Raw genomic sequence first — 144,179 nt, forward strand, 5'->3', positions numbered from 1 at the left:
ATATGCAATGGGCTGACCAGGTAACCTCGTTCCTCTTTGGCTACGATCTTCTTAAATATTTAGACGGTTCTTATCCTTGCCCACCCGAAACAATTCCTACACCCACTGATGATGACAAAAACAAAACCAAAACCAACCCCGCTTATCTTACCTGGAAAAGACAAGACCATCTCCTCAAAGGTGCTATTGTAGGAACCCTCTCGTCTAATATTCATGCCCTAGTCATGCGTGAACCAACCTCTTTTGCCCTTTGGACCTCTCTAGCACAAACCTATGCTAAACCGTCTCGTGCTCATATTTTACAAGTTAAAGACCGTCTAAACTCTATCTCAAAAACCGCAAACCAAACTGTCACTGACTATATGCATTCCATTAAGGCGTGCACTGACAAACTCGCTTCTCTAGGCAAACCCGTAGACCCGGAAGATATCACTACTCATGTCATCCGTGGCCTAGACTACTCACTCTATAAACCCTTAATTGATGTCGTCAATGCGAGAGATGATCCCATCTCTTTTGACAACCTCCATGAAAAGCTCATGAATTTCGACCTCACCATCAAACATCAAACTGTCCCTGCCCCGTTTCCCGCCACTGCCAATGCAGCCTACCGCTCCAATAGTCGTCCCTACACGCAGCCGTATACCAAGCCCACCCCAAACACCAACCAAGCATCGTCCTCTAACAATCCCAACCCCGTGCCCTTCAAAGGAAAGTGCCAGTACTGTCGGGCAGTCGGTCATGTGATCTCGAGCTGTTTTAAGTTTAAGAAAGCATACCCTAATGTTGTCTTTCCATCGTCCTCGGCCTTTTTCAATCGCAGTGACTACCCCACCCCTCAAGCCAACACCGCCACTACTCACCCCAATCCCAATCCCGCTGACCCATCTCGCCCTTGGCTCCTCGACAGTGGTGCTACGCATCACATTACTAGCGACCTTGACAACCTCGCTCTCCACTCTCCTTATGATGGTGGTGACGATCTTCTAATCGGTGATGGCTCCGCCTTACCTATCACTCACACTGGTTCGTTCACAATTCCTCACTCTTCTAATTTATCTCTTCAATTTAACAATGTTTTATGCGTTCCAACAATTTCTCGCAACATACTTTCTGTTTCGAAATTTTGCAATGACAATCAAGCTTATTTTGAATTTTCTTCTACTGCTTTTTCAATTAAGGACCTCAAAACGCATCGGACTCTACTTAGCGGCTTGGGCAATGGTGGTGTCTATGAATGGCTTCCTCCAACACCGGCTGCTTACACGACTCACCTATCTCCGGATATTGCTTGGCATCACCGTCTTGGTCACCCATCCTCCAAGATTTTACAATATTTATGTTCTCGTTTTTTAAACAATTCTAGTTTTAATACCAATAAGCCTTGTAATTCTTGTGCTATTCACAAGAGTCATAAGTTAGAATTTAATGTTTCAACTATATCGTCTAAAGCACCGCTTGATTTATTGTTTAGTGATGTTTGATCCTCTCCGGTACCGTCTTATGATAATTTTAAATACTATCTCATTTTCGTTGATCACTTCACTAAATATATATGGTTTTTTCCTCTCAAGCTCAAATCCGATGCTACAACCGTATTCATTCGCTTTCAAAAACTCGTTGAAAATTTTTTCAATCGACCCATCTTACAAATTTTTTCTGACAATGGTGGTGAGTACATCAAAATGGCTCATACACTCAATGACCGTGGTATTAGCCACTTAACCACTCCACCCCACACGCCTGAGTTGAATGGCTATGCTGAACGTCGACATCGTCACATTGTCGAAACTGGTTTAGCTCTTCTTACTCATGCTCACTTACCCACGGCTTATTGGACTCATGCATTTGCCACTGCCACATATCTCATAAACCGTATGCCTACTATTACTCTTGCCAATTCGTCACCATACCTTAAATTATTTGGACAACCACCCAACTATTCCAAACTTCGGTGCTTTGGGTGCCTCTGCTACCCGTGGCTCCGACCATACACTAATCATAAATTAGAACCTCGCTCCAAACCATGCATTTTCGTGGGTTATTCCCTAACTCAAAGTGCGTTTTATTGCCTTGACCCGACTACCAACAAAATTTTTGTTTCTCGCCATGTTAAATTCGTTGAAAACGTATTCCCTTACCCTACCCTTGTGGCCCCATCGACGGCTTCTGCCACCACCATTCCCACCGCCACCTGGTTTCATGAACACATCCCTCCACCCTTGCCACACACACCCACTGCCCAACAGCCCCTACCCCCACCTTCTCCTCCCAATTCCCCTACAAACCCTGCCTCCCCAACATCCCCAGCCTCCCCCCCCCTGTCGAATGCGCAAAGACCTCCCCCTCGATCCCCTCATCGACCACTGTTCCCTCTGCCATCTCCACTCCCACTATTGTCGTGACTCCACAACCCACACCACCTCCTCCTCCACCCCCTCCTCCACCACCCCGTGTCACCACCAGACTCACCAACAACATTCGCAAACCCAACCCCAAATATGCCAAAATGGCCACCTTGCTTCCGCCTACTCGTCTTCCCAACACCACAAAACAGGCTCTCATTGATCCCCAATGGCGTGATGCCATGACCGCTGAATTTACAGCTCTTCAAATTAATAAAACATGGACTCTTGTCCCACCTGACCCGTCCTACAATGTTATTGGATGTAAATGGATATATCGTATCAAATACAAACCAGACAACTCCATCGAAAAGTATAAAGCTCGACTTGTTGCGAAGGGATTTCTTCAACGTCCCGGTGTTGATTACTCGGACACGTTTAGTCCCGTGGTTAAACCTACAACGGTACGTACCCTACTTTCTCATGCTCTAATTAATTCGTGGGAACTTCGTCAGCTAGACATCAATAATGCATTTTTACAAGGTAACTTAACTGACGTTGTTTACATGGAACAACCTGCTGGATTCATTGATTCTCAGCATCCTCGTCATATTTGCAAGCTCACTAAAGCTATTTACGGTCTAAAACAAGCACCTCGTGCTTGGTACACGACACTAAAACAATATTTGCTATCCACTGGATTTCGTGCATCACTAGCCGTTCCCTCACTTTTTCTACTCACGACACCGTCTTGCACTATTTATCTACTGGTCTATGTTGACGATATCATTGTCACTGGTCCCAACAAAAGTCATGTTGCGTCGTTTATCACCACTCTCGCGTCTCGCTTTGCCCTAAAAGACTTAGGTTTACTGTCCTACTTTCTAGGAGTCGAAGTTACACCAAATAAAACCGGCTTAGTCCTCACTCAAACAAAATACATTCACGATTTGTTAAGTAAACACCATTTCCTCGAGTCAAAACCGGCTAGCACTCCTCAGGCCGTTCACCCTCACCTTCACAAAGATGGGAGTTCGCCTCTCGTCGACATCACTGCTTATCGTATGATACTTGGTAGTCTACAATATCTATCATTTACCCGGCCAGATATTGCTTACACCGTCAACCGCTTAGCTCAATTTTTACAACAACCGACTGAACTACATTGGGCTGCCTTAAAACGCCTTTTGCGCTATCTTAATGGCACCTCTCATGTGGGTCTTCAACTTTATCGCGACTCTCCTCCCCGTCTTCACGCTTACAGTGATGCTGATTTGGGTGGCGATCATGATGTGTTACATTCTACAACCGGTTATATTACCTATTTTGGTCGCAATGCTTTGTCTTGGTCCTCTAAGAAACAACGAGCAGTTGCATGCTCATCTACCGAGGCTGAGTTCCGAGCTGTGGCTGCAACTACCACTGAGCTCATGTGGCTTCAATCCCTTCTTACTGAACTTCGTGCTCCCACCTTTCCTACCCCTGTCATTTATTGTGACAACCTGAGTGCTACTCATTACTCTCAAAATCCCGTGTTTCACTCTCGAATGAAGCATCTGGCTATGTCCTTTCATTTTGTTCGTGAACGTGTCCAACAAGGTCTTCTTCGTGTTACTCATATCTCTGGTGATGATCAGCTTGCGAACTTGCTTACTAAGGCTCTTCCGTCTCCTCGTTTCACGTTTTTGGTTTCCAAGATTGGTCTCGCCTTTGGGTCGTCCATCTTGCGGGACCGTGTTAGGAATATCGTGTAATTAGGTAATTAATCTTAGAATTATTTAGTTCTTCTAATTAGGTAAATTGTTAATATTTAGTTTTCCATATTACGTCTTATGTATTAGGAAATATTGTATTAGGTTTCCTCTTCCCCAAGCTTTGTAACTAGTATATAAACAACCTTTGTATCATTGTATTATTCACGAAATAAGATTCAATCTTTCACATATATCCCACATGTGTGTGGAATAATCGGTGTCCTCCGGTTTAAGGGTGAATTGGTGGTTTATATAGTAGGTTAATTCTATTTGTATTCGGGTCAATTTAAGTTACGATACGATACTAACTTTAAGTTATATAACATAACTCCCCAGTACTTCACCTTAAAGTAATGTTTATATATACAAGTTAGTATGCGTTTTTAAGCACAGTTATCGCAAGTCCTTTATTCTCTTTCCCTTTTTGTTTCAAGTCATTAACGATTTTTCTTTTCTTTTTCTGTTCGATTTCCAAATCGACATACGCTTTTCTTTATTATTCAAATTTGAATTTCCATTACCCATCTTCTCCTCTTTCCTACTAAAATCTCATTTTATTAAAACATTTTTTTTTCACAATTTTTTTTTTTAGATGACTCAAATTTTCGGGGTGTTACATTAATGATGTATACTCTTTGGTATATTTGCAAGAGTAATTAATAATTACTCCCTTTTAGATACCACTTTTTAAAAAAAAAAACCATTTTATACTCTTTTTATTAAATTACTTACCTCAAAATGTTCTGAGGTAAAAAATTGCACACTTTTTTATATTCTGGTAACATATTCCGTCAAAATTCAAATTATTAGTTTAAAAGCCTAATTTTATGACGATACTACCCTTATTACTCTATTATATACTTAGTCTTCTCTCTCCCTTATACATCTATTCAATTCATTTATTCATTTCAACTTTCCTCTCTTCTTATATTTTTCCCCACTTAAGGTAAGATTGTTCATCTTATTTTCAGTAATTAGTGTTTACAACCGAAAAATTAGAGTTTCCTAATCCAGAAATAAAGGAAATAATGCCAAAAATTAGGGTTGTGTTTAAAACCCAGAAATTAGGGTTAAAACCCCAAGGTTTAAAAATTTAGAAATAAGGGTTTAAAAACCAAAAATCAGGGCTAAGAACTAAGAAATTAGGGTTACACAAAATTAAAATGATTGGAATACTACATTTAAGTCAATTGATTCGCAACTAGTTTAGATCACGCGCAATAAATGCGCGGTATTTATAGAGTTTTTATTTTTATATTACTTAATCATGCTAGCTTAAAAACTTATTAATTTTTCATATTTCACGTCATTATAATTTGATATGAGAAAAAAAAACTTAACAGTAAAATTATTCAAGAAAACTAAGTAAAACTAAACTGTAATTTAATAGTGGTATCTCATTAACGTAATTGTCATGAAAGTAATCAAAAACTATTTTTTTATACCACAAAACTAATGATTCCAGTTTCTCTCAATTTTTTTTGTCATGAAAGTAATCAAAACGAATTATAATTTTGCGTAGTATGACTGTATGAGTCATGTCATTCTCAAATAATAGTATCAATAAAGATTTAATATTATTTATATTTTAATTAAAATATTATAGTTTAGTGTTTAGTGAAAATTATATAATTAGATGAAAAGATTAATTTTAATGAAAAGAATTATATAATGAAAAACATTATAACTATTAATTTTTTTTTATTTAGTGAATACAATTAAATTATAAATAACTTCCTTATTTAAAAAGATGCTTTTTAAAGGGAAAATTAGTGAGTTCACCTATTCTTTTAATAGATAAGGGATTTATATTAAATTTCAACATATTTATAAACACCTGGCTAATAAAACACAGAGAGGCCAAAGTCGATACTTTGAAGGGGAGAATCCTCGCCAATTCAATGCTCTTAAACAAAAAAATTTCAAGCTTGAGATCTCTATGAATAACTCCCAACGAATGACAAGCTTCAACAACCCAACAAAAGTGCTCATCGTCAACTTTGCTGCCTCGCGCTCATTATACTGCCCTTTAGCCACAATCCGATCAAACAACTCCCCACCTTGACACAACTCCATAATTTAAGTATATTAGGGAAATTTTTTGGGATTAAATGTGAAAAATTGATAGAATAACAAGTGAAATGGAGGATGTCTAAATATTGACCCAATGGTAATTTCGTCAGATTTTAAGAATTTTCGCCTGTAAATGAAAATGGGTGCAATTTTTGACCTGACAACATTTGGGGGGAGTAATTTAATAAAAAGTTTATAAAATGAAGCTTTTTTAGAAACTTGATACCTAATATAAAAGGGAGTAATTATTAATTTACTATATTGGCAATCACTATAAAATATACTACTCCCTCTGTCCTGGTCATTTGTTGTCCTTTGGTTTTGGCACAAAGACCAAGGAAAGGGGGAAGGGCCAATTACTAAATGACATGTGGAATAAATTGAATGTGAATGACCAAATTACTCATCAAATTCATTCTTAAAATAGAAAGAACAACAAATGACTGAGACACCCCAAAATGGAAAATGACAACAAATGACCGGGACAGAGGAAGTACAAGATTATTGTATGGTAGGACCATTCAAACAATGACGCATTTCAAGGTAAAAAAATGACAATTTAATGTGACAAAATGACTAGTTAAAACCACTTTTTAACGTAAAATGATCATTGTTCACCATAAAACTCCTCTACACTATATGATTGACAAATGATTGTTGGTTATGACTTCAACACTTTGTATACAACATAGCAAGTGTTCAAATTAAATAGGGTTGGGTGGTGACTGTGATAAAGCATGGCTGCATGGGTCATCTGTTATACTATTTACTCCATTAAATCAAAAGTTGCAATTTGTGATCAAATAATGAATCGTCAAGTAACGAGAGCTATCCAAAAACCTTATCGACCTAACTTCCGTTTACTCGAAATACGTGACATTTTTCTATCGATTTCACCATGCATGCATTTTATTCGCCTATAAAAACCCTCCTTACGTTCCTAATTCTTCATTCATTTCCTTCATCATATTTCTTCTTCTTCTTCATTGTTCCATTCACGGAGTTTGAAGATGAAGAGTTCTAGGATCACCAATCTTCTTTGCTTCTTTACCATCTTATTCTCTCTTCTCTTTGCCTTCGTCACGCCTACATTGTTATTTCAGGTAATACACTCTTCAACTTCTGTTAGTATTTGCAATGGTGAGCCGAGGTTCAAAGATAGAGGAATGAACTAGCTACAACTCCCCCTGTCCCAATTATTTATTTACCTTTTTATTTGTTGTGTAGTATATTTTAATCAAAGCTAAACAAGATGGGACAGTTTACTAGAAAAAAATCAAAAAAATCTCTTTATTATTCATAAATTATTCTCATTTGAAATTCAATATGTTGGGTTAACTAGATTAATTTATTTTTGTTGGTTGAGGAAATAGTTACATTAATTCTGCATTGTAATGTGTAGGGATTCAATTGGGAGTCATACCATACGCAAGGAGGACTTTACAATTCTTTGGTAAACTCGGTTGATGATTTGGCCAGAGCTGGAGTCACCCATGTCTGGCTTCCTCCCCCTTCTCATTCTGTTTCTCCTCAAGGTATATATTTTTAGTCTTTCAAATTACCGACTCAATCATTTGTTTACCTTCTCGGACAACTTTGATTTTATGTTACAGAATTGCACTCGAGAGTCGAGACGTTTGTTTAAACTAAACTAACTCATATTTGTCTTGAATTTCAGGATATTTGCCTGGTAGATTATATGATCTTGACGCCTCAAGTTATGGACGTGAGACCGAGTTGATAGCTTGATCAACTCCTTACATCAAAAAGGGATCAAATCGGTAGCTGATATCGTAATAAACCATAGATGTGCTGACAAACAAGATGGAAGGGGAATCTATTGCATCTTTGAAGGAGGCACGCCCGATGATCGTCTAGATTGGGGTCCATGGGCTATATGTAGGGACGACACTCAATACTCAGATGGTAGCGGGAATTTAGACACTGGAGCCGGGTATGGAGCGGCTCCAGATATCGATCACCTTAACCCAAGAGTTCAAAAAGAGCTAGTCGATTGGATGAATTGGTTGAAGACCGAAATTGGATTTGATGGAGGGTGGAGATTTGATTTTGTCAAGGGATATGCACCAAGCATTACCAAACTTTATATGCAACAAACTTCACCTAATTTTGCCGTTGGGGAACTATGGGACTCGGCTATACACTATGACCCGGATGGTAAGCCTGATTACAACCAAGACGGTCCAAGGAACGAGTTAGCAGGTTGGGTTCAGGCTGCGGGTGGGGGTGTTATTAATGCCTTTGATTTCACTACTAAGGGCATTCTTCAAGCAGTCGTTGAAGGAGAATTGTGGAGATTAAAAGACTCAAATGGTAGGCCTAGTGGACTTATTGGAATAATGCCTAGAAATGCGTGAACTTTTATTGATAACCATGATACCGGATCCACTCAAAGGCTATGGGCATTTCCGTCCGACAAAGTTATGCAAGGCTACGCATATATTCTCACGCACCACGAACCCCATCTATCGTAAGTCACTTAACATATTTGTTATATACGCACTTCCTATTTTGCATCATCACATACAATTACCAATAAATTTAAGATATCTAATTAGAAGAAATTGTTTCCTTCTCAAGCGATTCTATGATCATTTCTTCGAGTGGGGTTTGAAGGAAGAAATTATACGATTGAGTTCGATGGGGACGAGAAATGGTATAACGGAAGCAAGTAATGTCAATATAATGGCGTGACGCCGATCTCTACGTTGCAATGATCGATGGAAAGATTATAGTCAAGCTCGGAACCAGAAATGACCTCGGCAATCTCATTCCATCAAACTTCAAAGTTGCTACCTATGGAGCTAATTATTGCGTGTGGGAGAAGCAAGGTTAAAATCACGGGAATGAGAAAGGCGTAGGAAGTCCTATTGTTAGAACAATTGCTCCTTAAAATTATTAGTTACGAGTATAATATAATACTCAATAATAAAACTAAAATGGCGATTTAAAAACTCGCTATTGTATTGTATTCCTTATACCACTAAGAAGAGGTATCATTATTGTCCTCATAATGAGAGGATTAGGGCCATGAGTTGTACTTTTAGGCTACTAAATATGTTGATTGCAACCTTATTTATAATAATGCAGAAGAATTATGATATTAGCATCTTCTAGGAGGCTAATTTTCTTTTGTTTCAGTAATCGATATGTGACAAATGAAAATTAAGGGGCTGAAGGCCGAAAACACAATTAACAAATAAACAAAATTGCACTTGAATTGCTTTGAAGCGCCGATGAAGGAGCTTCCTCTAAAAATTAACGTATGCCACTTATAAACAACGAGCACACGGTATTCTTTAGTAAAAGGCGAAAGAATAGTTCGCTTTGTGCTCAATGCATGGCTGCGTGGATTTTCTTACAGTTGAAGAATACTAGTTTATACTTAGCTCTTACCATGATCTACGTTTCTTCGTCAATGTGGGATTAATATCCTATATTTATCTTACTCCCCTTGATCTATGTTTCTTTATGAATGAGGTATACACATTTTTGTCCTCTTTAATATCCCTTATTCGTTGTAAAAAACTATTTCAAGCATAGTCAAGATATTGATCAATTAACACTACAAGGAAAAGGCTAGTTAGCGACCAACTCAGTTAGTCGCTAATGTTCATAAATTAGTCGCTAAAGCCAATTAGCGACCAAATTTCAGAGCTTCCATCTAACAAATGAAACACGTCTTCTTACGGCTTTCTTCTTCGCATTGATCATAGCCTTGTTGCAACTTCCTCTTCACCATCTCTGCCCTTTCAGCATAGGACAATTTGTATACCTCATTCAATCTCCTCTTTTCATTCAGTTCATCCCGTTTCTTCGACAACACAAAAGTTCCATTATTGTTAGATTTGTTACTCTTGATGCCGCCATACCCTTGATAATTTCTTCTTACGCCTCCATCTTTGACACAACTTGAGGTACGCTTTACGTTAGACATCAGTGGCTTTCTAACACCATTAGGTAATACCTTCTTGACCATAGTCTCACCACGACCACGTGGGTTAGGCGCATCACTTAACCCGATCACGCATATCTTTTGCCGGCTATCTTTAGCTTGATTGTACCTTTCTTGCATCTTTCGGGTTGAATTCTCCAATCGTTGAGCGTACGATAATTGCACCTTAGTATCTTCATTATCTTTGAGCTTCATTAATCTCTTATTAGTAGTATTATTATTCATGTTTAGGTTGTCTTTTTCTTTCACTTTATCCATGACGATTTTGATGAAATTCTCGGATTTTTGTGTTGTTTATGTATAATTTGCAATTGTTTTTAAGTGAAAGATTATTTTTATATATATATGTGCTTTGTTACTTGGGCGAGGAGTTCTCGTTACCGACAACAATAAGGAAGTCCTAAAGCAACTAGGTAAGTAATTCAGTAGAATTTTTTTTGGAAATTATTAGGGTTGTGTAATTTGTTGGCGTGAATAAAACAATTATTTCACATTAATAAGTTTACACTTGGGACAAAGTCAATCACGCGTACACTACTAGTGCTTGAATTTTGTTAGTTTTTACTTTTTAATAATCTAAATAAAAATATAATTTATTAAAAAAATTAATGATGTTAACTCAATTAATTAACACCCAACTCAATAAAGTTATGACATGAAACTCACATGATGTGGTATTTACGTAATTTGATCTGTAATCAGCCTGAATTAAGCCAAGTCAATTTATTAATATAAAATTATATTACATAAGAGTAACTCTTTACCAAAGTTAGTTAAAATTATACTCTGTATTTATCAAGCTAAGTCAATGGCCTGGTCAAGAATGAAAACGCCGTTGAGAATCACATAATTATACATCAAAAAACAAAACTAAAATAGCTTGTTAATGTAAAAGCCCCGTTTATAATACAACAATAACATCGAGCCTTAGTCCTTAAATGATTGGGGTGGTGACGACATGAATTATCCTTTAGAACTGTCTATGGATGGTGGCACACTAAAAAAGTGAAATTATAGAAAAGGAAAAGTGGAAAAACATAAATGGGAAGTGAAAGGGATACACAAGTCAAGTTAAATTTATGGGTTTTATAATTGAAGCCCGAATTTCTTTTACAAAAACTTAGAATTTAAATCGAGAATAAAGATTAAAACGGTTTTTGAAAATCCAAGTAAAGCTTAATCGTCGGACCGGGAAACTTTAAAAATACACTAAAAAGTATTATTATATAAGATTTTTTTTTTGTTAAAAACGTGTAATAAATCCAATAATTCTGAGAAATTATTATCGTATTAAAACAATTTCGAGTTTAGCATCTATCACAAGGTTAATTTTCTTTTGCCTTGTCAACGGATTATTTAACACATTTACATTATTACATAAAAAGTTGTACACCTTCTATTCCGGTTATTTATTTATTTATTTATTTATTCAGTCCATTTATCATCAAATAATTGATTTTCTCTTCTTTCCACGATCTTTGTGCCAAAATTAAAGGTAAACAAATGACCAATACAGAAGGAGTACAAGAATTTGATAAATAATAATGTAAATTTATAAAAAGGTTAATCAATGTTTTCCTCTAGTTCAATGAAGTTGTAAAAACAACTACTAATACAAGCATAATTAAGGTGAATGCCTGATATATAACAACTTAAGCACGCCTTTTTGCGACTATCTTCACTTTGTTCGTAGTCGAGAACTAGGGTTTTGATGTAGTAATTAACCACGAAAGAACAAGATTTTTCTTGTAGAGTTGTATAATTATTGCCAACTTGTGTATAAATTAAACTTGGACAAGGGTTAATCACATGTATTAGTGCTTCAATTTTATTACCACCGCGGATATAGAATTTGAGTACCATCGACGATAATTTTGTAAATTCATTGATATTTTAATCTATTTTTTTTGTCAAACAATTTAGCCAAAGGCAAAAATGGCAAAGAATATGCGATATCGCCCCTAAACATTGTCATTTTGCAAAAGCATAAAATATTATGTACCATGTGCAAATGACAAACATCACCGCTACCACGTGAATTTTCAGTTTAATACTGTATTTATTATTATTGGATTATTTTAGTTTTGGTGGCACCAAGAGTCAAGATAGTGTGTTACCAGGTGACGCCCTAGCATTGTCCATATAAAAAGTACCCCCTCTGTCCCGCTCATTTGGTATCCGATTCTATTTTTTGGTGTCTCGGTCAATTATTATCCTTTCTATTTTAGAAAAGCATTTGACGAACAATTTGATCATTTACACTCAATTTGGTTCACATGTCATTTAGTAATTGACCCCTAGGTTGCACGGACACTCCTCCTAATCGGTGTTCCCGTGTCGGACACCCGTGTCGGACACCGTGTCGACACGACACTCGTCGGTCACACGTCAAAACGTGTCGGACACCTGTAAAGTCGTGTCTAACTTTCATCTTTTATTTGGGCACGTGTCCGACGCGTGTCCATGGTATTTTAAGCCGTGTCCATGGTATTTGGACACACCTTCAAACGGAAACTTGAATTTAAGGTAAATGACGTGAATTGTTATATGCTTGAATTTGGTGAGCAAATGATGCTCTTTAGACAAGTAATGAGATGTCGAAATAGATTGATTATAAGTTGGTTTTTGGTTTTAAAAATGAGAATAAGTTATATTTAACATCAAATTATACCTTCATTTATTTAAATTTAATATCAAATACTTTTTCAAAAGTAAAATCACACATATATAACTACAAAATATATATTTTATTAAATTTAAATAACGTGTCCCGTGTCCTAAATTTCATGGGATGCCGTGTCACGTGTCCGTGTCGTGTCTGTGTCCGTGTCCATGTCGGTGCTACCTAGATTGACCCTCTCCACTTTTCTTGGTCTTTGTGTCAAAACCAAAGAATAACAAGTGACCGAGATGGAGGGAGTATTCACTAACAAATTCCCGCTTTTTCATCCAAAAAATAATATCGACAGGGCAAGAAACTGAAAGAGGAGAGGGTCAATTACTAAATGAAAAGTGGGTCAAATTGAGTGTAAATAATCAAATTGTTCATCAAGTTTAATTCTTAAAATAGAAAGGACGACGATTGACTGAGACACTCCAAAATAAAATAGGACAATAAATGACCGGGACAGAGGAAGTACCTCATAATGATTAATGATGTATACTCTTTGGTATATTTGCAAGAGTAAATTAATAATTACTCCCTTTTAGATACCACTTTTCTAAAAAAAAAAAAAACATTTTATACTCTTTTTATTAAATTACTTACCTCAAATGTTCTGAGGTAAAAAATTGCACACTTTTTTATATTCTGGTGACATATTCCGTCAAAATTCAAATTATTAGTTTAAAAGCCTAATTTTATGACGATACTACCCTTATTACTCTATTATATACTTAGTCTTCTCTCTCCCTTATACATCTATTCAATTCATTTATTCATTTCAACTTTCCTCTCTTCTTATATTTTTCCCCACTTAAGGTAAGATTGTTCATCTAATTTTCAGTAATTAGGGTTTACAACCGAAAAATTAGAGTTTCCTAATCCAGAAATAAAGGTTATAATGCCAAAAATTAAGGTTGTGTTTAAAACCCAGAAATTAGGGTTAAAACCCCAAGGTTTAAAAATCTGGAAATAAGGGTTTAAAACCCAAAAATCAGGGCTAAGAACTAAGAAATTAGGGTTACACAAAATTAAAATGATTGGAATACTACATTTAAGTCAATTGATTTGCAACTAGTTTAGATCACGCGCAATGAATGCGCGATATTTATAGAGTTTTTATTTTTATATTACTTAATCATGCTAACTTAAAAACTTATTAATTTTTCATATTTCACGTCATTATAATTTGATATGAGAACAAAAAACTCAACTGTAAAATTATTCAAGAAAACTAAGTAAAACTGAACTGTAAAATAATAGTGGTATCTCATTAAAGTAATTGTTTATTTTTCTCGTTGTATTTTTTTTTCGAGAAAAAGAAAATTAAAACTGAAAATTAATTAAAGAGAATTGAGTAATATGCTGAAATGTATTTTTTAAGAAAAGTTTTTTTATACCACAAAACTAATGATTCCAGTTTTTCTTAATTTGTTTTTGTCATGAAAGTAATCAAAACGATTTATATTTTGTTTATACGTACTATGATTGTATGAGTCAAGTCATTCTCAAATAATAGTATCAATAAAAGATTTAATATTTTATAGTTTTATATTATTTATATTTTAGTTAAAATATTATAGTTTAGTGTTTAGTGAAAATTATATAATTTGATGAAAAGAATAATTTTGATGAAAAGAATTATATAATGAAATACATTATAATTATTAAATTTCCTTATTTAGTGAATACAATTAAATTATAAATAACTTCCTTATTTAATAAGATGTTTTTAGAGGGAAAATTAGTGAGTTCACCTATTATTTTAATAGATAGGGGATTTATATTAAATTTCAACATATTTATAAACACCTGGCTAATAAAACACAAAGAGGCCAAAGTCAATACTTTGAAGGGGAGACTCCTCATCAATGCTCTTAAACAAGAATTTTTCAGGCGTGAGATCTCTATGAATAACCCCCAACGAATGACAAGCTTCAACAACTCCAACAATAGTGCTCATCAACTTTGTTGCCTCGCGCTCATTATACTGCCCTTTAGCCACAATTCGATCAAACAACTCCCCACCTTGACACAACTCCATAATTTAAGTACATTAGGGTAAAATTTGGGGAAAAATTTTGGGATTAAATGTTAAATGTCGATAGAATAAGATAGAATGACAAGTGAAATGGAGGGATGTCTAAATATTGACCCAAGGGAAACTTCGTCAGATTTAAAGAATTTTCGCATGAAAATGAAAATGGGTGCAATTTTTGACCTGACAACATTTGAGGGAAGTAATTTAATAAAAAGTTTATAAAAGAGAGTTTTTTTTAGAAAAGTGATATCTGATCTAGAAGGGAGCTAGTAATTATTAATTTACTATATTGGTAATCACTACAAAATATATTACAAGATATTGTATATTTTTATGGTAGTAATGGTACGACCACTCAAAATGTGACGCATTTCAAGCTTAAAAAATGACTATTTAATGTGAAAAATTGACTAGTTTTAAACTTTTTTATTTTAAAAACCACTTTTTAACATAATATGATTATTGTTCATCATAAAACGGTCATTTTTTATAACGTTATACAACGGTAGTATACAATAACTACAAGTTGGCAATTTGATTGGTTGGTCACTGATAGCAAATACACCAATTGGATGTTACTCCTTTCTTGCTTATGTAATAGCTTAGCTCATATAGTTTAGCTCATGAGCTAGCCGATCATCTAATAGCTTATTGTATAGAAACTCCAATTGTCACATTCTTATCCAAAAATCACAAATTGAATAGGGAATTCTATCATACACATGTTGGTCTCATAAAAACATCAGTTGACAACAAAGAAATGTAGTCTTTCTAGAAAAAAACAGTGCAATGTGAGTACTAGATATGATGATGAAATAATGACATTGAGAATTCCTAAAAAAATTAATGACCATGTGCAGAGAAAATAATCAAAAATATGAATATAAAAAACATTACATTCTTATAAGTTAAAATGGGTCGATTTTAATGATTAAAGTCTACAATGAATAATGTCGATTTTTAATAAGTCTCTTAATGTGAATGATTTCTTTTTTGTTGATGAAATAACCAAATTTGCGAAGGGTATATCCAGTATATATCGTAAAAGAAAATGTTATATAACTATCGGTGGGACATATTCCTGATCAAGACAAAAACATATACCTAAATAGATTAAGTCTAAGATTACAAGAACTATCAGTTCTCAACTCTCAATATATATATGTTTTTTTACGACAACGGATGTGACAGAAAAATGGAATTGAAATAACGAAATGTTGAAGTTGAATAAAGCAAATGAAATTTATTTTAAATCAAAAGAGATTTTATTTTAACTTAAATAAGTTAGAGGGCCATCTGTTGTTTACTTTAAATCGTAAGTTGCAATTTGAAAGCAAATAATTGTCAAGTAACGTCAAGTCACAAATAATCTAATGCTTCCTCCATTATTTTATATATGACGTTGTCATTTTACGAGGTAAGTCTTTGACTTTCAATTATATAAAAATATACTTTAAAAAAAATTATGAAAATTATATCATTAGACAATATTGTCAGGATTGGGATTCTACTTTGAATCGATGGAGAAGGTAGGATCGAATCGGTAGAATTGGATCGTAGAATCGCAAGATTCTACAAACTCACTAAATATAATTTTTTTACTGGTAAAAACATATAATTGAAAATCTCAACACTTATTTATTAATATTTATTCATAAAATATTGGTAATTAATTATTCTAGTATCATTGTATGAACAACTTTCACGAAATTTGGATTTTACGATGTCATTATATAAAAATATATACTAATTTTTTTATTATGGAATCGGATCGTAGGATTATCGTAAAATCGTAGGATCGTATTATGATCCCATCTCTAGAAATTTTCAAATTAATAGGATCGTAAGATTCTACAACTATGATAGAATCGTAGGATCCAGGATCGGTCAAGCATTTTTGGATCGTAAAATCGTTGGATCGAATCGCGATTCTGACGGCAATGTCATCATTAGATTCGTCATAAAATTTGCTTTCAAAAGAGTATACATTTCATATTATTAACTTATATATTTTGAGAGATATTGAAGAGAGAAGTGAGTGTCTCGAAATGTGAGAATGACATATAGTGTATAAAATAATGGAGGGAGTACTATAAAATTCTACACTATATGATTGACAAATGATTGTTGGTTATGACTTCAACACTTTGTATATATAGGAAGATATTATATGATATGATACGATATGCTATCATATCGTATCTTAGTCGTTATGGAAGTATGAATAATCTTGTTGCTTTATATGTGTAGATTGTAATTAGCGTAAGATTGTGGAAATATTTCCTTGTAGCTATATATGCCCTATGTAACGATGTACAAACTCATTCAATCATACACAATTCTTCATTCCTCTGGTTCTTCTTGTTCTCTTCATGGCATCAAGAGCAAGTTAGATCCTGAGCACATAACTTCCGCAAAATTGTTCCTATTTTCAAAAAAAAAAAAAAAAAAAAAAAAAAAAAACAAATAAAGCAAAACAATGACGACTGGAGAAACAGGAAAGGGAGGCGAAGGAAAGAAAGGAAACGGTAGCAAGACAATTGAACAGATTGCTCCGTCCTCGCCACTTTATTTACACCCATCCGACAGTCCGAATTTGACATTGACAAACATAGTTTTTAATGGTGAAAATTATGATCTTTGGGCCGATGCAGTCCGAAACGGCCTCGACGCCAAGAACAAATTGGGGTTCGTCGAAGGAATTGTGAAGAAACCGGAAGCCATCGACGGAGAAGAAAATCTTCAATCAGTCGCGTGGCGCCAATGTAACGCCATGGTAAAGGCGTGGTTGAGGAATGTGATTGAAACTAGGCTTCATCCTAGCATCACTTTCTCGGGAACCGTAATGGAGATTTGGAAAGAACTTAAGGAGCGTTATTCGACTGGTAATGCACCCCGTGTACACCAGTTGAAGGGCGAATTGAACGAATGCAAACAGACAAAGAATCAATCGGTTGTCGAATACTACACTCGGTTGAAAGCAATTTGGGATGAACTGGGGAACTACAGTCACGCCCCTCAGTGTACTGTGCGCAAGCAAGCATTGACCAAAGAGAGAGAGGAGGAAAAAGTTCACCAATTTCTTATGGGGCTTGACACGAGTCTCTATGGCAACATTCGCACGAACCTACTTATGGAGGACGAAATCACGTCTCTTAGCAGAGCCTATGCTCTAGTGTTAAGGGAAGAAAGACATAGGAGTGTGACAAAGCCAAAGGAGGAGGTCAATGATGCAGCTATGGCGATGAGAACCAATTCGAGGGAAAGTCGAGGCCGCGGCAAAGAGACAGAGGACTTAGAACCTCCACGATGTACGGCCTGCAACAAGTGGTACCACACGGAGGAAAATTGTTGGGAAAAATATCCTGAGAAAGCGCCAACAAGAGGTCGAGGTCGAGGTCGACAAGGAGGACGCGGCTATGGTCGTGGAGGCAGAGGACAAGGAGGTGCATACCAGGCCTAATGCCGCAACAACAAGCGAGAATGAGACGAACAAACAAGGATTTACTTGAGCGGAGATGACCCGATTGCGAAATTTGTTGGTGAGCAAACCCGACAATAGTCAAAAACTATCAGGTAACGAAAATAAATTCATTGGTAATTGGCTATTAGATAGTGGTGCATCGCATCACATGACGGGACGACGAAAATTGCTCAGTAACGTGAGAAAGGGCATGTCTTCCACGGTGTCCCTGCCTAATGGAACAACAATTATAGCCGAGGAACATGGAGAAGTTGTTCTAAATAATGGTTTCGTCTTAAAGGATGTCTTGTTTGTGCCAAGTCTAAATTGCGATCTTATTTCGATACAACAACTGATTGAAGAAAATAATTGTATTGTAACTTTTCATCCTACTTATTGTGTTATACAGGACCAATCTACGAAGACGACGATTGGACGGGGTGAGCACAAGGATGGGGTTTATTATTTAAAGCATGGTCAGGAAGCCGTTGCGAAGACACACGTGAGCAATGATGGACGACTGTGGCATAGGAGACTTGGACATCCATCCCATAGTATACTACCTTTCTTTTCTAATTTGGTTGGCAAAAATTTATCTTGGAATTTTGATGATGTTTGTGACTCATGCTGTCGTGCTAAACAAACGCGGTCAATTTTTAAATTGAATAATAAAAGGAGCCTTGAACTGTTTGCTTTAATTCATTGCGACATTTGGGGTAAATATAGCACGAGTAGCTTGTCAGGAGCCCATTATTTTTTGACCATAGTGGATGACTATAGTAGGAATGTATGGGTTTACCTTATGCGAGATAAAGGGGAAGTAAGCCAACTTCTGAGAAATTTTTGTCAAATGACGATGACTCAATTTGGTAAACAAGTTAAAGTCGTACAAAGTGATAATGGGACAGAATTCCTTTCAGGGACTATGAAAGAATATTATAATGAACATGGGATTGTCTTTCAGACCAGTAACATAGACACACCCCAACAAAATGGGAGGGTAGAGCGCAAGCATAGGCACATCTTGGAAAAAGCTCGAGCCTTACGATTTCAAGCTGATTTACCATTAAAATTTTGGGGAGAATGTGTCCTAACTGCAGCATACCTTATAAACCGTACACCCACTCGCATACTCAATGGTCAGACACCCTATGAATTGTTACATGGTGACAAACCACTCCTGGACAATATACGAGTTTTTGGTTGTCTTTGTTACGCTCATAGCAAAGAAAAACCAAAGGACAAATTTCACGAAAGAGGTAAACGATGCATATTTCTTGGTTATCCTCACGGTAAGAAGGGTTGGAAAGTTTATGACCTATCTCGACATACTATTTATGAATCGCGAGACGTAATTTTCTATGAACATGTTTTTCCATTGGGGATTACTAATAAAGAAATAGGCACGGAATTATCCACAAATCAAGAACATGCTATTGGTAATGACCATGTGACACTTACTTATGAACCAATAGAAAATGGGAATGAGGAGTCTGACGTAGAAAAAGAAAGTGAGGAAGTGGGGAGTACAAATATGCAGGTCATTGACGAGCAACCCACGAGTGAAAACGAGCAAGTTCCTGAACAACCTGAGATTGAGCAAGCCGAGACAAGTATGCCAATGGGTCGTGGTGCTCGCGAAAAATTCGAGCCCGCTTGGAGAAAAGATTACGTGTGTAAATCCACAAGAATAATAAACCCCACACAACAAGCTCACTCGGACCAATCGCTAATTCGTAAGAAAGGTACTCGCTATCCAATAAGTAATTATGTTGCAAACAATTGTTTTTCTAATGCTCACAAGTGCTTTCTAGCTGCAATCGATGAAGTTCAGGAGCCTCGAAGTTATTTCGAAGCAGCTACAAAGGCAGAATGGCGAGAAGCAATGTCCAAAGAAATTACTGCCTTAGAGACGAATGGGACATGGAAGGTTGTCGACTTGCCAATTGGGAAGCGAGCAATTGGATGCAAATGGGTTTACAAGGTGAAGTACAAGGCAGATGGTACAATTGAGCGCTATAAAGCGCGATTGGTGGCCCAAGGCTTCACACAAATCGAAGGCGTCGATTATCATGAGACATTCGCACCGGTGGCAAAAATGACTAGTGTACGTTGTCTCTTAACAGTTGCTTTGCACAAAGGATGGTCAATCACACAGCTCGATGTAAACAATGCTTTTCTTCACGGGGATTTAGATGAAGAAGTTTACATGCGACTACCACAAGGTTTCGAATCACATGGGCCGAACAAGGTATGTCGATTATTGAAATCATTGTACGGTTTAAAACAAGCCTCGAGAAATTGGTTTGCAAAATTGACCGATTCATTGCTAAAATATGGGTTCGTTCAATCTCTAGCTGATTATTCTCTATTTACATACAATCACGATAATGCATTTCTTGGGGTACTTGTCTATGTTGACGATATGATCATCGTAAGTGATAATGAAGAAGCATGTGCACGCCTCAAGCGTTTTCTCGACACAAGCTTTGGCATTAAAGACCTTGGTCGCTTACGGTATTTCTTGGGAATTGAAGTAGCATCTGGGCAACGAGGATTATTTCTCAGTCAGCGAAAATATGCATTAGAAATTGTTAAGGACGGAGGAATGGAAGGAGCAAAACCAATTGGAACTCCTATCCAGCCAAACCATAATTTGGCACTTGCTGATGGATATATACTCAAGGACCCAATGAAATTTCGAAGGTTGGTAGGACGCCTCCTCTACTTGACCATAACAAGACCCGATTTAGTTTATGCAGTACATACGTTGTCCCAATTTGTTCACGCCCCAAGAAAGGAACACATGGATGCCGTTATGCGAGTATTGCGTTATGTTAAAGGGACTATCAGCAAAGGCATCATTCTTCATAGACATTCGAATTTGCAGCTTCATGGTTATTCGGATTCTGATTATGCGCGATGCCCGTTGACACGTCGCTCATTAACTGGTTATTTTGTCTCGTTAGGAACCAGTCCTATCTCGTGGAAGGCAAGAAAACAAGCAACTGTTGCCAAATCTACGGCGGAAGCGGAGTATCGTGCGATGGCCGCAGTGACAAGTGAACTACTTTGGTTAAAGTCTTTTCTACACTCTCTCGGCATTAACCACGAGCAGCCTATGCATGTCTATTGTGATAATAAAGCAGCAATACACATTGCGAAGAACCCCGTCTTTCATGACCGTACAAAGCATATCGAAATCGATTGTCATTTTATTCGTCATCATTTGCTAGCTAAGACGATTTCAACAACTCATGTGCGAAGCAAGGAGCAATTGGCAGACATTTTTACGAAGCCACTGGGTGTTGAACCTTTCGAGTATCTACAAGGCAAGTTGGGCATTGGTTTGCCCCATGCTCCAACTTGAGGGGGAGTATAGGAAGATATTATATGATATGATACGATATGCTATCATATCGTATCTTAGTCGTTATGGGAGTATGAATAATCTTGTTGCTTTATATGTGTAGATTGTAATTAGCGTAAGATTGTGGAAATATTTCCTTGTAGCTATATATGCCCTATGTAACGATGTACAAACTCATTCAATCATACACAATTCTTCATTCCTCTGGTTCTTCTTGTTCTCTTCAGTATACAACATAGCAAGTGTTCAAATTAAATAGGGTTGGGTGGTGACTGTGATAAAGCATGGCTGCATGGGTCATCTGTTATACTATTTACTCCATTAAATCAAAAGTTGCAATTTGTGATCAAATAATGAATCGTCAAGTAACGAGAGCTATCCAAAAACCTTATCAATCTAACTTCCGTTTACTCGAAATACGTGACATTTTTCGATCCATTTTGGCATGCATGCATTTTTCTTCACCTATAAAAACCCTCCTTACGTTCCTAATTCTTCATTCATTTCCTTCATCATATTTCTTCTTCTTCATTGTTCCATTCACGGAGTTTGAAGATGAAGAGTTCTAGGATCACCAATCTTCTTTGCTTCTTTACCATCTTATTCTCTCTTCTCTTTGCCTTCGTCACGCCTACATTGTTATTTCAGGTAATACACTCTTCAACTTCTGTTAGTATTTGCAATGGTGAGCTGAGGTTCGAAGCTAGAGGAATGAACTAGCTACAACTTCCTCTGTCCCAATCATTTATTTTCCTTTTTATTTGTTGTGAGTAGTATATTTTAATCAAAACTAAACAAGATGGGACAGTTTACTAGAAAAAAATCAAAAAAATCTCTTTATTATTCATAAATTATTCTCATTTGAAATTCAATATGTTGGGTTAACTAGATTAATTTATTTTTGTTGGTTGAGGAAATAGTTACATTAATTCTGCATTGTAATGTGTAGGGATTCAATTGGGAGTCATACCATACGCAAGGAGGACTTTACAATTCTTTGGTAAACTCCGTTGATGATTTGGCCAGAGCTGGAGTCACCCATGTCTGGCTTCCTCCCCCTTCTCATTCTGTTTCTCCTCAAGGTATATATTTTTAGTCTTCCAAATTACCGACTCAATCATTTGTTTATTTTCTCGGACAACTTTGATTTTATGTTAGAGAATTGCACTCGAGAGTCGAGACGTCTGTTTAAACTAAACTAACTCATATTTGTCTTGAATTTCAGGATATTTGCCTGGTAGATTATATGATCTTGACGCCTCAAGGTATGGACGTGAGACCGAGTTGAAGAACTTGATCAACTCCTTACATCAAAAAGGGATCAAATCGGTAGCTGATATCGTAATAAATCATAGATGTGCTGACAAACAAGATGGAAGGGGAATCTATTGCATCTTTGAAGGAGGCACGCCCGATGATCGTCTAGATTGGGGTCCATGGGCCATATGTAGGGACGACACTCAATACTCAGATGGTAGCGGGAATTTAGACACTGGAGCCGGGTATGGAGCGGCTCCAGATATCGATCACCTTAACCCAAGAGTCCAAAAAGAGCTAGTCGATTGGATGAATTGGTTGAAGACCGAAATTGGATTTGATGGAGGGTGGAGATTTGATTTTGTCAAGGGATATGCACCAAGCATTACCAAACTTTACATGCAACAAACTTCACCTAATTTTGCCGTTGGGGAACTATGGGACTCGGCTATACACTATGACCCGGATGGTAAGCCTGATTACAACCAAGACGGGCCAAGGAACGAGTTAGCGAGGTTGGGTTCGGGTGCGGGTGGGGGTGTTATTAATGCCTTTGATTTCACTACTAAGGGCATTCTTCAAGCAGCCGTTGAAGGAGAATTGTGGAGATTAAAAGACTCAAATGGTAGGCCTAGTGGACTTATTGGAATAATGCCTAGAAATGCAGTAACTTTTATTGATAACCATGATACCGGATCCACTCAAAGACTATGGGCATTTCCGTCCGACAAAGTTATGCAAGGCTACGCATATATTCTCACGCACCCTGGAACCCCATCTATCGTAAGTCACTTAACATATTTGTTATACACGCACTTCCTATTTTGCATCATCACATACAATTACCAATAAATTTAAGATATCTAATTAGAAGAAATTGTTTCCTTCCTCGCGTTCTATGATCATTTCTTCGAGTGGGGTTTGAAGGAAGAAATTATACGATTGAGTTCGATGAAGGACGAGAAATGGTATAACGGAAGCAAGTAATGTCAATATAATGGCAAAATAACGCCGATCTCTACGTTGCAATGATCGATGGAAAGATTATAGTCAAGCTCGGAACCAGAAATGACCTCGGCAATCTCATTCCATCAAACTTCAAAGTTGCTACCTATGGAGCTAATTATTGCGTGTGGGAGAAGCAAGGTTAAAATCACGGGAATGAGAAAGGCGTAGGAAGTCCTATTGTTAGAACAATTGCTCCTTAAAATTATTAGTTACGAGTATAATATAATACTCAATAATAAAACTAAAATGGCGATTTAAAAACTCGCTATTGTATTGTATTCCTTATACCACTAAGAAGAGGTATCATTATTGTCCTCATAATGAGAGGATTAGGGCCATGAGTTGTACTTTTAGGCTACTAAATATGTTGATTGCAACCTTATTTATAATAATGCAGAAGAATTACTGTTTAAGAATTACGATATTAGCATCTTCTAGGAGGCTAATTTTCTTTTGTTTCAGTAATCGATATGTGAGAAATGAAAATTAAGGGGCTGAAGGCCGAAAACACAAATTAACAATAAACAAAATTGCACTTGAATTGCTGGAAGCGCCGATGAAGGAGCTTCCTCTAAAAATTAACGTATGCCACTTATAAACAACGAGCACACGGTATTCTTTAGTAAAAGGCGAAAGAATAGTTCGCTTTGTGCTCAATGCATGGCTGCGTGGATTTTCTTACAGTTGAAGAATACTAGTTTATACTTAGCTCTTACCATGATCTACGTTTCTTCGTCAATGTGGGATTAATATCCTATATTTATCTTACTCCCCTTGATCTATGTTTCTTTATCAATGAGGTATACACATTTTTGTCCTCTTTAATATCCCTTATTCGTTGTAAAAAGCTATTTCAAGCATAGTTAAGATATTGATCAATTAACACTACAAGGAAAAGGCTAGTTAGCGACCAACTCAGTTAGTCGCTAATGTTCATAAATTAGTCGCTAAAGCCAATTAGCGACCAAATTTCAGAGCTTCCATCTAACAAATGAAACACGTCTTCTTACGGCTTTCTTCTTCGCATTGATCATAGCCTTGTTGCAACTTCCTCTTCACCATCTCTGCCCTTTCAGCATAGGACAATTTGTATACCTCATTCAATCTCCTCTTTTCATTCAGTTCATCCCGTTTCTTCGACAACACAAAAGTTCCATTATTGTTAGATTTGTTACTCTTGATGCCGCCATACCCTTGATAATTTCTTCTTACGCCTCCATCTTTGACACAACTTGAGGTACGCTTTACGTTAGACATCAGTGGCTTTCTAACACCATTAGGTAATACCTTCTTGACCATAGTCTCACCACGACCACGTGGGTTAGGCGCATCACTTAACCCGATCACGCATATCTTTTGCCGGCTATCTTTAGCTTGATTGTACCTTTCTTGCATCTTTCGGGTTGAATTCTCCAATCGTTGAGCGTACGATAATTGCACCTTAGTATCTTCATTATCTTTGAGCTTCATTAATCTCTTATTAGTAGTATTATTATTCATGTTTAGGTTGTCTTTTTCTTTCACTTTATCCATGACGATTTTGATGAAATTCTCGGATTTTTGTGTTGTTTATGTATAATTTGCAATTGTTTTTAAGTGAAAGATTATTTTTATATATATATGTGCTTTGTTACTTGGGCGAGGAGTTCTCGTTACCGACAACAATAAGGAAGTCCTAAAGCAACTAGGTAAGTAATTCAGTAGAATTTTTTTTGGAAATTATTAGGGTTGTGTAATTTGTTGGCGTGAATAAAACAATTATTTCACATTAATAAGTTTACACTTGGGACAAAGTCAATCACGCGTACACTACTAGTGCTTGAATTTTGTTAGTTTTTACTTTTTTAATAATCTAAATAAAAATATAATTTATTAAAAAAATTAATGATGTTAACTCAATTAATTAACACCCAACTCAATAAAGTTATGACATGAAACTCACATGATGTGGTATTTACGTAATTTGATCTGTAATCAGCCTGAATTAAGCCAAGTCAATTTATTAATATAAAATTATATTACATAAGAGTAACTCTTTACCAAAGTTAGTTAAAATTATACTCTGTATTTATCAAGCTAAGTCAATGGCATGGGCCAGTGAATGAAAACGCCGTTGAGAATCACATAATTATACATCAAAAAACAAAACTAAAATAGCTTGTTAATGTAAAAGCCCTGTTTATAATACAACAATAACATCAGAGCCTTAGTCCTTAAATGATTGGGGTCGGCTGACATGAATTATCCTTTAGAACTGTCTATGGATGGTGGCACACTAAAAAAGTGAAATTATAGAAAAGGAAAAGTGGAAAAACAGAAATGGGAAGTGAAAGGGATACACAAGTCAAGTTAAATTTATGGGTTTTATAATTGAAGCCCGAATTTCTTTTACAAAAACTTAGAATTTAAATCGAGAATAAAGATTAAAACGGTTTTTGAAAATCCAAGTAATGCTTAATCGTCGGACCGGGAAACTTTAAAAATACACTAAAATGTATTATTATATAAGATTTTTTTTTTTGTTAAAAACGTGTAATAAATCCAATAATTCTGAGAAATTATTATCGTATTAAAACAATTTCGAGTTTAGCATCTATCACAAGGTTAATTTTCTTTTGCCTTGTCAACGGATTATTTAACACATTTACATTATTACATAAAAAGTTGTACACCTTCTATTCAGGTTATTTATTTATTTATTTATTTATTTATTCAGTCCATTTATCATCAAATAATTGATTTTCTCCTCTTTCCACGATCTTTGTGCCAAAATTAAAGGTAAACAAATGACCAATACAGAAGGAGTACAAGAATTTGATAAATAATAATGTAAATTTATAAAAAGGTTAATCAATGTTTTCCTCTAGTTCAATGAAGTTGTAAAAACAACTACTAATACAAGCATAATTAAGGTGAATGCCTGATATATAACAACTTAAGCACGCCTTTTTGCGACTATCTTCACTTTGTTCGTAGTCGAGAACTAGGGTTTTGATGTAGTAATTAACCACAAAAGAACAAGATTTTTCTTGTAGAGTTGTATAATTATTGCCAACTTGTGTATAAATTAAACTTGGACAAGGGTTAATCACATGTATTAGTGCTTCAATTTTATTACCACCGCGGATATAGAATTTGAGTACCATCGACGATAATTTTGTAAATTCATTGATATTTTAATCTATTTTTTTTGTCAAACAATTTAGCCAAAGGCAAAAATGGCAAAGAATATGCGATATCGCCCCTAAACATTGTCATTTTGCAAAAGCATAAAATATTATGTACCATGTGCAAATGACAAACATCACCGCTACCACGTGAATTTTCAGTTTAATACTGTATTTATTATTATTGGATTATTTTAGTTTTGGTGGCACCAAGAGTCAAGATAGTGTGTTACCAGGTGACGCCCTAACATTGTCCATATAAAAAGTACCCCCTCTGTCCCGCTCATTTGGTATCCGATTCTATTTTTTGGTGTCTCGGTCAATTATTATCCTTTCTATTTTAGAAAAGCATTTGACGAACAATTTGATCATTTACACTCAATTTGGTTCACATGTCATTTAGTAATTGACCCCTAGGTTGCACGGACACTCCTCCTAATCGGTGTTCCCGTGTCGGACACCCGTGTCGGACACCCGTGTCAGACACGACACTCGTCGGTCACACGTCAAAACGTGTCGGACACCTGTAAAGTCGTGTCTAACTTTCATCTTTTATTTGGGCACGTGTCCGACGCGTGTCCATGGTATTTTAAGCCGTGTCCATGGTATTTGGACACACCTTCAAACGGAAACTTGAATTTAAGGTAAATGACGTGAATTGTTATATGCTTGAATTTGGTGAGCAAATGATGCTCTTTAGACAAGTAATGAGATGTCGAAATAGATTGATTATAAGTTGGTTTTTGGTTTTAAAAATGAGAATAAGTTATATTTAACATCAAATTATACCTTCATTTATTTAAATTTAATATCAAATACTTTTTCAAAAGTAAAATCACACATATATAACTACAAAATATATATTTTATTAAATTTAAATAACGTGTCCCGTGTCCTAAATTTCATGGGATGCCGTGTCACGTGTCCGTGTCGTGTCTGTGTCCGTGTCCATGTCGGTGCTACCTAGATTGACCCTCTCCACTTTTCTTGGTCTTTGTGTCAAAACCAAAGAATAACAAGTGACCGAGATGGAGGGAGTATTCACTAACAAATTCCCGCTTTTTCATCCAAAAAATAATATCGACAGGGCAAGAAACTGAAAGAGGAGAGGGTCAATTACTAAATGAAAAGTGGGTCAAATTGAGTGTAAATAATCAAATTGTTCATCAAGTTTAATTCTTAAAATAGAAAGGACGACGATTGACTGAGACACTCCAAAATAAAATAGGACAATAAATGACCGGGACAGAGGAAGTACCTCATAATGATTAATGATGTATACTCTTTGGTATATTTGCAAGAGTAAATTAATAATTACTCCTCTAAAAAAAACCATTTTATACTCTTTTTATTAAATTACTTACCTCAAATGTTCTGAGGTAAAAAATTGCACACTTTTTTATATTCTGGTGACATATTCCGTCAAAATTCAAATTATTAGCTTAAAAGCCTAATTTTATGACGATACTACCCTTATTACTCTATTATATACTTAGTCTTCTCTCTCCCTTATACATCTATTCAATTCATTTATTCATTTCAACTTTCCTCTCTTCTTATATTTTTCCCCACTTAAGGTAAGATTGTTCATCTTATTTTCAGTAACTAGGGTTTACAACCGAAAAATTAGAGTTTCCTAATCCAAAAATAAAGGTTATAATGCCAAAAAAGTAGGGTTGTGTTTAAAACCCAGATATTAGGGTTAAAACTCCAAGGTTTAAAAATCTGGAAGTAAGGGTTTAAAACCCAAAAAATCAGGGCTAAGAACTAAGAAATAAGGGTTACACAAAATTAAAATGATTGGAATACTACATTTAAGTCAATTGATTCACAACTAGTTTAGATCACGCGCAATGAATACGCGGGTATTTATAGAGTTTTTATTTTTATATTACTTAATCATGCTAACTTAAAAACTTATTAATTTTTCATATTTCACGTCATTATAATTTGATATGAGAAAAAAAAACTTAACAGTAAATATATTCAAGAATACTAAGTAAAACTAAACTGTAATTTAATAGTGGTATCTCATTAACGTAATTGTCATGAAAGTAATCAAAAACTATTTTTTTATACCACAAAACTAATGATTCCAGTTTCTCTCAATTTTTTTTGCCATGAAAGTAATCAAAACGATTTATAATTTTGCGTAGTATGACTGTACGAGTCATGTCATTCTCAAATAATAGTATCAATAAAGATTTAATATTATTTATATTTTAATTAAAATATTATAGTTTAGTGTTTAGTGAAAATTATATAATTTGATGAAAAGATTAATTTTAATGAAAAGAATTATATAATGAAAAACATTATAACTATTAATTTTTTTTTTATTTAGTGAATACAATTAAATTATAACTAACTTCCTTATTTAAAAAGATGATTTTTAAAGGAAAAATTAGTGAGTTCACCTATTCTTTTAATAGATAGGGGATTTATATTAAATTTCAACATATTTATAAACACCTGGCTAATAAAACACAGAGAGGCCAAAGCCGATACTTTGAAGGGGAAAATCCTCGCCAATTCAATGCTCTTAAACAAAAAAATTTCAAGCTTGAGATCTCTATGAATAACCCCAACGAATGACAAGCTTCAACAACCCAACAAAAGTGCTCATCGTCAACTTTGTTGCCTCGCGCTCATTATACTGCCTTTTAGCCACAATGTAATACTACGGATTTTTAGGCCGGTACTCGACCGAGTATGGCCTACTCGGTCGAGTAAAGTGTGTTGGTATTCTGTTTGGCTTCTGCCTAGGAATACTCGGCCGAGTATGAGTAATACTCGACCGAGTAGAGGGTACCCGGCCCTAGTATACTCGACACTCGACCGAGTATCCGGTCTGACGGGTAATATTTCAGCGGTTTGATTTGGAGATGATTAGGATTATATTAAAACGTAAATCAGTTTCTAATTACACTGTTCCACAACATATCACTCAACGACGCTCTAATCTTCTCCAAATCTCCCCCTATGGTGTGGATCGTTCATGAGTCTAGTTCATCTTTCCTTGTGTCGATTGTGTCGGTAAGCCTCTATTTTTGTAAGTTTCATTAATTGGTCTTTTAGGGTTTTGCCCTAATTAGTGATTTGTGGGAAAGGGATTTTGTGCGATGTGGTAATTGGAATTATATGTGATTATTGTATGTAGGTGACGGTGTCATGAGGAACTGCTATTGATTACTTATGTGTGCTTGGATCGCGAAAAGGTAGGGTTTCCCTACTCAGTTACTGGTAATTGATTTAAGACTGTGCTTGTGTTGTAATTGTTGTTATCTGTTGATCATCGGAGTATGGGTGTTGTGATGACGGTGGTGATGTGGTTGTGTTGTGATGGTTGTGGTGTTGTGACAAACCGTGATCTTTGTGGTGTTGTGTGATTGTGGTGGAGTCACTTGCGGAGTGGCTTCACACCCTAGTTCGCCCTCCGTGGAACCCGTCACGGGAGGGGATGTGCACATTAAGGGACGGGGATTGTTAGTCGCTCGTTGATGAGCTGGACTTGGTGGGGATGGGCCGCGGTCACCCATCGGAGTGGATTACCTGTTGCGATGGGTAATCTGGCAGGGCTACACACTTCGGTGTGTAGTCGGTTACTATGGAGGATGATCAGTCGGTTACATTGTTTGTTTGTCTTACATTGATTGAATGGTACTGACCCCGTTGTTGTTGTTTTGTAAATCCTGCGGTGATCCATTCGGGGATGGTGAGCAGACTTGACAGGTATTGCATTTGGTGAGCTTGGGCGGTCATGGGGAAGTCGTCATCACCAGTTGTAGTATCACAGTCACGAGTCTTAGCTATGATTTTGTAGTTGTCCTCAGTTGTATTCACTTTATTGATTTTGGTTTGGATTTTGATTGTTGTAAACATTAATACTTTACAGTACTTCTAATAGATGTGTTTAGGACGGACGCTTTTGATATATACTAACCTCGGGCAACCGAGATGGTAACAGCCTTTCATGCTTGGGTAGTCCTGGTAAGGTACCTTGGTATGAGGGGGTGTTACAAAGTGGTATCAGAGCCGAAGATTCTGGCACCTAAAACTAATGAACCCAATGAACTTAGGGAGTCTAAATAAAATGAACCCGGGGAGAGTTGTTTGGAGCTACCGCAAAGACTTGGGAGACGTCCCGAAGTCGCACTATGGCCCTCACAATCTCAAGCCGGTCATCAGGGGGAATTTGTTGTGAGTCTTTTCGATGCGTGTGTGTGGTATGTGGAACTTGAATGGTGGAATCATGTGAAAGGAAGTGAGATGTGTGGAAACATGTGTAAGACATGGTGAAACTTGTTGAAACGGATTTGGTATAAAATATGTTAGCATGTTAAGTGTTGGAGCATGGTAAAATATGAAAGGTGAATTGTGAATTCGTATCTGATTAATATTGAGCATGAAGAATGTGATCATGTTACCTGTTTAATACAATCTTGAGCATGAAGTATGGTAGTGGTACATGTGCATATGAACATGATAATGATAATGCTTGATTGTTGGTAGTAGCATATGGTTACGGGCATGTGTCTATATACATGAATGTCGTGTCTAATTTTCATGTGGGTATGATAAAAGTTCACCCATGTACTGGTTTTAGAAGTGTTGAGTTGATAATGGTTGCTTTATTTATGTTCAAGTTGTTTTGGCTTAGAAAACTTGATTTGTATAAAGACCGATTACGGAAGGGTTATCTTAAAACTGTCATAAGTCGAGTTATGGAAATGATATTGCTGTGATTCAAAGTTGAGGTGATAACTTGTCCTCTTACGATTCTAACGAAAGGTCACACGCCCAAAATGACCAAGTAACGAGTGAGATATGACCGTTTTACGAAAACTGGACGGTGCTGAGAACTGCGCCGATACTCGACCGAGTAGTCCCTACTCGGCCGAGTATCTTTTATACTCGACCGAGTATTCCATATTCGGCCGAGTAATATCTCTGTGATAATACTGTTTAGCGTCTGGAGTCGTGAACTCGGCCGAGTAGTCTCATACTCGACCGAGTAAGGTCTACTCGGCCGAGTATTTCCAATACTCGACCGAGTAATCCTTTTGCGACAATTGAGTTTGCTTCTGGAGTTGAAAACTCGACCGAGTAATATAGTTACTCGACCGAGTACCTTGTACTCGACCTAGTATGTTATGTACTCGACCGAGTACCTCAGTGGGCGGCCACTTTGAGTCGGTGGCTATGTTTTTACATTGTTTTGAGTCGTACGGTATATACACATGTATGTTTTGAGTCTTAAGCGTTCTTTTATATATGTGACGGTCTTGATACGTAAGTTACCAAATGCTATGATAGGGAGAATGCCGGCTTATGAGGGACATGTGTTGGATAAGGAAGACATGTGAGAGATAGTTGAAAAAGAAAAAGGAAGAATGTGGGCTAATTGAGGCAAAGAGCATGTTTTGTGAGATATGGTGAGTGATATAGTCGTGTGTTGAGTAATATAAAAGTAAGTATATATGAGCAAGGGTGATGTGGGTGTAAAGAAACGTGAGAAAGAAAAGATTGAGATGAGGGATATGAATAGTGATATAGTGGTATGTGTAAGGATTTATGGAGGGAGACGGTTAGGATTGTGTTGGTTAAGGATATATGTGGGAAAAGGCCGTTATAGAGGGATGAAAACAAATGGTGTGTAGTGAGAGCGAGTTATGCCGCGATGGGTAGATAGTGGTCGAATTTGGGATTGGTGTTATCAAGAGGTGAAACTAACGTGTGATTTCCTTGGGCAATTAACGGTATAAAATGAATTTTGATTTCTAGAGATGTAAAAAGGGAGATGCAATTGTTTGAACAAATAAACGTTGATTCTATGGATGGATTGGTGACAAGGGTGAGTGATAGCATAATAAGAGAATATTTATGGTAAGAAGGAGTTAGATGATATCGAAGGAGTTAGATGATATCGATATGAAATAATGAGATGTGAGTTTTGGAGCAATGAGAAGGTAACCGGAGCATTAAAGAGTTAGGTAAGAGGTAATAAGGAGTTGAGTGGTTAATTGCTTTTGTCGAGTGTAAAAAGAAAAGAATGAGGGGAGTAAAACTAAGAAAATGTTCACCGGAGTTATGTGATATAAAGTAAGGAATCGTCGAGATGTATGATACTATCATGAGGATTTGAGTTAATGGTTATATAGGAGTTTCAGAACAACATGATTATTCAGGAGTTTCGAGGAATTAAGTAAAGTAAAAGTTGGGTAGAGAATTTGCACGATATGAAATCTTGGTGATGAGTCGGATAATAATACAATTAAGAATAGTATTGGGAAGAACGTTGAGGTAATTTTGTTGATGGATTTGATGTTCGTTATTAGGGATGTTAACCAAAGTTAGGAAAGAAATCGTAATGTTTAGAGATGAGTGTAAGAGGTTGATGTCCGGACAATGGTAGTGTTATCGTTTGTGACTAGTGGTTAAGGGTGATGGTATATTAGAAAGGTAGCAATTCTAAAAAGGTTGATTTTGTAGAGACCAGGTTGATATGTATGGTTGTGAGAGAGCATACGATGTGGTTATATGAGGCGGTTGTTAGTAGTTGAGTATTAATGGTATGGTTACTTTTGGCAGGGGGTGATGGATATGCGAATGGGAGAATGTCTTATGAGGGGCATACGAGTTAAACTCAAGCGAGAGGTAACCTTTATCGGGGGGTAACTTACGTGATCAGGATTGACTAATTGGATGTGATTACGGGTCTATGATATGTGTAAATGTTTGTGTGAGGTTATGACCTCACAAGAAGTGGTAGGGTGTGATAATTATAAAGTTGTTATATGAATGTTTTGTAATTTATGTTGGGTACGATATACTAATGGAATGAGGTTCAAAAGGTAATAATTTGATTGATCTGGCATGGATAGTTAAAATTGTACGTGTATTGATGATACATGTTTATTCCGTGAAATGGTAAGGATGATGTTCATGAGATTCTTGTCAGTTTATTCAGTATAATATGTTGTGTTATAATCTAGTAAAATGGTTTTGAATGAGTTTTCTTGTTCGAAATATCATACGGAGTCAGTGTTTATGGGAATTATATGTGATTGTGATGTTTATCGATGTGGTTGTTGTGCCTCGAGTGGTGATCCGGGCAGGGTACTTCATGTTGTGATGCGGGCATTTTCGCACTGCGGTGCGGCGGTTGGTGGCGGTGTTGCGATGCCGTCACCGGTTGTGGTGGAGTAGGCGGGATGATTATGATTCGAGTTTCGACAGTACATACCAGTTGTACATAGATTGTTGTTTTGTTTGATTTTGCTCCCTGCGAGTTTCAGTTTGTGCAGATAGACAGTTGTCTTGTTTATTGATGTTTTCTTTACCAGGTTAAGTTTGGGAATGAGGGTAGAGTATGATATGAATTAGAGTTGTATATGTTTTCGTTGTTGTCATGGTATAGTGATATTCTGTTGATGGGACACGGTTGTGAGAGGTTGTTACAGTAATTTTGATCTTGTTCTTGATAAGGCTTTAGTAGACATAGTAATGGCAAGTGATTCATAAAACATGTGTGGTAATGACCTGAAAGATGCAGGTGGTTCATTATCCTTTGTTGAGACAGTGAGTGTAGGGTGTTGGGGAATTAGTGTCATGTTAAGTTATGTATGGGTTTTGCGTTAATAAAGGAAAGAACTTGAGGATCTAGTGTGAGTGTACGTAACGAGTGTGGATTGTGAGTTATGCTTTTCGGAGATAGGTGCTTTACATAGAGAGGTATGTTGTTTTGCAGTAATAATGGAGAGTTAGTATGGTGATTTTGCTACGAGTTTTATGGTATGGGTTAGGTGGTGTGCCGAATGAGTTGAGGTATGAGAAATGTTTAAGTAAGAGAGCCTTGGATATATACATGACGAGTGTTTAGATTATAGGTGGTTATCTTTGACATGCGGTGGTGATGAGGATAATGAGACGATATAGCTAGGATTTAGTATTAGTGAGTTACGAGGACGTAACATTTATCTTAAGAGGAGTAGGATGCGATAAAACAGATTTTGATGGTTGTGCATATGGTAGTATAATTGGAAGTAGAGTGTTGGTGTAGCATAAATGACGGATATTTGTTTTGATTGATTTTATTAAAGGTCATGACCGTGCTTGTAGTAGTTCGATGTTTAGGAATGGGAGAATATTTCAATAGTGTTGACAGTTGGATGATGATGTTATGAGTGTGAGTAAACTTCGAGGACGAAGTTCCTTTTAAGGGTGGTGGAATGTAACATTCCGTTTCGATAGTTGATCTTGTTTTTGTGGATTGTCTTGGTATTGTGTTGCTAGTGAGTGTTATGGAAGTGAGACAAGGTTGGCAACGTTATATTGTGGTTATTCGATAATATTATGGAGTCAATATCGAGAGGATATGTTAACTAGTAAGCGTGGTTGGTGGAGTTAATGTTAGGTGTCCATGTTTTATAGGCTGGGTTGGAACTTCGGGGACGAAGTTCTTTTTAAGGGGGGAAGACTGTAATACTACGGATTTTTAGGTCGGTACTCGACCGAGTATGGCCTACTCGGTCGAGTAAAGTGTGTTGGTATTCTGTTTGGCTTCTGCCTAGGAATACTCGGCCGAGTATGAGTAATACTCGACCGAGTAGAGGGTACTCGGCCGAGTATACTCGACACTCGACCGAGTATCCGGTCTGACGGGTAATATTCCAGCGGTTTGATTTGGAGATGATTAGGGTTATATTAAAACGTAAATCAGTTTCTAATTACACTGTTACACAACATATCACTCAACGACACTCTAATCTTCTCCAAATCTCCCCCTATGGTGTGGATCGTTCGTGAGTCTAGTTCATCTTTCCTTGTGTCGATTGTGTCGGTAAGCCTCTATTTTCGTAAGTTTCATTAATTGGTCTTTTAGGGTTTTGCCCTAATTAGTGATTTGGGGGAAAGGGATTTTGTGCGATGTGGTAATTGGAATTATATGTGATTATTGTATTTAGGTGACGGTGTCATGAGGAACTGCTATTGATTGCTTATGTGTGCTTGGATCGCGAAAAGGTAGGGTTTCCCTACTCAGTTACTGGTAATTGATTTAAGACTGTGCTTGTGTTGTAATTGTTGTTATCTGCTGATCATCGGAGTATGGGTGTTGTGATGACGGTGGTGATGTGGTTGTGTTGTGACGGTTGTGGTGTTGTGACAGCTGTGATGCTGTGGTGTTGTGTGATTGTGGTGGAGTCACTTGCGGGAGTGGCTTCACACCCTAGTTCGCCCTCCGTGGAACCCGTCACGGGAGGAGATGTGCACATTAAGGGACAGGGATTGTTAGTCGCTCGTTGATGAGCTGGACTTGGTGGGGATGGGCTGCGGTCACCCACTGGCGGAGTGGATTACCTGTTGCGATGGGTAATCTGGCAGGGCTACACACTTCGGTGTGTAGTCGGTTACTATGGAGGATGATCAGTTGGTTACATTGTTTGTTTGTCTTACATTGATTGAATGGTACTGACCCCGTTGTTGTTGTTTTGTAAATCCTGCGGTGATCCATTCGGGGATGGTGAGCAGACTTGACAGGTATTGCATTTAGTGAGCTTGGGCGGTCATGGGGAAGTCGTCATCACCAGTTGTTGAAGGAAATGTAGATTCATATACATAAAAACATACTCATATATGTCTAAACTAATTTGTCATAAAATTAAAACGGATCTTATGCATGCAAACAATAATATAAATAGAGGAGAAATCATGTCCTTACATTGTAGATTTCGGCTATTAGGGCACAAGAGAGATCACCTTTCTCTTCTTGTTCTTGAGCTTTTCCTTTATGGATGAACAAGATCTAAGTACAAGATCTCTCCCCAAGCTTTATACCCAAGGCTTAACACTTAATCTAATTAATATTATAAGTACTAGTATAATATTAATGTAGTGAAAATTGAACCAAAATTATTTTGGTTTTAAGCTCCTAAAACCGTGTAGAGGAGAAGGAATTTTGGGAGTATTTTTATCTCTCTAAAACTCTCTTATTTTTAGATAAGATAGATGAATGAATGAATGATCTTACATTATAGTCTAAGAGGCAAATTAAGGGGAAAAACAATTAGTTTTTTCCCTCTTAAAAACCGGACCAAGGGTGAGTGGGAGGGGAGCCAATGCATGCATACATTTGTCTTCACAATGTTTAGTAGGCTTGCATGGCTACTAAAGCATGTAATGATTGTGTTTACCACTTAATAAAACAACCACAATATTAGCTTAAACCTCCTCTTATTTTCGGCACATATGTTAATATGGTATCCATATTATTTTTGTCAATTGTCAATATGTCACATGTCATATGTGATATAAATTTGTTATGTATTTTTAACATATTAAAAATCAACGTATTAATAAAAATACGCCACATACAAAAATCGACTTAGTAATATCATAATTACTGATTGACCGGATTTATCCACTCTGGATACCTTCCGAGCGTGGCCACGCATTTCCAGTTCATTACTCCTCGAGTGGCCCTGAGATATTGTTATAACCCTGACTAGGGATGGACAATTCCTATCGCACTCATTCCCTTCGACTAGCCACAGCCATCATAACCCAAAATATGACTATTTGACCCCATTTACGAAGGTCGTAGTAACACAAATCAAAGTTAATCTGAAACCGTGCCATCTTAGGCGAATAGTCTTTAGTCAAAAGAATCGACTCATTCGAATACTATAGTAGCTCTCGCCACGACCAGGCTATATAAATTTGCCAGAACTCTATAAGCGGTCATAAGGCCCGACAAAATGTTCCTAACAGTCTGCCTATGTGATCGACTAGTCATCTCACATGACTCTATGGCACTTGAACTTGCCATCAATCGCCTCACACTCTAGTCACTTCGAGACGTCACCTCATACAAGTGACTATGGGCAAATACTATGTTAATCCGTGTTCACTTTAACGGGGTTCAATTGTCTCTACAACCCGTATGGATGTAACAAAGTATAAATTAAAGATAAAAGACAAATGTGATTATGAACATGAACAAAAACAACACTTTTATTTCATTTCAAAATCTAACAGAAATTTGGTACACGTTTAAGTCCCATGGACGTAACATGCCCATCATGCTTAGCCTGCGATAAAGGCTTGGTGAGCGGATCGGCTATGTTGTCATCCGTCCCAACCTTACAAATCGCAATTTCCTTTCTTTCAATGAAATCTCTTATTACATGATACTTTCTAAGTACATGTCTAGATCTATTACTAGACTTTGGCTCCTTAGCTTGGAAGATCGTCCCACTATTATCACAATAGAGAGTGATGGGATCATCGGCGGTAGGTACTACTTTTAGACCTTCCGTGAATTGCTTGATCCACATAGCTTCCTTGGCGACTTCGATGCTTGCTATGTACTCACCTCCGTTGTCGAATCCGCGATTCTGACTTCCTTGAAGCTTCTCCACTTACGGCACCACTATTGAGCATGAAAACAAAACCAACTTGTGATTTCATGTCATCTCTATCTGTTTGAAAACTTGAGTCCGTGTATCCATTAACACGCAACTCTGTGTCTCCTCCAAACACAAGGATAGAGTCCTTAGTTCTTCTCAAGTACTTAAGGATGTTCTTGACAAAGAATCCAGTGACTCTCACCTGGATTTCCTTGATATCTACTCGTCATGCTCAAGGCATACGAGACATCGAGACGTGTGCATATCATGGCATACATGATTGATCCAACAGCGGAAGCGTAGGGGATCAACTTCATGCGTTCAACATCATGGGGTTCGGAGGGACATTGAGTCTTGCTCAATATCGTTCCGGTTACCATAGGTACCAAACCCCTTTTGGATTTGTCCATGCTGAATCGTCGAAGAATCTTATCAACATAAGATTCTCGACTTAGTGCCAATATCCTCTTGGATCTATCTCTATAGATCCGGATACCTAATATGCGTTGTGCCTCTCCTAAATCCTTCATTTGGAAGTGGTTACCTAACCACTTCTTAACAGAAGACAACATTGGAATATCATTTCCAATGAGTAGTATGTCATCGACATACAAGATTAGGAACACAACATTGCTCCCACTGAATTTCATGTATAAACATGGTTCCTTAACATTTCGAGTGAAACCATTTTCCTTTATTACATCATTGAATCGATGGTTCCAACTTCTTGATGCTTGCTTAAGACCATAAATGGATCTCTTAAGCTTGCACACTTTGTTAGGATTTTTAGAATCAACAAAACCCTCGGGTTGTATCATGTACACCTCCTCTTCTAAATGCCCATTTAGAAAAGCGGTTTTGACATCCATTTGCCATATTTCATAATCATGAAATGCGGCGATCGCTAACAAAATCCGTATGGATCTTAGCATGGCTACGGGGCGAAGGTCTCATCATAATGGAGACCTTGGACTTGGGTAAATCCTTTTGCCACTAGCCTAGCTTTGTAGACATCGTCATGTCCTTCTATGCCATTTTTGACCTTGAATATCCATTTGCATTGGAGGGGTCTTGCCCCTTTAGGCAAATCTACCAAGTCCCAAACTTGGTTTTCAAGCATAGAATCCATTTCGGACTTCATGGCTTCAAGCCATAAGGTGGAATTAGGACTAGAGATTGCGGCCTTGTAGGTGGCGGGCTCGTCACTTTCCATAAGCAACACATCGAGTGTTCCATCTTCCTCGATAAGTCCCACATATCGATCGGGATGGCGAATAACTCGGCCCGTCCTTCTTAGTGGAGGAGGTACAACCGCGTTAGACGACGAAGGAACATCTTCTTGCGTCTCTATTTCGGTTTGTGGCTCTTGAACTTCATCAAGTTCAAAATTTCTCCCACTATGTCTCTTAGAAATAAATTCCTTTTCTAAGAAGACAGCCTCGCAAGACACAAACACTTTATGATCTTGAGGTTTGTAGAAGTAATATCCTCGAGAGGTCGAAGGGTAACCTACAAAGGTGCATTTTTCGGATCTTGGGGCAAGCTTGTTGTCGTTCTTAGTTTTGACGTAAGCATCACATCCCCAAATCTTCATATAGGATATATTTGGGATCTTACCCGTCCACATCTCACATGGAGTCTTTTCGGTGGACTTTGTGGGACTATTATTCAAAGATCGAATTGCGGTTTGTATCGCAAATCCCCAAAACGAGTTCGGTAACTCGGTTTGACTCATCATGGATCGAACCATATCAAGTAAGGTTCGATTTCTCCTTTCGGCAACACCATTAAGTTGAGGTGTTCCGGGTGGAGAAAGTTGTGATGTAATACCACGACTTTTCAAGTGTGAATCAAATTCAAGGCTAAGGTATTCACCACCACGATCGGATCGTAGTGCCTTAATCCTTTTATTCAATTGGTTCTCTACTTCGTTTTGAAATTCCTTGAATTTCTCAAACGCTTCACTCTTATGTTTAATTAAATAGATATACCCATATCTACTTAAATCATCGGTGAAGGTTATGAAGTAGTCATAATTACCACGAGCGGTGATACTCATTGGTCCGCATACATCGGTGTGTATGAGTCCTAATAGTTCACTAGCTCGTGTCCCTTTACCACTAAAAGGATTACGAGTCATTTTGCCAAGTAGGCAATATTCGCATGTACCATATGATTGATAATCAAATGGTGTAATCACATTAGTCGAAATTAATCTTTTGATGCGATTCTCGTTTATGTGACCTAATCGACAATGCCAAATGAACGCTTCACTTGGGTCACTTGTTTTGAGTTTCTTTGATTGAATGTTATAAATATCTCTTGTCGGTTTTGAGGTCTCTAAAATGTAAATGCCATTGATGGAAGTAGCTTGGCCAATAACCAAATCATTCCTAGAAATAGTACAACAATTGTTCTTAATGGCAAAACAAAAACCGTCCACGTCTAGCATGGCGATTGAAATAATGTTTTTAGAGAGTGTAGGTACATAAAAACAATTATGCAAATACAACTCAAATCCATTTGGCAAAGCTAAAACATAAGTTCCCTTGGATTCGGCCGCTACCCGAGCTCCATTTCCAAGGCGTAGATCCACATCTCCCTTGCTAAGCCTCTCCACATCTCTTAAACCCTATAAATGATTACAAAGGTGAGAACCACAACCGGTATCTAGTACCCATGCCGTAGTGGAAGTATAATTTATATCAATAACATAAATTTCTTTAGGAATTGTACCTTTTGGAGTAATGAGTCCTTCCCTTATATTTCGCAAATACATAGGGCAATTCCTAAGCCAATGTCCCATGCCATAGCAATAATGGCACTCATCATTAACTTGCTTGAAGTTTTTGATTTTCTTTCCTTTCTTCTTGAACCTCTTGCCCTTTGTAGCAAGAACTTGATTGCTAGAGCTCCCACTAGCTTTGGCATCTTTATCTTCCAGAGACAAAGACCCTATAGCTTGCATGAGGTAGTCTTCCTGAGACGGACTCACACGAGGTCTAGTAGTAGTGGGTGGTTTAGAAGAGGTGATGAAATTAAGGTTTCCATCCGAACCTATCCCGAAATGAAGTTCTCTAGTTGTATCGAAATTATTGTTGGAGCATACGTCGTCAAGAACATGGTGATATGACTCAATAGTAATTGGTGCGGTAGCATTTGATGGATTCATTGTAATGCACTACAAATATGGAGGAAAGGAAATATTAACATTTGTCTTTTTAAATCATACTTGCAAAATTAACAAGATATGAACATTTATATAGTGACCTCTACCCAACTATAATAAATGATTCCAAGACCCAAATTCATATCGACTTAGGCACGGTGGGGCCGATACATCCTTTATCAATATAACTCGGTGGATTAACGTTTAATCGATTCTACTTTTAGAACTCTTGGTCGATAATATTACATTAACAATTATCTATAGCCCAAAACACATCGACAAGGGCACGGTGGGGATGATCATCCTTATCAAATACTTTTGTTGAGTTCAATCCAAATTTCGAATAAATGTGTCCATGATCCAAACCCACATTAACTTGGGCACGGTGTGGCCGATACATCCCTCATCAACATGAATTCGGTGGATTTAACATTCATCACCCACTTCCCCTACGTAACAAGGTTTGTACCCCGGTGGGGCCGAGCGCACTCCCTCGCGAAATAGGTTTTCATGGTTTCTACTCTTTGGCAAGGCTATGTCTCAATTAATTGTTTTAGCGAGAGGTCATGTCAAATTATTATCTATCACGTTTTAAGTGAACTAAAGCGGTGAACTACGATAATTATATTTGACACGGTCGATAAACTCGATAAAATAACAATGCATGTTTAGTTATGGCGATTTAGCGATGCATGTGACATAAAATAAAATGCAAGCATAAAGATAAATAAATCCTAGTATGGCCTTTCCTAAAATAGAAAAACTATTAATCTATTACATATTCGGAAACCAACTCCATTGGTCCCTTGAACTTCGGTTGTGGCACGCATCTCGAGGTAACACCATCTTAATGTATCGCCATTCTTGAAGTAATCCGTCTTTTGGAACTCCGGAATGAATAAAATTACATAACAAATTACATAATTTCCTATTATACATTTGTAACTAAAATAAAATAAATCTATTAAATTACAAAACGGTGATACGAGATCACAATAAAATTACAACCGAATCGATATTCCCATACATTTCGGGAAATACCAATTAAAATCTAAGGCCATACTAAGTAAAATTACATAATACAAAATTACATATATTAAAATTATGACAATCATAAAGGAAAAATGCAGCATTATAATATGTATGAACATGCTCAATTTTTATGCTAAATCGCCTTTTAATTAGCCAATATCGTATATTACTCGGTTTTTACGGATTTGCGTGATTTCAACATTTTATAATCACAAAAAATTACATAAACTCATATTTATGCATAAGTTAATTACCCTAACCTCTTAGGACTCAAAATATAGTCTTCACTAATAATTTGACCATAATTAACTTTTATTTACAAAATTGTTCATAAATGGACCAAAAATACAAAATAAGCTATTAAACTTCAAATAAATCTAAAAAATTTCAAATAAATTCAAAATTTGAAATTTAAATTCATGAACATTCTGGAAAAATCCATGACACTCATAATGTTCAAAATCTTAGGTTAAAAATTTCGAAATTTTTCCGGAAAAACAATGTCGCGGTTTATCGATTTTTAATAAAATAATCATAAAAAAAACATGGAAAAATTATTTTCATTAACTTTTCAATTTTAGATCTGAAAAATATAATAAAATGCAACATTGTACGTTTTTCCTAAGTCATAGATTATGATTTATTAATATTACACTAATAATGTCACTATTTATGCTATTTTTCTTCAAAAATTCATAAATCATGCAAAAAGACTTCTTTATAGCCAATTATTTTACACACATCTTGTAAAATTGCATGTGACAACATATTAATTTTCTATGACCAGATTCGAAATTTAACTCATATTAACCTATGTGACAACATATCCAAAACCAAGTGAAAATTCGAAGTATAGCTATTTTTAGACCAAAAATGACATTTTTACTCATAAAATCACATTTAAATGCCATTATTGTAAATTATGAACAATAAAAATCCGAAAAATTAACCAAAATATCCTAAAACACTTTAGGACCAGAAATATTAACATGCATGTAATAATTTCGTGGTATATCATAATAACACAAATTTTACAAGTTTTATTTGTTATTCATATAACTTGGAAAAACTTTTAACCAATTTGCATGCAAACAACCGTGGCTCTTGATACCGATTGAAGGAAATGTAGATTCATATACATAAAAACATACTCATATATGTCTAAACTAATTTGTCATAAAATTAAAACGGATCTTATGCATGCAAACAATAATATAAATAGAGGAGAAATCATGTCCTTACATTGTAGATTTCGGCTATTAGGGCACAAGAGAGATCACCTTTCTCTTTTTGTTCTTGAGCTTTTCCTTTATGGATGAACAAGATCTAAGTACAAGATCTCTCCCCAAGCTTTATACCCAAGGCTTAACACTTAATCTAATTAATATTATAAGTACTAGTATAATATTAATGTAGTGAAAATTGAACCAAAATTATTTTGGTTTTAAGCTCCTAAAACCGTGTAGAGGAGAAGGAATTTTGGGAGTATTTTTATCTCTCTAAAACTCTCTTATTTTTAGATAAGATAGATGAATGAATGAATGATCTTACATTATAGTCTAAGAGGAAAATTAAGGGGAAAAACAATTAGTTTTTTCCCTCTTAAAAACCGGACCAAGGGTGAGTGGGAGGGGAGCCAATGCATGCATACATTTGTCTTCACAATGTTCAGTAGGCTTGCATGGCTACTAAAGCATGTAATGATTGTGTTTACCACTTAATAAAACAACCACAATATTAGCTTAAACCTCCTCTTATTTTCGGCACATATGTTAATATGGTATCCATATTATTTTTGTCAATTGTCAATATGTCACATGTCATATGTGATATAAATTTGTTATGTATTTTTAACATATTAAAAATCAACGTATTAATAAAAATACGCCACATACAAAAATTGACTTAGTAATATCATAATTACTTGTGCCAAAATATTTTACCAATTTATAAATCACAACAGATTGTATTTATAATAAATCATTCAATTCCGATTGTTTCTTTAAACAATAATTTCATCCGAGTAATGATACAATTCAATTACTCAGACCGTATCTCATTTAATCACATTTCAATTTGATACGTAAATTTTACTTCCAAAATCGTCCGTCAATTTTCAAGTAATTTAATTAACTCACAACATTATACGATTAATTAAATAATCAATTAAGAGTATTGCCCTTTAGGTATGACCTAGGGGGTCAACTGATCACCACCGTCACACGACAGTAATGTCAAACTCTAGTCAGCCAATCATTACCGATATATGTTGACCAGTTGACAGTAACAATATTACTTCCCAATTATATTCTTAAAATGAGATTTAATAATGATATTTAAATCATGTGATCGCACTATTGTTGAGGACACATTTAAAAACTCGCTATTGTATTGTATTCCTTATACCACTAAGAAGAGGTATCATTATTGTCCTCATAATGAGAGGATTAGGGCCATGAGTTGTACTTTTAGGCTACTAAATATGTTGATTGCAACCTTATTTATAATAATGCAGAAGAATTACGATATTAGCATCTTCTAGGAGGCTAATTTTCTTTTGTTTCAGTAATCGATATGTGACAAATGAAAATTAAGGGGCTGAAGGCCGAAAACACAATTAACAATAAACAAAATTGCACTTGAATTGCTGGAAGCGCCGATGAAGGAGCTTCCTCTAAAAATTAACGTATGCCACTTATAAACAACGAGCACACGGTATTCTTTAGTAAAAGGCGAAAGAATAGTTCGCTTTGTGCTCAATGCATGGCTGCGTGGATTTTCTTACAGTTGAAGAATACTAGTTTATACTTAGCTCTTACCATGATCTACGTTTCTTCGTCAATGTGGGATTAATATCCTATATTTATCTTACTCCCCTTGATCTATGTTTCTTTATCAATGAGGTATACACATTTTTGTCCTCTTTAATATCCCTTATTCGTTGTAAAAAGCTATTTCAAGCATAGTTAAGATATTGATCAATTAACACTACAAGGAAAAGGCTAGTTAGCGACCAACTCAGTTAGTCGCTAATATTCATAAATTAGTCGCTAAAGCCAATTAGCTTAGCGACCAAATTTCAGAGCTTCCATCTAACAAATGAAACACGTCTTCTTACGGCTTTCTTCTTCGCATTGATCATAGCGTTGTTGCAACTTCCTCTTCACCATCTCTGCCCTTTCAGCATAGGACAATTTGTATACCTCATTCAATCTCCTCTTTTCATTCAGTTCATCCCGTTTCTTCGACAACACAAAAGTTCCATTATTGTTAGATTTGTTACTCTTGATGCCGCCATACCCTTGATAATTTCTTCTTACGCCTCCATCTTTGACACAACTTGAGGTACGCTTTACGTTAGACATCAGTGGCTTTCTAACACCATTAGGTAATACCTTCTTGACCATAGTCTCACCACGACCACGTGGGTTAGGCGCATCACTTAACCCGATCACGCATATCTTTTGCCGGCTATCTTTAGCTTGATTGTACCTTTCTTGCATCTTTCGGGTTGAATTCTCCAATCGTTGAGCGTACGATAATTGCACCTTAGTATCTTCATTATCTTTGAGCTTCATTAATCTCTTAGTATTATTATTATTCATGTTTAGGTTGTCTTTTTCTTTCACTTTATCCATGACGATTTTGATGAAATTCTCGGATTTTAGTGTTGTTTATGTATAATTTGCAATTGTTTTTAAGTGAAAGATTATGTTTATATATATGTGCTTTGTTACTTGGGTGAGGAGTTCTCGTTACCGACAACAATAAGGAAGTCCTAAAGCAACTAGGTAAGTAAATCAGTAGAATTTTTTTTTGGAAATTATTAGGGTTGTGTAATTTGTTGGCGTGAATAAAACAATTATTTCACATTAATAAGTTTACACTTGGGACAAAGTCAATCACGCGTACACTACTAGTGCTTGAATTTTGTTAGTTTTTATTACTTTTTAATAATCTAAATAAAAATATAATTTATTAAAAAAATTAATGATGTTAACTCAATTAATTAACACCCAACTCAATAAAGTTATGACATGAAACTCACATGATGTGGTATTTACGTAATTTGATCTGTAATCAGCGTGAATTAAGCCAAGTCAATTTATTAATATAAAATTATATTACGTAAGAGTAACTCGTTACCAAAGTTAGTTAAAATTATACTCTGTATTTATCAAGCTAAGTCAATGGTCTGGGCCAGTGAATGAAAACGCCGTTGAGAATCACATAATTATACATCAAAAAACAAAACTAATTAAATAGCTTGTTAATGTAAAAGCCCTGTTTATAATACAACAACAACATCAGAGCCTTAGTCCTTAAATGATTGGGGTCGGCTGACATGAAATATCCTTTAGAACTGTCTATGGATGATCGCACACTAAAAAAGCGAAATTATAGAAAAGGAAAAGTAAACAAATGACCAATACAGAAGGAGTACAAGAATTTGATAAATAATAATGTAAATTTATAAGAAGGTTAATCAATGTTTTCCTCTAGTTCAATGAAGTTGTAAAAACAACTACTATTACAAGCATAATTAAGGTGAATGCCTGATATCTAACAACTTAAGCACGCCTTCTTGCGACTATCTTCACTTTGTTCGTAGTCGAGAACTAGGATTTTGATGTAGTAATTAGTTTTGTGACCCGTGAAAATCACGGATTTGACATTTGTTGTTGTTTTGTTTTCGGTGTATTGTTTGTGAAAGTGTTTTTCAGCTTTTTTCTGTACTTTCTTTTTTGACTTGGAGATATATTATAGTTAGGGTATTTTAAAATTTTGTGATATTAGTCAAAACTATAAAATGAGGAATGACACCAAAAGCCCTGAATCTATATGATGGTTTGATTTGTCTTAATAACAACCACTAAGTCAGTATTCCATTTTAATATTCGAGGATTGTAACCATTAAATCAAACTTATTACTTAAGGGAATCAAAAATACTTGGTATATGTGAAATAAAAGTAGAAAGAATGAAAATTTAATTGTTTATACCTCGATATTTCACATTTAGATCCTTGATAAGTATACCTTGAAAATAAACAAAAAATAAATTAGAATCCAATTGAATAGAGTGTATGTAAAAGATTAAACAAAAGTATGCAAATAAAAAATTATAGGTGGATGGAAGTCCTGTCGCCTTTTTGTGATCTTATTTATAATCTTGCATTATATGGCTTTTAATTGATATATCTCTTGAGTTCTCGGTTATAATTGATCTCAATAAATCCTCCTAGTGCTAATGATAAATGAGAGTTATTGAAATTAGACTTTAATAAATTATAAGGAGTTACAAGATGTAAAAATTATTTTAATGAGTAAATTTAACCATTTTTTTTTTTTTTGTCTTTTTAGTTGCCAAGATCATTAACTACATATTTTCTTAGAGAGTTTGTGAAGGTCGTTCTTACATGATCACGTAGTCATTTATTTAACCAATTTTTATTCTTTGTCTTTTTAGTTACTTACATAATCACTTAGTCATTTATTTAACCAATTTTTATTCTTTATCTTTATAGTTACCAAGATCATTACTAATGTAGTTATAAAATATTTAGTGCATATTTATCTTTCTTTGTCTTTTTAGTTACCAAGATTATTATTCATGGGGTTATGAAAAATTTAGTGCATATTTATGTTAGAAAATTTATAAAGGTTCTTAAATTATCACTTAGCTAGAGTAAGATGATGTCACTTGACACTTAAGGAATTGCTCAAAATATCATTTTTTATGTTACTGTATAGATAATAATGATAATACAACAACAACAACAACAACAACAACAACAATAATAATAATAATAATAATTTATGAATGAATGGATTATAAAAATGTCATGTAAAATAAAATTAAATGACTTAGGTAATCTTTTGGATAACAACAACAACAACAACAGCAACAACAACAACAACAACAACAACAACAACAACAACAACAACAACAACAAAGAAGAAGAAAGAACAACAACAACAAAGAACAACAAAGAACAACAACAACAACAACAACAACAACAACAACAACAACAACAACAACAACAACAACAACAAGAAGAAGAAGAAGAAGAAGAAGAAGAAGAAGAAGAAGAAGAAGAAGAAGAAGAAGAAGAAGAAGAAGAAGAAGAAGAAGTAATGGATTATAAAATGTCATTGGAAATAAAATTAAATGGTTTAGGTAGCCTTTGCTAACTTTACCCTTTTAATTATAATTAATAATAATATAATATTTTATGGATTAATCGATTAAAAAATGTCATGTGGATTAAAATTAAATGTTAGAAATGCCATGTGAAATTAAATTAAATTGTTTATGCAGTTTTTTAAGTAAATTGAATAGATAGATAGATCATAGATAGATAATAGTAAGGGAGTGTAGTTGGTATTTTAGTGTTGGTGGAATTGGAAGTGAATTGGATGAGATTGAGTGAAATGTGAATAATAAACTACTCTTTTTTTGTCATTTTTTTGCTTTTCCATTTTTTAGCTACTCCTTTTTTTGCTCTTCTTTTTGGCTTGGTAATTAATAAATAAATTAAGTATATAATTAAAATGTATTGAAAGTAAATTAATTGTTAATCCTATGTGGAATTAAATTAATTGCTAGTAATATGTAGAATAAAATTAATTGCTTTTGCCTAACCTTTTAATTATATAGTATAGATTAACCACGAAAGAACAAGATTTTTCTTGTAGAGTTGTATAATTATTGCAAACTTGTGTATAAATTAAACTTGGACAAGGGTTAATCACATGTATTAGTGCTTCAATTTTATTACCACCGCGGATATAGAATTTGAGTACCATCGGCGATAATTTTGTAAATTCATTGATATTTTAATCTATTTTTTGTCAAAAAATTTAGCCAAAGACAAAAATGGCAAAGAATATGCGATATCGCCCCTAAACATTGTCATTTTGCAAAAACATAAAATATTATGTACCATGTGCAAATGACAAACATCACCGATACCACGTGAATTTTCAGTTTAATACTATACTCCCTCCTATTCTAGATAACTCTCCCCTTTGGAGGGGGCACTAGATTTAAGGAAGGGAGTATTATATTGTAAAGTATGTGTGTGGGGGTAGGAGATTGGAGAGAGGGTGTTATGAATTAGATTGTTAATTGAGAAATTAAGAAACTAATTACTCCCTCCCTTTTTTACCCAGATTTCACTTTCCCTCCCTTTTCATACACTCAGCTGTTGATGCATTGTTTCCATCACAGTTTCGAAACGCAGACGGTGAAGCGTAAAATTAAAATTACATGATGTTCAAATTATTACAAATTCTGAACAATTAATTAAATTACATACGGACTAATAAAATTACATGAACTAATAAAATTACATGAACTAATAAAATTACATTAAGCGTAAAATTAAAATTAAAGAACAATATGGACTTTAATTTTTTTACAGAATTAGTAACAGATGGACTTCAGATAAACCATAGATTTCCTTCATCATTTCTTGAATGGCCCATTTGAGTAGTCCCTTAAGCTAAGTTAACCCAAAAACTCTGTCAAATGTTACATATCCTTGCACCAAGTCTGAAATTTGGCACCAAAATTCAAATATGGAGCCAAAATACAAACAAGTTTCATTTTTGCGCCTAAACCAAAATTTTAAAATAGTGCAAAGTTCTTTGTGCTATAAATAGAATGGATATTTAGGGGGGGTCATCTATCAACAAGAGTCCAAAGAATACCTTTCACATAAACACCTTTCAAACAAAAAAATCAGGAGCATTCAATGAAAAATCTCACTAACTTTGAAAAATCTAAAATTCTTGAAACACTTTTAGAAAACAGCACTGATGGAAAACCACACTATGGGGTAATGAAGAAACTGGCAGCAAAATACTCAGTTTGCAGGAAGACAATAACTGAGGTGTGGAATCTAGCAAGGTCACAGAGGAGGTCAAATATACCAGTCAATGTCAACAGCCTAAAGAAAGGAAGCAGAAAAATTGGCAGGGTGGTGTTAGACAATGAGAAGCTCATGTCAATTGAGCTTCTTAAGAGAACCACACAACACTCACTTTCTGAACAATTAGGGGTAAGCCAGTCAACCATATCAAGATGGGTCATGTCAAAGCAAATAAGGGGGCACACAAATGCATTGAAACCAGGTTTGACTGATAAAAACAAACTTGCTAGATTAATTTTCAGTCTTCAACATTTACAATATCATGAAGTAACTAAAAGAGTGGTTTTCAAAGATCAAAGCAATATCATTCATATGGATGAAAAATGGTTTTCTAAAACTAAACCATCAACAAGGTTTTACTTGGCTAAGGGGGAAACTGAACCCCATAGATGTGTGCAATCTAAAACATTCATTGAAAAGGTAATGTTCATGTGTGCTGTTGCTAGACCAAAATATGCTGCAAATGGTGATCTCATTTTTTATGGGAAGTTAGGAATTTGGCCATTTGTTAGCCAAGTTCCAAAGAGTTAGAAATTCAAAAATAGAAGCGGAGAACACTTGAAACCAAGTGCATAGAGTCTATAAACAAGCAAGGTACTAGAGATATGGTTATTAACTCAGTGTTGCCAGCAATAAAGGCTAAATGGCATTCATGTCTAGGTAAACATGTTATCATTCAACAAGATAATGAACGACCACATATTAACAATGATGATCCTGATTTTAAGAAGGCAGCAACAGCAGATGGTTGGCGTATTGAATTGGTTTATCAGACACCCAATTCACCAGACTTAAATGTCTTGGATTTGGGATTTTTTAGATCTACAATCACTCCAACAAAAAAAAGGCAATCAAGTTGGATGAATTTATTCAAAACACAGTGACTGCATATATAGAACAAGATCCACTCAAACTCAAATATGTTTGGATTACATTGCAGGCATGTATGCTTGAAATTATGAGAAATAAAGGTGGCATAGATTATCATGTGCCACATATGCATAAGACTAAACTAGCAGCAGCTGGTTTACTTCCTGAATATCTTAATGCTAACATGGATTTAGTGAAAGAATGCATACAATATGTTCAGAATGTTGGTGTTGCAACCACCATAAGTGAATTGGTGAATTCATTAAGCAGATTATCAGAGAATGCAGGGGATATAGCAAGCAGCAGTGGAACCAGTAATGAACCAACAGGAGACAATGCACCTGTTGGTAACATTACTGAACATAGGTAGGGTAGTAATGAACCAACAGGGAACAATGCCCCTGTTGGTAACATTACTGAGTAAACAATCCAACAACCACAACATTTTTACAAATTTTGGACAGTTTTTGTATGTCAAAGACTAGATGTGTACTCACTGTCAGCATATTCGCAGATGAAGAAATGAGAAAACACAGTAAACATTCCAGCAGTACCAGCAAACAAACCAGCAGAAAAAGCAAAGAAGAATGTGGAAACAGCAAAGAATCATGCGAGAACCAAAGAAACAAACCAAAGAAAAGCAAGCATGAATCAAGGAAAAACACATTTTGTAAAGTCTGTTGAAGCATTTCATTTTGAACTTTACACTACTTTTCTATTATTCGGTTTATGGCACTATGGATATTAACATGAAACATGAGCAATTCAGTCAATCAGCTTTAGTAAACAATACTCTCAATATTGTTGTACATGCACAGCCTCTTCACAACAAATGGTGGTGGCGTAGTGCGTGTACATCAACGTTGAAGGCTAAACACTACCCTCAACAAGTGATCATTGGGCAGTTTCATTTAGATGAAAGTCAATTTTTTTTCGAAAACAGTTATCATCACTAGTCCATTCAAACAAAAAAAAAACAGTAATTAATTAGAGATAAAGATCAAGAAATCGACCTCCCTTGCCCTTCATCTTCCTGTAAATCAAGCAAAGCCAGGCCAATATTTTGAAAGAACCCCAATAAACCATTTTGTAATCACCGGGCTTTCTCGTATCGCAACTGGATCTAATTCATCATCTGAATTAGAAACATCTGAACAACATGCAATCTCAGAAACCTTATCATTTGGCATCTCAGAAACTTCATACTCCATTAAAACTTCAAACTGAGGCCAATATTTACATAGATCCTCCATAAACCGTCTTCTACTCTCATCCTTTTTACGCCTTGCTAACCACCTGTTAGCCTTTCTCTCATTTTCTATCCTCTCTTGCTTCCTCTCCCTCTCCTCATCCCCAACCGTGAAATGAACAACATCAGAAGCAGAAGCAACAACCTCGTCAATCAATCCAACATCAACTTCGTCATCTTTCATCTCCATTTCCTCATCACCCATATATAAATCTTCATATAACTTCTCCATATAACGCAGATCAATTTCAGACGAAAAAGCCCAAATTTTTTTCATGTTTTTTTTGAATTTAATCGATGGTAATGATGTAGATGATGGCATAGATTGATTATATGGTGACAAAGATGAAGATAAGATGAAGAAATTAGTGATTGATCAAGATAAGAAGGTAAGATAACGGCGGAAGAGAGGTTATGAGAGGGAGGATAATGGCGGAAGAGAGAGAATGTTAGGGTTTTCTGTGAGGGGACGGAAATTATAAGGCGGGAGTAATTAGGGTTAAGTGTGGGTGGGCTGGGTTAGATTAGTGGATTGTATAATTAGTGGGCTGGGTTAGTGTTATAATAGGATGGGTTAAGGGTGGGTTTGGTGGTAATTATTGAAAAGTAGTAAGGGTAAGATGGTCATTTCATAACAAAAAATTTTACCAAATAAGGAAATAGGGAGAGTATTGTGAATAGACGAAAAAGGAAATAGAGAGAGTTATTTAGAATAGGAGGGAGTATTTATTATTATTGGATTATTTTAGTTACGGTGGCACCAAGAGTCAAGATAGTGTGTTACCGGGTGACGCCCTAGCATTGTCCATATAAAAAGTACCCCCTCTGTCCCGCTCATTTGGTATCCGATTCTATTTTTTGGTGTCTCAGTCAATTATTATCCTTTATATTTTAGAAAAGCATTTGACGAACAATTTGATCATTTACACTCAATTTGGTTCACATGTCATTTAGTAATTGACCCCTAGATTGCACGGACACTCCTCCTAATCGGTGTTCTCGTGTCGGACACGACACTCGTCGGACACACGTCAAAACGTGTCAGACACCTGTAAAGCCGTGTCTAACTTTCATCTTTTATTTGGGCACGTGTCCGACGCGTGTCCATGGTATTTTGAGCCGTGTCCATGGTATTTGGACACACCTTCAAACGGAAAGTTGAATTTAAGGTAAATGACGTGAATTGTTATATGGTTGAATTTGGTGGGCAAATGATGTTCTTTAGACAAGTAATGGGATGTCGAAATAGATTGATTATAAGTTGGTTTTGGTTTTAAAAATGAGAATAAGTTATATTTAACGTCAAATTTTACATTCATTTATTTAAATTTAATATCAAATACTTTTTCAAAAGTAAAATCACACATATATAACTACAAAATATATATTTTATTAAATTTAAATAACGTGTCCCGTGTCCTAAATTTCATGGGATGCCGTGTCACGTGTCCGTGTCGTGTCTGTGTCCGTGTCCATGTCGGTGCTACCTAGATTGACCCTCTCCACTTTTCTTGGTCTTTGTGTCAAAACTAAAGAATAACAAGTGACCGAGATGGAGGGAGTATTCACTAACAAATTCCCGTTTTTTCATCCAAAAACTAATACCGACAGGGCAAGAAACTGAAAGAGGAGAGGGTCAATTACTAAATGAAAAGTGGGTCAAATTGAGTGTAAATAATCAAACTGTTCATCAAGTTTAATTTTTAAAATAGAAAGGACGACGATTGACTGAGACACTTCAAAATAAAATAGGACAATAAATGACCGGGACAGAGGAAGTACCTCATAATGATTAATGATGTATACTCTTTGGTATATTGGCAAGAGTAAATTAATAATTACTCCCTTTTAGATACCACTTTTCTAAAAAAAAAATCATTTTATACTCTTTTTATTAAATTACTTACCTCAAATGTTCTGAGATAAAAAATTGCACGCTTTGTTATATTCCGGTAATATATTCCATCAAAATTCAAATTATTAATTTAAAAGCCTAATTTTATGACGATACTACCCTTATTACTCTATTATATACTTAGTGTTCTCTCTCCCTTATACATCTATTCAATTCATTTATTCATTTCAACTTTCCTATCTTCTTATATTTTTCCTCACTTAAGGTAAGATTGTTCATCTTATTTTCAGTAATTAGGGTTTACAACCGAAAAATTAGAGTTTCCTAATCCAGAAATAAAGGTTATAATGCCAGAAATTAGGGTTGGGTTTAAAACCCAGAAATTAGGGTTAAAACCCCAGGGTTTAAAAATCTGGAAAAAGGGGTTTAAAACCCAAAAATTAGGGCTAAGAACTAAGAAATTAGGGTTACACAAAATTAAAATGATTGGAATACTACATTTAAGTCAATTGATTCGCAACTAGTTTAGATCACGCGCAATGAATGCGCGGTATTTATAGAGTTTTTATTTTTGTATTACTTAATCATGCTAACTTAAAAACTTATTAATTTTTCATATTTCACGTCCTTATAATTTGATATGAGAAAAAAAAAAACTTAACAGTAAAATTATTCAAGAAAGCTTAGTAAAAATAAACTGTAATTTAATAGTGGTATCTCATTAACGTAATTGTTCATTTTTCTCGGTGTTGTATTTTTTTCGAGAAAAAAAAACTGAAAATTAATTAAAGTGAATTGAGTAATGTGCTAAAATGTATTTTTTTTAAAAACTATTTTTTTATACCACAAAACTAATGATTCCAGTTTCTCTCAATTTTTTTGTCATGAAAGTAATCAAAACGATTTATAATTTTGCATAGTATGACTGTATGAGTCATGTTATTCTCAAATAATAGTATCAATAAATATTTAATATTATTTATATTTTAATTAAAATATTATAGTTTAGTGTTTAATGGAAATTATATAATTTGATGAAAAGATTAATTTTAATGAAAAGAATTATATAATGAAAAACATTATAACTATTAATTTTTTTTATTTATTGAATACAATTAAATTATAAATAACTTCCTTATTTAAAAATATGCTTTTTAAAGGGAAAATTAGTGAGTTCACCTATTCTTTTAATAGATAGGGGATTTATATTAAATTTTAACATATTTATAAACACCTGGCTAATAAAACATAGAGAGGCCAAAGTCGATACTTTGAAGGGGAGAATCCTCGTCAATGCTCTTAAACAAAAAAATTTCAAGCTTGCGATCTCTATGAATAACCCCCAACGAATGATAAGCTTCAACAACCCAACAATAGTGCTCATCGTCAACTTTGCTGCCTCGCGCTCATTATACTGCCCTTTTGCCACAATCCGATCAAACAACTCCCCACCTTGACACAACTCCATAATTTAAGTATATTAGGGAATTTTTTTGGGATTAAATGTTAAAAATCGATAGAATGACAAGTGAAATGGAGGGATGTCTAAATATTGACCCAATGGCAATTTCGTCAGATTTTAAGAATTTTCGCCTGTAAATGAAAATGGGTGCAATTTTTGACCTGATATCATTTGAGGGGAGTAATTTAATAAAAAGTTTATAAAATGAAGCTTTTTTAGAAACTTGATACTAAATATAAAAGGGCGTAATTGTTAATTTACTATATTGGCAATCACTACAAAATATACTACAAGATTATTGTATGGTACGACCACTCAAACAATGACGCATTTCACGGTAAAAAAAATGACTATTTAATGTGACAAAATGACTAGTTTTACTTTTTTTTTTTTAAAACCACTTTTTAACGTAAAATGATCATTGTTCAGCATAAAACGGTCATTTTTTAAAACGTTATACAACGGTAGCATACAATAACTACAAGTAAAATGGAGGGATGTCTAAATACTGACCCAAGGGAAACTTCCTCAGATTTAAATTTTCGCATGAAAATGAAAATGGGTACAATTTTTGACCTGACAACATTTGAGGGGAGTAATTTAATAAAAAGTTTATAAAAGGGAGTTTTTTTTTAGAAAAGTGATATCTGATCTAGAAAGGAGTAAATTATTTACTATATTGGTAATCACTACAAAATATATTACAAGATATTGTATAATTGTATACAATATGATTATTTAATATGAAAAAATGACCACTCAAAAAGTGACGCATTTCAAGCTTAAAAAATGACTATTTAATATGAAAAAATGACTAGTTTTAAACTTTTTTTTTAAAACCACTTTTTAACATAATATGATTATTGTTCATCATAAAACGGTCATTATATTTTTTATAACGTTATACAACGGTAGTATACAATAACTACAAGTTGGCAATTTGATTGGTTGGTCACTGATAGCAAATACACCAATTGGATGTTACTCCTTTCTTGCTTATGTAATAGCTTGGCTCATATAGTTTAGCTCATGAGCTAGATAGCCGATCATCTAATAACTTATTGTATAGAAACTCCAATTGTCAGATTTCTTATCCAAAAATCACAAATTGAATAGGGAATTCTATCATACACATGTTGGTCTCATACAAACATCAGTACACTTGACAACAAAGAAATGTAGTATTTCAAGAAAAAACAATGCAATGTGAGTAGTAGATGTGATGATGAAATAATGACATTGAGAATTCTTAAAATAATTAATGACAATGTGCAAAGAAAATAATCAATATGAAAAAAAAAATTATTTCGCATTACATTCCTATAGATTAAAATGGGTCGATTTTAATGATTAAAGTATACAATGAATAATAAAAGTGAGTTGTCTATTTGAATGACGATTTTTAATAAGTCTCTTAAAGTGAATGATTTCTTATTTTGTGGATGAAATAACCGAATTTCCGAAGGATATATCCAGTATCCTGTGTTTTATATCCTAATAGAAAATGTTATATAACTATCGGTGGGACATATTCCTGATCAAGACAAACACATATACCTAAATAGGTTAAGTACTCTAAGATTACAAGAACTATATACTTATTAGGTCTCGCCTCTCAATATATGTATTTTTTTTACTACCAAGGATTTGACAGAAAAATGGAATTGAAATAACGAAATGTTGAAGTTGAATTAAGCAAATGAAATTTATTTTAAATCAAGAGATTTTATTTTAATTGAAATAAGTTAGAGGGCTTCAAGCTAAGCATGGGTCATCTGTTATTTACTTTAAATTGTAAGTTGCAATTTGAGAGCAAATAATTGTCAAGTAACGTAGCCTACTTGTTAAAAACCTTATCAACATACCTTCTGTTTACTCGTAAACCGTGATATAATTGGATTGGTTTTTGTCATGCATGTATGTATTTATTACAGTGCATTTTTCCATCTATAAAAACCCTCGTTACCATTCATAACTCTTCACTCATTTCCTTTTTTGGAGTTTGAAGATGAAGAATTCCAAAATAACTAGTCTTTTTTGTCTCTTTTCTATCTCGTTTTCGCTTCTCTTCGCTTTCGTGACGCCTACATTGTTGTTTCAGGTATTAAATCATTGTCTTCGCTAGATACGCAGTTTATCGTTTTAATAATGTACGATATATAGCGGAGTTATGGAGATTATGGAGATTAAAAGACCCAAATGGTAGGCCTAGTGGGCTTATTGGAATTATGCCTAGAAATGCAGTAACTTTTATCGATTAAAGGCTATGGGCATTTCCCTCCGACAAAGTTATGCAAGGCTACGCATATATATGCACTTACTATTTCACATGAACATTCAGTTACCTATAAACTTCAATTGACTTACTGTTTCCGTTTTGCAGTTCTATGATCATTTCTTCGAGTGGGGTTTGAAGGAAGAAATTATACGATTGAGCTCAGTAAGGACGAGAAATGCTATAACAGAAGGAAGTAGTGTCAATATAATGGCAGCGAACGCTGATCTCTACGTTGCAATGATCGACGGAAAGATTATAGTCAAGCTCGGAACCAGAAATGACCTCCGCAATCTGATTCCATCAAACTTCAAAGTTGCTACCTATGGAGCTAATTATTGCGTGTGGGAGAAGCAAGGTTAATATCACATGAATGAGAAAAACGTAAGAAGTCTTATTGTTCCCAAAATTATTGTCAAAGAATTACGATTTTAGAATCTTGTACGAGGCTAATGAAAATTACTCCAAATTTATATCAGCAAAATTGCACTTAATTGCTGGAAGCTCCGTTGAAGGAGCTCCCTCGAAAAATTAACGTATGCCACTATAAGGCAACAAGCACACGGTATTCTTTAGTAAAAGGCGAATGAATAGTTCGCTTTGTGCTCAGTGCATGGCTGCGTGATTTTTTCAGTGTTGAAGAATGCTACTTTATACTTAGTTCTTACATTGATCTATGTTTCTTCATAAATGTGGGATTAATATCCTACTTTATATGATCAATGAATAATGTACGAGAAGCCTCCATCTAACAAATTAAACACGCCTTCTTACGGCTATCGTCTTCGCATTGATCATATCCTTGTTGCAATTTCCTCTTCACCATCTCCGCCCTTTCAGCGTACGACAATTTGTATACTTCATTCAATCTCCTCTTTTCATTCAATTCATCCCGTTTCTTCGACAACTCAAAAGTTCCAATGTTACCCTTGATGTCTTTGATACTAGCTGAATTATGCTTTACTGTCGACAATAATGGCTTCCTAACACCGTTAGGTATAACTTACTTGATCATAGTCTCGCTACGACGAGATGGATTAGGGTCATCATTCAACCCTATTTCGCATATCTTTTGCCGGTTATCTTTAGCTTGATTGTATCTTTCTTGCATCTTTCGGGTTCAATTCTCCAATCGTTGAGCGTACAAAAGTTGCGCTTTATTATCTTCATTATCTTTGAACTTCATTATTAATCTCTTATTAGAATTATCATGTGATGACTTCTTCATGCCTAGCTCCATGACGATAGTATTATATGGAGTACTTCTTTACTCTCAAAAACTTGATGAAATTCTATGATTTTAGTTGTTTTTTGGTAATGGGGTGATATGATTTTTAAGTGAGAAATTATGAAAATATTAAATATGTATGTATGGTACAATACATGCATGTCTATATATACACTTGGTTACTTGGGCGACGAGTTTTTATGACCGACAACAAAGAAGTCCTAATTTCTAAAGGATTGCTCAAAGCACCCGAGAACTAATAGGGTTTTGATGTAGTAATTAACCACGAAAGAACAAGATTTTTCTTGTAGGGTTGTATAATTGTTGCCAACTTGTGTATAAATTAAACTTGGACAAGGGTTAATCACATGTACTAGTGCTTCAATTTTATTGCCACCGCGGATATAGAATTTGAGTACCATCGAGGATAATTTTGTAAATTTAATGATATCTTAATCTATTTTTTTGTCAAACAATTTAGCCAAAGGCAACAATGGCAAAGAATATGCGATATCGTCCCTGAACATTGTCATTTTGCAAAAACATAAAATATTAGGTACCATGTGCAAAGTGGCAAACTTCACCGGTACCACGTGAATATTCTGTTTAATATTGTATTTATTATTATTGGATTATTTTAGTTACGGTGGCACCAAGAGTCAAGATGGTATATTACCGGGTGACGCCCTAGCATTGTCCATATAAAAAGTACTCCCTCTGTCCCGGTCATTTGTTGTCTGATTCTATTTCTTAGTGTCTCGGTCAATTGTTGTCCTTTTTATTTTAGAAATGCATTTGACGAACAATTTGATCATTCACACTCAACTTGGTCCACATGTCATTTAGTAATTGGTCCTCTCCTCTTTCCTTGGGCTTTGTGTCAAAACCAAAGGATAACAATTACCGAGACGGAGGGAGTATTCACTAACAAATTCCCGCTTTTTCATTCGAAAAAATAATACCTACAAGGCAAGAAACTGAGAATGAGTAGATGTTTTTAAATGTGAAGGAGCTAAATTTGATTATAGTGTTTTTAGGAATAAGGGATAATTTTAAAAAATTCACTAGATATAGTGTTTTTAGGAGTAAAAGAGCTACGAATTGCAAAATGCTACGAATATCTCAGGGATAAGATGAATCAGGTTAATTGGCATCATTTGGTATGGAACTCTTGGTCTTTACCAAAACATACTATACTAGCTTTGATATATCATCAAAATGGCTTGTATATGGAAGAAAAGCTTCACAATTTAGGGATAACTGAAGATGCTACCTGTTGTATATGTAGGGATGTGGATGAGAACAGTGAACATCTCTTTTTCTCTTCTGATTACAGTAATAGGGTGATAGATCAGATTGGAGACTGGCTTCGCATCATGTTATCAGCCCAGAATATTTTGCATTGGAGGTTGAACATGAATGTTTCAAAGATTAGAAAAGCCATTGTGGGCGCCACCATTAACTCTTGCATGTATAAAATATGAACTCAATACTACTCACCCGAATAACCTTGCGCAAATTATTATTGAAGATCTCAGAACCCTTTCTTAGCTCTTTTGAACAAGAAGATTGGAGATGAGGATAGAGAGTGGATTGACACTCTCATCACCAGAAAAAGTGGGAGGAGGTCCATCTGAGAAAACGAAGGAGCGAAGATGGAGAGTTTGAGTGAGATCTGAAATTTGAGGAGGTGGGATAGTGTTAGATAAAGATAAGATCGTCTCTCTACTTTGTTTTTGTTGGTGCGAATATAGTGACATGTTTTGTGGTTATTTAGAAATAATGGGCCGGTTTTGTTCGGTTCATATCTTGTAATGGTTACGGGTTTTATCCCTTTTTTAGTAGTATAGCTTACATTTTACAAAAAAAAAAGGAGTAGGAGAGCTAAATTTACTAAAATATATTCGTTAAATTTAGTGCTTTTAGGAGCAAGAGAGTTGATTTTAAATATGAAGGTGCTAATTTTTGGGGTTCACAGTAGATGTATGTTTAGAAGATCTTAAATCGGTTGGGAAAGAGAGGATGGGTAGGAAAGTGCAAGGGAAGTGGTAGGAGGGTCAACGACGGCTGGCAAGAAGGGATCCAACGATGTGGTGATGAGCGTGGTTGTAAGTTAAGGTGTGGTGGTTGCTGATTTTGGATGTTTTAAAGTCATTCCTCATAGGATAACCAAACAAACTTGAGTATCAAAGGGTTCCACTCCTTCCTCTTTTTTCTTTATTCCATTCTCTTTTTCCATTTACCAACCAAACGTCCCGGAAATAAAAATCCCGCGCTCCTCACATTTATAATTCACACAAATTTTCATTTGTGACGGCACTACTATTCCGCCACAAGTTTGTGACCTCTCACAATAAATAAGTGTGACTGTGGGAGAGGAAGTGGGAGGGCAAGTAGGAGGAGGATTATGAGACTTCACAAGCTTGTGACGATCACAAGCAAGACTCTGTGTATAATTTGTTGTTGTCTAATGTACTCCCTCTGTCCCGATCAATTGTTGTCCTTTGATTTTGGCACAAATGCCAAGGAAATAGGAGAGGGTCAATTACTAAATGAAAAGTGGGTCAAATTGAGTACAAATAATCAAATTGTTAATCAAGTTTAATTCTTAAAATAGAAAGGACTACGATTGACCGAGACACTCCAAAATAAAATAGGAAAACAAATGACCGGGACAAAGGAAGTACCTCATAATGATTAATGAGGTATACTCTTTGGTATATTGGCAAGAGTGAATTAATAATTACCCCCTTTTAGATACCACTTTTCTAAAAAAAATAAACCCATTTTATAAACTTTTTATTAAATTACTTACCTCAAATGTTCTGAGGTAAAATTGCACCATTTCAATATTCTGGTGACATATTCCCGTCAAAATTTAAATTTTCATTTTAAAAGCCTAATTTTATGACGCTACTACCTTTTTTTTTTTTTTTTTTTTGGGGGGGGGTTAAGTATATTAATCATCATCAAAGGAGCTACAAAAATTCGTATATATGGCTATTACAAAACTTTGTATCTATCAGCTATATTCAAATCTCCATTAAACTACTCTAACTATTGCATCAAATGTTGCAGCCAAGCTTCATCTCCCCTGGAAACAACAGATGTATTCCTATACCTGAATCGAATGCACACAGCTTGAATTTCTTGCTTTACAATAATCAAAGGATGAGTGACTTTGGAGTACGATACTACCTTTATTACTCTATTATATTCTTAGTCTTCTCTCTCCCTTATACATCTATTCAATTCATTTATTCATTTCAACTTTCCTATTTTCTTAAATTTCCCTACTTAAAGTTAGATTGTTCATCTTATTTCAATTAATTAGGGTTTACAAGCGAAAAATTAGAGTTTCCTAACCCAAAAATAAAGGTTATAATGCCATAAATTAGGATTGGGTTTAAAACCCATAAATTAAGGTTAAAAACAGAGAAATTAGGGTTCAAAATCTTAAAAATAAGAGTTTAAAACCCAAAAATTAGGGCTAAGAACTAAGAAATTAGGGTTAAGAACTAAGAAATTAGGGTTACACAAAATTAAAATGATTGGAATACTACATTTAAGTCAAATGATTCACAACTAGTTTAGATCCCGCGCAATGAATGTGCGTTATTTATAGAATTTTTAGTTTTGTATTACTTAATCATGCTAACTTAACAACTTATTAGTTTTTAATATTTCACGTCATTATAATTTGATTTGAGAAAAAAAGCCTTAACTGTAATATTATTCAAGAAAATTGAGTAAAACTGAACTATAAAATATTAGTGGTATCTCATTAAGGTAATTGTTCATTTTTCTCGTTGTTGTATTTTTTTTCGAGAAATAAAAAATTAAAACTGAAAATTAATTAATGAGAATTGAGTAATGTGCTGAAATGTATTTTTTAAAAAAGTAATTTTTATACCACAAAATTAATGATTCCAGTTTCTCTCTAGTTTTTTTTTTTTTTTGTCATGAAAGTAATCAAAACGATTTATAACTTTGTTTATACGTAGTATGATTGTATGAGTCAAGTCATTTTCAAATAGTAGTATCAATAAAAGATTTAATATTTTAATATTTTATATTATTTATATTTTAGTTAAAATATTATAGTTTAGTGTTTAGTGAAAATTATATAATTTGATGAAAATATTAATTTTAATGAAAAGAATTATATAATAAAATACATTATAATTATTAAATTTCCTTATTTAGTGAATACAATTAAATTATAAATAACTTCCTTATTTAATAAGATGCGTTTTAGCGGGAAAATTAGTGTGTTCACCTATTCTTTTAATAGATAGAAGATTTATATTAAATTTCAACATATTTATAAACACCTGGCTAATAAAACACAGAGAGGCCAAAGTCGATACTTTGAAGGGGAGCATCCTCGTCAATGCTCTTAAACAAGAATTTTTCAGGCTTGAGCTCTCTATAAATAACCCCCAACGAATGACAAGCTTCAACAACCCAAACAATATTCACTACTACAAATCCAGGCAACTACAACGCCCCTTTAACAACGTTTATGCACGAAAATCACAATAGACGTTGTAGAATGTATGGCGCGATTTTTACTAAACTTAATTACAACGGGTATGGTTATTTAACCGTTGTTATACGTTTTAACAATGGGTTAAATTTGCACAACCGTTATTAATAATTTGACGCAAAATTGGCGCAAAGTTAGTGAAAAGTAATCACAACGGGTATTTTTAAACCCGTTGTTAAAACTTATTTAACAACGGTTGTTATTTTACAACCGTTGTTAAAACTTATTTAACAACGGTTGTTATTGAACAACCGTTGTCAATACTTTCGATACTATAAACCACACAAACACAGATCTGCTACAGCCACAAAACACATACATAACCTAACACAAACACAGACAAACACAAACACAAACACAAACACAGCAAACACACTTTTTCATCGTCTCTTTCTCTCTTTCTCATCGTCGCTTTATCATCTCGCCGTCACTGTTGGTTTCATCGTCTCTTACTTTCTCTAATTATCGGGTAAATCTCGCCACATTGTTGGTTATTTCATCGTCTTTCATCGTCATTGTTTTCTTTTTTTAATTATTTCATTTAATTTGCATGTATATATGATGGGTTTTTATCGATCATTATTATGTTATTATTCGCTTAATTAGCTCGTAAAACAAATTAAATAAAATAAAACAAAGAAGAAGCAAGATGATAGAGAGGAATGCATGATAAACTTAATTAATAATTCATTAATATATATATATATATATATATATATATATATATATATATAAATATATATATAGAGAGAGAGAGAGAGGAAGGATCAACTAAGGTCCATTATATATTTGAGTCCATAAGTCCTTCTAAGGGCCATTGGATCAAGGCAATGGAAGGCTAAGATTTGATGTCAATATGTGGCTACAAATTAATCCCTCCACCTTTTCTCTAATTAACTCATCAATTCAATAAAACAACCTCACTAATCATTCATCATCTCATTATCACAATTCCTCCTCCTCTCTCTACATCTCACTTTTCTCTCTTCTCTAAAAAAAACCCAAAATCCCAAAAAACCAAAACCCAAATAAATCACCCACTCCTCTCATCTTCATTCACCACCACCCACCACCACCCCACCCGACACCAACTAACCACCCACCACCGCCGCTGCCGCCGTCCCACCGCCGCTGCCGCCGTCCCACCGCCGCTGACACCTTTTTTTTTTTTTTTTTTTTTTTTTTTCGCCTCGGTTTTTTTTTTTTTTTTTTTTCGTTTTGTGTTAATTTGTATGTTTTGAGTTGTTTTTTCCATTCATTATTTTTTTTGTCTTTTATTTTATTTTAGTTGTCTTTTATTTTGTTAGTTCTCATTTTTTATTCATTTTCTTAAATCTCCCCTTGTTATACGTTTTATTTAAGATTTCGGGTTTTAAATGTCGTTTTTTTTTTTGTGAGATACATTATTTTCATCTAAGACAAAAATGGACTAAAGTTATACAAAAATGAACCAAAGTTATACAAAAATAGACCAAAGTTATACAAAAAAAGACTAAAGTTAGACAAAAATGAACCAAAGTTATACAAAAATGGACTAAAGTTATACAAAAATGAACCAAAGTTATACAAAAATAGACCAAAGTTATACAAAAAAAGACCAAAGTTATACAAAAAAAGACGAAAGTTATACAAAAATTGGACTAAAGTTATACAAAAATGAACCAAAGTTATACAAAAATGAACCAAAGTTATACAAAAATGGACCAAAGTTATTCAAAAAAAGACTAAAGTTATACAAAAATTGGACTAAAGTTATTCAAAAAATTGGACAAAAGTTATACAAAAATGAACCAAAGTTATACAAAAATGGACCAAAGTTATACAAATATGGATTAAAGTTATACAAATATGGACTAACTTTAGTCCATTTTTGTATAACTTTGGTTCATTTTTGTATAACTTTGGTTCATTTTTGTATAACTTTAGTCCAATTTTTTGTATAACTTTAGTCCATTTTTTGTATAACTTTAGTCTATTTTTGTATAACTTTGGTCTATTTTTGTATAACTTTGGTTCATTTTTGTATAACTTTGGTTCATTTTTGACTAACTTTAGTCCATTTTTTTTATAACTTTGGTCAATTTTTGTATAACTTTGGTTCATTTTTGTATAACTTTGGTTCATTTTTGTATAACTTTAGTCCAATTTTTGTATAACTTTAGTCCATTTTTTGTATAACTTTGGTCTTTTTTTGTATAACTTTGGTCTATTTTTGTATAACTTTGGTTCATGTTTGTATAACTTTAGTTCATTTTTGTACAACTTTAGTCCATAGTTGTATAACTTTAGTCCATAATTGTATAACTTTAGTCCATTTTTGTATAACTCTAGTCCTTCATATGTATAACTTTAGTCCATATTTGTAAAACTTTAGTCCAAAATTGTATAACTTTAGTCATATAATGTATAACTCTATGCATATGATGTATAACTCTAGGCATATAATGTGTAACTCTAGGCATTTAATGTATAACTCTAGTCACAGTATTTATAATTCTAGTCAAAAGATGTAAAACTCTAGTCACAATCTGTATAACTCTAGACATACAATGTATAACTCTAGGCATTTGATGTATAACTCTAGTCAAAAAAAAAAAATAACAACAAAAAAACAAAAAAAATAATATGAAAAATCTAAAACAAATCTAAAAATCTAAGGTCCATTATATATTTGAGTCCATATTTTTGTATAACTTTAGTCCATAGTTGTATAACTTTAGTCCATTTTTGTATAACTCTAGTCCTTCATATGTATAACTTTAGTCCATATTTGTAAAACTTTAGTCCAAAATTGTATAACTTTAGTCATATAATGTATAACTCTATGCATATGATGTATAACTCTAGGCATATAATGTATAACTCTAGGCATTTAATGTATAACTCTAGTCACGGTATTTATAATTCTAGTCAAAAGATGTAAAACTCTAGTCACAATCTGTATAACTCTAGACATACAATGTATAACTCTAGGCATTTGATGTATAACTCTAGTCAAAAAAAAAATAACAACAAAAAAACAAAAAAAATAATATGAAAAATCTAAAACAAATCTAAAAACTAGAGCAAAAAAAAGGACGAGCAAAAGCAAAAGGAAAAAGGAAAAAAGGACGAGCAAAAGAAAAAAAAAGGACGAGCAAAAGAAAAAAGGACGAGCAAAAAATTGACACAGCCAGATCTGGGAATAAAAAAGAAAAAAAATTGAAAGGAGGAGAAGGAGGTGTCGGCGGCGAAGGGAGACGGCGGCAAGGTTGGTGTTGTTGTTGTTGCGGTTGCAGTGGTGTTGTGGTGGGGCGAGAAAGAGAGGAGAGAGGGTGACGGCGTGAGGAGGCGGTGCAGGAGGAAGGGAGGAGGCGGTGCGTGAGTCGGGATGGGTGGTGGCAGCGGTGATGTGCGGTTGTGGCAGAGAAGAGGAGAGACGTTTGTGGTGATGACGGCAACGGTCTTGGCGGCAGTGGGGAGGTCGGTGATGGTGAGTTATTGGGCAGGCCGACGTCGGAGGTGGCGCTAGGTGGTGGTTCAGAAAGAGGAGAGGAGGAGGGTGAGAAAGGTGAGAAAGGTGGTGGGATTTTTGGGTTTTTATTTTGTTGGGAATTTGAGATAAAAGAGAGATATAGAGAGAGAGGAGGGTGGTGGGATAATGAGAGGAGATTAGGAGAGGCTGAATGTTTAAGAAGTTAGAAGGATTAAGGGAGGTAATTAGATGGGATTAATTTGTGGCCACTCATTGAGAGACAATCCCATCCCTCCATCCCTTCCATCCAAGGGCTCTTATAAGGACTTAGGGCCTTATATGGTATCAAGACCTTATAAGAACCCTTCTCTCTCTCTCTCTCTCTCTCTCTCTCTCTCTCTCTCTCTCTATATATATATATATATATATATATATATATATATATATATATATATATATATATATATATATATATATATATATATATATATACATAAATTAAAAAAAGAATTACATTTCTAAAAATGCAATTCTTATATTTTCATAGATAGTCTTATTCTCTTCTATGATATCCCTCCTCTCCTCCTTAGCTATTTGGAGGTTTCGTTCAGCATTGCTATATCATCATATAGCCGCAACAACCGCTATTTGCTCTGTCAAGCCATTTCTTTTGGCGTCCTTGAGTGCGGCTTGAGCATCCACAAGATAGCTCCTAAAACCGTCCTCGATGTGGAGCAACCGGCGGATGAAGCTGTTGTTGTTCTCGGTCATAGTAAGAGTTTTAAGGATGTAATCGTTCATTTTGTTGATGAACTTTGTAGTTGTTAGTTTGAAAGATTAATTAGGGGTTGGAGATTGTTTTAGCAGTTAGGGTTTGAAGATAGTGAGATAATGGAATGGTGGTTGAGATAATGTATGTATTTATACTAAGGAATGTGTCCTTTGAGTTGTTTTTTAATTAATATAATATATGCATGTTTAGGAAGTTGTGCCATAATCATCATATCTCCCTGCTTCAAATCTAATGTAAACCCTTCTCATTCCATATATTGTCCATTCATATGCACAGTACAGGAGAGATGGCAGTAATAATGCATGCATCGGAATTATAACGGGCCCCGTAATTATGCATGCATCTAGTAATATTTAATTTAATTTTTTTTTATTTTGTAAAAACAAACAACAACGGTTATGTAGAAACAACCCGTTGTCTTTAGTTATAACGACGGTTCTTTGTAAATTAACCGTTGTTATAACTTTCCCACCAAAATTGAGTCACACTTTCCACAACGGGTTTTTATACTTAAAACCGTTGTTAATAGTTTTAACAACGGGTTCCTTAAGAAAACCAACCGTTGTTAAAACCTTTTACAACGGACGCTTTAACAACGTCCGCTTTTTTATATAACAACGGTTTTTAACCGTTGTTATAGCCTGTATCTGTAGTAGTGAGTGCTCATCAACTTTGCTGCTTCGCGCTCATTATACTGCCCTTTAGCCACAATCCGATCAAACAACTCCCCACCTTTACACAACTCCATAACTTAAGTACATTAGGGTAAAATTTGGGGAAAATTTTTGGAATTAAATGTTAAATGTCGATAGAATAAGATAGAATGACAAGTGAAATGGAGGGATGTCTAAATATTGACCCAATGGCAATTTCGTCACTTTTAAGAATTTTCGCCTGAAAATGAAAATGGGTGCAATTTTTGACCTGACAAAATTTGAGGGGAGTAATTTAATAAAAAGTTTATAAAATGGTTTTTTTTTTAGAAAAGTGGTATCTAATCTAAAAGGGAGTAATTATTAATTTACTATATTGGAAATCGCTGCAAAATATACTACAAGATTATTGTATGCTACGACCACTCAAAAAATGACGCATTCCAAGGTAAAAAAATGACGCATTTATTGTGAAAATGGACTACTTTTTTTTTTTTTTAAAAAAAAAAACCACTTTTTAACGTAAAATGATCATTATTCAGCATAAAACGATCATTTTTTATAAAGTTATATAACGGTAGCATACAATAACTACAAGTTAGCAATTTGATTGGTTAGTCACTGATAGCAAATACACCAATTGGATGTTACTCCTTTCTTGCTTATGTAATAGCTTAGCTCATATAGTTTAGCTCATGAGCTAGATAGCCGATCATCTAATAGCTTATTGTATAGAAACTCCAATTGTCAGATTCTTATCCAAAAATCACAAATTGAATAGGGAATTCTATCATACACATGTTGGTCTCATAAAAACATCAGTACACTTGACAACAAAGAAATGTAGTCTTTCTAGAAAAAAACAATGCAATGTGAGTAGTAGATATGATGATGAAATAATGACATTGAGAATTCCTAAAAAAATTAATGACCATGTGCAGAGAAAATAATCAATATGATCATAAAAAAAAAAATTATTTCGCATTACATTCCTATAGGTTAAAATGGATCGATTTTAATGATTAAAATATACAATGAATAATAAAAATGATCTATCTATTTGAATGACGATTTTTAATAAGTCACTTAAAGTGAATGATTTCTTCTTTTGTGTATGAAATAACCGAATTTCCGAAGGGTATATCCAGTATCTTGTGTTTTATATCCTAAAAGAAAATGTTATATAACTATCGGTGGGACATATTCCTGATCAAGACAAAAACATATACCTAAAAAGGTTAAGTACTCTAAGATTACAAGAACTATATATTAGGTCTCGCCTCTCAATATATGTATTTTTTTTACGACAAAGGATTTGACATAAAAATGGAATTGAAATAACAAAATGTTGAAGTTGAATTAAGCAAATGAAATTTATTTTAAATCAAAAGAGATTTTATTTTAATTGAAATAAGTTAGAGGGCATCAAGCTAAGCATGGGTCATCTGTTATTCACTTTAAATCGTAAGTTGCAATTTGAGATCAAATAATTGTGATTTGTGAAGTAACGTAGCCTACTTGTTAAAAACCTTATCAACCTACCTTCTGTTTACTCGTAAATAATGATATAATTGGATTGGTTTTTGTCATGCATGTATTTATTACAGTGCATTTTTCCATCTATAAAAACCCTCGTTAGCATTCATAATTCTTCACTCATTTCACTTCTTACAACTCTTCTTCATCTTCTACTTTCCTTTTTTGGAGTTTGAAGATGAAGAATTCCAAAATAACTAGTCTTTTTTGTTTCTTTTCTATCTCGTTTTCGCTTCTCTTCGCTTTTGTGACGCCTACATTGTTGTTTCAGGTATTAAATCATTGTCTTCTCTAACTACATAGTTTATCGTTTTAATAATGTACAATATATAGCGGAGTTAGAAATGAAATTGTTTGAATTTATCCGTCTGAGTGTATTATGACAAACAAATTAATGATTTTAGGAGAATCTAGTTGTCGCTACAATAGTGTATTTTATGACAATCGTCACATATAACCATTTAAATATTTTCATTAAAAAATTCGAGATAGCAGATAACGTGCTTATCTTAATAATTTAGACTAACATAAAAATCATTTATTTACCTTCGTTTACTCGGATTTAGTTATAATAAATATGCATTGTAATGAGTAGGGATTCAATTGGGAGTCATACCATACGCAAGGAGGACTATACAATTCTTTGGTAAGCTCGATTGATGATTTGGCTAGAGCCGGAGTTACCCATGTTTGGCTTCCTCCTCCATCTCATTCCGTTTCTCCTCAAGGTTTTTTCTTATATATCTTCCACATTTCCGCATTGGTTTTTTGTAGCCTTTATTTCGGGTTATATAGTAAATGATTACCATTTCCAAATTATGTGACATTTTCACGTGCATAAAACATTAAAACTATATTAGGCTAATTTGCTAATGTTGCATAATTTATAAATAATGAAAATATGTCTTGAATTTCAGGATATTTGCCTGGTAGATTATATGATCTTGACGCCTCAAGGTATGGACGCGAGACCGAGTTGAAGAACTTGATCAACTCCTTACATCAAAAAGGGATCAAATCGGTAGCTGATATCGTAATAAATCATAGATGTGCTGACAAGCAAGATGGAAGGGGAATCTATTGCATCTTTGAAGGAGGCACGCCCGATGATCGTCTAGATTGGGGTCCCTGGGCCATATGTAGGGACGACACTCAATACTCCGATGGTAGTGGAAATTTAGACACTGGAGCTGGGTATGGTGCGGCTCCAAACATCGATCACCTAAACCCAAGAGTCCAGAAAGAGCTAATTGATTGGATGAATTGGTTGAAGACTGAAATTGGATTCGATGGTGGGTGGAGATTTGATTTTGTCAAAGGATATGCACCTAGCATTACCAAACTTTACATGCAACAAACTTCACCTAATTTTGCCGTTGGAGAACTATGGGACTCCGCTATACACTATGACCCGGATGGTAAGCCCGACTATAACCAAGACGGGCCTAGGAACGAGTTAGCCGGATGGGTCCAAGCCGCGGGTGGGGGTGTTATTAATGCCTTTGATTTCACTACTAAAGGTATTCTTCAAGCAGCTGTTGAAGGAGAATTGTGGAGATTAAAAGACGCAAATGGTAGACCTAGCGGGCTTATTGGAATTATGCCTAGAAATGCAGTAACTTTTATCGATAACCATGATACCGGATCCACCCAAAGGCTATGGGCGTTCCCCTCCGACAAAGTTATGCAAGGCTACGCATATATTCTCACGCATCCAGGAACCCCATCTATCGTAAGTCACTTGATAGTTGATACCCTAATATATATATATGCACTTAATTACTATTTCACGTAAACATTTAATTACCAATAAATGTCACTTACTGTTTCCGTTATGCAGTTCTATGATCATTTCTTCGAGTGGGGTTTGAAGGAAGAAATTATACGATTGAGCTCAGTAAGGACGAGAAATGCTATAACAGAAGCAAGTAGTGTCAATATAATGGCAGCGAACGCTGATCTCTACGTTGCAATGATCGATGGAAAGATTATAGTCAAGCTCGGAACCAGAAATGACCTCGGCAATCTGATTCCATCAAACTTCAAAGTTGCTACCTATGGAGCTAATTATTGCGTGTGGGAGAAGCAAGGTTAAAATCACATCAACGAGAAAGACGTAAGAAGTCTTATTGTTCCCAAAATTAGTAGTTACGAGTATAATATTCAATAATAAAACTAAAATGGCGATTTAATAACTCGTTATTGTATTATATTCCTTATACCGCTAAGAAGAGGTATCATTCTTGCCATCATAATGAGACAATTAGAGCCATTTGTTGTACTCTTAGGCTTCTAAATATGTTGATTGCAACCTTATTTATAATAAGAGTAAATTATAAATTACTCCCTTTTAAGTTGCACTTTTCTAAAATTACTCCCTTATAAGTTTCTTTTTTAAAATTACTCCCTTAAGTTGACCTCAGGCCAAAAGTTGCTACCATTTTTGAACTCCGATGAGTATTTACGTCTCCTTTTGAATTTTCCCTCCATTTCTCTAAATTTATGACGAAAATGCCCCCGAAATTCCTTCACTATGTTAAAATCACCCATCTTCCTCCTTATCTCACTCAACTGCCCCACCAGCCATCGCCCCCTCCTTCCTCTCCAACACCCAGCCCCCGCTTTTCTCCTTCCTCATGAAAACTCCACCACCCGCGCTTATCTCCCCGTTCTCGCTCGACCCATTTGCGTTTTTTTGTCCATAACAGCCACATCCGGTGAGCGACGTCGCCGACGACTCAGCCACGGAGTCAATGCAACCAGTTTTGGGCTTTAATTTTGCCGATGTAGTCGGAGATATTAGCTTTTTGAAATTGTGCATCGTTTTTTTGTAGATCTAACTTTTTGAATTTATGCCGACGTATGATGGGGCTGGTGGTTGGGTTAGTCGTCGGTTTAAGGTGGGGAAGGGAGCGAGGTGCTGCTTATTGTCGGCAAATTGAAATGAGGATGGTGGCGCGTGCGGTGGGGGCATTATCGTACATCAGGTAGTGGGAGGGAGGTTGTTGGGGTTACGGTGGTGGAGCTTGTGCGGTGATGTGGTGGTCGGTGGTAGCAGGGTGGATATAGGAATGAGGAAGAAGATGAAGAGTAATTTTTTTGAAGGGCAATTTTGTCTATTTACTTATTTTTTTCACCTGAGAACTAGTTTGTTAGCAATTTTTGGTCGGAGGTCAACTTAAGGGAGTAATTTTAAAAAAAAAAACTTATAAGGGAGTAAGTTTAGAAAAGTGGAACTTAAAAGGGAGTAATTTATAATTTACTCTTATAATAATGCAGAAGAATTATTGTCAAAGAATTACGATTTTAGAATCTTGTACGAGGCTAATATTCTTTAATTTGTTTCGTTAACCCACTATTAACAAATGAAAATTACTCCAAATTTATATCAGCAAAATTGCGCTTAATTGCTGGAAGCTCCGTTGAAGGAGCTCCCTCTAAAAATTAACGTATGCCACTATAAGGCAACGAGCACACGGTATTCTTTAGTAAAAGGCGAAAGAATAGTTTGCTTTGTGCTCAGTGCATGGCTGCGTGATTTTTTCAGTGTTGAAGAATGCTACCTTATACTTAGCTCTTACATTGATCTATGTTTCTTCATCAATGTGGGACTGATATCCTATAAATGTTCTTCTTATTTCAAGCATTAGTTAAATTATTGATGAACGAATAATGTACGAGAAGCCTCCATCTAACAAATTAAACACGCCTTCTTACGGCTATCGTCTTCGCATTGATCATATCCTTGTTGCAATTTCCTCTTCACCATCTCCGCCCTTTCAGCGTACGACAATTTGTATACTTCATTCAATCTCCTCTTTTCATTCAATTCATCCCGTTTCTTCGACAACTCAAAAGTTCCATTGTTACCCTTGATGTCTTTGACACTAGCTGAATTATGCTTTACTGTCGACAATAATGGCTTCCTAACACCATTAGGTATAACTTTCTTGATCATAGTCTCGCTACGACGAGATGGATTAGGGGCATCATTCAACCCAATTACGCATATCTTTTGCCGGTTATCTTTACCTTGATTGTATCTTTCTTGCATCTTTCGAGTTGAATTCTCCAATCGTTGAGCGTACGAAAGTTGCACTTTATTATCTTCATTATCTTTGAACTTCGTTATTAATCTCTTATTAGAATTATCATGTGATGACTTTTTCATGTCTAGCTCCATGACGATAGTATTATATGGAGTACTTCTTTACTCTCAAAAACTTGATGAAATTCTATGATTTTAGTTGTTTTTCTTTTTGTAATGGGGTAATTTGATTTTTAATTGAGAAATTATGAAAATATGAAATATGTATGATATACACTTGGTTACTTGGGCGACGGGTTTTTATGACCGACAACAAAGAAGTCCTTATTCCTAAAGGATTGCTAAAAGCACCCGAGGACTAATAGGGTTTTGATGTAGTAATTAACCACGTAAGAACAAGATTTTTCTTGTAGGGTTGTATAATTGTTGCCAACTTGTGTATAAATTAAACTTGGACAAGGGTTAATCACATGTACTAGTGCTTCAATTTTATTGACACCGTGGATATAGAATTTGAGTACCATTGAGGATAATTTTGTAAATTCAATGATATTTTAATCTATTTTTTTGTCAAATAATTTAGCCAAAGACAAAAATGGCGAAGAATATGCGATATTGCTCTTTAACATTGTCAATTTGCAAAAACATAAAATATTAGGTACCATGTGCAAAGTGGCATACTTCACCAGTACGACGTGAATTTCCTATTTAATAATGTATTTATTATTATTAGATTATTTTAGTTACGGTGACACCAAGGGTCAAAATGGTGTATTACCGGATAAAGCTCTAGCATTGTCAATATAAAAAGTACTCTCTCTGTCCCGGTCATTTGTTGTCCGATTCTATTTTTTGGTGTCTAGATCAATTGTTGTCCTTTCTATTTTAGAAATGCATTTGACGAACAATTTGATCATTCACACTCAGTTTGGTCCACATGTCATTTAGTAATTGACCCTCTCCTTTTTCCTTGGTCTTTGTGTCAAAATCAAAAGATAACAATTGACCGAGACGGAGAGAGTATTCACTAACAAATTCCCGCTTTTTCATCCAAAAAATAATACCGACATGGAAAGAAATTGAGAATGGGTAGATGATTTTAAATGTGAAGGAGCTAAATTTGGTTATAGTGTTTTTAGGAGTAAGGGGTAATTTTAAAAAATTCACTAGATATAGCGTTTTTAGGAGTAAGAGAGCTATGAATTGCAAAAAGGTACGAATATCTCAGGGATAAGAGGAATCAGGTTAATTGGCAACATTTGGTATGGAACTCTTGGTCTTTACCAAAACATAGTATACTAGCTTGGATATATCTTCAAAATGGCTTGAATATGAAAGAAAAGCTTCACAATTTAGGGATAACTGAGGATGCTACCTGCTGTATATGTGGGGATGCGGATGAGTACAGTGAATATCTCTTCTTCTCTTGTGATTACAGTAATAGGGTGATAGATCAGATTGGAGACTGGCTTCGCATCGTGTTACCAACCGATATACCATGTGCTCCCATGCTATGAATTCCCTCTTTATTCTCTTGCTTTTTGCCCCCTTTGACACGATTTTAGCTCCGATTCACTTGCATTTAACCTCTTTATTTCATGTGCTTCCATGCTATGAATTCCCGTCTCATCTTATAGGGAATAGGCCAATGAAGAGGCAAAGCGGAATAAGGAGCAAGCACGTATGTTAGCTTGTGTTAGCATGAGAGGAAAAAGCGGAGGAAGAATTGAAGAAAAGTTCTCTGTCGGCAGGCCGGCAGCCGATAGGGAACCCCTCCCAATTACTCAACCCTTTTGAAGAGAGGAAATGAAGTCATTTTGAAGATAGCTCCCTGCCGGGTAGCGAACCGGCAGCCGATCAGCCGGCATGCACACCCTGTGCTGGTGAGGAATTGAAGAAAAGCCAAAGAAGAAGGGTACTCTGCTGATAGGCCGACAACCGGTAGAGAACAACCCCAGGTCAATTATTTACATTTTGGCAAAAGAACTTGCTGCCGGCAGAGAAGCCTTAGACGCGAAATGAGCTTCTTTCTTTTCTCTTGAGACTTAATCCAAGGGGATAGTATAAATACCTCATTACTAATTCCCCTTGGACATACAACCCTAGATCTAGTTTCCCATTTTCATTCCCAAGTTTCAAACTTTATTAATCTTCCCTTAATCATACTTTAATCTTTCAATAATTAATTAGCATAATCTTAGTATTAGAAATTGGGTTGTAATATAATTGAAGATTCCTCCATTCTTGTTTCAAGCCAAGTTTCCTTCTTTTGCAATTGAGTTGATACAATTCTCTCCTTTAAGTTCATTTGTTTACATTTACTTCCCCTCAAGTTTTATTTTGATTGCTTTGTGCTTGAATTTCTCTATTTGTTGTTAGATTATAATTTTCTCTCTCTTGTTCATGTTTCTAGTTGATATTTCTCACCCAAATGTTGAATCTTTGATTTGTTGTGTCAAAGTTTATTCCTTTTTACATTATAACCCATCTTAATCTTATCTTAATTAGTCTCTTCTCATAGTTTTGTTGGTTATTACATGTTTAATTGTAGAAATCAATTTTAGGGTATGACCATGGTTAAAGTATTCATCTTTATCAATGATTTTGTCCTAATTAATATGATTGGTGAGTAGTCCATTAACTAGGCCCCGGTTAACCCCAACATGAGTAATTCAATTGATTGATTCCCATAAAAGGTAGTTGTTGGGGTGGATTAGTAAGGGTAGGCTAGAGGATTGACTTGATGAATTTGTCAATTTTGGGTAATGTTGGTTTGTGACACTTGTCCACCAACGAAAGTTGGTTAGGTCGGAAATCGGGTACCCGGAAATTGGTCCTATTGCTAACCTAGCTTGAGATCGAAGGGGAGAACCAATAGAGGGCACCTCTAGGCTTGAGTTTGAATTTGACCTCCGAGAGGAGGAGTTGGATGACTTGGAACATGGTGAAAGCTTAATGACCTTAAATGGAGTTAGAGTGTCGTGGAAAAGCGCGCGTTTCTAGGAGATCCGGGCTTCTAATTTAACGGTTCCAACTCCGAACCCGAGAAGGAGGGAAGTTGGGAGGTCTAGTGTCATAGTGCGAATTAGAGTCACCTCCCATTTACATATCATCCCAACGACTAGCTAAGGGAATCATGACGGTGAATTATGAATTGTTGGTGGAAAATCGGGTCCTAATTCTTTTATCTCATTGAATTACAACTTTTAATCTCACTTGCTCAATTTCCATAATTAGTTCATTTGTTTTTTTTAATTTAATTAGTATAGTTGATTAGTTAAAAATCATTCTCAATTATTGCCGACTTAGCTAAACAAAAGATTTAAAACAATTAGTATTCTCCCATGCTCCTTGTGAATTCGACCCTTAAATAGTGCAAAGAACTCGTTCACTTACGAGGTAAGACTTCCTACAACTCTTCTTCATCTTCTACTTTCCTTTTTTGGAGTTTGAAAATGAAGAATTCCAAAATAACTAATCTTTTTTTGTTTCTTTTCTATCTCGTTTTCGCTTCTCTTCGCTTTCGTGACGCTTACATTGCTGTTTCAGGTATTAAATCATTGTCTTCTCTAGCTACGTACTTTATCCTTTTAATAATGTACAATATATAACGGAGTTAGAAATGATATTGTTTGAAATTATCAAGTCTGAGTGTAGTATGACAAACAAATTAATGATTTTAGGAGAATCTAGTTGTCGCTACAATAGTGTATTTTATGACGATCATCACATATAACCATTTAAATATTTTCATTAAAAAAATTTGAGATAGCAGATAACTTGCTTATCTTAATAATTTAAATATTTTCATTAAAAAAATATTTTCTTTGGTCTTTGTGTCAAACCAAAGGATAACAATTACCGAGACGGAGGGAGTATTCCCTAACAAATTCCCGCTTATTCATCCAAAAAATAATACCGACAAGGCAAGAAACTGAGAATGGGTAGATGATTTTAAATGTGAAAGAGGCTAAACTTTGTTATAGTGTTTTTAGGAGTAAGGGATAATTTTAAAAAATTCACTAGATATAATGTTTTTAGGAGTAAGAGAGCTACGAATTGCACAAGGCTACAAATATCTTAGGGATAAGAGGAATCAGGTTAATTGGCAAAACCAATGTTAATGCAAAGGAATAACGCATTTGAATGGCAATAATATGTATTCATAACTTACTTCAACTTGGACTATCTTTTTTTGTCCTTCTATACTTTTGTGATTAGCTAGTTGTTTACTACTATATATGGGCTACTCCTAGGATATCATTGGGGGGGTGGGGGGTGGGGGCGATAGTGGATATAGGCTCTCTCGTACCTGTATCTATCAAGAAAAAGTCGTATTCCTCCCCGCCCCACCACCCGTAGCAGATACAAGTTTCCAAAATCATTCCCACCCCTAATGGGTGGAAATATAAAACTGTACCCGCTCCGCTCCGCTTACCCATTAACCCGCTACACCATAATTTTATTCGATAATTTTTTCGTAAAAGTTAGTTTAATCGCTATTAATTTCCATTTTTTTGAATTTATCTTTATAATTTTATTTTTTTCACCAAATAAGTTAGTAAAAAACTTTATAAAATATTTATTATTAACATTATATCTTAATTATAACTAAATAAGATTTATAAAATTATCATAATCCTACTAGTTTTTTTTAATGATTGACGGGTAGGCGGGTATTAGGTGGGCAAGATGCAAAATCCATCCCCACCCCATGACCTATGGCGGATACAATTTTTGTACTAGCACCCGCACCACCACCCACCAAAGCTCTACCCATCCCCACCCCAACTGGGGCGGGGGCGGGGCGGGTTCCCACTTGTACCCGCCCCGCTGACATCCCTAGCTACTCCTTAACTACAAATCGAGTTTAAGTGTTGCTATATATGTGATTTGATAACTGTAGTTAAAGTAAGTTAATGTCATTCTTCCTTGCGATTAAGACTAAGGCCCTGTTCTTTTAGACTTAGAATCCGCCGCTTTAAATTCAGTTATTCACGCCTGATCTTAATTATAAGTTGAGTTTACAAAAGTTAAGATTCTATAAGCTCAGTTCAGAAATGTTCAAATCAGATAAGTTCGGGGTTCAAAAAAATTTAGTTCAATTCATACTCATTTTCATATCAATTCAATTCAGAAAAGTTCATATTCTATAATTTCACTTCAGAAAAAGTTCAAATCTTATTTGTTTAGTTAGAAAGTTCATCAAAATTAAGTCCTAAAGAATAGGTCTTAAGAACATAACGTTATTAGTTCAGCGAAAGTGGTAATTACTGCCAATTATTAGTTGCCACTTTGCCCAATTACAAAATTCAAGTTTTAATTGTGTATACTAGTGCTTCCTTTAACTTTGACAAAAAGGAAATAAATTCCATTATTTTATATTAACAAGAAATTATATATAAAAAAAAGTTATATTTTGTGTGATATATACTCAGTATATGTAATGAAGTCAAAGAAATATACGTCTTACAAATTACCCTATTGATGTATAATTCATTAAGCATGTTACATGTATGTATTATTTTACATGAATTAAATTATTGTTTGGAGCAAATAATGGGTACAGTTATTTGTGATAAATAGGATAATTTTGGTATAATTATTCAACAAAATAAATTTAAAATAAATTTTGTATATAAATGATTAATGAGTTATCCAGTAATATATATTATTTATGTATGATAAAGTTTAATATAAGTTTTAAAAGTACCATTAGTGATGAATTCACTTTTTTATCAAAGTACCTGTTGGAATATAAGGAAAACACAGTTTGTTAAAAGTTGGTTACAAACTCTGTTAAGGTAGTTAGGGTTGTTATAGTTATTCTACCGTTCATATGTCGGTTTACATCTTTGTAATCAGAATATTCATAATACAAATTCCACTTTCTCTCTTTATCTTTCTCTCTCAATTATACATAGTAATTCAATCAATCAACCATAGTGATTATCTAACGGTGCTAAATTTACGCATAAAAATAAAGGAAAATGAGAATGAAAGGGGATATTAATATTTAAAGAGATTGTGAGAGGAAATGGAGAGAAAAAAAATGGAGAGGATCAATTTCCAAAAATATGTACAGTAAATCTTTTGGAAATATGATGGCTAAACAACACTTGTTTTCATCAAATAGGCAAGTATACCTTTCAATATAAGGATTCGTCTTGAGGATTAACCGATGGGAAATAAGTTGTTCATGAATTTTAATACATGAAAATTTATCGCATAATATGTGTGACATTATACTTAAAAAAAAAATCGTAACCGTTGCCGTTTTGTAATCTATAACTAAGATATTAATCTTGCTACACCGAAAAACAAATCCTGGGTTCGCCCCTGAGTGAACTTATATAAAGTTCAACATGGTATCAGATGTGGTTCTTTTTGAGCCCGTGTCTGATAGTTCATCAAGCTTCTGCATAATCAAATAAGTATTCTTCACATCTTCATACTCTATTCTTCATATATTTATACTCTATTCTTCATATCTTCATCATTCAAAATCTTTTAAACAATAAATCAAGAAGATGTCTTTGAAAAAAAATATTGTAACAGAAATCAGTGAGGATGATCCTCATTACATTCATCATTCAGATACTCTCAGCAATAAACTTGCAATAACTCTTTTTGATGGAACGGGCTTTGGTGGTTGGAAAAGAGCGATGCTTATTGCCCTTTCAGCTAAGAATAAAATTGGTTTTGTGGATGGATCAATTCCTCAACCTTCGTCTACAACACCAACTGCTAAATACTGGAGAAGGTGTAATGACACTGTGTTTTCTTGGATCTTAAACAATGTCTCTTCAGAAATTTCAAAATCTATGCAGCTTGGTCAGAGTTGGAGGAGCGATTTGATCAGTCAAATGGGGCTCAATTGTATGGAGTCCAAAAGAAACTCAATGATTTTACCCAAGGCAATGACAGTGTAGCTACTTATTATACCAGGCTTAAGATTGTCTGGGATGAAGTAGATGGCATGGGAATGAATCCTGCTTGTTCATGTAATTGCGCTTGTGGTGCAAAGGTCAAAGAACAAAAATTTCAAGAAGATCAGAGGGTTGTTCAGTTTTTAATGGGTCTTAATGATTCATATGCAGTCATAAGAGGTAGCATTCTTTTGCAAAATTGTAGATACCTCATTTCTGCACCTCCCGCAAACCACCCGGTGATGATTGGGCCGCATGTTTGGTACGCACAACGATTTGTGACAGTTCGTAAGTTTATCATCAAATGATCGCTCAAACACTTGTGTCTACCTCTTAATTGTCATCTACGTGTCGATACGGTCGTTTTGGCAGTAATTAGAGTACATTTGGAGTTCGGGTCATAAAACCGTCTTCATTTTCTAAAACCGAGTCAGAATGTTCTGGAATGTTCCGTATACTTTTATTCCATATTTTATAAATTTTTTAATCTTTGGCAAACAATTTCCCGTAATATTCACACAAAATATTAAGGAAAACAAGATAAATCCGTTATTCCATAACCTAAACACGAAAATCTTTCTTCCGCAGGGGGAAACCACTTGGGAAAGGACGCAGCAGGTGCTGCGCCTCTTCCAAGAGACGCAGTGCCTGCTGCGCCTCTTCCCAAGTCCTTTTCTGCGTATTTTTTCGTATCTTTTCATATCTTTTCGAGATTCACTTCCAAAGTGTTTCCGAAAAACCCTGCTTCCCTCCGCGTGATTAGTATAAATAGAGACCTTCGGTTTCTCATATTTCTCACGCGAGTGTCCGCCCTTCACTTCTCCCTTTGCATTCTAGACCACGTTTTTACTTTTTGGCGTCTACGTGCTTAAACTTTCGACCACGTAAGCTCGGATTCTTCTGAGTACCAGCCTTGTTTTGCATGACCGAGCAATTTGACCAACTCCACAATAATCAACTCAATCAATCTGTTTAATTTCCTCTTACGAGGGCACTTTCGTCTACATTCGAGTCGAGCATCACTAAACGTTAACTTAGTTCATCTCGTTTCGTCAAACATGTAAGTCTGAGGGTGTATAATCCCTATTTTATTATTGTTATTTGTTTATTGTAATCATAACGTAAGGTTTATGTCGAAAGTATTTCTAAAATCGATTTCTAAAACCATGTTTAAAAACCCTTTTTACGGATTATCAGAAGACAACCGTCGAGAAAGGACGCAGCAACGGTTGCGCCTCTTCGAAGGGACGCAGTACCTGCTGCGCCTCTTCGTGAGGCTGCCGCAGTTCATGCTTCCTTTCTTCTTCCTTCGTCCTTTGATGATTCGATTATTTTATTTCTTTCTTCAATTGTTCATTGTTCATATGACGATTTAAGCATAATAATTCTAACATGTAATATATTCATCATCATTCATATTTAATCCATCATAAATTCCCGACTTAAATCCCTTATAATTAATATTTGCGGGTTTTCGTCTCTTTGATATATTTCCCACCTTTTGTTCATCGTCACCATCATTAATTCGTCATTAATAACCTGTTTAACCTAATTAATTTGTTTAGCTTGTTAATTTGTTAATTAATCCTTATTAATCTTGTATATAATTCGTCTTAATTAGTTTCATCCGTATTTATTGCTTTCATGACCCATTAATCACATGTAAATAGCATATTAATCACTTTCATCCGAGTCAAATAGTATAATCAAGTATTAAATTCACCAACGAACATTAACGACTTGCAATTCCGGCTTCACGGCCAGAACTGAGTCAAGGAACAGACGCAGCAACCGTTGCGCCTCTTCCAAAGGACGTATCTCTGTTGCGCCTGTTCCTGGTTGATTTCTGTCTCTGAACTTCCGTGTTGCCTTGACTTAATTACGTAATTAATTAACTACTAATCGTATTATCACCTTAATTCCTGTTCGTTAATTCATTTGTTCTTTCTTTTCCAAATTATCCGTTTTAAAAGTATTTTCGACATAAATAAATTAACCCCATGTAATTATTGTAATTTTTCTTTATTGTATTATTATTGTAATCTTCTTTATTGTATTTCCTTGTATGCCTTCACATGTAATTGAACTTAAATCCCGACTTTGACATTAATTGTATGATAAATTAGTTGTTCACCGACGTAGTCTAATTCTCACATGTTAGGATTAAAACGTTGGATGTTGCATTGCATGCATATAAATCGACAATATATCAAGTATAGACAATTTTCCTAATCATTAGTAGAGGCTGCTATCGAGGCGAGCGGGATTAGGTGTTCGATCAAAAGAGCTTCCTAATACGTACCCTCACCCCTTACTCCAGATCTCTGTGAACATCCGTGTTCATTGGCATCCACGAGAGTCATTCTAGACATAGAATGCTAAGGGTAACGAGTTCTTGGTGTTCATGTCACTACTTTGTGTCTTGACATGGCACGACGTATTCGAACGGTTTCCAATTTTCCACAATAAATTGGTGGCGACTCCACAAATTCAAACGATTGTTCTCCCCCAAGTGCCCCTGTGGGCCCGCGTCCACAGTTTGGCACACCTAAAGAACGTGTACCACTAGTCTTCTCTCAAAAAACTACAATGCATGAATTAGTAGCCATGGTTGATGAGCCAGTCAACCAAATTATCCAATTAGAGGCTGAAATCATGAGAATGAGAGAACTTGCTATTGTCAATGGAATATGGGCCGATGATGATGAAGACGAGTATCTCACTGAACACTACTTAGTCAAAGTCAGTGAGGAAATAGTCCAGAATTGTGAAGCTCAAGATGTAGACCACCTCACTCGTTCAGGACGCCCATACCAAAACACTTCTCAAAATGGTCCCATAGCGAACGGTCCAACCAATGTGGTCATACCAAATGATAATGAAGAAGGCTCTACCGACCATTTGCTGAAGCAACTACAGAAGACAAAGTCTGATCTTTCAGTCTGGCAACTAGTGGCAAGCTCATTCCCACATCGCCAAGCTTTACTGCAAGCTTTGGCCAAACTAAATGTGGCACATAACTCCACACCCGACGACGTGGTCAACTTGGTCTTCCAAGAATCACCAAAGCTAAGTAATCCAATTACTTTCTCGGATGAAGATTTGCCACCCTTCGGTGCTAGTCATAACTTGGCTCTTTATATCACTGTCATTTGCTTAAAGAAGAATGTGCCAATGACTTTGATAGATGATGGCTCCGCAGTCAATGTCATACCCTTGAAAACGGCATACAAATTGGGCATGAAAGAATCGGATTGTACCCCTACCAACCAAGGTGTTCGCGCATATGATGGTACACGACAAAAGGTGGTAGGACTTGTTGACCTAACCATAGCCACAGGGCCGATTGAGCGAAAGGTCAACTTTCAAATAGTGGATATTGAGGCATCCTTCAACATACTTCTGGGAAGACCCTGGATTCACGCTTCCAAAGCGGTAACATCCACGCTCCACCAGAAAATCAAAATCCCACTAAATGGTAAGGGGGTGACGATCACTTCGTCGCCCATCAAGGCAATAATCGAAAAGAAGTGAAGTAATCAAGTCCTTACAGATCCAGTACATGAACTTGGGGGCTTCCATATCATAAATGTCATAGAAAGTGAATTGGCACCATTATACTTCAATCCCTACTCTAACTTAGTGGTTAACCACATACTCAAAACCCAGGGATACTTCCCAGGAATGCCTTTGAATCCTATCCGAAGAAACACCTTTGCACCCTACAAAGAGGGTAATTCACAAAGAATACCCCTTGGACTAGGATACAAACCCACTAAAGAGGAAGTTCTCGAGATGCTCGCTCAATTTCAAAACCGTAAGAATGTGGGAATCCAAATGCGATCCTATCTCCCTACCCTAAATGGATACTTCGTTAGGAAAGGAAGTCGAGAACTCTTTCATGGATTTCCTGAACCTTGGCACTATCTCGAAAGGAAGTTAGCCGGAATCGAGATCTTTCACGATTGCTACTTCATTTCTCCAGAAACGGTTCCTACCGTCAAGACTCGTCAAGCACCTTGCCTAGACGAACAAACCGTGAGTCTATTATTTAGAGAAGACCGATTTGTTAGAGCCGCGCAGGATGAGATCATTACCATGATACTTCAAGACGAGCACTTCAACCCTACCGCATTAATCACAGAAACTAACACCAATCGGTAGAAAGGATGGAGAAAATCGATCAAGTGGACAAACAATTAAGGAAGACTCTTCAAGCTCACTACTGGAGAAGGAGAGATGTTCAAAGGAGAACCAGAAGACGATGAATTCGAGTCAGAGTCAGAGTCGGAGTCAGAGTCGGAGTCTAGAGAAGTCCCTAGAGAGTCTCCTCCTGTCGTCATTCCCACTCCCCTCGTTTCTCCTAGCTTAGTGTCAAATAGTAACAGTAGTTCGGAAAATGTCCCAACCGCTGTCCCTTTACCGCCACTGACCACAGATCAGATAGCTTATTTGTTTCAACTTTTCTCAAATCTTAATATGAATAAATTAGGTTCTGCTTACTCTTCGTGTTATCTTGAATGCAATTCTGTTTACGATGATAATGAGAATGACCTAGATCCTGACTCAACCGAAATACCTCCCTACATAGCCAAAGAAATACTACAAGAGGGGAAAGGGGGACCAGTAATAGAGAATACTGAACCCATCAACGTAGGAACTGAACTAGAACCCCAAGAACTTAGGATAGGGACAACCTTGAGCCCCACCGAAAGGGCCAATTTCATAGACCTCCTACACGAGTTCAAAGACGTTTTTGCTTGGTCCTACAAATATATGCCAGGGATCGACAGGGACATTGCAGAGCATATAATCCCAATCAAACCAAGTTTCAAACCATTAAAACAGAAGCTTTGTCGAATGAGGACAGAATGGGCTCTCAAGATCAAAGAAGAAGTCGATAAACAATTCAAAGCCGGGTTCATCAAAGTTTCCGAGTACTCAGACTAGGTAGCTAACATAGTACCCGTACCCAAAAAGGATGGGAGAATCCGTGTTTGTGTTGACTTTAGGGACTTAAACAAAGCAAGTCCTAAGGATGACTTTCCTCTACCACATATCGACATATTAGTGGATAATACGGCAGATCACGCGTTGCTATCCTTCATGGACGGATACGCAGGATATAACCAGATCAAGATGGCCTTAGAGGACATGCATAATACCGCCTTCGTCACTCAATGGGGAATCTATTGCTACACGGTCATGCCGTTTGGGTTAATCATCGCCGGAGCTACATACCAACGCACCGCAACTACGCTCTTGCACGACATGATGCATAAAGAAGTTGAGGTATACGTAGACGATATGATTGTCAAGTCCAAGGAAAGAGACGGACACATTGCGAACCTTCGCAAATTCTTCTCAAGGCTACAGAAGTACAACATGAGGCTCAATCCTCAAAAATGCGCATTCGGAGTGACATCTGGCAAACTTCTGGGATACGTAGTTAGCCAACGAGGTATAGAAATAGACCCTTCAAAGATCAAAGCTCTAATCGAAATGCCGCAACCTCAAACAGAGAAAGAATTTAGGCGATTCCTAGGCAAGGTACAATACATAAGTCGATTCATATCGAAGCTCACCATGATCTGCGAACCCATATTCAAGAAGTTAAAGAAAACAGATCACACCATGTGGGATGATGAATGTCAGAAGGCTTTCGACCGAATCAAGGAAATACTAGCTAAAACGCCAGTGCTCATGCCACCTCAACGAGATCAACCTCTTGCATGGTTTATATCTCACGGTAACTGAAACGGCCATGGGCGCCATGCTAGCTCAAACTGTAGGAAAAGAAGAAAGAGCCATCTACTACCTTAGTAAGAAGTTCTTGGAGTACGAGTGCAAATAAACGCCACTCGAGAAGACATGCCTCGCTCTTGTGTGGGCAACGAAGAAGCTACGCCATTACATGCTTAGCTACTCCGTCAAAATATTCTCCAAAATGGATCCTGTCAAATACCTCTTCGAGAAACCCGTTCTCAGTGGACGTCTAGCGAGATGGACTTTGATGCTCTCTGAGTTCGATCTCAAGTATGTGCCTTTGAAAGTCATAAAGGGGCACGCCATTGTCGAATTCTTCGCAGAAAATCCCATCAATGATACACAAACGATAGACACCTGTCATTTCCGGATGAGGATATACTCCAGACGGATGTAGACTCCTCGGACCTCTATTTTGATGGGGCATCGAATTTAAGAGGATTTGGAATAGCAGTGTTGCTCATTTCTCCTGAAGGCGAGCATACACCAATCTCTGTCAAACTCGACTTCGAGGTGACAAATAACGCTACAGAATACGAAGCCTGTCTCATTGGATTACAAGCGGCAGTAAGTTTAGGCATCAAGAATCTTCGAGTACATGGGGATTCCTCTTTGATCATCAATCAAATTACGGGATCTTGGAAAATCCGAAGCGAAAGCTTGGCACCCTATCAAGCCAGAATAGACCAAGTAGCCCAATTCTTCGATCAAGTAACCTACTTACATCTACCTCGAGAAGAAAATCAATTTGCGGATGCTCTTGCAAAACTCGAATCTTTGATTAATATGCCGGATAGCATGGTAGAAATGCCTTTGTGCATCGAACGACGATTAGAGCCAGCTTATGTGCACCAAATCACCGATGAAGAGGAAATTACGGAGGAGCCTTGGTTCCAAGCAATCCTGAACTTCAAACTCAATGGCACCTATCCACCAGAAATGGACAAGAGGGGACAACGCGCTATCCGCTTACTAGCTTCCCAATACGTTCTCATGAAAGGAGAGCTATACAAAAGAACACCTCTTGGTGTAATCCTACGTTGTCTTGATCATTCACAGGCACGGAAAGTGATGGAGAATGTGGCCCTCACATGAGTGACCCATGATGGCAAAGAAAATCACGCGGTTTAGGGTATTATTGGACCACGCGATGGAATCTGATTGCATCAAATATGTAAGACATTGCCATAATTGTCAAATCTTTGGGAATGTGCAACATGTTCCTCCTTCATTGCTTTACACCATGACATCCCCATGGCCATTTTCTGCTTGGGGAATTGACATCATCGGCAAAATCACTCCAGCCGGAACAGGAGGTCACTATTTCATCCTAGTAGCAATCGACTATTTCACCAAATGGGTAGAAGCGGCTTCCTACACCAGTCTTACGGCCAAGAACGTGGCAAAGTTCATACAAACCAATATAATCTGTCGATATGGTTGCCCACATGAGATCATCAGTGACAATGGATCACATTTCCAAGCTGAGACTGAACAATTGCTAGTCAAGTACAAAATCAAGCATCACCACTCCTCGCCATACAGACCACAAACCAATGGCGCGGTAGAGGCAGTAAACAAAAACGTTGTCACGATTCTCAAGAAAATGATTGACAACTATAGAGATTGGCCAAGCAATATACCGTTCGATTTATGGGGATACCGTACATCCGTTAGGACGCCCACTGGGGCTACTCCTTTCTATTTGACCTACGGCATGGAAGCCGTACAACCAGTTGAGCTAGAAATACCATCCTTGCGTATTTTACTCGAAAGTCAAATACCCGAAGCCGAGTTGAAGAGGGATAGATATGAAGAACTCATCCTCCTAGATGAACGAAGGTTACGTGCATTACATAATGTGCAAACATACCAGGCGCGTATCAAACGAGCCTTCAACAAAAGAGTTAAGCCAAGGAACATCAAGGAAGGAGACTTGGTCCTCAAATCAATTAGGGCTCTTTTACCTGTCGATCCACGAGGAAAATTCAAACCCAATTGGGCCGGGCCATTCCTAGTCAAGTCCATACTTCCAGGGGGTGCGGTTAGGATCACAGCCTAGATGGGAACGAATTTGCCAACCATTGTACCTTGACCAATTAAAACGTTATTATGCCTAGAATAGGAGCAAAAACGCGCCTCGCGTGACCTCACGTGTCGCTCTTGTGGCACGAAATAAACGGCCCCTGGCCAAGCTGAATCAAGCTAATGTCACCTTGCTCTTGCATTTTGACAATTTGTCATTCTCATATCATCAAATAAGTTAAATTGCATTTTAGGAGTAAGTAAAGCACATGCTTATTTTCTAAAGTTCATGACAAACTCTTGCTTAGAACAATTATTCTTTTACATTTACTCGAACTACGCGCAAGGGTTAGATTTCATTTTTTAAATGAATACGTAGGCAATCCTTCACGGGATACAACCCATTTCATCATTTTAAATGTAAATAGAAGGACATTTGCGAATGCATTTGAAATTCGACAAGAATAATGAAATGAAAATCACAACGGTTTCGTAACCAATTAACCTTTTTTATTTCGTTAATAATAATAGTACGTTACATAATAAAATCATAATAAAAATAAATAGGCTAGGATTTTAAAATCCCTCCTTCTTATTGCAATAATAATAATAATAAATAATAATAAAGACTTAGGCTACTCTTCCATTTTCCCTTTGCCTTTGTCATTTTTATCATACTTCTTGTCACGACCTCGAGCCGGAAGCTCTTGCGCCACTTCCGACCTAATCACCAATGGTCTCTCTCGTGATCTTGCTTTGCCATTCTTGTCAACCACCATCTCGATGGCAGGAGAAGTCTTCGGTTTCTTCGAAGGATGAACAACTCGAAACCCGTCTTCTTCCTCTCCCTCAGTCAGATGCTTCTCCTTCTCCTTTTCCACCTCGCGAACCTTGTAGTCGACAGGTTCACGCTTCCTCAGTCTCTCGCGCTCCTCCGGAGTAGCAACTTTCCTCCACCGTAGATAGGAATCGGACACCCATAAAGCACTGACGGAAGAATTCAAGAACCAAATGTTCCTCTGACCCCATTTGATGGCCCATTCTCTTCGACTCTCTGTAGTAAGCGCCACGGCGGTCTGCGGGACAGTGTCAAGCTTCGGGATCCTTTCCTTCAATCCAACCTGTCGTATCAACCTATCCGGGAAAATGCATATCATAAACTCCAAGCCGGGAATGCCAACAGAACGGGTAAGGTCCAGGGAAGATACTCCAGTGATAGATTTAAGATGCCACCATGGTACGATCCATCTGATTAAGGGGCCATCTTCACTATTCAATATTTTTCCAAGTAGTTGCAAACTCGAGTGAAGTCCACCATGTAAACCCTGGTCCTCATTGCAATTGAGTGAGCATGATAAGCAGGAACATTAACTGGGGGCTCGATCAATCGAAGACGCTCCATAAGCCAGACCTACCAAAAGCAGGTATTAAAAAAAACAAAAAAAAGAAACGGAAAAAAAAAACAAACGAAAAAGAGAAAAAGGTTCTTTTACCTGCAAAATAATGGGACTTCCCAAGTAAGATAGGTCACGATTAGCTTTCTTGTTATCCAAGCCCAATTGGATCTCTCCTAAACCCAGACAAGCTGGGCTCCTGCGCAGCTCCATTTGCTCAATCAAGCTCAAAAGACGAGGGTCGCCCCTCATATCCTCATCAACATGCCCTTGAAGGACATATACATGCAATAGGCAAAACCCGAATGCCCTTCGCCTCGCAACATAAGAGACAGTGGGATCAGCCCTATTGATGAAGTGATCGATGAAGTCCAACATTTGCACTCCTTTAGAAGTCACAAGACGATCAACATCAACTTTGGCCAATCCGAGCAAGTCTCTAAACTTGTTCTTATACCCTTGAGAAGTGGAGGGAATAGCAGGCAAATGTTCCGGGTCCCAACCACCAATCGCAGCAATCTCCTCGGGAAATGGGCAAATGTCGCCTCCGGGAAAGGCAAATATGTGATAATTCGGGTCCCAATAATCGAGACAAGCATCTAGAAACGGTTTGACTACCTTGATCAACTTCAAGCTCTAAAGCGATCCAAAATTATAAGCATCCATGTCGTGTTTCTCTACTTTGGAGAACTCATTTGTCCATTCTTTTAGACGAATCTCAAGAGTATTCATGATGTATGCTTATTTTGGGAGATTTGTGTAATAAGACGAAGAAAAATGGAAGATTTGTGTGAATAGAACCTCCCTCGACGTCTCTATTTATACTAAAAGTTGTTTCCTAAAATCCGTCAGAACGGACGCACTAGGGCACAGGCGCAGCAGGTGCTGCGCCTCTTCGAAGGGACGCAGCTCTTGCTACGCCTCTTCCTCAACCCTCTTTCTGTGATTTTTCGCGTTGGATCTTTCCTAAATTCCTCAACGAATAATTTCCTATTCATACGGGTTATTATTTTGGTAAATGCGTCAGACTCCCGTATTTCGTGTTTCCTAATTTCGCGGACGCGCATCTCGAGACGATATCGACATTTTCGTCATTTTAGCACACTTGTACATTTCTTTTAATTTTTTTTTGGGGGAATCATTTCTCCAATTTAATTTAATTTTTTCTTTTTTTCCAATCTATACATTTTTGCATTTAATTTAATTATGTCATTTTTCAAACTTATACATTTCTTCTTACTTTTTCTTTTTGGGGAATCATTTCACTCTCCAATTCAAACTTATATGTTTTTACTTTTTCTTTTTTTTTAGGGGGTAACCCTCCCTACCGTCCGGTCATTTCCGGCAAAAATTTTGCATTTTTTTGCATTTCCGAGTCATTGTTTTGCGCTAATTTAGGCCATATGTACAAATACATGTTCTGTGTGATGTCTGTGTAAATTTCGGCAGCATGACGGCGTAAACCGTCATCTACCAAACCTGTTCAAAGCTAACCGGCTTGCAGGTACAAAACAAAACAACCCAGCAGCAAGGGCACTCAGGCCGTCATATATACCACCAAAAAAGGGATATGTACACCAAACTGGGGGCCCGAGCCCCAAAACAAGATCCAAGTGTCCAAAAGTGGGTCCTAAAATGTATAAATGTACAAAAATACAGCCAAAAAACAAGAAGCAACACGGAAGCTACTACAAGTCGCCGTCCAGCTCAGAAACTCTCGCCTCGAGAGCAGCAACCTCGACGTCGCAGACCTCGAGCTCCCTCAGCAGGCGAGCTGTCTCCTCTCGGGACTGGGCGAGCTCTCGCTCCAGCTCACGCTCCCTCTGCAAACAACAAGAACTAGCTCATGTCAAATCATTTCTAACATAAGGAAGATTATAAAATTCAAAAATGAAGTAAACGGAAGGTTCATACCTGACGTCCTCGGCTGCCAGCAAGTGCCTCGTCGGCAGTAGCCCGCAGCCGGTTGGCTACCCTCCATAAAGCCACGAACCGGGATGGCGCAACCTACATTTCAAAAAGAAAATTCTTAACGATTGGACAAACTCAAGCAATTGTGTTCTTACACAAAATCATACAAATTAGAAGACTCACCTTCCGAATCAGATGCTGCCACTCGTCCAAGCCAACATCTCTCACCGCCATGTCAAAGTCACGTAGCTCGGTGATTGTCGTCATCCCCGTCGTGTCGGTGTACTCAAGGGTCTCGGGTTACTCTGGGGGCTCAATGCCCGCCGCCTCAACCTCATGCAAAGTCAAATGATTTCTGTTAACCGATGATCTTTCATCGTATGCTCAAACAATAAAAAATGATAGAGGATAAAGCACTTACCATAACCGGCCAGTACGCCAACCTCCCGTAGAGGAACGCTGAGTAGTCCTCACCAGGAAGAAGGAGGGCGTCTCCACCGACGCCAGCCAGGTCAGCCTCACTCTCAGCCTCAGAAGGCTCCCTAAACATCGTCCGAGGAGGATCGATGGGAACTGTCAAGACGTCCCGAGAGCACTGACGAGCCAAGCGCTCACCCAAGTACCACACATGACCCATCGACGTCCTCAGCAGCAGCCGGATCGCAAAGGACCTCAGCCACGAAAGGAGGAGCGCCAGCGTACCCCTCCCAAGGCCTGGGCACCCACTAGAAGAAGTAAACGAAGGGTCATTCCTATGATCAGTTCTAAAAGTAAAGGAAGAGAAACAAACAAATGTAAGGTGAAATGCTCACGCCGTCCAGCTGATGAGCGTTCAGCTCCCGCCGACAAACGTCGTGGAAGGAACGCCGACTCCTCGTGTGACACATCACCCAATCACTCACAACGGGATAGGTCTTCTCCACCGGCTCCGTCCTCTTGGGTGCGAGGCCCGGAAAGTAGGAGTACACCCACGCCTGTAAATCGAGATAATCAATAACGATCTTTCGTGATTTGACGAGAAAAAGAAATGATCTTTCATGAAAAGAAGTGAAGGTTCATACCTCCAACAGCAGTCCAGGGCCGACAGCAGTAGGAGAAGTCCCCTTCTCCATCAACTCCGGACGAACCATGGCCCTCATGAAGCGGATGAGGACCGCAAAACCAGCAGTGACCCAGTCCCAACTGCCTAGGGAGCTCGGGTCAGAAAGAAAAGGAAGAAGCTTCGTCGAAAGCCTCTCCCCCTTGTCTTCGAGGTAGATCGAAGACAAGAACCACCAGAGCCACAAGCGGACTCTCTGCTCTGCAGTGCAGGGAGGAGGAGCCGTCTCCCTCCCCTCGATCACCACCAACGTCGGGGTCTTCCCCGCGAAGTAGTCTCGAATGTAAGAACTAGGCACCAAGCCAGGTACCGCAGCCGCCTTTGGCGCCAAGTTCCAACCGATCAGCCTCCTAGCCTCCACCGAGTCAACCCTCATGGCTGTCTCCGGCCACTCCACCACCTCAGTCCCACACGGCAGACTAGAGATCATGCCGTAGTCCTCCAACGTGACCCCCACCTCACCAAAAGGCATGTAAAACGTGGAGGTCATGTCCCAAAACCGGTCCAAGAAAGCTCGGACGAGACTGAGGTTAGCCCGAAACTTCCTCCTCGCAATATCCCTCCAAGCCTGCACCAAGGCACCGAACGCTCCCCGCTCGATCATGGCTCGCTCCTCAGCCGACAGCCTCTCGTAGCACCCCATCGCTGTCGTGTAACCCGAGAACGACCTGATGTTCCCGGCCTCCTATGTTGATTTTAAACAGAAGCTATCTTTAGCTCAAATGAAGAAGAAAAATAATGACAAACAGAAATGAAAGAAGATGAATGAAGAGTGATGAATTCTATTTACCAAGCTCTTCACCGTCCTGTAGGACAGGTGACCCTCCGCAGCCCAAAGCAGGTGCCTACTGTCCCAGGTCTCAGCCCACGCAGTTGCTCCCCTCCGCTGGCGACCACCCCGTCCAACGTTGGCCCGTCTCGGGACCTCCTCCTCCTCCTCCTCAACAGCCTCCTCCTCCAGGACCTCGTCCTCAGCAGCCATCACCGCAGCGGTGAAAGCCTCCTCCAACGCCTCCTCAAGCACCTGAGAAGGGTCAACAGTACTGTCCACATCCATGGCATCTCTCCCGGATGTAGAAGCCTCGTCACCTGCAAAATTAAAGTAAATTTAGGCCGCGTCAAGTGACGACAAGCCTTGATTAGGGGATTTTCGAGTTTTCGGAGCCCTGAAATCGCTCTTTTCTCGCCATCTTTGGCAAATTTCCCACAAACCCGTCCTCTCATGTGGTAATTTGGGTCAAGTCAAGCCTAAGTTGAAGCCTAGTCATGGGTTCGAGTCGGAATTTCGACAGCATTTTGTTATAACGGCGATTATGCCCTAGGAAGTGTCCTAAAAAAGCCGTCACAAACCAAAATTCCGAGATGATAGGAAGTTTCCCCATAACACAAGGATTCCAAATATCAAGTTTCGTCGCAAATGGGCAATCCTAAGGCTAATTTCAAAGCGATTTACGGTTTAGCTGTGAAGTCGTCTCAATTTCACTCAAATGCTCAAAACTTAACGAAAATTCAAAACAAACACATGGTTATGATCCTTATATTACCAATTAGCCATTTACAAAGCCAATTTTGCAAGGCAAAGTCATTTGGGGGGAAAATCCCCAAATTTTCGACTAATTAGGGTCGAAAACCCTAATTTTGTCGATCCCATTTGATCAAATACGGAAGATAAATGCAAGATTGATACACATACCTCGATTAGTCATGGCAAATGCAAGCTTTTGGATCAAATTTTAACGGAAATGGTTGGAATTTGAGAGAGAAATTGAGGAATTATGTTTCGAACAAATGACATAAACCCTCTGTTTCATCGGGTTTTTACGCAGAATTGCCACATCCAGGAATAGACGCAGCAGGTACTCCACCTCTTCCAAGGGACGCAGCTCTTGCTGCGCCTCTTCCTCAGCCTTCCTTCATACGAGTTTTCAAAAATTCATTATGAGTTTGTTATTTTCTGGGCCCATCTTTGGTGCGCCTTTTCCTTGATGCCATATCGCATATTTGATCCGTTTGACGTATATTCTTCACCCGGATCCACATCTTCCAAGCCAACAGCAGACTATCGCCTTATTTTTATCCAAGACCTAGCTTGTCACAACGAGCGTTCCTTCTTTGACAAGTGTTTCGACACACGTTTATTCTGTCCCCCCAGCGAGAGTACACGGATAGACATTCCCTCTCGAGACATGGAGATCAGTTCCCGATTATGTTCCCCCAGTGAGAGTACACGGATAGACATTCCCTCTCGAGACATGGAGATCAGTTCCCGATTATGTTCCCCCAGCGAGAGTACATGGATAGACATTCCCTCTCGAGACATGGAGATCAGTTCCCGATTATGTTCCCCCAGCGAGATTTCATGACCAACAGTCATTCCCTCTCGAGACATGGAGATCAATATCGACCCCGAATCCTTTCGAAGTTTGTTTGAAGCCGAACACAAGCAGATTTCTCCCAGCAGTTCCAGACCGTGTCCTGCTGTCTTCTCCCAATATCGCATTTTGTTTCTCCTGGAGTTTCAAGGAATTTCAGGTATGGTCTCTTCTTATAGCTGGCGAGCTTCCTTACGTAGTGTAATGGACTTTAAAAGACCCTCCCCGATAGTCGACAGACTCTAAAATGTTCCCGATAATAGGTCCTTGGTTAAGACCCCTTGAGCCGCCTTGCGTTGCCATAGTCGTCAGGTTGTAATCTTCGATTGACCTGATGGCTATACTTTGACTTTCGCCGTGTCCAAGCCTCAGTCAAAGTGGGGGCTCTGTAGATACCTCATTTCTGCACCTCCCGCAAACCACCCGGTGATGATTGGGCTGCATGTTTGGTACGCGGAACGATTTGTGACAGTTCGTAAGTTTATCGACAAGTGATCGCTCAAACACTTGTGTCTACCTCTTAATTGTCATCTACGTGCCGATACGGTCATTTTGGCAATAATTAGAGTACATTTGGAGTCCGGGTCATAAAACCGTCTTCATTTTCTGAAACCGAGTCAGAATGTTCTGGAATGTTCCGGATATTTCTATTCCATATTTTATAAATATTTTAATCTTTGGCAAACAATTTCCCGTAATATTCACACAAAATATTAAGGAAAACAAGATAAATCCGTTATTCCATAACCTAAACACGGAAATCTTTCTTCCGCAGGGGGAAACCACTTGGGAAAGGAAGCAGCAGGTGTTGCGCCTCTTCCAAGAGACGCAGGGCCTGCTGCGCCTCTTCCCAAGTCCTTTTCTGCGTATTTTTTCGTATCTTTTCATATCTTTTCGAGATTCACTTCCAAAGTTTCTCCGAAAAACCCTACTTCCCTCCGCGTGATTAGTATAAATAGAGACCTTCGGTCTCTCATATTTCTCACGCGAGTGTCCGCCCTTCTCTTCTCCCTTTGCATTCTAAACCACGTTCTTACTTTTTGGCGTCTACGTGCTTGAACTTTTGACCACGTAAGCTCGGATTCTTCTGAGTACCAGCCTCGTTTTGCATGACCAACCAATTTGACCAACTCCACAATAATCAACTTAATCAATCTGTTTAATTTCCTCTTACGAGGGCACTTTCGTCTACATTCGAGTCGAGCATCACTAAACGTTAACTTACTTCATCTCGTTTAGTCAAACATGTAAGTCTGAGGGTGTATAATCCCTATTTTATTTATTGTTATTTGTTTATTGTAATCATAATGTAAGGTTTATGTCGAAAGTATTTCTAAAATCGATTTCTAAAACCATGTTTAAAAACCCTTTTTACGGATTATCAGAAGATGACCGTCGAGAAAGGACGCAGCAACTGCTGCGCCTCTTCGAAGGGACGTAGTACCTGTTGCGCCTCTTCGTGAGGCTGCCGCAGTTCCTGCTTCCTTTCTTCTTCTTTCGTCCTTTGATGATTCGATTGTTTTATTTCTTTCTTCAATTGTTCATTGTTCATATGACGATTTAAGCATAATAATTCTAACATGTAATATATTCATCATCATTAATCTTTAATCCATCATAAATTCCCGACTTAAATCCCTTATAATTAATATTTGCGGGTTTTCGTCATTAAAGTCAAATTCGGGTTTTAGAGGTTCGATTCATCAATATTGAGTCTCTGGAATTCATCGTTGACATATTTACATCTGTTATTCATCGTCACCATCATTAATTCGTCATTAATAACCTGTTTAACCTAATTAATTTATTTAGTTTGTTAATTTGTTAATTAATCCTTATTAATCTTGTATATAATTCGTCTTAATTAGTTCCATCCGTATTTATTGCTTTCATGACCCTTTAATCACATGTAAATAACCTGTTAATCACTTTAATCCGAGTCAAATAGTATAATCAAGCATTAAATTCACCAACGAACATTAACGACTTGCAATTCCGGCTTCACAACCAGAACTGAGCCAAGGAACAGACACAACAACCGTTGCGCCTCTTCCAAAGGACGCAGCTCTGTTGCGCCTGTTCCTGGTTGATTTCTGTCTCTGAATTCCCTTGTTGCCTTGACTTAATTACGTAATTAATTAACTATTATTCGTATTATCACCTTAATTCATGTTCGTTAATTCATTTATTCTTTCTTTTCCAAATTATCCGTTTTAAAAGTATTTTCGACATAAATCAATTAACCCAATGTAATTATTGTAATTTTTCTTTATTGTATTATTATTGTAATCTTCTTTATTGTATTTCCTTGTATGCTTTCACATGTAATTGAACTTAAGTCCCGGCTTTGACATTAATTGTATGATAAATTAGTTGTTCACCGACTTAGTCTAATTCTCACATGTTAGGATTAAAACGTTGGATGTTGCATTGCATGCATATAAATCGACAATATATCAATTATAGACAATTTCCCTAATCATTAGTAGAGGCCGCTATCGAGGCGGGCGGGATTAGGTGTTCGATCAAAAGAGCTTCCTAATACGTACCCTCACCCCTTACTCCAGATCTCTGTGAACATCCGTGTTCATTGGCATCCACGAGAGTCATTCTAGACATAGAATGCTAAGGGTAACGAGTTCTTGGTGTTCATGTCACTACTTTGTGTCTTGACATGGCACGAGGTATTCGAACGGTTTCCAATTTTCCACAATAAATTTGTGGCGACTCCACAAATGCAAACGCTTATTCTCCCCCAAGCGCCCCCGTGGGCCCACGTCCACAAAAATCCTTTGCCCAAGATTACAGTTATATACAACAATCTGTTGCAAAAAGAAGGGCAGTGAGAAACTCATAGCACTGTTTAATTTCAGCCTGATTCAGCAGCCTTATCTCCTATGAACATGAATTTCAAGAATAATAATTGGAACAATGGTTCAAATCAGAACAGAAATCAGAAGTATGCTGGTCTTCCTCAGAGTTACCAGAATGCTGCAAATCCGGATTTTCAGGGTAATAACTTTAAGAAAGGGAACACATATTCTCAATCAACTAATTAATAAGTACAAAGGCAAGAACTTTATTCCAGGTTATCAGCAAGATTAGAATAAGAATTTTACATAGGGATCTCGTGATCACAATCAGTCAAAGCGATCTCCTGATTTTTGTATATTCTGCAACATACCTGGACACAAGACTGATAATTGTCGACATCTGCAAAATAGAAACAAAAGGTTTGCAGCCAATGTTTTTAATCAAGAAGGGATTCTTAGGTCTTATGGAGATACTACAGGGAATGATAATTCTCATGGTGCACCAACAAATGGAAATTTCACCAGTCATGGATCTTCTTCACATCAAAACATGAATTTTAATGATTCAATTGATTCTGGCATAGCTGCTTCTTCTGCTAACTTTGCAAGTAATGCACTTTCCAATCCTTTTAGTGCATATTTCAATTCATGGATTCTTGACACTGGTGTCAGTGATCACATGTGCTCTAACAAAGCTTTATTTTCAGACTTTAGAACCTTAGACAAACTGTTTTATCTGGATTCTGCGCAGAGTTGAATCAGGTCAGGGTAGAAGGTTAGCAGGGTTAACTAGCTCGTTTATCTTGTGTATGGTATGGCTGCAGGACAGGCTTAATAAAATGTAAAGAAAGGAAAATAAAGAGAATAAATGAGATAATAGTTTTTGTACGTGAAAAACCCTTGAATGGGAAAAAATCACGGGCACCAAGTCAGGAGAGGTTTCACTATAATATTTGGAGAATAATTGTATCTTAAGCTAAACAATGTATTTTTTTTCTAAATATTGTAATAGTATAGCTTATAATCTTGTCTCGTATGGTCGAATGTGATTGCATATATCTTTGAATGGTCTTCAGTTTTCTTTATATAGTAACTAGTTGTTGCACCGCGCCCTATCGGGCGCGGTGCCCCAATTTGGTAAAATGGTTAGCGCAAGTAAATCGGTAATATATTAAACTATCAATAGAAAGGGGCGTTGTCCATTAAATATTTATAGATTATGGAACGTGTGTAGTATCTATTCCAAAACTGGCGTAAATGGGCAAAAACAGTATAATACAACAATCGCAAAATAGAAAGTGGAATGACGGCACCAGAAGGACATAAGCCTTTTTTGGCGAAGAGATTTAGGGACCGAGATTACAACACGAAACAACTACACGAATGGTGACGAACAAATACATAACACACATGATAAGCTTTGCTAAATTATTCTTAGAGGGGACATTATCTTCTTTGAAAGCTCTTATCAATGGTGAGTCAAAATACATCATGCTGATTCTCTATGTTTTAAACGGTCTCCGTGTAAACTTCCATCCTCCATTCTTCCAATGCTAAAATTATTCCTGCTAATGCCGCTAAGTAGTCAAAGTACTTAAAAAAAAAATATTAATCAGAAACAAGAGTTGTAAATTTAAGATTACTCAAAAAAAGTTGCAAGTTTTGAAATGTGAAGGCCAAAATAAAGTATAAAGCGATAGTCATAAATAACAAAAAAAAAAAGAATAAGAAGTGAAAGTAGTTTAATTTGCAACGAGGAATGGAGATACAAGAGAGACCGGGACATCATAACATATTGATTCAAACACCTACATGTATTCTATCGGAAGAAAAACTCTCCAAATCATAAGTAAAAGAACAAATCCTACAGAATTAAGAATAAAATTAAGCCAGCTTCAATCAAACCCTAATCACAATACACCTCGATCAACCTTTCACACAACCCAATCAACCACCAAACTACTCAAAATAAGGGAGAGCACATCAACAGTAAAAGCAAAACACCAAAATAACCTAGCAATTCACCTTTTACTGATCCACCAAAAAGTAGATGAAGAGGGGAAATGGTAGTGTTGCTTCTCCATATTCTTCATACAGGCAAACAGTCCATCGTATTACGGAGTAGATTAAGCTGTGCCACTGTGTTCGTAAGTCTGAACAATCTCCCGATGTAAAAAATCGAGAGCGATAACGAAGTAATTCTCGCCTCTAAATTCACAAACAAATTAAAACCTTGAAGTAAAAACTTCTCGTCAAAGCCATTAGTAGCTTTTCTTAATTCATCAATTTCACAAACTTTACACTCATCCAAAACACATCATCAGCAACTTCTACTGCTGCTGCTGCTCCTCCTCCTCCTCCTCCTCCTCCTACTACTACTACTATAACTACTACTTCTACTATGACTACTACTTCTATTTCTACGCTGCTGCTGATTATTATTATTTTACTCATTATCCTTCTTGTTGTTCATATATCTAAATAGCTAACTGCAGTAGTATTATTAGTATTATTACTACATTTTAGAAGAGGAACACCACGAAGTTGATTAAGCTTTGGAACAAATATAGTATCATCTTGGCCTAAAATGAAAGTTTTGTTCAACAAGTGTTAGATCAACTACCTCTACAAACTCCCCAAGTTGTGAAATTTTCAATAATAATCAGTTGAAACATACAAGAATATTTCGCCGTCTATTGCTGATAAAGGCCAAATTAAAGGAACGAGGGAGGGGTTGAAATTAAGGCCTACTCTTGTTGTTTATGCTAAGAATATGGTATTCAACACATATGAAATTGATGAATGGCCAGTACCTGCCATTTCTCAGTACAAAGAGCAGCCTGCCTTCCCTCTTCGTAGTAAGCCAGTTTCCATAGCTTGACTCCAAGCTGTAAATGACAACATCAGCACTTACCAAATTCAAAAAAACATTAATCCCTAAGGGTGTGTTTGGATTGAGAGAATTAGAGGGAAAGGGAGGGGAGTGAAAAGGAGGGGTTTAATTTCATTTGTTTGGTTACAATATATGGAAGGAGGGAAATGGAAGGGGAGGGGAATGAGAGGATTTAATTTCCCTCCTTTAGACCAAACTAAAATCTTTCCATCATTGACAAGATTTGGAAGGAAAACTTTTTTGACTCTCATTTCATCCTCCTCCTCCATCCACTCTACCATCTCCCTCTTCCTCCCCTTCCATCACCCTCTCATCATTTTTGTTATCCAAACAACCATAATTTATTTTCCCTCCCCTCCCCTCCCCTACCTTTCCTTCCCCTCACTCCCCCTCCCCTCCCTTTCCCTCTTAAAATGGTATCCAAACACACCCTAAGAGAAACCACTTCTAGGAAACAGATATAAATAAAGAACAGTTTAATCAGGTATGTATATGCCACAACAAGGAACATCTCAGTGTATACTGATCGTTCGAATTGATATGCAGATACTTTGATTGACTATTTGACGAAAAAGAAAATTTTTTAATACAAATTAACGCCCTTACCGGGGGCAATTGTATCTCCTCATCACTAAACTGGACCACATGCAAAGCTTTTGATACTTTAAGGGGATACGGTGACTCGAGTTTCCAAGATGCCTTCTTGGCTTTGATCTGCAAAATGAGAAACACAAAGTTCATAATATGAATCTTAAAGATTACAGCTCGAGCAACGATGTTAGCGATTTGTTATCAACTACTACCTACAGTGTAGTGTAGAAACATTAAATGAAATAACTCGATAAGAGCAGAGTGTTTTATGGTAGGACACAATGGAATTTTAAGGCCTTAAGGAAAGTTTTCAATTGGAAGCCCTACAAGTTATCTGGAAACTTTTAATGTTCAGCATGTCGAACTGGTATAAGCTTAAGAAAGTCAATATATGTATAGGGTAAATATTTATGACAGCTGACCTGCTTTGATCACTGCACATCAACACGACATATTTGTCTGTGACCTTGAAAATTTTGAAGAACGCAGCCGTATACTCTTCTAAGTCATCTGAGGCAAGAGTTAGGAATCCATATAGTCCAAGGCCACCTTCGACATTTGCTCCTTTCCTGCTGCACCGAATTTGTGGGTTAGTCCATGTTGCGTCCAACTCCTCTGCCTTCTTGAACTCGGTTTCCTTGAATGACAAATCCACATCTACCTACAAATTAAAACGGAAATGTAAGAGCACATTAACCTAGACTAATTACGCACCAATGATGTCTGATGGTACTAAAGAAAGAAGGAAATGTAGTGCATAAAGTCTTGTTAATCGTTTACTTGTGAGGCTAAAGCCTTAGGACTTTTAACCTTTTATGTGCTCCTAAGTAGTTGGAGAGGAAAGTGTACTCGATTTTCTCGTACTGTTTCCACTTCCTTGATTGGCCATAGTACTAATTGCTTTTCCGATTTGTCAAGCACAATTGTTCTTGGAATAGCTTAAACCGCACGTCCATAATAATTAGAATAGTTCAAATCATTTGCAAAGGAATTACTCAATATCCATATATATGTTGCAAAATGGTAGGAAGAACAGCACATCATTTACCTGCTGAACTCAGGCCAACCCTTTTTCTTGTCGCCAGCCTCAGTCGATGATTCATTGACCCAAAAATAACCCAGAAATTAAATTGCCCCAAATGATTAATTGAATCCATGGCCAAAGCACTTTTGGCAGATTGATCGTCAGCAAACTCAACAAAACCAAATCCCCTCGACCTTCCTGTTTCTCGATCTACAATAATCCTAGCTGCAAATACTTAAACTAATTCATGAGACTGTGGACTTCAACATTTATAAGAACATGGCAGCATGATACTCCCACTAATTTTTATATAGTGTTCTCAACTTTCAGCCGACTACATTCGATATTTAATCCCCCTTAAAAACAAGATATATGGCCAATATGGATATATATTGTGAAATGTATACTCATATAAATTCATCTCTACGAATATAATGATAGAAGTATATTAATTTTACTTCGAAGTAAAATTTTATAAAAATAATGTTTACCCTTCATCAGCTCGATAAAAAATGCCTGGATAAATTGACCCTAACGAACACCAAATAACAGCATTTAACTAAACAGTATGAACCTTAAAATAGTTAAAAATGTATAACTGATTCCCTTACTTACCTTCTGAAAGCCTTGAAATAATCCCATTATTTTCTGAGTCCAAAAGAGTAAAGAAAGTTTGAGAATCTTGCGACTCGACAACATCTTTCACTTGGTTATTTTGCTTAACAGAAAGGGGTGACGAAGAATAAATGGGTTCCTGAAATTTAATGAATAAATAATAATTATTAAAAATGTAAAAGTCATGTAACACGGACTACTTGTTCATATCTCATTCACTTCCCTTGTGCCTTAATGGTTTCTGTCTATAAAATGTAAAAGTAGGATGTGCGAAGCGCCACCTCTATGTTCAAAAATAACGACTCTTGCATCGTCAGAAATGAACAACATTTGCAGAAATCTCCTCTTACTATAACTGAAAGAGTGTTCGACATGACCCTCACGTATTGCTCTCCTCACACCCCACTACCCTGACTTTCCCCTTCCATTTCCTCCATCGTAAACTGACCACCCATCCCCCAAAAGCAAATAGAGGTTGTGTTGTAAACATAGAAAACAAATAGGAAATTTAAGGTTCAACTGGGAAGTGAATGAGATACTTAAGCATGCTCGTTTAAACTTATTCATCATCCCATGAAACTCTTACGTGAACCGCCTATAAAATCAACACATACAGTGTCTAACAGGTTTAAATTAAGAATGACACCGTCTGCGCACATCTTTCTTCTCAGTCTCTCTTCTCCCATGTTCCGCAGATTAAATCATGAAAAATCACCTTCCTATTAGAAATTTTTTCAGCTAAATTCAGAGTTCCCGTTAAAAAACCAGTCCAACAATACAAGACTACCAATATACTTCAAGAGAAAAGAATGAATCTAGCCAAAAATGTGTAATAACTAAACTAACAACCACCGAGAACCGTGCTCACAACTTCATAAAACCGTAATAACCTATTTTTTTTTGGCAAATAGCAAGGGGGTTAGTGTATTAAATTAAATCCAACTCCGCCAATATCAAAACGCTTGACGAAAAATTCGAAACACAGAGAAACTCATCCCCTACCAAACTACACAGACAATCTAGCTGAAACCCTAATAATATCATCAATAAGACTTAGCTGAGACCCTAAATGGCAGCCCTGTTACCCACGTTTAATGTGATTACACGCAAAGGAATCAAAAAACACAGCTCATACCCTAATATCATCAATAAGAAACCCAAAAGGCCCTACAATAATAATACCTAGTTTTCATTTTAAAACTGAATTCACACTTGAACACAATGAGCTCTCGTATTATACTGTCTTAACTAAACTTGCGAATTTTTCAAGTTTTTTTTGGGTGGCAGCTTTCGCATTTTCTTAGTAAAAAGTTCTTCTGAAATGGTTAAATCTTGGGCATAAATTTGTAGTATCTTTTATCTTGAAATCATAGACCTTTTGTTTGACAGGCGCACCATTGTAAATGTCAATGTTACAGAAAACGTTGCGAAGTATAGAAACTGATAACTGCAGTTAAGTTTATAAATTTTACCCCATTGGCGAACTCCGAATTTCCAGCAAAAAGAGCTCCATCACAATATCAAAGCTTCAACCGGTTCCAATTATAAAAATCCGATATTACAGAATCATAAAGTTTAATGTTGTGGTAAAAGAGAGAGCTATTAGGCAGGCAATAATTACGATCAAATGCTCAATTTGAAGAGAAACTAACATTTATAAAACCAGCATCTCAAGCAGATGAGAGGCAAGTCCAGCTAGCAATAGTGCAGTTGACCTTCAGAAATAAGTTCTACCTTAAAAGCAAGACAATTTTGTGCATCAAAACAACAAAATGCTCCCAAAATGTCACAACCCCATTTCATAACAAACTTCATCAAGCTGATGCAAGGAATTTAGGTAATCACGTACTACTCCCTCCATCTCAGTCATTTGTTACCAAAGATTAGAATACCCTCACAAAGAATTAAAAAAGGTAAACAAATGATTGGGACGGAAGAAGTAAGAATTATCATCACTGTAAATATCAAATGGCTTTTTTATTTATAAGTTGATTAATTTTCATGTGACCCTTTAAACCAATTAAACAACCTCGCCAAGAAATCAAACTAACCAACATCTAGAAATCAACTACAAAGAATCATCTTGACAAGAAAATGTGACAAATAGCAGTTGACATGCAATATAAAAAGGGGACAAAGGATACATAAGCATAATAAATGGTGATATTATTGAGCACGTTGTTACTCAACTCTTCATTGAAATGGAAATATTATTGAGCACGTTAAGACATTGAATCGAGATTGTGCGTGTACAAGTACAAGGCGAAATGATATTGTTAATACTGCTTAGTAAAAGTGTAAAATCATGTCATATGTTTTACCTTATAGTCAGGAATTAACACATAAGTAGTCACGATGATTCATAGGGAAAAGCAAAACATTTATCCTATTCAGTGGAGAATTCAAAGCGGAAGCAAGTCGGTAGTGTATAGAAAGGGGCATACACATAGTAGGCATCATTTTATAACCAGTTGCTTTGATGGGAAAAAAGCAGGCCTTTTGAGACACCCAAGTAACGTTGAAAATCAATGCAAATTAAAGGGAATGCGTAATTGACGAATGACATGCAACTTAAAAGTAAAAGAATTAATTACCTGGTGACGATAATGACCAAAATCTTGAAAACCAGCAACAAGAACGTCCATTGAGGTTAATTCCCTTTTGTTTTGAAGTGGTTGCTGAACCGACAGCTTCAAGTTGTAATCGGAGGCGCCAAAATTATAGTCATTAAATCCTCGACTTCATCTCACCAAACAAATTCGTAAAAACCTAGCTAATCAATTTAACCGACTGAAGATCATACCTATATCATCAAAAATTAATTGATCAAACTTCTAAAAAAATAGCTAAATATCAACCCCATCAACGCGAAGAAAGAGATGATATACGCATTGAAAATGTCGATACCCAAATCAAAAGGCCATGATAGTAATGAAAACAAAATTAAAAAGCAAAAAAAGACAACAAACCGCCTATCTCCGATCTCTGACCTCCGTTCAGCAACCACTTCAAAACAATACCAACTAAAAAGGAAATGGGGATTTAGTTAAAGGGAAATGAGTGTGAGAGAGAGTAAGACGGAGAATGGGTGGACTAAATGGGACGATTTAGGCATGCAGTCAAGCAGGAAAGAAGGAAAAGTATGAAAGAGAGGTGAATGTTGTAGAAGAAGCAGGAGTGTGACACGCAAATAAAGAGGAAAAATAGAGAAGGGCAAAATGGTCAGGAATTGAAAGTGTTACTGTTACAGCTACAGTAAGGGGAGTTTGGGATTTTTAAAGGAGTATGGATATCCACATATCCGCATAATCTTCCTCTTTAAAGGCATAATATTCTCCCTTAATGTCACCATTAATTACCGTCTTCAATGCGCTTAATTACCAAGATGAATGGTTCACAATAATGACTAAATATTCTCCATGATTGCTGGTTTAATTACCAAATTGTTCCACATAATGTTTGTTGACTTGGTCAAACAATATCTTTATACTTGACTGTTATCCTCTCCTGCTTGGTGCCAAGCTTGAGCTATCATGATGCTTCTGTCCTGAATGTCAAGTCAGGACATGATCAAACCCTGAGTATATTACGGGAATATCAGGCCTAACACAAACCTTATAGTGTTTCTTTGCCAAATGGTCAAGTAGTTTATATCAATACTACGAAGTATAGGATAAGTTCCCATAACTAAAACTTTTACATAGCAAAATGTTTTGTATGCACCTCATTTTAAATTTAATCTCTTATCTATTAGTAAACTAAATAAGCAGCTTAGTTCCACGGTTAGTTTTACCCCTGGCCTATGTTATTTGCAGGATTCTTCTAAGAGGCACTTGGTCCTTGGTAAAAATCACCATGACTTGTATCCGCTACACATCAACACAGCTCAGGAACCTAGTTTTTCTAATTTTGTTAATTTGAATAAAACCAATACTAATTTAGTAACCAATTTTGTTTCAAATATATCTAGCACACGTTGGCATCACAGGTTAGGACTGATAAGTTTATTTTTAGTCGTTTGACCTTAATCAAAATAAATCCTATAATACTACTAACAAATAGCTAGCAGTAAGTAGGGCATCGTATCCACAGGGAGGCGGTAATAATCTATTTGCTAAAGTCTAAGTCCGTCTTAAAGTAACAAATTTATAGGGGTTTTGATCGATTTGATTTCTAACAACTAATAGCAAGTGTAATAAAGATGAATAACAATAATATTAAAAGAGTCTAGGGATCGGGTTCACTAGGTAGCCATCCAAGGGTAAGGTTTAGTTCATTGTTTGAGCAATTTATATTGTTAAAAGTCATATAATCGGTCGATTCTAATATGTCTTTTTAGATCTAAACTTAACAAGCCGCTATTATTAAGTCGGTCTAATTCAATTATCGTGGCTTATACTAGTCTTAACCCTGACGGTGATAATCCTAGTTTATGCAAGACTAATTAACCAATTATGATCAGTAATCAATTAACTAGATGTAGAACAATAATTGAACAACAATTAAGAGCAGTTTAACAATCAATTCATTAACAACCCTTTTTCTAACAAGTTAGATCTTCTTTCACCCTAGATTAAAGATTTAGCTACTCATGATAAAGGGAATAACAACAATAAGATTAATGAACAAAATGATTAAAAGTATTAAAGATGAACAAGCAATTGAATTAATAATTGAGGAAAGATTAGAACAATACCGTCATGAAGAACAATAGATCCGATGCTAATAATAAATAAACTAAACTAAAAGTATTCTAAGAGAGTTTTAGAGTAGTTATACGAAACTAAATAAAAATAAGATGTAAAATAAACTAGGGTACGATTTGGGTATTTATAATAAAACATAAATGACTTAAGAAAAATTGCGTAAAAGTTGGAATTAATGGGTTCCTCGATCGAGCCCCTTCGTACTCGATCGAGTACATGCTTCCTCGATCGAGCCCACACAAAATTGATCGAGGCATCACTTGTTTCTGCTCTTTTCTTCGTGTTGTCTTCTTAACTTCTCTTCCTTCATTATTATGAATTTACGTGCCATATGCTCCGTGTATTCCTCCATGCCCACTCCACGATGCCCATTTTATTCCTTTGCTCCTCAAATGCATCATTCCTGCATTAAACAGCGGAAGTATCGACATTCTAACATAAAAGTCATGTAAATGATATAATCTAGCACGAAAACCGTATCAAAGCCAACTAAGGGGAGGCATACATATGCATATAATTATGACTCATCAAGGACATTTGCCTATGTACAAGCTAAAGCAAGTGCAACTCTGTAATCTGAAAGACAATAATATCTTGAATGATTTGGAGTCTTGTTTAGTATGTGCTCAAGCCAGGCAGCATCATTTATCTTTCCAGTTGAGTACTTTTGTTTCTCTTGCACCTTTTGAGCTTGTTCACATAGATTTATGAGATCCTTACCACACCCTGACTTACAATGGATACAAGTACTTTCTAACCATTGTTAATGATTTTAGTAGATGTACTTGGATACACTTGTTATCTTGCAAGAGTAATGCTTTTGTTTTTGTTAAAACTTTCATAAATATGGTTGATACCCAATTTGGAAGGAAAATAAAAGCTATTAGGTCTGACAATGCCTTTGAATTAGGCACTAGCAATATCTTATCTCAGTATTTAATAGATCAAGGAATTATGCATCAAACTTCTTATTTTCATACTCCTCAACAAAATGGTCGAGTTGAAAGACAACATAAACATTTGTTAGAATCTGCTTGAGTTCTAGAGTTTCAATCTAAGTTACCTACTAAATATTGGGGTGAGTGTATTTTAACTGCCGCATATATTATTAACAGATTAACTACCAAAGTTTTGCAAGGATTTTCTCCCTATCAAGATTTATTTGGCAAATTACCTGATATCAGTCATACGAGAGTTTTTGGTTGCCTTGTGTATGCTTCTACTGCCAAGCCTGGTGGAGATAATAAGTTCTCACCTAGGGCTATTTCTTGTGTATTTTTAGGATATCCTTATGGTAAAAAGGCTTATAAGTTGCTTAATCTTGATAACAAAGCCATTATCTACTCAAGAGATGTGTTTTTTCATGAAAATCTTTTCCCTTATGTAGAGAATAATGCTTCTGTTTTCATTCCTTTTCTCAATAATGATCTTATTCCTGAACCTGGTCATGTTGATCCTATGGACAATTCTAATACTGTCACAGATGCTACTGAAGAGAATAGGCATCCTAGAACAGCTCTTAATAATCGTAGAATTGCCAATAATAATAATTACGGATCACAGATTTCATCCAGGCCACTTACTTGCAGGACTATGTGTTTAAAACACAACAGAGAACTAGTAATGCTGTTTGCGCGCACACCCACACACACCTACTTCTCTATGCAAAATTACACATATGTCTAGTTCTTTTTGTGCATGTGTTGCTTGTGTTTCTGTTGTATCCCATGGCCAGGAAATCCCTGTTTAGGAGCCTATGAACTATGAAGAAGCAGCCAAGTATCATAAGTGGCAGGAGGCCATTTCAGCAAAGTTCAAAGCTTTGAAAGCCAATGATATGAGACATGGAGTATAGTACCTCTACCAAAAGGCAAGAAGGCAATTTCTTGCAAATGGATATTTAAAGTTAAATATAATAAGGCAGATGAGACATTGAAAGATATAAAGCAAGACTTGTAGTAAAGGGTTTCACACAAAAGGAAGGTATAGACTATACTGAAACTTTCTCTCTTGTGGTGAAAATGACAACCATTAGAACCCTAGTAACTGTTGCAGTAAAGAAAGGGTGGCAAATGAGTCAAATAGATGTCAACAATGCCTTCCTACATGGAGATTTACATGAGGAGGTTTACATGAAGTTGCCTCCTAGTTTAGACACTTCTGAACCCGATATGGTATGCAAGTTGGAAAGATCTCTCTATGGGCTAAAACAAGCATCTAAGCAATGAAATGCCAAACTTTGTCAACCATTAAAGGCTAGAGGTTATCAACAATCTTTTAATGATTACTCATTGTTTCATAAGAAAACAGAGGGCAAAGTGGTCTTTTTAGCCATTTATGTAGATGATATATTGATAATTTGAGACAATGGTTAAGAAATAGAAGAACTTAAGCAATATTTGGATAGTACCTTCAAAATAAAAGACCTGGGAAGAATCAATTACTTCCCTTGAATGAAGTTCACCAACATATCAACTGGAATGGTTATTACTCAGATGAAATTTGCAACTGAATTGGTGAAAGAATTTAATTATGATAGTTCAAGACCTGTTAACAGCCCCTTGGACAGTACTATCAAACTTAATGCTGAGGCAGGGAACCTCACTGACAATTGTGCTGACTATATAAAGATTAGTGGGGAAGATGAATTATCTCACCAACACCAGGCCTAACATTTCTATTGCAGTACAGTTGCTGAGTCATTATATGGCTTTTCCACGAGAACAACATTGGACAGCAGCATTACATGTCCTAAAGTACATTACTAAAGATCCTTCACAAGGAATTTTACTAAATAAGAAGTCTGGTTTTCAACTTGAAGGTTATTGTAATGCGGACTGGGCAGCTTGTCCAAAAACTAAAGGTCTGTCAGTGGATTCCTAGTTTTCCTAAGGGGTTCATTGATTTCCTGGAAATCAAAGAAACAACAAACTGTTTCTCTTTCCTCTGCTAAAGCGGAATACAGATCCCTTCACAGAATTACAGCTGAACTAGCATGGTTAAGCAGGATTTTAAATGAACTCGAGGTACATGATGTTCTTCGTATTCCAGTCAAGTGTGAAAGCCAAGCTGCTATCTATATTATTGCAAAAAATTATGTTTTCCATGAAATAACCAAATACATTGACTTGGACTGTCATTTTGTAAGAGAAAAATTGTAAGCATGTCTCGTCAGGTTATTTTATACCCACCAAGCAACAACCAGCTGACATCTTTACTAAAGCTCTCAATGGCCCTCAACACAATCTTATTTCTAGCAAGCTGGGGATGTTTTCACACCCTCCAACTTGAGGAGAGGTGTTGGAATACAAGGAAAACAAAGTTTGTTAAAAGTTAGTTACCAACTCTGTTAGGGCAGTTAGGGTTAGTTGTTGTAGCTATTTTACCATTCATATGTCGGTTTAATCCTTTGTATAAATACAAAAGGTTGTTACATCTTTGTAATCAGAATATTCATAATACAAATTCCACTTTCTCTCTCGCTCTAATTCAATATTCTTCTCTCTTTATCTTTCTCTCTCATTATACCTAGTAATTCAATCAATCAATCATAATGAACTTATATAAAGTTCAATAGTACCATTATTACAAAAAAAAAACGTGGTGGTGATCACATTTTTTTACTAATAGATGTCAGATATTAGTCTAAAGTTAAGTTGATAGATGTACATTAGATGTCAGATAAGATCCATAAACGCCAGACTTATATCTAATGTCTTTTTTTTTTTGAAAACAAGTGTAATGTTTTTTTTCTTAATAGATAGACATCAGATTTTTTAAGAAATTAAAATAAATATTTAAGGAGTTTGATTTCATAATTAAACAAACTCAAGGGAAAGTTAGGTAATTTTTGGTCCATTATGAAGGAATTAACAAGGGTTTGGTGTGGTGGTTGCTCGCCTCATCCCTTAATCATGAGGTCAGGGGTTCGATCTCTGCTCATGGAAATGGAGCAAACTCTTTAGTCAGCCGTTTACCTCATCGTGAGAGCATATGCGGCGAGGGGATTATAATCATGAGGTCAAGGGTCGTGAGAGCACCCCCGACAAGGGGATTATACACTGTTATCGAAAAAAAAAAAAAAAAAAAAAGGAATTAACAATGTATGTGAAAATCAAACCATGTTACTCAAGGTCACTAAACAACTTTTATTTTCCCAATTTAGGGAATTTTCATTTCACCCAGTTTTATAGTGGCGACTAAAACAACTTCTAGCTTATACTTGCACTCGTCCTACCCGTTAAATTTGTTGATACATCGCGCTTTTTATTTTGTACTCCATTTGTTTCCGTCTTTTGTTTATCTATTTTATTTTGGGGTGTATTAAACAATTGTTTACCTTTTTATTTTGAGAATGTTTTTGATGAGCAATTTAAACCATTCACACTCAATTTGGTTTGCTTTGTCATCTAATAACTCCCTTCCCTCCTCTTTTCTTAGTTATTGGGCCAAAACTAAAAATAAACAAATGACTAGACGAGAGAGTATATACGAGCCTATCCTCGTCGAATAACATAGCTCATCTAGTCATCTAGTTCATCAATACAAGGCCTAATGTGTATAGATAGTCTTTATCCAAACTTAACAAAATGAGTTGGAGAATTTATCTTAGTCAGCTGGTCTCATCAAAATAGCATGCAACATAATACACTTGTATTAAGATTTCTGTAGTTCTGTAATTCCTTTTTTTTCTTCCACAACAAGACTTTGGGTAGTTATGGCAATGTATATCCGAAAATTAGCATAGGCTGGTAGTTCTGGACTCCTGGTACACTAAATCTGTCAAGAAGCAGAAAAATTTAGAATTTCTAGAAAATCATTTAATGCCCTAAGTTTCTTGATAAAAGGAAAATAAATGTGAATTTGGATATGATCATATCATGATGAAATAATAATTGATCTTGGAAAACTTGCATTAGAGGATATGATAGAAATACAATATGGTTTAGTTTAATATAAAACGTTGAGAGTATGTTTATTCATAAACTATGATAAATTTTCCTAAAATACACAAATTTTAGTATACAACGTTTCCCAATGATATGGATATGGTTGATCTACACAACTACATTGTGTTATAAGATTATCTTTGAGGAGAGCTAAACCAAAATCTATACAAATATAATTTTATTTCATCTTGTAAATCATATTTGTTCTTGATTGATCATGTCATCGATCATTATAAAGCAATACGTACACTCTATGATACTTGATATTTAGTAGCAGTCGCGCTTAAAATATTAACCCAAATACGTATCCATTGCCCAGTTTAAAAGGCACCTAACTCGAACAAGATAAAGTACCGATAAATGTGTACCAAAAGTTGTAATTTGTGAAAAATCATTGCACAAGTAACGAAAATACTTTGTATATTATATTCATTTTCGAAATATATATCTTAATGTTTGAACTATATATAGTATGGAGTAATTTTTAAATTAATGAGTAGTTAATAATATGTGTTTTTGGAATGTTAACATAATGTCCATCAAATAAATCCTAATAGTTGGAATATAACCTACCATTGCGCAAAATAAGATGAATCAAATAAGATATTTTTAATGTACTCTTAAAGACGAATCAAATAAGATCCCACATGAATATATTTTCACTTATGTATCGAGAGAAATTTAAAGTTAAATGTCCGCTTGTGAATAGTGCGCAAAATAGAAAGTTGCAAAGTGGAGTTGAATAGAGGGAGTAGAGCAACATAGTGAAACGGTGTCGTTTTCAACAATCCAGTCAAGATCATAAGACTTAAAAATTGATAGGCACAGAAGATGTAATGATAACAGTATGATTTGATAAGTGATAGATGGTGCGTGCGAGTAGTCTGACACTACGCAAAGGTATCTAATTTAGGGTGGCAACGCATTCAACGCAAATGGATAACATCGAATAGTAAAAATGCAAGCGGTCGCGAACGACAGGCCTAAATAATCACTCTTACTTACAGTCTTACCTGCCATTTTCCACATGTATATCTTTCTGGATAATGTGCTTATTTATTACTCTTCCAACTTGGCAACAATGCCAACTTGCCTAGTCACCCATTTCATCGTTAGAATTTGTAACAGCGGATTCAGAATTTAAACTTAGTAAGACCAAACGGATGTGTTTTATAACAAACTCGAAAAAAATTAAATAATAATTTAACTAATAATTTCGAATCTGTCATCGGTCAGATGCGGGATGAGGCCCCGGAAAGCCCTTCCCTAGCTAAACCATTGGTCTAATTGGTTATATTATGCTTGTAAACTTTTTCCTAAAAATGAAAAATAAAAAATTAATTACAAATTCGTCGATTTAGAAGTATTTGTTAAATCAGGATCTACGTAGAATATAGAATTTCCAATTGTAAAAAAGATTATTAAGTCATAAGATCGTGACGATTATAGTATTTAATTTGAGTATATATAGTTCTGCTACGGTGCTACTATTGTAGTACAAAAGTGGCCATATATATCGAAGGAAAATGAGATGATGCCACCGGGTGGCGCAGATTTTGAGTACCACCGTGGGTAATTTTGTAAATTTTAATGATTTTAATTATTTTTAAGATTAGTCAAATAAATTACCAAAGGGCATGAATGGAATACTACATCCTTATGTTAAATAGCTCCTTCAACTTATGCCTTGTAACAACCGCCATATCCATCTAGCTTCGATGTGCCACTTCCGTAAGTTAATAATACATGCACACTTTTTTTTTATCATATATGTGCGAAACGATGCAAATATTAGAATATGTAAATATTCTAGTGATTTTATTTAATTAAGATTGAACGATGACGACTACAAGCGAAAAAAGTAGCGTCTCCAATAATAAAATTCATGGCTGAAGTCTAGTTTGCTTGTATTAGCTAATTGCCTAACTATAACTAATTCCGTAATCGAGATTGAACGCCATGGTCAGATAGACACCAAGCATACGATTGCATAAACCTTGTATGAGCAAGTTAAGAAACAAGCATGAGGTCGTGGAATGCCGTTCCTATGTAAATTCCACGGCTAAGATTAAGGTGGAGGTAGAACTGTCAAAATCTGACCCGACCCGAACACCGACCGTAACCCGACCCGTAAATAACCCGCAAATAACCCGGTTTTTCCAACTCGAACCTGAAAAATACCCGAACCCGTTTTGACCCGTAAATAGCGGGTCGAAACCCGACCCGTAACGGGTTGACCGTTGGGCCAAGGCAATATATCTTCCTTAAAATTGATAATGTCAAATAAGTATTGACTTATAAAATTTTGAAGAAAAGATATGTATATATACGGAATGCCACGCCATCACCTTTATCCATATGCCACTTCATCACATCAAAGTGTGTCACACCGTCACTTTTACCATATTACGTCGATCCGTATTTTACGTCAGCACTATCATGTCATCATTTAAGGCGACATGCCATGTCATCACCTTGAAGTGTGTGCCACGCAATTACTTTCACCGTGTTACATCGAACCGCATTCCATGTTAGCACTGCCACGTCATCACCTTGATCATATGCCACGTCATCACTTCGAAGTGTGTCCTACACCGTCACTTTTATCGTATTACGTGTAACTGCACTCCACTTCAGCACTGCCCCCTCATCACCTCGGATCACATGTCACGTCATCATTGTCATCTTATTTGAGTCTCACTGTCGTACTTAGCGAGTTAGTGAGGGTAATGAATCTAATGATGATGATGACGAGGTGGTGATGGCGAGGATGGTGACAATTAAGTTGACTAAGATGAGCAAGAGGAGAAAAAACGTATAAGTGGTAGGAATTACGATTTAAAACAAGTTTTAAAAAATGATAAAAAAGAGATGTTGATCGACCCATTTTTTTACCCGAACACGGTCTAAAAGCCATATCGACTTGTTCGTATAACGGTGTGATATTAAAAATATTAAGCAAAAATGTTTTATCTTACTAATATCATATGTTAATGTAGATAATAATAATAATAATAATAATAATAATAATAATAATAATAATAATAATAATAATAATAATAATAATAATAATAATAATAATAATAATAATAATAATAATAATAATAATTTTAAGAATAATTATGTGTTTATAGGTAGAATTAAAGAAAATGATTTTTTTTAAAAGGCGTCAATCTGACCCTAAATCCCGACCCAAAACCCGTATAAACCCGACCCGTATAAACCCGTATTTTTCAAACTCGGAATAGACCCGACCCGTATTTTACCCGAACCCGAAATGACCAAACCCGTAACCCACCCGTTTAACCCGTTTGACAGGTCTAGGTGGAGAGAGATAAACTAATTTACTTTCATGCCCTTTCGTTCAATTAGCCATAATCTAAACAGATTTTAAAATTTGTTATGATTTAATTATTTTAATAGGGTGGCGCCGAGATTATGTACCACCCAGTCGCGCCCTATCATTGTCCTATTTCGAATGACTACTCTAAACATAGTTTGAGTTTTGTCCCCATAGTGCAAAAGACTCAGTAGCCTAAGGGCCCAAGCTTTGTTAAGGCGAGTGTTAAGTTTAAGTGAGTATTGAGTTGGTGAAAATGTGTTGTGTATTCTCATTAGCAAGACGGGTTTAAATACATAATTAGCTTGGGAAATAACCCTAGCTCAAACCTAATATGAATGGGCTTAAGTCGGCCTATTACCCCCCCCCCCCCCCCCCCCCCAAACTGGAGCGTGGAGATCAAGAACGCCCAGTTTGCGAAGAAGAAAATTAAATTGAACCTACCCTAAAGCCTTAGTAAACAGGTCAGCAATCTGAGAGTGTGTGTCAACATGCAAAGTAGCAACAAGCCCGCCAGTGATAGCGTCGAGAATGTAGTGACAATCTACCTCGATATATTTAGTTCGTTCATGGAAGACCGGATTCTGAGCAATATGAAGAGCCGATTGACTGTCGCAAAAAATATGCATAGGGCGTGTAAGAGTAATACCCAAGCTAGATAAAAGACCCGAAAACCACTTAAGTTCACACAAAACTGCAACCATAGTGTAATACTACGGATTTTATAGGGTGGTACTCGACCGAGTATGGCCTACTCGGTCGAGGAGTGTGTGTCGTGGAGTCTGTTTGGCTACTGCCGAGGAACACTCGGCCGAGTATGATGAATACTCAACCGAGTAGAGGATACTCGGCCGAGTATACTCTATACTCGACCGAGTATCCGGTCCGCGAGTGATATTTCAGCAGTTTGATTCGGGAGTAATTAGAGGTTATATAATTTCGATAATCAGTTTCTAAACATTATTTTACAAAACCTAATCAAACGTATGACGCTCTAATCACTCCCAATCTCTCCTCTTTGTATGTGTGGACAATCTTAGCAATCGCATTCAATCCTTCTTCCTTTCGTCGATAAGTCTTTATTCCCATGTTTGTTGATGATTAGTTCTAGGGTTTGCCTGTAATCATGAATTGGGGGAAATGGGGTTTTTGCAGTTACTGATTGGAATTATGTGATTGTTGTTGTAGGTGACGATGTGGTATTTGTTAGGCATATGTATGGTTGATTGCAGCGTAAGCGGATTGCGAAAAGGTAGGGTTTAGGAAGAAAAATTTTGAAATTGCAGGTTTTTGACTAGTTGAACCATTTACAAACATATCCTACCAGTTTTTTTGTAGAATTTACGTAATTAATTAAGGCTAGATTTAAGGGTGTCACAGTTGGTATCAGAGCTTATTTGCTCCCGACGCACGTTTGTGCACCCCACCTAAAATCACTTGACCTTTTAATAATAAATTTGAGAGATGGGTAGGATGGGTAGAGTTAGGATTTTATGTGGTAGTCTGTTTGTGATTGCTAATTGTTAGGTACTAATTGATTTTCTCTTTTGTAAGATGGCTCTCCAATAGATGTAGATAATGCAATCTTACCTTAGTTTTCCAATCTCGTTGTCTATTCGTCTTTCCAATTCCTCTTCTCTCGCCTTGGTAACTACCTTTCAATTCTTTCTCCTGATTTATCTTAGGTTCGTTTTCTTCTTATAATTAAGTCCATGTGGACACCTTCCTTTTATTCCGCAGGATAGTCCCCTTGTTCCAGAGAACCCGGTTTTGAGAGAATGTAACTTTGGAGGGCGTGAACGAGTTGAGAAATTGATTGGTTAAGGTTTGAGTGGTATAGGAGAATATAACATGGGATCCTTTGGTTAGTCTTGTTAGTTGTACTTAATATGAGAGCTTAGTGAGTTGAGAAACATCTTGGGATTTAGTTCTATTGAGAGCTTGTTTGTTATAGATGTTTGAGTATGGGTACTACCTTAGCACATATGATGGAATGAACCTGAGCTACTTCATTTGGGAGTCTCAATGTTTCTTGTGGAAAAATTAAGGAATGATAGTTAGCCCTAATCCTTGTAGGCCTTGAAAGGAATACAATGGGACAATGACGATGCTTAATGGATTGGTATTGTACTTTGGAATTAGTTAGTTTGTTAAACCTTTTTAGTTGACCAAATCTAGTATAGAGTAGCCTTATTGATCTTTCGAAATTTGAGAACACATGGTTGACCTTATTAATCACATCTGGATTTGGGAATTTTGGTGGAATATTGTTCGATGTAGTTCGTGAGTTCAAGGATGTGATTCCAATTTATGGTATCAGAGACTAGAAGTATTAAGTGGTGAGATGATAGAGTAGACAAGTTATGGTACTTGGGATGACATAGTAAGTGAAGTTCGATGACGAGAATTGTAAAGGAGATATTTTGGAACATGGGTTGTAATAAATGAATTTGTGTGGTGAATTGATTTTGGCTCTTAGAACCAATTGGGTTGAGGAATATCTACCATTGGAGTCCTTGTTAGTCTTATAATTTGGTAGACTTTTGGGGCTTTGTTGAGCACCTTAGTGGTGTAACCTTATCATATCGATCATAAGCTTTGATGAGTGTTTGGTAAGCGGTAACCCTTTCATTGTGCCGCTTCTATTCTCCTTTCCTTCTCTTTAACGTTTGTTGAACCCTGTTTTTATGCCATAGTTTACGTATCTTCTTCTTGCCCTAGATATCTTCTTAATTCGAATACCTCTTATTTTTGTCAACCGTTATCTTTACGGTCTGACTCCTTAGTTTCCTAACTTGTCAGGTTCATGCACCTTTGAAAATATTTTACCGTTTCTCTATCCCGTTATCACTCCTTATCTCCTTAGTATAGTTGGTACCCTGTTGACCATGTTTACAGAGTTAGTGAAATGTGATTTGAGGATATAGGATTGACTAAGTAGCCGAGTTTGGGTTTGGCTTCCATAATCACTTGGGATATGAGGGTTTGATAATGTATATGTTATCATGTGGGAAATGTTAAATTGTGGGATTATTTGTTGGTTTTAGTGAGTGATATTGATTACTACTCGAGGTATGGTGTGAGAAAGTGAGAGTAAGCTACATTATTGGGAGATTTTAGCACTTGTTTTGGTAACTAGAAAGGGTAAGGGTATGGTTAACACCAATTGTTAGGCTAAGGAACATAATTTCAATTTATGGTTTTAGGAACTCTGGGGTGATAAAGTGTTGTTACAATTATGACCTTGTTCCTTGAGAATTTGATGGTAAGTAAGTTTAGGATATCAAATTTGAAAGAATACTCCTTGGGGATGTTGATGACCAGAATGGATTGGTGATGTGATTTGGTATTAGTTGGCTCTTGAGAGTTCTTGAGTGAGAGAGTCTTAGTATTGAGAAGAACTTGTTAATCCTATAGTTCTATAGACCTTGAGGTCGCACTGAGTACTTGAAGTGATGGGACGGTGTTGTAGCTGAGTGTAGCTGAGTGTAGTTCTGCTTTTGGCAATCCTTAATAAATAAAAGGATAAAGGAACGTGAGATCCTATCAATTTTTCGGATTTTGGGGTTGGTAAGTTACTACCTTGTTTTGAAATGTAAACCTTGTAGAATTTGAGGAACCCATAGTTGACACTAGTTGGATACGAATATAACTTTGTTGGAAGCCTTGACCTTAGACTTGTGAAAGTTGTTTTGGAATGATATTGTAAATTTGGGCCTTATATTTAATCCTTTGAGGAATCTTTCTATTGGAAATGGGAATATTGTTGGGAAGTAGGATTGTGAACCTTTCTAGAGGTATCGATCTTCCTAATTCCGATCTCTGACAATTGTCATTCTTGCTATTCTGGCTTGTTCCGTTGTGCTCGCCTTTATGGCACTCATTTGACCTCTTTCTATAACATTTGAAAATGATTTCTCACTCTCTTTCAACCATAGTGTTCAATTGGATACCTAAGCTATTTCTCGTTTTGTGTAATGATTCCTTTTTCTTACTCTTTTTCCGCGTTACTAAGCCTTGTATAATCATAATTAGTAAAGATAATATTCTTACTATAGAATTTTAAACTAAAAGTTTGAAAATGCTTGTATGATTTTCAATGGTTTTAACATTAGTGAATGTTGAATCTCGTTGTTGGTGACGTCCCAATAATGGGTTTTCTCATTTATTGGTGTAGAAATATTTTTTTTTATGTCTTGATATGAATGTGGATGTTCTTGTCTGATCAACGAGAGTATCACCGTTTCATTGAAAAGATACCTATATTTTCTTATAACTATAATTTCTCCTTCTAAGTTTCGAGGACGAAACTTTTTAAAAGGAGGGGTGATTGTAACGCCCCGTAATTTTGGACCGTTAATATATTTCGAAAATAATTTAGTAATCAAATAAAATTTGATAATAATATATTTAAAGTAAAAATAATTCAAAGAAATATAATTTTATTATATTTTGAGGAAAAGTATTTATTTTGATAGTTTTGAAATGTTTAAAAATAGTTTAAACCGTGTAAAATCTTTTATTTCGAAATAAGGGCGTATCGGGGGGAAATGACAATTCTTTTGAACGTTGGGTAAACGAATTTGGAAATGGGTAGTATGAATACTCAATTTTATTGTAATCTCGTGTTTAAAAACTTTGGTCTTGACGGAATTTGCATTTGACTTACGGATTTAATTATTATCGAAACGAGTCAAAACCGACTCGAAAAATCCCGACTCAAACCCGAATCCCGTCCTTTCTTTTCCTCTCACGCGGCATCCCCTCCCCCTATTCTTTCTTTTTCTGATTTTGGTTCCTATCATCATCATCAACATCTCAAAAAGACCAAAAACACCATTAACATAATTTCAAGCTCAAAATCGACGTAATTTCTTCGTTACTAGTCCGTTTTTCGCATAATTTACCTTTCCGGAATCCCCTCGACGCGATCTACAACTTGGTACAATTTAATTTCAGTTTTATTGAAGTTGTTTTAAGACCAATTTTCGGTATTTTCGGTTTTATATGCTTATTATTGTGTTTTAATTGTTTATTTAGGTGAAGGATTGGAAGACGAGTTCGGGGACTCGTATATTGTAGAGGATAGCGGCTAGTGTCGTTAGGGTTTGGGTTTTCAAGGTGTTAATTGCTCATTTTCTAGCTTAAGGTAACATATTTCGAGTTACTCGACGAAAGATCGTCACATGTTTTTGATTTTTGTATGTTTGGTGAATTTTTGTTTGAGAGTTAGTTTTCACATGTTTAGAATGGTTGCATGCATGTCAATTGTTAGCTTAATTAACAAAGTTGAATTGGGAACGATTAATTAATGTTCTGACGGTCTTATAATGTATAAAAATGAAAAAAAAAAAAAAAGAGAAATGGTGCGGCAGCGGGCCCGGCAGCAGCCGGCAGGCCCACGGCAGCCCCGGCCGGTCTTGGGGGTTGGCCCGGGTCGGTCCGTGCTTGTTTCACGGGTTTTCGTACAATCTTGGTCTTTTCGGGTTAATTAATATTAGAATAGTATAAGTAACAAAAAGGGTAGTAATTTGAATTGAAGCATACTAATAACAAAAATTATGTTATTGGTAAAATTGTGCTTATATTAATAGTTATCACATGTTAGGGTAGTTTACAAAAGGAAATTGTAATTAATAGGCTCAAAATGAATTTTATAGCTATAATTGTAATGTTTTGTTGATTGTGCCGAAAACTGAGCCGTAATCCCTTTGACTGACTCGATGTCAGTCAATTGAGTGATTGGTCAGCCGCAATTTAACCCGTACCTGTCGCAGGGCTGGGGTTGCGGGTAAAAATTCGGTTGAATGATTTAGATAATCGGCCTTTTTCTTGTTTTAGGCCATTTATCAAGCTTTAGTTCACATGTATAGCTTATTGAATTTAATAGTGTCTTGTATTGTAGAAATGGCCCTAGTTTCCCCTAAAGCCTTTAATATTGTTAGAATTGTTAGAATTGGTAATCAGTATTGAATACTTATTAAGGAACTGTTGGATTGTATGCTGTATATAGACAATTATATAGCCTTTCACATGATCGAATATTAGATTTTATGTTGGTAAGTAGGACTTTTTGCCCTCTTAAGGTTAAGTGGGTGTCTTACTTGACTTGTGTGGTGAGTCTTGTGTGGTGTGGGCTAAAGTATTCAAGCTGGGACTAGCTGGGACTAGGTCCTAGGTGAGTATTTCGGCCTTCATCATAGATAGGTCTTTATAGTCTCTGACGAGTATATGTTCACTGCTTGATAGCCTTTGTGTTCCTGACTAGTGGATTTATATCCAAGTTGGGGCATGACCTCAGGTACTAATTTTGATAGTATGGGGTCAGCTTAAGTACTAGCCAACCCTTCGGTGGTGTCCTTAGGGTACTCACTTCACTTTGTTTTAAAAAAAGTTGTGGGTCTTGGGTGCGGTGGTGTGTATCCGCATGTCTAGGTCTGCGCAGATTTTAGGCTAGGGTTGTGTTGTCTCTTGGCCATGTTTTCTTAATAGTAACCGCTGAGCCAAGATACCGGTTCGATTACCTTCCCTACCTCGTGGTATAGACTCGAGTTACAAAGTGACTATTGACCGTGCTAAGAACTTATGCCTGTCTTTGATATATTGCCCTTTCTTGAATGGTGATTTTATGAATCGTAATAGGTGAGATGTAAGCGGTTCTGATTGATAAAGTTTGGATTACTATTTGTTATATGATTCACATGATAGTTTAGTTTGGTCAGTTTAGGGGTCATTTGCTAGAATACATGATAAGTAAATGGTTTATCAAATTGTTTACATGTTACATTACATGTTACATTAATTTTGACGATTCGTGGCTGGGAGGACTCGGAGTTACTCCCCACTGAATTGTGGCTTTCGTGTTTGTATAAAATGCGATTGACAGGTTGTTGATGCTTTGTTGGGGGTCACAGACGAGCTAGTGAGCAAGGAACCTTGGACCTAGTTTTGGCTATTCTATTAGTAACCCTTTTATCCTTTGGTTTGTATATTATTTGAAGGGACATATGTCTCCCTTTCTATTTTTGGTTTGTATCCTTATATTTCCGCGTCTTTAGTTATATATGTAAGTTAGTTTATCAGCTATTGCAGGGTTATGACACTCTTCTTGAGTTGGAATGGTTGTGAATGGTTTAGGAAGAAAAATTTTGAAATTGCAGGTTTTTGACTAGTTGAACCATTTACAAACATATCCTACCAGTTTTTCTGTAGAATTTACGTAATTAATTAAGGCTAGATTTAAGGGTGTCACAGTTGGTATCAGAACTTATTTGCTCCCGACGCACGTTTGTGCACCCCACCTAAAATCACTTGACCTTTTAATAATAAATTTGAGAGATGGGTAGGATGGGTAGAGTTAGGATTTTATGTGGTAGTCTGTTTGTGATTGCTAATTGTTAGGTACTAATTGATTTTCTCTTTTGTAAGATGGCTCTCCAATAGATGTAGATAATGCAATCTTACCTTAGTTTTCCAATCTCGTTGTCTATTCGTCTTTCCAATTCCTCTTCTCTCGCCTTGGTAACTACCTTTCAATTCTTTCTCCTGATTTATCTTAGGTTCGTTTTCTTCTTATAATTAAGTCCATGTGGACACCTTCCTTTTATTCCGCAGGATAGTCCCCTTGTTCCAGAGAACCCGGTTTTGAGAGAATGTAACTTTGGAGGGCGTGAACGAGTTGAGAAATTGATTGGTTAAGGTTTGAGTGGTATAGGAGAATATAACATGGGATCCTTTGGTTAGTCTTGTTAGTTGTACTTAATATGAGAGCCTAGTGAGTTGAGAAACATCTTGGGATTTAGTTCTATTGAGAGCTTGTTTGTTATAGATGTTTGAGCATGGGTACTACCTTAGCACATATGATGGAATGAACCTGAGCTACTTCATTTGGGAGTCTCAATGTTTCTTGTGGAAAAATTAAGGAATGATAGTTAGCCCTAATCCTTGTAGGCCTTGAAAGGAATACAATGGGACAATGACGATGCTTAATGGATTGGTATTGTACTTTGGAATTAGTTAGTTTGTTAAACCTTTTTAGTTGACCAAATCTAGTATAGAGTAGCCTTATTGATCTTTCGAAATTTGAGAACACATGGTTGACCTTATTAATCACATCTGGATTTGGGAATTTTGGTGGAATATTGTTCGATGTAGTTCGTGAGTTCAAGGATGTGATTCCAATTTATGGTATCAGAGACTAGAAGTATTAAGTGGTGAGATGATAGAGTAGACAAGCTATGGTACTTGGGATGACATAGTAAGTGAAGTTCGATGACGAGAATTGTAAAGGAGATATTTTGGAACATGGGTTGTAATAAATGAATTTGTGTGGTGAATTGATTTTGGCTCTTAGAACCAATTGGGTTGAGGAATATCTACCATTGGAGTCCTTGTTAGTCTTATAATTTGGTAGACTTTTGGGGCTTTGTTGAGCACCTTAGTGGTGTAACCTTATCATATCGATCATAAGCTTTGATGAGTGTTTGGTAAGCGGTAACCCTTTCATTGTGCCGCTTCTATTCTCCTTTCCTTCTCTTTAACGTTTGTTGAACCCTGTTTTTATGCCATAGTTTACGTATCTTCTTCTTGCCCTAGATATCTTCTTAATTCGAATACCTCTTATTTTTGTCAACCGTTATCTTTACGGTCGACTCCTTAGTTTCCTAACTTGTCGTTTCATGCACCTTTGAAAATATTTTACCGTTTCTCTATCCCGTTATCACTCCTTATCTCCTTAGTATAGTTGGTACCCTGTTGACCATGTTTACAGAGTTAGTGAAATGTGATTTGAGGATATAGGATTGACTAAGTAGCCGAGTTTGGGTTTGGCTTCCATAATCACTTGGGATATGAGGGTTTGATAATGTATATGTTATCATGTGGGAAATGTTAAATTGTGGGATTATTTGTTGGTTTTAGTGAGTGATATTGATTACTACTCGAGGTATGGTGTGAGAAAGTGAGAGTAAGCTACATTATTGGGAGATTTTAGCACTTGTTTTGGTAACTAGAAAGGGTAAGGGTATGGTTAACACCAATTGTTAGGCTAAGGAACATAATTTCAATTTATGGTTTTAGGAACTCTGGGGTGATAAAGTGTTGTTACAATTATGACCTTGTTCCTTGAGAATTTGATGGTAAGTAAGTTTAGGATATCAAATTTGAAAGAATACTCCTTGAGGATGTTGATGACCAGAATGGATTGGTGATGTGATTTGGTATTAGTTGGCTCTTGAGAGTTCTTGAGTGAGAGAGTCTTAGTATTGAGAAGAACTTGTTAATCCTATAGTTCTATAGACCTTGAGGTCGCACTGAGTACTTGAAGTGATGGGACGGTGTTGTAGCTGAGTGTAGCCGAGTGTAGCCGAGTGTAGTTCTCGCTTTTGGCAATCCTTAATAAATAAAAGGATAAAGGAACGTGAGATCCTATCAATTTTTCGGATTTTGGGGTTGGTAAGTTACTACCTTGTTTTGAAATGTAAACCTTGTAGAATTTGAGGAACCCATAGTTGACACTAGTTGGATACGAATATAACTTTGTTGGAAGCCTTGACCTTAGACTTGTGAAAGTTGTTTTGGAATGATATTGTAAATTTGGGCCTTATATTTAATCCTTTGAGGAATCTTTCTATTGGAAATGGGAATATTGTTGGGAAGTAGGATTGTGAACCTTTCTAGAGGTATCGATCTTCCTAATTCCGATCTCTGACAATTGTCATTCTTGCTATTCTGGCTTGTTCCATTGTGCTCGCCTTTATGGCACTCATTTGACCTCTTTCTATAACATTTGAAAATGATTTCTCACTCTCTTTCAACCATAGTGTTCAATTGGATACCTAAGCTATTTCTCGTTTTGTGTAATGATTCCTTTTTCTTACTCTTTTTCCGCGTTACTAAGCCTTGTATAATCATAATTAGTAAAGATAATATTCTTACTATAGAATTTTAAACTAAAATTTTGAAAATGCTTGTATGATTTTCAATGGTTTTAACATTAGTGAATGTTGAATCTCGTTGTTGGTGACGTCCCAATAATGGGTTTTCTCATTTATTGGTGTAGAAATATTTTTTTTATGTCTTGATATGAATGTGGATGTTCTTGTCTGATCAACGAGAGTATCACCGTTTCATTGAAAAGATACCTATATTTTCTTATAACTATAATTTCTCCTTCTAAGTTTCGAGGACGAAACTTTTTAAAAGGAGGGTGATTATAACGCCCGTAATTTTGGACCGTTAATATATTTCGAAAATAATTTAGTAATCAAATAAAATTTGATAATAATATATTTAAAGTAAAAATAATTCAAAGAAATATAATTTTATTATATTTTGAGGAAAAGTATTTATTTTATTAGTTTTGAAATGTTTAAAAATAGTTTAAACCGTGTAAAATCTTTTATTTCGAAATAAGGGCGTATCGGGGGGAAATGACAATTCTTTTGAACGTTGGGTAAACGAATTTGGAAATGGGTAGTATGAATACTCAATTTTATTGTAATCTCGTGTTTAAAAACTTTGGTCTTGACGGAATTTGCATTTGACTTACGGATTTAATTATTATCGAAACGAGTCAAAACCGACTCGAAAAATCCCGACTCAAACCCGAATCCCGTCCTTTCTTTTCCTCTCACGCGGCATCCCCTCCCCCTATTCTTTCTTTTTCTGATTTTGGTTCCTATCATCATCATCAACATCTCAAAAAGACCAAAAACACCATTAACATAATTTCAAGCTCAAAATCGACGTAATTTCTTCGTTACTAGTCCGTTTTTCGCATAATTTACCTTTCCGGAATCCCCTCGATGCGATCTACAACTTGGTACAATTTAATTTCAGTTTTATTGAAGTTGTTTTAAGACCAATTTTCGGTATTTTCGGTTTTATATGCTTATTATTGTGTTTTAATTGTTTATTTAGGTGAAGGATTGGAAGACGAGTTCGGGGACTCGTATATTGTAGAGGATAGCGGCTAGTGTCGTTAGGGTTTGGGTTTTCAAGGTGTTAATTGCTCATTTTCTAGCTTAAGATAACATATTTCGAGTTACTCGACGAAAGATCGTCACATGTTTTTGATTTTTGTATGTTTGGTGAATTTTTGTTTGAGTGTTAGTTTTCACATGTTTAGAATGGTTGCATGCATGTCAATTGTTAGCTTAATTAACAAAGTTGAATTGGGAACGATTAATTAATGTTCAGACGGTCTTATAATGTATAAAAATGAAAAAAAAAAAAAAAAAGAGAAATGGTGCGGCAGCGGGCCCGGCAGCAGCCGGCAGGCCCACGGCAGCCCCGGCCGGTCTTGGGGGTTGGCCCGGGTCGGTCCGTGCTTGTTTCACGGGTTTTCGTACAATCTTGGTCTTTTCGGGTTAATTAATATTAGAATAGTATAAGTAACAAAAAGGGTAGTAATTTGAATTGAAGCATACTAATAACAAAAATTATGTTATTGGTAAAATTGTGCTTATATTAATAGTTATCACATGTTAGGGTAGTTTACAAAAGGAAATTGTAATTAATAGGCTCAAAATGAATTTTATAGCTATAATTGTAATGTTTTGTTGATTGTTTCGAAAACTGAGCCTTAATCCCTTTGACTGACTGGATGTCAGTCAATTGAGTGATTGGTCAGCCGCAATTTAACCCGTACCTGTCGCAGGGCTGGGGTTGCGGGTAAAAATTCGGTTGAATGATTTAGATAATCGGCCTTTTTCTTGTTTTAGGCCATTTATCAAGCTTTAGTTCACATGTATAGCTTATTGAATTTAATAGTGTCTTGTATTGTAGAAATGGCCCTAGTTTCCCCTAAAGCCTTTAATATTGTTAGAATTGTTAGAATTGGTAATCAGTATTGAATACTTATTGAGGAACTGTTGGATTGTATGATGTATATAGACAATTATATAGCCTTTCACATGATCGAATATTAGATTTTATGTTGGTAAGTAGGACTTTTTGCCCTCTTAAGGTTAAGTGGGTGTCTTACTTGACTTGTGTGGTGAGTCTTGTGTGGTGTGGGCTAAAGTATTCAAGCTGGGACTAGCTGGGACTAGGTCCTAGGTGAGTATTTCGGCCTTCATCATAGATAGGTCTTTATAGTCTCTGACGAGTATATGTTCACTGCTTGATAGCCTTTGTGTTCCTGACTAGTGGATTTATATCCAAGTTGGGGCATGACCTCAGGTACTAATTTTGATAGTATGAGGTCAGCTTAAGTACTAGCCAACCCTTCGGTGGTGTCCTTAGGGTACTCACTTCACTTTGTTTTAAAAAAAGTTGTGGGTCTTGGGTGCGGTGGTGTGTATCCGCATGTCTAGGTCTGCGCAGATTTTAGGCTAGGGTTGTGTTGTCTCTTGGCCATGTTTTCTTAATAGTAACCGCTGAGCCAAGATACCGGTTCGATTACCTTCCCTACCTCGTGGTATAGACTCGAGTTACAAAGTGACTATTGACCGTGCTAAGAACTTATGCCTGTCTTTGATATATTGCCCTTTCTTGAATGGTGATTTTATGAATCGTAATAGGTGAGATGTAAGCGGTTTCGATTGATAAAGTTTGGATTACTATTTGTTATATGATTCACATGATAGTTTAGTTTGGTCAGTTTAGGGGTCATTTGCTAGAATACATGATAAGTAAATGGTTTATCAAATTGTTTACATATTTTTTTTTTTTTTTTGGGAAAGGTTAAGTATATTATAAATCCAAGAGTATAGAGTTCAAGAATACAAAGAATGCCTCATCTAAGATACTACCACTTTTCTATATAATTACAAGCAAAAAACATACAACGACTATCTAGTCATCTGCATAATCCATGCTTCCTCCTCCTTAGTTAGTTTAGACTTGTTCCTCATCTGAAAACGGGTATGCACAGCCTTGATTACCTGTCTGACAACAGCCACTGGATGAGTAACTTGAGAATGAATTCTAGCTCGATTTCTTTCCTGCCAAATCATGTAAACCAACTGAACATAGCAAGCAGTAGTGACCCTTCTCATCAGGATACTTTTCCTTCTTCCTCTTCCCGTCAATAATAAGAGCACTAGGATTAATCTGAAATCCCAGCTTTTGTTGTAGAAGAATAGAGCATCTGTTACTGAAATAGCAGTCAAAAAAGAGATGCTCATGACTCTCATTCGCAGTCTGACACAAGTCACAGGTTACATCAGTACCACCACCCATACGTACCAAACGGTCTTTAGTAAGTAACCTTTTAAGCATAAAGACCCAGTAGATAAAAGAAGATTTTGGAATATTCATGGAATTCCAACATAGCCTCCACCAGCTCACTGAAGGGGAGGAACTCCTCAGCCAATCATAGCCTTCCCTGACAGTGTACTCAGTGGCCTTTCCTAACCAGCAATCATCAGTATAGGCAGGTTGAAAGAACTTCATTAAGTGGGCAATTTTTTTCCAAGACCAACTGCAATCAGAGGGTGGATTGTAGTTGGACCAGTGAGTAGTTTTCAAATAAACATGAGAGATCCACTTAACCCACAAGTGATCTTTCTTAGAGGCAACCCACCATATATACTTACCCAGGAGAGCTTTATTCCAATTCTTTGAATGCTTAAGACCAAGGCCACCCTCAGACTTAGGCAAACAGCAATTATCCCAACCCACAGCAGGAGCTCTCTGATAGGTATCCTTACCCCCCCCCCCCCCCCCACAGGTAATTTCTACATATAGAATCAATTCTATTCATAATACCATTAGGGATTAAGAAGATAGTTGACCAATAAGAATGAAGGGACTGTAGCACAGAGGTTACCAAAGTGAGTCTACCTGCATAAGACAAATGTTTAGCACCCCATGCTCTAATACGAGCTGTTATCTTATCAGAGAGTTTCCTACCCTCATTCTTAGTAAGCTTCTTAGAAGATATAGGTACTCCCAAATACTTAAAAGGAAGTGATCCTTTCTTAAAACCAGAAATCTGCAAAATATCATCCATAGTACTAGCCTGCACACCATTAAAATAAATCTCAGTTTTCTCCTTGTTGAGGCAGAGGCCAGAAGCAGCTGAGAAAGTAGCAAAAGCTCTAAGTAGCCACATTATAGAAATATCATTGCCCTTAGAAAAAAGCAGAAGATCATCTGCAAACAGTAAATGATTCAGTTGCAATGGACCACATAGGGGGTGAAACTTGAAGTCATCTTGCTGCCCAACCACATTCAGAATCCTAGAAAGATAATCCATGCAAAGAGTGAATAGAAGGGGGGACAAGGGATCCCCTTGCCTTAGACCTCTTTTACCTTTGAAAAATCCAAAAGAATTCCCATTTAATGAAAGGGAATAAGTTGGTGTAGTAACACAATTCATGATCCAACAAATAAATTTCTGGGGAAACTTCATTGCTATGAGCATCTGATGAAGGAAGTCCCATTCCACACTATCATAAGCCTTTCTTAAGTCTATTTTGAGAAGACAACGAGGAGAAGCAGCTTTCCTATTATATAATCTAACAAGATCCTGGCAAATAAGCACATTCTCAACAATGTTTCGCCCTTTAATGAACCCACCCTGGTTAATACTCACAAGATCAGGCAAAACATCCCCCAGCCTGTTGCACAAAAGTTTGGCAATGCACTTGTAAATGGTATTACAACAGGCTATAGGCCTGAATTCCAGCACACTTTGAGGATTACTAATCTTAGGAATAAGAGTGATATTTGTAGTATTAAGCTGTTTAAGAATTTTACCAGAGGAGAAGAAGTCAGTAATAGCCTCACAAATACTAGGGCCAACAATGTCCCAAGAGTCCTTAAAAAATTGACTGGGAAAACCATCAGGACCTGGACTCTTATCAGCAGGAATGGAGAAGAAACACTGTTTGATTTCCTCAGGAGACACAGCACGAAGAAGAAGTCTGGACAGGTGATCATCTATGACTTTCCCAGTACGAACAGTAGCCTTGTGAACCTTAGTAGTAGGAGTACTTATGCCCAGGAGCTTCTCATAATACTCCAAGAAAGATTTCTCAATCCCCTGAGGATCCTGATGAATGTTACCATGGATATCTTTGATAGAAAAAATTTTATTATGAATCTGTCTCTGCTTGATCTGACTATGAAAGAATCTAGTGTTCTCATCACCCCCTTTTAGCCATTCAGTCTTAGATTTCTGCTGAAGATAACTATATTTAGCCTTTTGCAGCAGATTGAAAGACTCAGCAGCTTCCCTTTCTGCCCTACTGATAAGCTGATCTTGAGGATTATGCTTAAGCTGCTCTTGTAAATCATCTAGAAGAACCTTAGCAATATCAGCAGCTCTCTCCACATCAGAAAATTGGTTCTTATTTAGAGACTTCAAAGGTTGCTTAAGACTCCTAAGTTTAGTAATCACTTGATACATCTTAACTCCATTCCCAGTCTTGTTCCACTCATGCTGAACAATAGATTTAAAAGAAGGATCAAGACTCCACATATTAAAGTATCTAAACCCAGGTTTTCTTGTGGGTTGATCAATGGTCCTATAACAAATACAAGGGCAATGATCAAAAGTGCCCTCATTCATGAAATAGGCATAGCTATTAGGATACAACTCCATCCACTCCAAATTGATAAGGAATCTGTCAAGTCTAGAAAAAACTCTTGTAGTCGGGTCTTGCTTATTATTCCATGTAAAGAAAGAACCATGAGCTTGAATGTCAGTGACTTCACAATAGTCCACACAATGCCTGAATTCACTGATTTCATTCCAAGATACCTCACTCCCAATTCTCTCATTAAAATTCAGAAGAGAGTTGAAATCACCACAAATACTCCAAGGGACAGTGCAATTATCCTTAAGAGTTTTCAGCTGGTTCCAAAGATCATGTCTATCCCCCTCAGAGTTAAAACCATACACAACTGTAAACCAGAACAAAGCACTAGTCCCAATATCAGTAACCTCCACAGTAATATGCTGATCAGAGCTAGCTATGACATTAACCGAAAACAGTTGAGGCACCCAAATAATCCAGACTCTGCCTCCTGGATGATAGTAATTATTATTGACCCCTTCCCAATAATGCCCTAAGTTATGAAGAGTTGAAAGAAAATCATGTTCCTTTATTTTTGTTTCCACTAGCCCAAACAAGCCAATTTTATTCTGATGAAGAAATCTCCTAATATCTAATTGCTTATTTGGGTTATTCATTCCACGCACATTCCAGAAACCTAACTTATCCATTATCACTAGATTGAAGCACTCCAGACCCTCCAGGTTCCTGCATAATACTCTTCCCCTTATCCTTAGATGGTGAGACCACCTCAGCATATGACTTAGTAGGACTAACAGGACTAGAAGAAGAAAGCTCCTGTCGAGATAACTGAATGATTGGACTAACTGGGATAGGCAAATTGGAAGAATTATGATATGTAGGACCACCAAAAGGAGTGTCAGGCACAGGCACAGGAGACACAGGATGAGGGGGCATTGGAGGTTGAACAGGACCAGCTGGTTTAGCCACTGGCCTCCACACCTGGACTACCCTAGGTGCAGCAACCTTCTGTCTGCAGTCCTCCTTAGTGTGCCCTATGCCTTTGCAGGCACCACAAACGACTGGTTTCCACTCATACTCCACACAAACACTAACTTCCTCTCCCCTTTCATCTTTAAAGTGAATTCTCTCAGGGAAGACCTGACCCACTTGGACCTCCACCATCAATCTAGCATATCCAATTTTAGTTTTGTCCAACGTAGCAGTATCAGCTCTCATATAATTGCCTACAAGTGATGCAATTTTTCCCAGACAACGTTCACCCCAAAATTTTAAACCAAGTCCACATAGTCTAATCCAAATAGGCACTGCCTTCACGGGTTCCTTCGCCATAGAAGCGTTTTCAGTCCATGGTTTAACAACTAGGGGTTTATTTTCAAACATAGGGAATCCCTGCTTCAACACGAGATCTCTACATTCCATAGACGGGAAGTGAACTAGGAAAGCTCCATTGGGTAAGAATGAAACTTTGTCATACTTATATTTTCCCCAAATATTCTTAATAAAGCCATTCAGTTGTGCCCATGGAGGATTTCCACCCAATACATAACAGATGACAGCTGTTGCCCAATAATCAAGTTCTGGTTGAACATCCTCCACCGTAATTTGAATTGATTGTTTAGGTTTAGGAGAGTGATGCTTACCAGTAACTTGGGTCCATCCAGACTCCTCTGTGTTGGGTTCCTCTAATACGGGCTCGTCTTCCTCCTCCGATACATTCACTGTTTCTACCACATCATCCAAGTCAAGAACCGGGATCCCCACAATTTCACTGACCGGACGAGTAGTTTTCGCGTCAGCCGTTTGCGGAATCGCAAGTTCCTCAGAAGGTGGAATCACAGAACTCTCAGAAGTTGAGGCTGGGATAATCAAATTAGTTGGTTCTACCATATCGTCGCTATTATCAAGATGCAGATTTTCTGTATTAGTAAAAGATAACCGTAATTTTGCTTTAGATTGTAATTGTTTTTTGTTGAAAGAAGATTTTGATCGAGGTTTCTTAGCCATGTTGCACCAGAAACCCTAATTTTCTAGAGAGGATTTTCTCTCTCTAGAATTCATTCTCTCTAACCTGGTTATTAATTTTGACGATTCGTGGCTGGGAGGACTCGGAGTTACTCCCCACTGAATTGTGGCTTTCGTGTTTGTATAAAATGCGATTGACAGGTTGTTGATGCTTTGTTGGGGGTCACAGACGAGCTAGTGAGCAAGGAACCTTGGACCTAGTTTTGGCTATTCTATTAGTAACCCTTTTATCCTTTGGTTTGTATATTATTTGAAGGGACATATGTCTCCCTTTCTATTTTTGGTTTGTATCCTTATATTTCCGCGTCTTTAGTTATATATGTAAGTTAGTTTATCAGCTGTTGCAGGGTTATGACACTCTTCTTGAGTTGGAATGGTTGTGAATGGTTTAGGAAGAAAAATTTTGAAATTGCAGGTTTTTGACTAGTTGAACCATTTACAAACATATCCTACCAGTTTTTCTGTAGAATTTACGTAATTAATTAAGGCTAGATTTAAGGGTGTCACAGGTGATGATTGTGATTGTGATTGTGTTTGTGTTTGTGTTTGTGTTGTGGTGGTTGTGGTGGAGTCACTTGCGGGAGTGGCTTCACGCCCTAGTTTGCCCTCCGTGGAACCCGTCACGGGAGGGGATGTGCACATTAAGGGACAGAGATATCGCTCGTTGATGAGCGGAATTTAGGTGGGGATTGGCTGTGGTCCCCCACTGGCGGCGAGGATTACCTGTTGCGATGGGTAATCTGGCATGGCTGCACACTTCGGTGTGTAGTCGGTTACTGTGTGAGATAGGAGGATTGGGGTTGGAGGTGATCAGTTGGTTACCTTGTGTATTTGTCTTATCTTGATTGAACAGTACTGACCCCGTGTTGTTGTTTTGTAAAATATGCGGTGATCCATTCGGGGATGGTGAGCAGATTATGACAGGTAATGCAGATGTTTAGCTATGGGACAGTCATGGGGAGTCATCACTTCGAGTCTAGCTTCCGTTGTTACGAGTTTAGCTGTCTTTGATTTTAGTTGTATTGAGATCCTTATACTTTTAGTTTGAGTTGGTCTGAGTTAATGTAATCGCTAACTCTTTATACTTTAATAAATGTTGTTTGGAATTTGTAACTTTGATATACTAACCTCGGGAAACCAAGATGGTAACAGCCTTTCATGCTAGGGTAGTCCTTGGTAAGGTACCTTGGTATGAGGGGGTGTTACAAAGTGGTATCAGAACTGACGATTCCGGCACCTAAAACTAATGAACCCAATGAACGTAGGGAGTCTAAGTAAAATGAACCCGGGGAGAGTTGTTTGGAGCTACCGCAAAGACTTGGGAGACGTCCCGAAGTCACATTAAGGCCCTTATGATCTCAAGCCTGTCACATGGGGGGGACTGTTGTGTGTCGAGTCATGTATGTGTGTGGTACTTGTAACTTGAATGGTTGGATAATGCGGTAAGAGAAGTGGTATGTGGAAACATGTGAAAAGCGTGGCGAGATTTACTGATTTGAATTTTAGTATGGAATATGTTGGCATGTTAAATGTTTATTATATGGCTTTCAAAAGGGTAGTGGTACATGCGTATATGATCATGATGATGTTAATGTTTGGTTGTTGGTAGTAGCATGTGATTAAGGTTATGCGTCTATATATATGAATGTCGTGTTTAATTTTCATGTGGGTATGATAAAGTTCACTTATGTACTGGTCTTTAAAAGTATCGAGTTGTTAATGTTTGCTTTATTCATGTTCAAGTTGTTTTGTTTAGAAAATTTGATTTGTATGAAGATCGATTACGGAAGGGTTGTCTTAAAACTGTCATAAGTCGAGTTCTAGAAATGATATTGCTGTGATTCCAAGTTGAGGTGATAGCTTGTCTTCTTACGATTCTAACGATAGGTCACACGCCAGAATGACTAAGTAACGAGTGAGATATGACTGTTTTACGAAACCTGGACGGTGCTGAGAACTGCGCCGATACTCGACCGAGTAGGCCCTACTCGACCGAGTATCTTTCATACTCGACTGAGTATTCCATATTCGGCCGAGTAATCTTTCTGTGATAAGTCTGTTTAGCTTCTGGAGTCGCGAACTCGGCCGAGTAGTCTCATTACTTGACCGAGTATCCTATACTCGACCGAGTACGCCATGTACTCGACCGAGTACCTCAGTGGACGGTCATTTTGAGTCGGTTGCTATGTTTTTACATTTGTTGTGAGTCCTAGGGTTCGTGCACATGTTTATTATGGGTCTTAAAGCATTCTTTTATATATGTGACGGTCTTGATACGTAAGTTACCAAATGCTATGATAGGGAGAATGCCGGCTTATAAGGGATATGTGTTGGATAAGGAAGACATGTGTTAATGTGGTTGTGAGAGATAGTGGAAAAAGGAAAGGGAAGAATGATGAGCTAATCGAGGTAGAGAGCATGTTTTGTGAGATATGGTGAGTGATATAGTCGTGTGTTGAGTAATATAAAAGTAAGTATATATGGGCAAAAGTGATGTAAGTGTAAATAAACGTGAGAATGAAAGATTGAGATGAGGGATATGAAGAGTGACATAAGTGGTATGTGTAAGGATTTATGGAGAGTGACGGTTAGGATTGAGTTGGCTAAAGATATATGTGATAAAAAGTCGCTATAGAGAGATGGAAACGAATGATGTATAGTGAGATCGAGTTATGCCGTGATAGGTAGATAGTGGTCGAGTGTGGAAATTTGAAATATCAAGAGGTGAGCCTAGTATGTAATTCCTTGGGAAATTAACGGTATGAGGTAAATTTTTGGTTTTCTAGAGATACGAAGAGGAGATACGAGTAATTGAAGAGTAACCATTAGTGTGTAGACTTGATGGTAACAAGGGTGAGTGAGAAGCAAGATGAGAAAGGATAAATGAAAAGAAAGAATGATAAGATATTGATATGAATTAATGGAATTTGAGTTGTGGAGCAAAAATGAGGTAATCGGATTACTAAAGAGTTAGGGAGAAGAAAGTAGGAGATGATTTATTAATTGGCATTATTGGATGGAAGTAAGTTGGGAGAACGTTGATCAAAGTTATGAGACATGAAAATAAGGAATCATGGAAAAACAAGATATCATTAGGAGAGGATGTTAGTTAATAGTTATATAGGGATTCAGGACGACATGTTAACCGTCGGTTTTGAGGTATTAAGGGAGTAAGAAGTTGGCAGAGTGTTTACACGATATGAGATTTTGGTGGAGAGTTAGGTGATGATACAATAAAAGGTAGAATTGGAAATAATGATGAGGTAGATTTTGTTGATGGATCTGATGCTCGTTATATGGGATGACAACCAAAAGAGGAAATAAATTGTTGTACAAAGAAGTGATAGTGAGAGAGCAGTCACATGAAGGATGGTGGTGTCGTATTGTTGTCACTAGTGGTTGAGGATGATGTTACATTAAGAAAGTTAGTTGTCCCAAAGGGGTTGATTCTTTGGAGATTGATTAGTATGTATGGTTGTGAGGGAGTACAAGAGGTGGATATATGAGATGTTCGCTGGAAGTTGGGTACTGATGTTATGGCTACGTTTGTCGGGGGTGATATTTGTGTGTGTGAGAGAATATGTGATGAAGGGCACCTGAGTTAAGTCCTGATGAGAGGTATTCTTTATCAAGTGGTAACTTACGTGATCAGGATTGGCTAGTTAGATTCGAGTATGGGTCCATGAGGTGTGTAAAACTTTGTGTGAGGTCCTGGCCTCGCGAGTAATTGTGTGGCGTGATAGTTACGAGTCGTTATATGTGTGTTCCACATCATATGTTATACTTATATGTGTATGTATGATATCTGTAAGTGATGAGTGAGGTTCCGGCCTCAAGAGTCATGGTATGGATAATATTCATAAGGTTGGTATTTGTGATCCCGTCTATTATGCTGCGTCGTGATCTGGTAGAGCAGTTTTAAGAAAGTCTTGTGGTCAAGGAAGTTGTGCTGAGTCAGTGTTATGAGATTGTAAAAGTTGTGATGGCTATCGATGTGGTTGTTGTGCACTGTGCACGGTAATTCGTGTTGTGATACGAGTATTTTCGTGTTCTCATAGATCATTGTTTGCTTACTGTTATTTCTTGTCAGTGTCGGTCGAGGCATATAGACCGTTGTGTTGTTTCCCGATGTTCTTACCCGTGTCGGCATGGGTGTAGTCCTATTGGTTTTTATAGAGTATGATATGAAAAAAAGTTGGGTATGGTTCTGTTGTTTTCATGGTAATGTAATATTCTGTTAAAGGGACACAATTGTGAGAGGTTGTTGGAATACTTTTGATCTTGTGTTAGATGAGGCATTGGTGGACATAGTTGTGGAAAGAAATTGTGAAGCATGTGTGGTATGGAACTGGAACTACAAGTGGTTTAACACCTTTTCTTGGGATAGGGAGTACGGAGTTTTAGACTTAGTATCATGTCAAGTCAAGGGTGAGTTTTGTGGTAATGTAGAAGAGATGGAGTAGTGGTTATACTGAGGATTTTATGATATATGTTATGGGAGTACAGAATAATTGGAGGCACGAGAACTGTTAGAGAAAGAGAGTCCTGGATATAGGAATGGTTGTAGGTGTTGAGGTTATAGTAGGTTATCGTTGTCATGCGGTAGTAATGAGGATTATGGGAGGTATAGCAAAGGACCTAGTATTAGCGAGTTACGAGGACGTAACATTTATCTTAAAAGGAGTAGGATGCGACAAGAGAGTTTGATTGTCATACAGGTTGCAATTGGAAGTTTGAGTGTTGGGGTAGAATAAGGATGGATTTGTGCGATGGTCGATTTTATTACAGGTAATGGCAGTGCTCGTAGTAGTATGATGTTTAGGAGTGTGAGTAATGGATTGTGTGAGGATGTTTATGTGTGTGAGTAAACTTCGAGGACGAAGTTCGTTTTAAGGATGGTAGAATGTAACATTCCGCTTTGATGGTTGATCTTATTTTGTGGATTGTCGTGGTATTGAGTTGCTCGTGAGTGTTATGGAAGTGAGACAAGGTTGGCAACATTATATTGAGGTTATTCGATAATATTATGGAGTCAATATCGAGAGGATATGTTAACTAGTAAGCGTGGTTGGTGGAGTTAGTGTTAGATGTCCATGTTTTATAGGTTGGGTTGAAACTTCGGGGACGAAGTTCTTTTTAAGGGGGGAAGATTGTAATACTACGGATTTTATAGGCTGGTACTCGACCGAGTATGGCCTACTCGGTCGAGTAGTGTATGTCGTGGAGTCTGTTTGGCTACTGCCGAGTATGATGAATACTCGACCGAGTAGAGGATACTCGGCCGAGTATACTCTATACTCGACCGAGTATCCGGTCCGCGAGTGATATTTCAGCGGTTTGATTTGGGAGTAATTAGAGGTTATATAATTTCGATAATCAGTTTCTAAACATTATTTTACAAAACCTAATCAAACGTATGACGCTCTAATCACTCCCAATCTCTCCTCTTTGTATGTGTGGACAATCTTAGCAATCGCATTCAATCCTTCATCCTTTCGTCAGTAAGTTTTTATTCCCATGTTTGTTGATGATTAGTTCTAGGGTTTGCCTGTAATCATGAATTGGGGGAAATGGGGTTTTTGCAGTTACTGATTGGAATTATGTGATTGTTGTTGTAGGTGACGATGTGGTATTTGTTATGCATTTGTACGGTTGATTGCAGCGTAAGCGGATTGCGAAAAGGTAGGTTTCCCTACTCAATCTCTGTTTGTTGATTTAAGATATGGTTGCATTGTAATTGTTGTTATCTGCTGATCATCGGAGTGTCGGTGTTGTGATGCTGGAGGTGATGTTGTGGTGTGGTGATGATTGTGATTGTGATTGTGTTTGTGTTGTGATGGTTGTGGTGGAGTCACTTGCGGGAGTGGCTTCACGCCCTAGTTTGCCCTCCGTAGAACCCGTCACGGGAGGGGATGTGCACATTAAGGGACAGGGATATCGATCGTTGATGAGCGGGATTTAGGTGGGGATTGGCTGCGGTCCCCCACTGGTGGAGAGGATTACCTGTTGCGATGGGTAATCTAGCAGGGCTACACACTTCGGTGTGTAGTCGGTTACTGTTTGAGATAGGAGGATTGGGGTTGGAGGATGATCAGTTGGTTACCTTGTGTATTTGTCTTATCTTGATTGAACAGTACTGACCCCGTGTTGTTATTTTGTAAAACCTGCGGTGATCCATTCGGGGATGGTGAGCAGATTATGACAGGTAATGCAGATGTTTAGCTATGGGATAGTCATGGGGAGTCATCACTTCGAGTCTAGCTTCCGTTGTTACGAGTTTAGCTGTCTTTGATTTCAGTTGTATTGAGATCCTTATACTTTTAGTTTGAGTTGGTCTGAGTTAATGTAATCACTAACTCTTTATACTTTAATAAATGTTGTTTTGAATTTGTAACTTTGATATACTAACCTCGGGAAACCGAGATGGTAACAACCTTTCATGCTATGGTAGTCCTTGGTAAGGTACCTTGGTATGAGGGGGTGTTACACATAGACACTACAACGAAAACGCGGCATAGTGACGGGCACACTGACAGAAAAAATAAGCCATCAGAAAACACGGGAAACTGACAGCTTTCTGACGGAATTTCCATCAGAAGAAAGGGAAACGGTGTGCTGTTTCTTTGTTTTCCAAGATACCTTGACCCGGTTTCCCTTTTTAATAACGAACAACCCGGAGTGCAGCGTCCATGTGCTCCTTGCGCGGATGATGGAGAAATTAAGACAACACATGAACCGCGTAAGATAGATCTGGACGAGTCACAGCCAGGTATACTAAACGTCCCACAAGGCGACGGTAGGACGCAACATCAGTAACAAGAGCACCCGAAGCCAATCCCAACGTATGGTGTTGCTCTATGGGCGTGGCAGCTGGTCTAGCACCAAGGAGTCCAGCCTCAAAAATGATATCAAGGGCATACTTCCATTGACTAAGGAAGATGCCCTCAGAATTCCGAGCTACCTCAATGCCTAAAAAATACTTCATTGGCCCGAGATCTTTCATATAAAAACACCGACTTTGATAGGCCTTGAACGTAGTAATGGCCACGAAATTATTGCCGAAAATAACAAGGTCATCGACATAGACGAGGACATGAATACATACCTCGGCCTTGATGTAGCTGAAAAGAGAATAATCTAAATAAGATTGAACAAAACCGTATTCACGCAGGGCAGAACCAAGCTTGGAGAACCAACAACGAGGTGCTTGACGAAGGCCATATAAGGACTTGTGCAGTCGACAAGCCTTCCCTTCCTTACGCTTGCTAAATCCCGGTGGCAAACGCATATATACTTCCTCAGTGAGATCGCCATGTAAAAAAGCATTATGGACGTCCATCTGATGAAGTTCCCACCGTTTAATGACAGCAACAACAAGAAAAGCACGTACGTTACCATCTTTACAAAGGGAGCAAACGTTTCACCGAAGTCAATACCTTCCTATTGATGATTCCCAAAAATAACAAGGCGGGCCTTATAGCGCTCAATTTGACCGTCAGATTTATGTTTAATTTTATAAACCCAACGACACCCAAGAGCCTTTTTATCACCTGGAAGATCAGTGAGTTCCCAAGTATGATTATTCTCGAGAGCGGTAATTTTGTCTTGCATAGCTTTACACCACTTAGGATCAGTAATAGCAATACAGAAAGACGGAGGCTCAACACCTTCCGTTATTGCTGCAAGAAAATGACAATGGGTGACAGAAAATTTGTGACAATTAAGATAATTTGCAAGAGCATACGGGGTACCTGAGGAGGAGGATGAAGATGAGTTGTCCGGAGAAGATAGTGGTGTGGTGGGATCAGCTGTGGTGCCAATGATATAACCACGCAAACGTGTGGATGGTATTTTAAGCCGATGACCTCGACCAAGAGGCTGCTCGGTTTGTCCCTCTGAAGTACCAAGACCCAGACCCGAAGAAGCACCCATACAATCATTAGTAGGCGGAGGACTCGTAGAAATACCTGGTTCCTTCTCATTGTCATTAGGACCCAAGTTGTCATTAGAAACTAAGTCGACAGTAACATTGACAATCGAGCTTGGGAGATAAGGGAAGGAGTCTTCATAAAAACGAACATCACGGGAGACAAATACCTTCCAGCCTTTCTTGTTATAAGGATACCCGACAAAGACACACTTACGACTAGCAAAGTTATCACCTTTAATATGTTGATTATGAGCAAAGCATAGGCAGCCGAAAACTTTAATATTATCATAAGACGGAGCATGACCGAATAAAAGTTCATACAGAGTCTTGTGGTGGAATAGGAGTGAGGGTGTTCGGTTAATAAGATAAGCAGCTGATAGGATACACTCGCCCCAAAAAGAAATAGGAAGGTTGTCCTGAGAGGGCACGGGCGACATTCAAAATATGTCGATGTTTACGTTCGACACGTCCGTTTTGCTGAGGGGTGCCGACACATGAGGTTTGAAAAAGAATACCATTGGTGACAAAAAAAATCAGCTATATGTTTGAATTCCGTGCCATTGTCGGAACGGATAGTTTTAACCTGTTTAGAAATTTGTGTAGCGCCATAGCCAAAAAAAATTTAAACATAGTTGTAGCCTCCGTTTTATCAAAGAGGAGATACACCCAAACGGCACGTGAATAATCATCCACAATAGTCAAGAAAAATTTCGCCCCACAAGACGAGGGAGTACGATAAGGACCCCATAAATCAAAGTGAATTAAAGCAAAAATATCCGACGCTTTATTATCACTTAAATGGAAAGAATGACGAATTTGTTTAGCCTGGTGACAAACATCACAAGATATATCGTTCGAGGAAGAAAACTTGCTAATATGAGGAAGTAAATTAACTACTTTATTCGAGGGGTTCCCAAGACGCTTGTGCCATAAATCAAAAGAAGCTGCAACGCTCACCTTATTCACCATAGCTGCCCATCCCACCACACCCAAAAAATAGAGTCCATTCCGTAGCTCACTGGCTCCAATCCTCGTCCTCAATAAAGGGTCCTGAATTGTGAGACGGAAAGAAAATTGCAAGTAAGACTTGGCACAAATAAAACGTTGGTTAGAATTAAATTGTTATTCAACTGAACTGTCCCAGCAATATTGGCCAAAACACTATCCCCATTAGGAAGGCAAATAGGACACGGCGGGATGGTGTGTGTGTTGGTTAACCACGCTAGATCACCGGTGACATGATGAGACGCTCCTGTATCGATAATCTAATCAGAGGACATACCAGAAAGACGGTCACTTGATGAAGAAGAAGGCTCGGACAAAAAAGCATTAACCCGAGCAGGGACCCGAGAGGAGGTGGAAGCAGCTGCCTCAGTGGTGGTACGCTGACGAGCATGTACCTCGTCAAGTGTGCGAGGACGGTCACCCCACCAATCAGGGAACTTTTGACTCTTTATAAAACACGAAGCTACCTCGTGGCTTGTCGTAGTACAGTAGGAACAAGAGAGCTTCCTGCGTTCCTGCCTTTCGAGGTCCTGAAGACCACGCCGATCAGTGGTAGAAGGAGCTACTGTTTTAGGGGAACCACGCATAACAAAGGCCATTACATCAGTGGGTGAATTCGAGGTACTAGACTCACCCGTAAGCCATCTGAAACGCATGATTAAGAGGAGGCAA

The 144,179-nt window shown here is 36.8% G+C and overlaps 4 protein-coding genes, 2 long non-coding RNA genes, 5 other non-coding genes and 2 pseudogenes across 12 annotated transcripts; 6 read left to right on the forward strand and 7 right to left on the reverse strand.

Moving 5' to 3' along the window:
• The first annotated feature begins 7,154 nt into the window (after positions 1-7,154).
• LOC141612765 (alpha-amylase-like) lies at positions 7,155-9,280 on the forward strand (annotated as a pseudogene).
• A 141-nt stretch (positions 9,281-9,421) lies between these two features.
• Positions 9,422-9,539, reverse strand: LOC141615634 (U5 spliceosomal RNA). Its single transcript, XR_012530044.1, has one exon. It is a non-coding gene; the product is annotated as a U5 spliceosomal RNA (small nuclear RNA).
• Positions 9,540-17,330: 7,791 nt separating this feature from the next.
• On the forward strand, positions 17,331-18,314 carry LOC141613039 (uncharacterized). The gene has a single exon (XM_074431774.1). The coding sequence runs from the start codon at positions 17,331-17,333 to the stop codon at positions 18,312-18,314; it is 984 nt and encodes a 327-aa protein (XP_074287875.1).
• Positions 18,315-22,239: 3,925 nt separating this feature from the next.
• Positions 22,240-24,346, forward strand: LOC141613040 (alpha-amylase-like; annotated as a pseudogene).
• A 151-nt stretch (positions 24,347-24,497) lies between these two features.
• On the reverse strand, positions 24,498-24,615 carry LOC141615645 (U5 spliceosomal RNA). The gene has a single exon (XR_012530055.1). It is a non-coding gene; the product is annotated as a U5 spliceosomal RNA (small nuclear RNA).
• Positions 24,616-45,376: 20,761 nt separating this feature from the next.
• Positions 45,377-45,494, reverse strand: LOC141615657 (U5 spliceosomal RNA). Its single transcript, XR_012530066.1, has one exon. It is a non-coding gene; the product is annotated as a U5 spliceosomal RNA (small nuclear RNA).
• A 4,989-nt stretch (positions 45,495-50,483) lies between these two features.
• On the forward strand, positions 50,484-51,191 carry LOC141613042 (uncharacterized). The gene has a single exon (XM_074431775.1). The coding sequence runs from the start codon at positions 50,484-50,486 to the stop codon at positions 51,189-51,191; it is 708 nt and encodes a 235-aa protein (XP_074287876.1).
• A 6,911-nt stretch (positions 51,192-58,102) lies between these two features.
• Positions 58,103-72,900, forward strand: LOC141611287 (alpha-amylase-like). Of its 2 annotated transcripts, none has more exons than XM_074429795.1 (4): positions 58,103-58,197; positions 71,180-71,312; positions 71,502-72,316; positions 72,425-72,900. In XM_074429795.1, the coding sequence occupies exons 1-4, from the start codon at positions 58,105-58,107 to the stop codon at positions 72,677-72,679; spliced, it is 1,296 nt and encodes a 431-aa protein (XP_074285896.1). In that variant the 5' UTR covers positions 58,103-58,104; the 3' UTR covers positions 72,680-72,900. The 2 variants fall into 2 exon arrangements, with proteins under 2 accessions (XP_074285896.1, XP_074285895.1); XM_074429794.1 differs by lacking the exon at positions 58,103-58,197 and adding an exon at positions 70,709-70,855.
• On the reverse strand, positions 58,873-58,990 carry LOC141615773 (U5 spliceosomal RNA). Its single transcript, XR_012530174.1, has one exon. It is a non-coding gene; the product is annotated as a U5 spliceosomal RNA (small nuclear RNA).
• A 1,098-nt stretch (positions 72,901-73,998) lies between the features above and the next one.
• LOC141615692 (U5 spliceosomal RNA) lies at positions 73,999-74,116 on the reverse strand. The gene has a single exon (XR_012530098.1). It is a non-coding gene; the product is annotated as a U5 spliceosomal RNA (small nuclear RNA).
• Positions 74,117-100,232: 26,116 nt separating this feature from the next.
• LOC141613043 (fructan 6-exohydrolase-like) lies at positions 100,233-103,466 on the reverse strand. Its single transcript, XM_074431776.1, has 6 exons — positions 103,460-103,466; positions 103,275-103,363; positions 102,848-103,086; positions 102,441-102,548; positions 101,755-101,829; positions 100,233-100,506 (listed from the first exon to the last, which is right to left on the reverse strand). Exons 1-6 carry the CDS (start codon positions 103,464-103,466, stop codon positions 100,431-100,433), a joined length of 594 nt encoding a protein of 197 aa, XP_074287877.1. The 3' UTR covers positions 100,233-100,430.
• Positions 103,467-103,478: 12 nt separating this feature from the next.
• On the reverse strand, positions 103,479-106,717 carry LOC141612766 (uncharacterized). Its single transcript, XR_012529193.1, has 4 exons — positions 106,659-106,717; positions 105,537-105,590; positions 104,065-104,203; positions 103,479-103,674 (listed from the first exon to the last, which is right to left on the reverse strand). It is a non-coding gene; the product is annotated as an uncharacterized LOC141612766 (long non-coding RNA).
• Positions 106,718-121,844: 15,127 nt separating this feature from the next.
• Positions 121,845-124,084, forward strand: LOC141612767 (uncharacterized). The gene is made up of 3 exons (XR_012529194.1): positions 121,845-122,001; positions 122,100-122,208; positions 123,946-124,084. It is a non-coding gene; the product is annotated as an uncharacterized LOC141612767 (long non-coding RNA).
• Positions 124,085-144,179: the final 20,095 nt, after the last annotated feature.

The sequence above is a fragment of the Silene latifolia genome, chromosome 11 (genome assembly GCF_048544455.1).
Source record: "Silene latifolia isolate original U9 population chromosome 11, ASM4854445v1, whole genome shotgun sequence".
Taxonomy (NCBI): Eukaryota; Viridiplantae; Streptophyta; class Magnoliopsida; order Caryophyllales; family Caryophyllaceae; genus Silene; species Silene latifolia.

Excerpts from the sequence above, each read along its gene's own strand:
- LOC141613043 (XM_074431776.1), bottom strand. Across the intron at positions 101,830-102,440 it reads AGGAGATACAATTGCCCCCG|CTTGGAGTCAAGCTATGGAA; the intron begins GTAAGGGCGTTA and ends TGTCATTTACAG. Across the intron at positions 100,507-101,754 it reads TTTGTACTGAGAAATGGCAG|GAATAATTTTAGCATTGGAA; the intron begins GTACTGGCCATT and ends CGGCATTAGCAG.
- LOC141611287 (XM_074429795.1), top strand. The coding sequence starts at position 58,105 with ATGAAGAATTCCAAAATAACTAGTCTTTTTTGTCTCTTTTCTATCTCG. Across the intron at positions 58,198-71,179 it reads CGCCTACATTGTTGTTTCAG|GGATTCAATTGGGAGTCATA; the intron begins GTATTAAATCAT and ends TGTAATGAGTAG. Across the intron at positions 72,317-72,424 it reads ATCCAGGAACCCCATCTATC|TTCTATGATCATTTCTTCGA; the intron begins GTAAGTCACTTG and ends TCCGTTATGCAG.
- LOC141613042 (XM_074431775.1), top strand. The coding sequence starts at position 50,484 with ATGAAAAATCTCACTAACTTTGAAAAATCTAAAATTCTTGAAACACTT.
- LOC141613039 (XM_074431774.1), top strand. The coding sequence starts at position 17,331 with ATGACGACTGGAGAAACAGGAAAGGGAGGCGAAGGAAAGAAAGGAAAC.